At 36.1% G+C, this 133866-nt stretch overlaps 3 protein-coding genes across 4 annotated transcripts; 1 reads left to right on the forward strand and 2 right to left on the reverse strand.

Annotated features, from left to right (window-relative positions):
- Positions 1-7826: 7826 nt before the first annotated feature.
- Positions 7827-57889, reverse strand: LOC140141068 (uncharacterized). The gene is made up of 9 exons (XM_072162841.1): positions 57668-57889; positions 18576-18746; positions 14051-14193; positions 13108-13207; positions 11056-11197; positions 10456-10602; positions 9625-9678; positions 8716-8973; positions 7827-8530 (listed from the first exon to the last, which is right to left on the reverse strand). The coding sequence occupies exons 1-9, from the start codon at positions 57734-57736 to the stop codon at positions 8511-8513; spliced, it is 1104 nt and encodes a 367-aa protein (XP_072018942.1). The 5' UTR covers positions 57737-57889; the 3' UTR covers positions 7827-8510.
- Positions 57890-57976: 87 nt separating this feature from the next.
- On the forward strand, positions 57977-92533 carry LOC140141067 (uncharacterized). Of its 2 annotated transcripts, none has more exons than XM_072162839.1 (8): positions 57977-58333; positions 70697-70930; positions 76063-76211; positions 84732-84828; positions 88400-88532; positions 89086-89235; positions 90171-90428; positions 90841-92533. In XM_072162839.1, the coding sequence occupies exons 1-8, from the start codon at positions 58235-58237 to the stop codon at positions 90921-90923; spliced, it is 1203 nt and encodes a 400-aa protein (XP_072018940.1). In that variant the 5' UTR covers positions 57977-58234; the 3' UTR covers positions 90924-92533. The 2 variants fall into 2 exon arrangements, with proteins under 2 accessions (XP_072018940.1, XP_072018941.1); XM_072162840.1 differs by having other exon boundaries at positions 90177-90428.
- Positions 92534-97991: 5458 nt separating this feature from the next.
- On the reverse strand, positions 97992-115428 carry LOC140141069 (COP9 signalosome complex subunit 5). Its single transcript, XM_072162842.1, has 8 exons — positions 115210-115428; positions 111554-111662; positions 110867-110992; positions 100682-100810; positions 100336-100401; positions 99513-99710; positions 99023-99168; positions 97992-98242 (listed from the first exon to the last, which is right to left on the reverse strand). Exons 1-8 carry the CDS (start codon positions 115341-115343, stop codon positions 98143-98145), a joined length of 1008 nt encoding a protein of 335 aa, XP_072018943.1. The 5' UTR covers positions 115344-115428; the 3' UTR covers positions 97992-98142.
- Between the last annotated feature and the right edge of the window lie 18438 nt (positions 115429-133866).

The following is a 133866-nucleotide window of genomic DNA, read 5'->3' on the forward strand; positions in this document are numbered from 1 at the left end:
TAGTTTGGCTATCTACTGCTGATGGTAAAATTTTGAAGGTAACATAATTTGGCTATCTACTGCTGATAGTAAGATTTTGAAGATGATTGCTGTCTACTGCTAATAGCAATATTTTGAAGATGATTACTATCTACTGCTGATAGTAAGATTTTGAAGATAACATAATTGGGCTATCTACTGCGGATGCGGTGATGAAATATTAAAAGTAAATTGTTATTTTGTTGAGAGAACTGTTTAAAACAGTCATTGTGCATTTTACCATGGTTGAAATGTTAAATTTTGCCATGCATAAAATAAGGTCCTTGCAGTCAATCCTAGTCAAAGACTTGGTCAAACCAATCGGGCAAGTCATTTGGACAAATCTGTCTGAGCCTGTTTATTGCTAATATTATTTAAGAAATAAAGTTGAAACTTGTTATGCAAGTTTACCTTTTGTTTTCATGTAAAATTTGCCACATCTTTATGTAGTGAAAATATTAATCCTATATGTGGAAGATTATGGTCACGTCTTCCATAGGGGTGTGTGGAATTTAACTGGAATAGCCCATATTTGGATTCGAACCTAACATTTGCCTTTCCTTATTCTGTTGGGCTATACCAGTTGAAATCCACACTCCCTTGATTTAAGAAAAGTCTTCCACAGAGGGAGTATGTTTTCAAATGGAATTGAAACCCTCCCACTGTATATGACTTTACCTATAGTTTGATCAGCTTGTAATAGACGGGAAATGTTAGGCTTTTACCACTACGCCGAAAAGTACACTGTAAAAAAAATCTTGTAAATTTTACAGTAAAAGTGTGTGCAGCCAATCTGCCAACAAAACCCTGTAAAATTTACAGTATCCTGTAAAAATGAACACACTCAAAATGCTGTAAAATAGGTATATTTGGCGAGTTATTTTAGAGCTTGAGAATGTGTTTAGGATAAAAAATGCTGACTGACTTCAAAAGTCCACCCTTCCCATAGAACAGTTTTTTTACATCACCTAACTATAAAATTTACAGTTTCCTGTCAAGAAAATACAGTTGAAACCTGTAAAATTCATCTTTTTTACAGGATACTGTAAATTTTACAGGTTTTGGTTGGCAGATTGGCTGCACACACTTTTACTGTAAAATTTAGTCATGTGATATTTAGTACTTAATCGTATAAGTGACCATTCTTACAGTGTAGTGATGATATTGATATTGCTTAAACGTTGAATTATAACTCCAATTTTAATTTCAGCTTTGATAGGCCTAGATAATTTAAACTACAAAATACAGTATTTGCCTGTTTTTATCAATTACAGCCAAATACTGTAAATAATTAGCCTTTTTTACAGTATTTTACTGTAAATTTCACTGTTATTTTTTACAGTGTAGCCCCACATTAAAAGTGCTATTAGTTGACCTGTCTGGTCTATATTTTGTGTGTTAAAGAAAGTAGACAAAGTATAGGACTTGAATTAATAATTTGTGATGCTTCTGGCGAGATGTCACAAGAAAATTCCCAAAATAAAATGTTTTGATATTAATCTGCGATGTTATAAGGCCCGCCGATTATGAGTTGATCAAAGTATATACCTTCCACAACTGGATCTGGGAATGGGAGCGAGTATTTCAAATGGAAGTTATCAAATTGTCTATTGTTTAAAACCCATCCTCACTCTGTGGAAGACTTTAGCACAATCTTCTGCATGGGGAGTGTGGATTTCAAATGGAATGATCCATTATTAGCTCAGACTGGAGTAGTGAATGTGAATCTTGTATCTCATTTTGTTATCGGCAATTGTGATTCTCAGATTGGCAGGCAACATAAGTTTTGCCATTGGTCCCTTGGTTCAAGAAAGAAATATGGTTTAATATTCCAGAAAATAGATGCACACACCCTATAGAGGAGTTCGGATTTCCTGACTTTTTGACCAGTCAAGATTGTTAGAAATGCAGAAGTGTCCAAAGGCAAACAAATGCAGCAGAAAAGTAGTTCAAAATCGGAAATCCTCAATTTGAGAGTTCATTTTGGACAATTATATGATTTTTTATTAATTTAATTGCATTTCTAAGTTTTTTCAGTTACGTTAGCAACTGGAATCCCAGAAATCAAATTAGGAAATCCAGACATTTCCATTACTTTTAGTATTGAAGTCACTCATCTGTAGGGGGTGTGCACTTATTTTCTGGAATAGCCCATTTTGTAACATTTACAGCAAAAAGCATATAATAATAATGTGAATATGCCTTGGCTACACAATGTTGTGGTCTATTATTGTGTACCTTTTTGGTGTCATTTATTCTTGTTAAATGGTTCAAATCCAGGGCTGTAATGTCACATGGTAGAGAAGTTGGAATCTATATATATTTCTGTTAAATTGACAACCATGCCATATCATTCATGCAAAATAAAAACATTTAATTTCAAAAATGAGGTTTTTTTTTATTTGATGCCTGTCTTGAGTATAATTTACATTGGATTTTTGTTACAGAACATAAATTACGGCTACCCCTGTGAGAAGTCTTGCTCTCCCCAAATAGATGTGAATTGGGCTTTGTCTCTACTGCGTCTACATGAACAGGTTTTTTTAGGAGGCGAGCAAGGGTCTCATATTAAAGTCCTCGAAGTAAAATTTATAAATTCTACTGATATGTACTTAAAGTGTATGTAGCTGGAAGGAAAAGCCGACGATCATTTGAAAATGTTGACCTTTTTTGTATTGAATATATAATTTTTAGGTCTTTTGGGGAAAATATGTATAATTTTGAATACGAAAAGTCAAAATTGTCCAATAATCTTTGGCTTTTCCTCCCAGCTACATAGCCTACACTTGAAGTAAATACCATTAGATTTATAAATTTTACTTTAAGGACTGTTTAAATATCAAAAATATAAATTTTTAATAATTTTCCATTAACATTGTATAATATCGCGAATTTCAAAATTATTTGATATCAGAAGGACATTCTTCATATTCAGAATGCAATTCGATATGTCTGATGTGCACTCATGCAGGTCCCACAAAAAATACAGTGCAAACATTGGTGACAATTGGACAAATGTCACCCGATAACATCTTCACTCCCTAAATGAAACTACTTTCATTCATAGGACTTCATTGATATTTTGGTTTGTTCCCTCATTAATCAACAGCTTAGACAAGATTTTTCTAGGGGTAAAGACGACTTTCAAGATGGTCAAAATTTGATGAAAATGGGCAAAACAGGCCTAAAAAATCTATCATGGTGTCCAGCATCCCACAGGGAGAAGTCCCCCTAATGTCTATACCACTGTTGGTTGCTAAAGGTAAAAATGCCAAAACCAATAAAGCGGAACAAAAACTAAACATTGTTTTTACTTTATCATTTATTGATCCCAGTGAGTGTTGATCAACATTTATTATTCTTATAATTTTATTCCATTGACATTTTAATATCAATTATTTTGAAAAGAATTTGGCTGTTTCAAATTATGAGTACAAGTAACAAGTTTAATTATAAATCTTAGCAAGTTGTGTGTTTTTTATCTGCTTTGATTGATAAAAACTTCTAAATACTTGAATAAACTTGTCATGACATGTATATGGTCGAATCCAACCAAAAGTGTACACGGCATGTTCAGGGCCATAACTTAAAAATGTTAATCAATTGGCATTCGCTTTTTGTATTGTGTTTATTCGCCTGGATCTTTCGCTTCGCGCCACATATAAGAAGTCCCCCTTCTGTTAAAAACTGAGACACAGAGACCCCAAAACATGCTATTTTTTACCCATTTTTTCAAAATATTTCTTAAAGTATTTTTAAAAACATCTAAATCAGTTATGAAAAGAAGTCATTGGATTGAATCTAAATTGATTTCCTGAAAGGTGTGTATTCAAAGATTGCCTGTTCAATTTTTCACATATTTGTACATAATTATGAATTTTTTGTGATAATTTTTTGAGTGGTATTTTTTTACATTACCTACGAATACAATTTTTCATAGCAGTAGATATATCTTTAAAAAATGGAAATCATTAATAAATGCGCAATTGATACAAGCTTTGATATGTCCAATACTGAAATGCATTGCATTCGGACATCTTTATTATTTTGTTTAGCTGCCAGAAATTCTAAATGGCACAAAGGTAGGTTTGGTAAAAAATATGCATTACCTCCGAATACATGTTAAAAGCTGTGTCATTTCCACAAACTGAGAGAATAGTAAACAATAGTTAAGCAATAGGTGCAGGGTAATACACTCTTTATTTCTACCAAGTTTCAATAACCTGCTTTTAAATATTTCTGAGATGTCAACAATAAAAGCAAGTATTCAGAGGTAAATTTCGGTAACCGAATGTTACCTACTGAATACAATTTGACATCATGACAGTATTGTGAAACACCGCCATTCATGCCAATGCCCATATTGGTACATAACGAAGGCCTTTATGTTTGCTATCAAATCATATGTCAATGAAAGTTGCGAATTCACATACATGCCCACCATACAAAACTGAATACGACTTAATTGTTGAAAAATATGAACTGAAATAGACGACGGCCTGCTCATTTAAAAGAAAAATCAGATTCAAGAAGATTAGAAGGGATAAATACTTGGATTTGTCAACTGTCATGTGTGCTTCATTTTAAATGTTTACCGACCTTCTGGTTTCTGAGTAATTTGTGTCCAAATTGATTTATTCGAAGGTAACTTTTGACGTTTTTCGCTAAGGTTACCTACGAATACCATGGAAAAAACGACTGTTCTCATTGTCTCATGATCTAGACAACACAGTGATGGACCCTGGTATAAAGCTAATTGTAGTTGCCCTCAAACGAAAGGCCACAAGACGTAACTGACTCCAAGATGGACTTCACAAGTCTGCAATAACGGTTTTAAGCAATTTGTGTGCAATTAAGCAAATTAAAGTCACTTTAGTGCCTTTGTTTCTTACTTCAATCCTCTTTCAACCGCTGTGAACCGACATTATTAATACATGATAGGGTCTAAAGTATCAATAAACGCATATAAAGAAAATAATACATTCAAAGTGCTTTATAAAATGAAGTTTTGATTGCGATATCAACCAAAAGTCTAATTCTTACCTACAAATACCGAAATGTTACTTACTTAATACAACATAATACATGACATGTGTAATGAAGTGTCCCTACCAATGGAAATTAATTGTCAAAAACTTTAAGCGGTACCCCAGGGCACTATTATTACCCATATAAGGATTCATTCAACAATTATTTGTTATGTAAAATGGCTGATTAACTACTTGTATATCAAAATGAAGTGGTCAAAATCTTGCTAAAAGCATCAAAATTTTTTGATCTAAGGTAATAGCATTTATTCATTTGGACGTACCATCTGAAAGACATCTAAAAACTACCATTTTATTAATTCATTACCATAATAGCAAAATTTAAATCTCTAAACTCAATATAGATATTGTTAAATCGCTCATGTTACCTACTTAATACCGGGTTTCTTCACCTTTTCATTGTATAAAGCGTTAGGTGTATGCGTATAATTCCTAATATTCTTGAAAACATATATCCTACTCGTTCTTATACAATGTGTAAATTGATTCATACTCATTTGATAAATAAAATATAGAAACTTACCTAAACTTCATTTTCAAAAATAAACTAGCATAAATTGACTAAGATCATAATGATCGCGTTATAAAAATAAAAACAAATATTTTCTGGTTGAGCTAGCATTTTCCTGACACCCTGTGGTCTACATTACACGAAAAAAGCGTTAATGGGAATATTCCATTTGTTTCAGGTTGATTAGTATTGCGATAGTGAAAGCATCCAAGTGGTATTCGTAGGTAACATTGGGTTTTGACATCACATTTACTATCACACGTCCTGGATTTATTTTTCAAGATTAGTAATGGCACTTTTGGTTCCTATAAGGCCATATGTCATCAATCAATGGGCAAAAGGAAAACATTGTGGAGACATTTTTATTTCGGACTTTTATTTTTGGCCCGTGGACACTTTTGGTTGGATTCGACCATATGCATATTTTTGTTTCTTCTCAAGATTTGATTGGTTACTACTAATACTGGTTTATACTTGTAATTTGTTCATGAATATGGTTCATATTCCACTGCAATACTAGTAATATCAGCGGAAGTTATGTCAAAAAGGTCTTTTTTGTATGCAGGGAAATAATTATTTCCTATTGATAAAGACGATAATATAGTTAATCAATCACATTAATCCAAACATTGGAAGAACTTTCTACCACTAATCAGTCATATTATACTGCTTACTCAAGTGCAAAGTACAGGCAACAGGGTTTCAAGATAGGAATATTAAATATACAATGTATATGAACTTTGAACATTCTGAATGAAATAGAACAGCGGAAGTCAAATACAGTGGGTATCGGAAACCAGTAACTATAATTGTTAATAAAATGTCCCAAAGATATTTTAATTTTTGCATGATGTGAGCATTATTTTGGACTGGTAATATCTATAAATATTATATTGGGCAAACAATAGAAGCCAGTAAAATATACCTGATGACCTGATGACAATGTATGTATGACAACTGTTTCGCACAATTTTACATACAATTCACTTTGCCTAAGGCAATCTTGATAAATAGTTAATAATTTATCTAATTACATACTGAATACAAATGATTACTTATCTTATTTACATACTGAATCATAATTTAATTGCATTGTTAGGCATCAAAAATCATATTTTATGTACATAATAGTGTAAAACATGTAAAAATCACAGGTTTAAATGAATAGCAGTTCACTTACATTAAAGTTATCCATGTTATTTTTATATGTTGCAAATTTTGACAAACAAATTAGGGTAACTTTTTGAGCAAATAAAATTCTTACTTACAACTTGCTTCTTGCCCAATACCGTAAAGATTTGCCTAATGGCACACATGGACTCCTTTGCCTTGGGGTAAATTACATGTGCAAATAGAGAGCTCACTCCTCTGAAAATCCCAACAAGAATTACGGGTGCGTGTCCTTATTTGCTAGTGGGATTTTTACGGGTAGGCGCAGCTCTTTTAGTTTGTGTCTAAAATTCCAATTATGTCAAGGGAGCCCATAGCGCCATTAGGCGAATCTTAAACAGTATATAATGTAGTAAATGTACACAACATAATTGTGTTTCATATCATGTTGGAGTAACACGATGTTGGATTTCTCAGTGGCAAATTTGAATGAGTGTGGGTACGTAATTGCGAGCCAGCGTACGGACAGATCGTTGTGTGTGAATACACAGATTAGGTTATTGCTCGTGATTTAAACCTGCCACTGCGAAATCCAACATGGCATTACTCTCATCTCGAGACAAGACACACTATAGGATACAAGTTTCATGACATTTTTTACTGTGGTATTTGTATGTATGAACTTTTCAGTTTAGTTTTTCCACTTTCAAGCTTCATGAAGATTTTTGAAAAAATAAAAAATTATACCGATTAATTCTCATATTGTTTAACCCCAGAATGCAACATTTATGTGAACTTGTGTGCATTTTATGCACTTTATGTAGAACTCTCCATAATTTATTAATTGGCAACATGAAGTATTAAAACACTATGTCAATATTATTTATACATAAATAGTATAAACATGATAAATAAACAGTTTATTTACAAATAAATATGTGACATGATCTGGTCCATAGGGGCCAAAGGAGGCATTTTTATACTATATACTATAATTATAACATTACAAACATTAGGCTATCATATGCTGAAAACACCAACGGTTTTGTGATGTCTATTTCCTTATGTATTTTATTGCTTTTTTTACTCCATATTTTTGCCTTTATCGGAATTTCAAATTTGCCGCCTAATTTGGCCCCCATGGACCAGATTGTGTCTCATACATGTATCTACAATTTGTGACATGAAATAAGTTTGCATCATTTTTATAAAGTCTGTCACAGTCATTTTTTCCTCAAATTTTGTTTACTGTCTAATATGATTCATATTTCATACTGGTGTACAAGAAATGTATGTAAGCCTGGTTGATTTACTCGTTAACAGTACACATGTTTGCAAAGTATTATGATTCAACTCAGTAGTTCCATTATGCTAAAGCAATAATTACACAAAAGTGTTCAATTGTGGTTCAAAATTTTAGTCACTTGTGACTGGAAAGAACCACTAGTTCCATAAATAAGTGCCAAAGCAATAATTACTACTTAGTTATATTTCAATGTTTCAATAGTGTACAGTGGTTTAGTCGCTTGTGACTTTTGAAAGAAAGAAGCTTTAGATTAATGCACTGCATGCTAGCCATAGGCTTCAACATAAAAAGTTTGAGCTTTGAAATATTTTCTCAAAATATCAAGAGCCATCTTAAGAACCACTGAACCAAGACTAGGCTTGTTTGTACTCATTTTAATGCATTTTTCATGCTGATTCCAAATATGGTCATGAAAATTTACAATTCTGAAATTTTTAATTAACAAAAAAAAGAAACTTGTTGTCTGTAGTTGACGGGTCGCGCAGAGGGAGTTAATATTGACACATCATTCATCTTCTTACACGTGTACAACACCACCTGAAAGAGAAAGATAGATTTTGATCAGTGTTTTCAAATACTTATCATCCTTAGGCGACAAAACACAATTCGGGTATATATTTTATTTTTTTATTTTTTTGCTATATGCATGTAAAATCAGTTATTTTTTCAGATCCATCATAAAAAAACCTACCGTGTAAATTAACATTTGGTGTCATACCTACCATTACTATCCTGCTGAAACTGAACGGCAGAGCTCATGGGTTGTTTTTGTTGCTGTCGCCTCTGCTTACAAGTTTGAATACATCCGATGCATTTATTTTTAAGGACCACAAAGTAAAGCCCAAAAACAAATGTCACAAGAAGGGCTAGCAAAAAGATTGCGATCAATATACTGCGGGGAAGAAGGCGATCCTTTTGAGGGGAACTTTTGGGCAGCTTGGTAGGCTCTTCCTTGTCACACAGATCGTCATCTGTTTTATCTGAAGTGAAATGAAATTGAAATAACATGCATGCATAATAAATATTCGTTATATTCACAGTGTTCTAAATTTAAGCGAAAATTTTCAAGGGCTATACAGGCACTAGGATCCACAACATACTCATCTATCAGGGCACAGTTCTTTAACCCCTTATACATTTGTACATTCATTGAATGATCTTTGAAAATTTGAGTACAAAAATGTATACTCTGCAAATTGAGGTCAAATTTTGCACTATGATTGTTTAATTGAGGTTATTGAGCTATGCCATTGGGATGAGGCCATTGTGGTCCATAGTGAGGCCATTGGGTTTGAAATCTTACGGACCCTCCCAAATTTTAATGTCACAATGGGTCACATTTTGTGACACTTTGTAAGACTCGCAAATCAACAACTGGTAAATGCCTTGGATTGATGCTGAACTCAGCATTACTATAAATCAATCTCGGTGACTTTGGTAGCAAATTTTTGCGGGTTTGCAGGGTAGCGTATCGGTGTGCCTACAGATTTTTGGCTTGAGGGCCCACCATATTTTGCCACCACTGCATATATTTTAATTTAGAACCATCTCATCTGTAATAGTTATTCATATTTTCAAAGCATGATTTTGATGAGTTTTGAAATAAAATATATATTTTGAAAAATGCTTACTATTCTGGTTGATGGTCCCAGAGGCATCACTGGTATTGCTGTCTTTTATAGTTTCTAACAATGAAAACAAACATAATTTGAAGAAGTTAGAAATAAGCAATGAAAGAATATTATGTCGTAACTTTTTATAGAAATCAGTACATTAGCAATTATCTAACATGTGCCGTTACTTTCAACATTTGTTCTAATCATGACTAGTCTGTGTCAGACTGGGAAACTGATAAATACCAGCGAGCAACTGTGTATGTGTGTAGGGGGCCAACCGGCCAAAATTTGTGGTGGCTGAAAAGATCAAAAAATGGGTCATTTTGTCGAAAAGTAGGGGGGACACATCCCCCAGGATTGACGCCCATGGTTGATATAATGTTATACTCGGGGTTATACTACACCCTCAAATATTTTGACTTCTCAATTATTGATAATTGACCAAAAGAGCTGTATTACATGTTTAACTGCAAGGCCAAAAAAAACATGTTTGTTTCCTGTAGCAGGTCCAAAAAGTCAAATGCAAAATGCATTTTTTTAATCCATGTCTTGAAATGGAAAAAAACAACCTTTTCACTGCAAATTGGAATGGGAATTTACAGTGGGTTTCTCTGACAAAAAAAAATCATTTCTTCATATTCAAGAATATTTATGACCCCCTTTCAACCTGCAGTAGTTTTTCACTATGCTCGTTTGTTGTGTAATGTGTAAATTTTTCGTTTTTTCTTTGTAAGTGAAAAAAAATTCAAATGTGCACAATAAGCTGTCAAAAACGAAATGCGCGTGCGCTATAGGAAACACTACTTGGTTTTTTTGGCCTAATCACATGGTCACCCCAAATCTTACCTTTGGTAGTAATATTCGCTGCAGGTGTTGGTTCCTCTGGAGTGGACACGGCCAGTGGTTCTTGATAGCACTTGTCAGAGCTATTATCATTCGGCTGTATGTACCCATCAGGGCATGGTACACAAGTGTATGATGTGTACTGTTCATCTAAAAAAAATTGAATATAAAGATAATATAATTTGCATGTAGAAAGATTTAAAAACGTTCAACTGCACTCACCAGGTTATTTTCCCAAATATTTTGGAACCAACTGATTCCTTCCTCAGTGGGTAATGGTGTGTGAGATGTTGCCGAGATCAGTGTTTTTGCCTCTTTCATAGTTGCCCTCCAGGAAAGTTGTCCTCCAAAAAGGCAGAGATGGGCTAACTGTTGGCCCTTGGGGCTCTTGTCCACAGCTTCCGAAGGCCTGGGGATATTGACCCCTTACCCTAGAATATCATTATGTTTTATTTGAGGTCCTATAAAATTATCCTTTTTTAAAAATGTTTGATACTCTATTATACTTGCCCATGATGAAAAAGTACCATTTTTATTATTTTTTTTACTTGAAAATGATATTTATCTCGGAATACAAGTGCCCCTTCCCAGAAGTGTACCTACCAAGTTTGTGGGTATATTCTACTTGATGGTTTTTGGGACATCTGTGTATTGGTTCACAAGTGGTGTCGCTGATCTGGTAGTAGCCTTCAGCGCAGCCACACTTGCTGTCCTGGTTTACATCATTGATGATGCACTCTTTTGACTACAAACAAGAAATAAAAACAAAGTAAAATGCATTTTTAGTTCAATGTAGTGATGAGTAGGGGAAGGTGGGGCATAACGGAACACTTAACTTTGAGGATGCTCTGTGACGTCACCATAAGTAATATGACTGTAAAAATTATATGTTCAGTTGAAGTTTGTATTTACCTTTAATATACCATTAACCAATATAACTTGAATCTTACAATTTTTTATAAAAATGAAGAAATATTTTCAACAAAAAAACCCGTTTTGCCCCACTATCGGGCAAACGGAACCCCTATGGGGCAAAACGGCACCCTGGGTGTAAACTTATATCAGTTGTTCCATCGGTGGGCCCTAGGCCTAGTTATATGTAGGCCTATATTCAGTTACAATATTAAGTAGGCCTACCATCTCTGTGGAACTTTTTATAGGCCTAGTAGGCCTATAATATGTATGACCAATATTTGATCAGAAAGAAATATTCAGTAGGCCTACCATCTCTGTGGAGTAAGTGGTTAACTTTTAATCATTAATTCTATCTGTAGGTCTAGTTATGTCTATGTTTCAGCGAAGTGTTTACCATGTTCGAGTAGGCCCCTAGATAATGCCTACATTTCCTTGAGTGAAGACAAGTTATGTCCAATTGGGGCAAAAGCGGAACCCATCTGTGGGACAAAGCGCCGGGGCAAAACGGAACCCTGTTCCGTTATGCCCCACACCTAGGGTTCCGTTTTGCCCCATACCCGATTTTTTAGAAATAGGTTGCATGCATAATACATCGTAGCATATAGGCCATGCACTTAATACAGCTCATGGCTAGTACCTTCGTGTTTACAATATACACAATTATTTGGGAATCCGATATTAATGAAGTAAAATTTCAGCGCATTAAACATCTACATATCTTACACCAGACGGTATTAATTTTTGACTCGATCTTGCTCGTATGTCAGTGGATTGTTTCAGATAAAATTTTTTTTTTTTTTTCCTCGTAGCCATACTTGTGTTCCTCAATATAATTTGCATAGACGGCAGTATTGCGAAGGCCTATTTTTCCAGGTGGTTCCGTTTTGCCCCGGGGGTCCGTTATGCCCCACCTTCCCCTATATGGACATATCATCTCATAATTCTTTTTATTGTTTATTACATGCATCATGTACATAGCCCAGACCCATTTGAAGTTGTAATTTTCAATATTAATCTCACAGATATGATTAAAAAGTTTTTCTTTTCCTCCAGTTTTTCCCTAAACAAGTTCAAAGTAGGCCTACATACATTTACGCCCCCCCCAAAAAAAGAAAGGCCTCACTCCTTTGACCTGTCTGTCACAAATCTGAACCCAAACATGTAATGACAATTTTATTGATACTGATATCACCTTGGTCTAGGGCGGACATTTTAAAAATGAATTTAGAAGAGCAGCAACGACATCACTTGCATTACATTCCAGATGTTAAATCATATGCAAAATTTGAGGAAATTCGCACGAGTCCGTTTATATTTTAGGGCCATTTGTCTATAACTGGTCTTTACATGTCGCCCTATGGAGAGAGTGCCCGTTGAGGGTGCTATAACCCCCATTTTAGGAACAAAAATGTGATTTTTTTTTAAATGAACTCGTGCAAATTTTCTAAAATTTTCAGAGTATGTAGTATGAACATGTAGAAATATAATCAAGTAGTTGCCCTACCTGCTCTTCTCCGAAAAAATTAAAAGTCCTATACCTCAATGATAATGAAACCTAGGTGATATCTGCAGAATTTTATTAGCTCAAATTTAATACCACATTTGCTTATATACTTACTTTATACCCGTGAAATTAACTTTAACCAACACAGACAAAAGTTTAAAAAAATGTAATGACAATAATCATGCAAATAAAAATGATAAAAATAACTTCATGATGATGAACCAAAAACAACTTACCACCACCATATTCCCTGGACACTGGGTGCAATTGAATGGCACCCTACATTTATTATGATAAGGCATATAGGTGACACCTGCAACTGGGAATTTACATTGGCTGCCATCACAAACATGAAACAAAATGAGACAAGAAAGAAAGAAACATGCAAAATGTTAGCTAAAATTGGAGCCCCATGCGAAAGGATATAAATATGGGCTATTCTTATTTCTTACTGATACCATTCATGATAAAGTAAACAAACAATCAGTACACTACACAAACATAAACAATCATACCAAACAAACAAAAAACCAAACAAATGGACGCTGCCTCTAAACCCCAGATGGTTACTTAATTTTGAATTGGGTGGGATGTGTGGCATTGATCCTGAAAAACAGAACATCAAATCAACAAATTTTGCGCAAAATTGGCGCAAAAAGTGGACATTTTCGTAATTTTTACAGGGAGAAACTGGGTTGCAAGAGTTCTGACTGGGGGCAAGAGTTCTGAATGCTCCCCTCCCCCGGCACTACCACTGAAGGACTTAAATTCTGGAGTATTTTCACCAACTTGGCAATATTAGCACTTTTTAATATTTTTTGTGATTTTTGAAAAAGTGCCCCAGTGAGCCACTCACGTATAAATGTTGTAAGAATCCATCTGAATTGACTTTAAAAATTAACCCTAAAATCCCAGCCCCCAATACATGTAAATGCCGGCAACCAGGGATGTACACACATGCGTCCGAGTTTTTACTATCCAACCGTGCCACATAAGAGAAATCCCCATCTAACCAGACTAATGTTTATGCTTTAACATGTTTAACATGTAAATTGGGCCAACCTGGAACGTTCTGGCAACCGGGGACATCCGCAGTTCCTATGTGTCTGCATTTGAAGGGTAGTTTCTCATGTGTGTGTCCCTGGTTGGTGGATAGTTACAGGTGTCTTGAACACTTACATGATTTCTTCTCCTGTTGGTGTGCATGCACAGTGCCCGTACTGAGGTGCTGGACATAGCCCACATGTGCAAGTGACACCATTCTCATCTGTATACTCATACTTCAAGTTCATTGCTTCATCTGGGCTTGGTATACAGGATTCCTGGGTAAGAAAAATACTAAAAATGTTGATATGAAATTATTCAATTAACTTGTTGCCTGAGCATGTTTTGAGCCAATGAGCCTTACTCAAGGGGCTGTGGCGTGGATTTTAGATGCCTGGGGTAGATGTAGGCATGCACTGGGATGGGGTAGAGGCTGTGGATCACAAAATGCCCTTTTATTTAATTGCCTCATACTATAAACTATACACAAATAATTGGGAAAGCATGAATAAATGATATTCCATATCTTTCAAAAAATACTTTTAAGGTGAAACATACTGAACAACTTCCTTTTAGCCTACATAGTACATGTACAAGAAAATTGTATTTGAGAAAAAGTGGAAAACACACATAAGAAACAAAAAATCAGCAAACACAACATTTTGTGACAATTTCCAAAGGGTGCACAATAGTCAGAGCCGGATTTACCATTGGGCCAGATGCCCAAAAATTGCCCTGTGCATCTTCTATTTTAGCCAAAAAACACCATGTTTTGGGCCAAAATAGGGTATAGAATTGCACATTTTACGCGCTTCACGTGGACTGGCCTGTTATATAGCAAAATTCAGCTTCAATTTGGGCTATAACTGACATTTTTCCATGCGCTCACGTGCAAATGTCCTAGTAATATTTATGCTTGTCTCCATCTAAATTGTAGCCTAATGCTCCCACCGACACCGTCAATCTAATATCTGAACCAAAACTTGACCACTTGAGTGCACATGCCTTAATTTCTCACAGTGCGTTTTGGGGCCTCAAAATTTTGGCCTGGCCCAGTGGCCAGGGCCCCAAAAAAGTTAAATCCAGCCCTGACAATAGTTTTTGGATTACATACGTTTATCAAATGTTTTCGTAACATTCTCAACACATTATATTTCTTAAAAGTTACCTACAAATAATGACAATTTAAATGTTTAAAAATGTTTGCAAAACAAATTAATGGCCCTGGGCGGCCATTTTCAATGGTACTTTGTCCAATTTAGAATGTGTGCCGCGTAATTTCTTTCTGCAACCATAATGGGCCGCAATGCGATAACACATAGTACATACATGTAATTATAGGCCTATGAGGCTAGATATAACACAAGTTTATTACCATTATTATTTCCTCTTACTTAATAAAATAAAAAGAAATCGATAGAATTAAAATTCTACAACGGTTTACCTGGAGTTCGAACCCACAATCTATGTACCCATAGTCTAATACCTACACGACTGTGCTATGATTTCTTGTGCCAGAAAGGTGTTTGTTTATGATACTTATTGATTACGGAATAAAGTGCATTATACACACAGTATACTAGTACTAAATACAAATATAATCCTAACCCTAAACCCTGACCCTTACCCTAAACCCTAACCCGAACCCTAACCCAACCCCTAACCCTAACCATAAGCAACTTTCAAAACAATATACAACTCTCAATTTTATGATTCTTAAATTGTAGTCTTTAAATTTGTTTCATATTTTGGCTTCATTCGTTTATTTTGCAAGATTTGTTTGAGTTGTATTTATACTATCATGCTAGGCCTTACTACATTTTTGTGCAATCAGTTTCCATATTGAATTATTTGTATTTGACATTAAATTTATGAATTATTTAGTTTGTATTTGGTGCAATCGATTGTTTTGAATAATATTATAATTATTATTGTTTTATAGCTATGCTGGTTCATCCCAGCAAACACAAAACGTTTTCGACATCATTCGCAAAAGGTTATAAAAGGTTGCCAGAAAACGTTTAAATGTCGGGTTATATAAAGGGTATATTAAGAGTATAAAACGTTTTCATAACCTTACAAAACATTTTTTGATAATCTACTGCTCAGCAAACAAAAATATTTTACAGAAAACGTTTAAATGTCGGGTTATATAAAGGGTATAAAAACGTTTTAATAACATTCCAAAAACATTCTTGAAAACTTGATACAAAACATTCTAAACAGAATGTTATTTTGGGTTGAAAAAATATTTTTGCGAAAATGTTTGCCCAAAATATTTTCAATAACGCTTTAAAAACGTTTTCATGACCTTTATATAACCCGACATTTAAATGTTATTAGAATGTTTTGAAAAAAACATTTTAAGAACATTTCTGTGTTTACTGGGTTCAAATATTTTAACATAATGTTATTTAAGTATTGATACAATATTTGGCAAAAATGTTTGCAAAAATAGTTTACAATAACATTTTTTGAAAACATTAAAAAAATATTGTTGTAGTGTGTTTTCATACAAAACGTTTTAAAACGCTATCATGACCTTTTATAACCCGACATTTTAATGTTATTAAAACGTTTTTACCTAAACCAAAAGCCAAAATATAACTTATTTAAAACGTTTTTAAAACGTTTTTGTGTTTGCTGGGATAGGTTGATTTTTGTAGTGTTTTATCTTTTAAGTAGTTTTAATGTTTATATTTGATCCTTTATTCTATATGCTTTGCCTATGTATGTAATATTAATAGTATTTTAAATATGTTGTAAAGTTACATTGTAATTTGATTTATTTTGTAAGCATTGTATTTATCAAAATTTGCAATATTATCGTGTATTTGAATGTATGTAGTATTTTTAAAACCTTAATAATTATGTTATGTAAATGTTGTATTGATCCCTGGGCCTCAAGGAAGAACAGATGATTAATTGTGTTTTCAACTGATTGAGTGTCCCAGGTTAAAGAAGAAATAAAACAAAACAAACAAAAAACCCTAACCCTGATAATAATGAACCTTGCCTCGGACTATGCGGTTAATTAGTGATATATTGTGGCCCATTATGGTTGCAGAAAGAAATTAAGCGTCCTGGAATGTGTATGGAATTTATGAAAGATACATACTCCCAGAGCATACTCTGTCGCAAAGAAAGGAATTATTCTATATTCAATAAAGAAATTTCCCACGACCACAATAGCAATTCATTAACATTATGGTTGTCATGGTTGTTAAACTTGTAGAATTTAAAGAATGATTTGTTCATACAAATATTGATCTGTGCCCTAATTTAATCGGGAATTTAATATCAATAGGACCTGCCATGTTTGTCTCCTATTCATCCGCAGGATTCATCCTAATCATAAATCATTTATTTCGGCTGGCTACTGTCCAAAGTACACTGCAAAGACACCATGATACAGTGTATGTGGAATGCCCATGTGAATGACAAGGCATTTTTGAGGTATTGTCATTGTGCAAGGGTAATTCCAGAGTTAAATGCAATTTTAAAATTTTAACTAGCTTCTGACAATTAAAATTAACTTCATTTGGAAGACAATGCCAAGAAACAAGATTCTTATAGGAACCTCTCCCCCTGAATTGACATAAAGGGGAAAAAAAGGGGGGGAAAAATCAAATGTTATTCCCCAGTTAATGTATTTCATTCGATATTAAATTATGGAAATGATGTTTCTGTAACCTTTGTCAACACAAGACCCTTTAAAAAAAATCAATTAAAAGAACCCAGCACATTTTCACTATCTCTTTGAAGACAAGATATTAAGATAATTAAGATTGCAATTTTGCTGCTCCCTGGACAGTGGTGTATGCAAGGGGGGGTGTGGAGTTTCCAAAATGTGGAGTGGACCTCCCCCGCAAAAGTGGACTTACCCCCCCCCTCAAGTGAACTTACCCAACCCTCAAAAAGGCTCAGTATTTTGATCAGTTCTCCTTGTCCCCATAATGGTATGGTGTTTCTTACTAACTCAGAACTTTGTGTGGTACATTTTAACAACTCTGTCCTGAAAAGTGGACCGTTTTGCCGATTTGGGGTCACTGTGTGTCACACGCCCTCTGGCTACAGACCTGGCAACTAGTATAAACTCCAATGAATAAACACTGACTTTTCATCAGACAAATCTGTCATTCTTTATGCCCGGGCCACAAAAAGCATCTATTTGTACCAGTAAGAGATCCCCCCTAAGCTCCCCTCATAAAAAACAAAAAATTCAAACATTTACAATTTTGACCTCCCTGGGAGATTTTTTTTGTGGCCCACAGGCCCACTATAGTGAGACGAAAAGAAACAAATTTCACCTCACTGATGAGTAAAAAAAATGTCCCCACCCAAGTCTGTATAAAGGTAAAAAGGTATAAAGGCGACAAAAAAAATTCACCAGACCTAAACTGCCACCCCCCCCTGAGAATCAAATGGTGCATCCCTAATTAAGACAGTACATATGAATAATACAATTCGCTGACATAGTGCACATTAGAATATGACCGTTGCTAGGTCAACTGACTCTTTCTTTGTTATGAACCACTAACCGATACAACACAAAGCCTATGACATATCATAATTCGGAACAGGTGTATTAGCCAAGGCTTGAACCAGTGGTTACTAACGAGCACTATGACAGCAAAATAAAGATGATAAATACCCTTACCTCACCAACTGGACTGGCTGGGCATTCTGCCCGCTTGTCTCTGTCCAAAACTTCATCACCACTAAGACCCAGGCCTGTCTTTGTCGTATTTCTGAGGGGTAATTCCTGCTGATCCTTATGCATCAACTCATCTTCAGATCCACCAGTGGGAGAACTGAAGATTTGGGTTATCTAAAAGACATAAAAAGGTCAATTTCATTATATCTTTGCTATTTTGAAGATCATTTGTGACCTGCTCCCACAAAACCAGACATTTAAGAGGGTTTACCCGATAGACTCAGATGGTAGGTGGAAGATGGGGGTCAGCAAATTTTGTTCATATTTTGTCAATCAAACATGTGTCCATGAGTATTTACAGTGGAGGTATTTAAAAAATTTGGGGACCGCCCCCCCGGGAGATACTGGACCCCCCCTCAAATTGACCCCCATGATTGTCTTCTCAGACACAAAAACTTTGAAATGTGCACTAACTTTTGATTAGAGCCACGTAATAACGCGCATCTGCAGACATTTTATTTATACTTCACAGTAATAATACACATTTTGTATCGACATAACAATTAAAAGTTCTTTGTACAACATTTGGGTTGTTCCATTTTCAGAGAGGGGTGTAATGGCCTTTTCAGCAATTGTGTAAATGTGAAAAATCCTAATTTTGAAGCAAAGTTTGCAAGATGATTGTGAGAGTTCCTCAATATTTTTGTCAAAGTTATTTACTTGTTGGATAAAGTAGATATAGGTTGATCAATTGAGCAAATAAAAATCGTGGAGACTTTTTCCGTTTTAAAATGAGCACATCTTACTTTATGCTCTTTTTCAGAAAAGTGCAAAATGCTAATTTTGAAGCAAAGTTTGCAAGATGATTGTGAGAGTTCCTCAATATTTTTGTCAAAGTTATTTACTTGTTGGATAAAGTAGATATAGGTTGAACAATTGAGCAATAAAAATCGTGGAGACTTTTTCCGTTTTAAAATGAGCACATCTTACTTTATGCTCTTTTTCAGAAAAGTGCAAAATTGCGATATTTTCATGCTAAACTAGGTACGGTGATTTTTCTAAGTTTAAAAATGAAATTTGACGAAAAGGGAGCCTATCAGAAGTAAACAACATCAACAAAACTATTACATAATAAATTGGGGCCTAAATTGTGTTGGATAAATGCTTATAGAACAGGACTATTCTATAAAGGGGTTCAGTACCCGGGTCAGTACTAAAATTCTGTCTGTGCTGATTTAAAATAACCTTTTGCATCATGCTTTATGCACCCTCAAATGAATATTACCTTTTTCTTCCAAGGAACGCAGGTAGGGCCTACAATAATTATTTTCTATCACTATGTAGTTTTAAACAACGAAGACAATAATATATTGGAACACTACATTGATCAAGTAGGGGTGTTATTGTGTTAAACATAAAAACGCTTATGTATCTATGATTCGATTTTGAAATACCAAAAATGCTGACACATTATATGGATTTTGGGGTTTGTATTGAGGATCCTTTGATGGTCAATATACCAGTAAACTGCTCTCTTTCATCTGAGTGACCTCTGTCTATTAAGGGGGCGCAGAGACCACCAAATAACCTCTCCATCATAGTGAAAAGCATGTAAAAATCAACATTTTTAAGCGGCAATTCTACCACGCATGACAATAGTTTTCTTTATTTTTAGCTGTATTAAATAAAGCCTAAATTTTCACTAAGCTCCAATTTTGTCTATCTTTACAGGTAAGGTTCAGTTTTTATTAACAAATGTTAGAAAGTGATGCTGCTATTTCAACATCGAAATTAGTACTAAAACGGGCTCTGTTAGCAGTTATTCGGAGAGGGCCTATACTTTTCTTGTGAAATCGAATTTGCTTAATGTTACTGGGTAAATTCGCTTAAATATTAGTATAAATGGCCATTGCCATAACAACTGCCTTCTCTTTGAAATCTCAATACATGTAGCTTAAAATTAAAGAATCCATGTATATCAATAGTATACTTATAAAGTGTAATACAAACTTTTTAATGCAACAAATTGCTCAAAATGAAGAAAATGGGTCAATTTGGGGTCAAACTGCCCAAAATTCAAAGATCATAGATTACTGGGGAAATTCGCTTAAATATTAGTATAAATGGCCATTGCCATGGCAATTGCCTTCCTTTGAAAATCTCCTAATACATGTAACTTAAAATTAAAGAATCCATATCTCAATAATATACTCATTAAGTGTAATACAAACTTTTTAATGCAACAAATTGCTCAAAATTTGGGGTCAAACTGCCGGATGCCCAAAATTCAAAGGTCATAGGTCACAGAAAAAGGTTGTTGCTGTCATCTGGGATGAGGGAGGCAACAAAAGTTGGTATATTGGGTTTTACCTTGATGATAATGGGGATGAAACGCGGGGGACAAAACCTTCGAGTGGATCACCTGATACGCTTGGTACTGATACCGGAGATGAAAGTTAGCAGCGCCACATGGCACTGATGATGATATCTAGGACACTATTATGCAGCAGTTTGAGATTGTGCCTGTGACACTTATCAGTTTCCGTAGCAACATAACAAGTAGCCATTTATATTATGTTTTTTTGTTGTAAATTTTACCTCATATTGTGGAGATGTCCTTAAAATTTTACTCCCAAATAGCCAGTATTGGGGATAACAAATTTTCTTTCCTCATCTTATTTTAACATACCAATGTCACCGGGGTAGGTCAAGGGTCAATACACATGGCTTAGTTGGAGCTCTCCCATACTGACAGTGTAAAAAAAAGAGAGAATTTATTATCCCTGATACTGGCTATTCCGGGTAAAATGTTTAGGTCATGTTCACATGTTGAGGGAATTTGTCAAATGTTACTGGGGAAATTTGCTTTAAAATTAGTATATATGGCGTTGCCATGTAAACTGCCTTCTCTTTGAATTATCCTAGCTCACAATTAAAGAAGCCTCATATAATCAGTAATATAAAGTGTAATACAAACTTTTGTAATGCAAGAAATTGCTACAAATGTAAATACAATAAAAACCATTAAACTATCAAAATTGTATAAAAGTCTGCAGTGCAAAAATCTACATTTTTTACTTGATGTAACGTATGTTGTGTGTCTATTTCGTTTTTCCAATGTATAGTGTTATGTAAGTTTTTACCTGTTGTCTAGCTTTTTCTGTAATTTAAATATGAGGTCTATGGGCCTGGTTCAAAATTTGGGTAAAAAGGTGCATTGGGTCAGAAATGGTCGTAACTCAACACATGAAGATTTGAGACTACTTCTAACTGATAAATAGATTGATTGACCAAAAAAAACATAGACTAGACACCAGAACCTGGTAAAAAGACCCAAAAATGACTAAGTTATGGCTAAATATGTGATTTTCAGGGAAAATGTGGCCATTTTGGATTTTTTGCTGTGCACATTCTTTTTGAAACCCAGGCTTAACATTTTGTAATTTCATGTTGAGATAGGCCTAGGTTAAATAGAACATACAAAAAACTTTATCCCGAAGCAAAACAAAACAAGTCCCATTTATAGCCCACTCCTAGCATTAAGTTCCACCCCCAGGTTATTAGGATTTAGTACTTTGGGGTATGGGGCCCTACTAGGCCTAGTTCCTATAGCTTAAGTACTGACGCATGTGAAATGATTAAGAATCAGAATAGGAGCTTGTGATTTTCATAATAATCATAATACCACTAACATGTATGAATACGAGCTTGTGACATGAGAGGGCTCATATTCAAGGAGCATTATCTACTGGCGATTTTACCAATATGCTGTAAAAGAGAACACCTACCCTGTACTTGATTTGCATTCTTAAATGTGGTTCTTAACTCCTCAATGGAATAACTGACTATTGGCTCAAGAAAAGGGACTGCTACAGTGAAAAGATCTTATATTTGATGTTGGCGTTATATACAGCATCATTATACCAATGTCACATATTGGGAAAATCCATGTTTGTGTTCTATGAAAAGTAAAAAAAGTCTCCATGATTTTTATTGCATTATATAAATGACCTATGTACAGAGGTTCTCTCCTGTAATGAACAATTTGAGAAAGATTGAGGAACTCCTACAATGACGTCACAAAGTAGAGGGATATTTCACTTTTTTTCAAAAGTTGTAAAATGTGAAATATGGGCCCCCACCCCTGTTCATAAATGGAACATCCCAATATAAACATTTGTTGTTTTATATTTTTTGATGAAGACAAAGGATGAAAGAAGATGTGTAGAAAAATTTACTTTCATAGATGCTTGTCTTAGGTGCCAAAAAATTGTTCAAAAATGGCATAAAACGGCATTTTACAAGTCAGGGAAATATGTGTTAGGGGCATATTTTAGGGGGCCCATATTTCCCAGGAGGGGGCATAGCAGATTTTTTTATACTGATTATTATGAACACTTATCCAAACTTATTAAATTGCCAAAATATGGTTGAAATTTGCTGACCCCCATCTTCCACCTTTTTCCCATAGCATCAGTATTTCTCAGAAAATCTCTCTTAAGTCACTAATTTTGAAAATTGAGTTTTTGATGTCATCATTTAGTATAGGTCTTCAGCTTTCATTTTAATACCAAAATTATGTTTCTGGGACATGTGGTCCTCATTCTACGGTCTTTCAACGGAATGGAAGGGGGGAAGCGACACATAAAGAAAAGGCAAATACAAGAAAAATTGCTTTGAAGTTGTAAAATGAAATGTTAAGGACTTGGTTTTTGCTCAGAAAATACTAGATTTGGGTGCTTAATAGACGTAAAAGAATATTTTCTTTTCAATGGCAGGTTAAAGTAAACATACCAAAGAATCAAAAACTAATAAAAACTGAAAAACAAAATCTGCAAGGTGTTTTACCCTTTCCCCAACTTTGACTTGCCGTATCTCGAAATGGCTGAGTGCGACTAATGGCGGGTTTCGTCAGAGTGGGTCACATTTTAGGACATATCCATACAGCCTACATGGCTGCAGGGGTGCTATTTTTTACATCATCATTTCAACATTATTATTTTGTGAGTCTGCATGTTTACAAAAATCCAGATTGCAAAATTTACAATATCATGAATACTCTTTTTCAAACAGTTTCAAAACAAAACATTTATAATAAAATTCAATAAAATTGTGCTCAAATTACTTTCTACTTGTATGATTTTGCTTTTTTTTAAATCCATATGCTTAGACTTCAGGTACATGCCTTGCCTTCTCCCAAAATGTGTTTTTGCAGACAGTTTTTCAAGAGGAACCATATGGGTACTAGTTAAGTACTGGTACAGCATTTTAAATGAGGTGGAAAAGGTAAACAAACACAAGAACTTCAGAAGCATATATTGAAAATTTAGCTGTATTTTGGTATAGAAAACAAATCAAGCATAAACTTTATTGTGGAAAGTATTATTTTTAATATTGCAGCAGGGTGGTACGATGTGTCATAATTGGGGCGCAGGTCAACTTCAGAGACACATTTAAAACATGAGGGATATACATAAAGAGGCATATACACATATTTTCATGTTTTACGATTCATTTACCGTTTCCGTGTATCAAATCTTATGTTAGTTCTGAAGTCACCTAAAAAAATCTGGAAAAAGTATCAATATATACATTGATAGGTGACATTCACCATTTTGTAGGTAATATTCCGATGTAAAACCATGCCATATTTTGAAGAAGCTCAATGTTGAGAATCTGTGCATTTACAAAACCAAAGCAGAGGAGGCAGAACTTAGGCCAAAAAAATTTTAGTTTCTCATCCCTGCCCGCATTGTTTTTTTGCTGCCGCATAAAAAAAAAGGGTATTTTTTTTACAAAAAACAATAAAAAGACAAAATTTCGATTGATTTTCAGTCAGTATTTCTAGTCCTTTTTTTTAGACAAAAACAATAAAATAATACAATTTTAATATGAAATAACATGTAAAAACATTATGGTGGCAGTGTTGCAGGTGAAAAAAAAAACACCGACGGTTTTAACTGTGGTTTATACTGCTTGGCAAAAACAGCAAAATGGCAAAAACTAATAAAAGTGATAGACAGTTCACTTTTTGTACCGGGGCCAGCAAAGCTGGCCGCGGTACTTATTAGTTGGATATAAAAAATTGTTGTTGCTAGGCTATGTATGAAACAGAAATTCATAAAGAAAGCACGTACCTGAATCAAGTTGTTTTGATGATGATTTATGCTTGTAATGTGTCAACATATAACTTGTGGTTGAACGGATATCAGAAATATTGTGTTGATTTTGCATGGTAAGGTAAAATAGGTATATGTTTTAGGAAAATAATTTTTCTGAATCTAGACTAGGAAGTTTTGCTGGTTCTCTTCACTAGAACACTTATCTTGGCAGGCTATGAGATCATGTGGGCAGACACACCGGGTACCATACATGCTTTGTGTGAGTTCAGTATCTCAGTGTGTTGTATGGTATGTGATCCAATATCTCTGGTGAGAGAGCTTGAGAGCTACCTGCTGAGTTATGATGACATATTTAATTTACACATCTTACTCTATTCATGTTCCTAGTGCTCTGTCTGTGGTGGTCTGTTATCTTAATATGACTGTGTTGGATAATTTTCAACTACATGTAACATGTTTGACCATGCAACATGCAGTAAACATGGTAAAAGTTGAATCCCTCACATCGAAGACCTGTAGGCCTATTAATAAATAAGCAAGATCACTGAATATTGGAAATATGTACATTTCCTGGTAACACGATGATGACCAAAAGCTATTGATGCACACATCACCTTCAAATATTTGGGTCTATTTTTATGATGACAAATATGTCACAACTAGAATGAAGCTTTAGGGCATAGGTCCTAAGTAATGATTGAATTTTGTTACTAAGAATATTATCAGTAAACATTCAATTCTTGGCTTTAAAGGTGCTATTTTTGGGTTCAGTTTTCGAAAAATAATATTTCTCGAAATTTTGCTTGTTACTTTGTATGCTTAAATTCTCAAAAAACAAAACGAGCTATGAATGAATTAATCTATACTATAAGGTGCGAACGTCACTTGTTTTTATAGGCCACAAGACCATTTAGCAATCCATGTATGTGGGGTATTATGTGTAGGGGTGTTTGTACCCTAACAGTGTCTGCTTCCTACTCATGCCATCCAAACCTGGTGATAATAATATTTGAGTAGGAGGACATGTGAATTAGCGTCAACTAGGAATAATCCTTTTCACCATGATTACCACCAATCAATCAGTACTTCCCACCATCCAAAATCTCCCTATTTTGCCAGCCAACAATATCAAATAATTATCAGAGATTACCCCATATGTTTAATTGCAAGCATCCAACCAAGGCCACTCAATTAGATGTAGGCCTACATCCTTGAATCACAATTGTCATTTTAAAACCATGTCTCGCCTGTCAAATATTACACATTACAAGCATCTTTCAGAAGGATTATTTAATCTTCACATGAAATCATTCCTGTCCCGGTACATCCCTTTTTAAAGGGTTTTTTTATTTCATCTCAAAACAATTATTAAGTTGCAAAAATAACAAGGCCAGATTTTGTAAATATAAGTAACATATTTATAAGAATAAAAGGCATGAGTTTTCATTGCTCACTTGCATGTAACTGAAATGTGTTACATCAAATTTAAAAAATCTTAATAGAGTTACTATTTATGAGCTTTTCTGTATTACTTTTTAATATTTGACTGACTTTATATGAGTTTTTGCCATTTTAAGCCAGTTTTTGCCACTTTTCCGGCAAAAAGCTGTTTTTGCCGGTGAAAACCGAACCCTGTATTTGCCATGGGGTAAGGGAGATAGTTGGCATTGGCTGCGGTGAAGAATAACTATAGTAAATACCGCCCCGAGTACGGCAGGTATAAAAGACTGGTCACTGATTACTGATTGCTGATCACTGACTGCTGATTGCTGATTGACCAGTTACTGATTACTGAATGGTTACCTGATTACTGATTGATCAGGAGCTGATTACTGATTGTTCAGTCACTGATTACTGATCGTTCAGTAGCTGATTACTGATTGTTCAGCAGGTATAAGACTGATCACTGAAAACGCTGATTGTTCAGTAGCTGATTACTGATTGGATTGGAAACTTGCTGAATGACTTGTTTAAAAGGGGCATTCGCAAATTTGAAGTTATAAAATCTAAATTAAAGGAATATTAATCAAGTTGTTTAAAGGGGCATACTTTACAGTTATTACCTGTGAATTAAAGGATCATTTAATGAGCTGTGGTTGACAGATTAAAGGGGCATTCGAAATTGCAGAGCTATAAATTGAAATTTAAGGAATATTAATTGTGTTGTTGGATAACTTGTTTCAGGGGGCATATGTAGTTCAACATCGTTTGGTATTTTGCACGAGTCAATGATTTTTAGGGCATAAATTAAAAGTAATCGTAATTTAATAGTTGTTTCTTTGGTTAGCCCAATGCAACTAAGGGAAAACGTTCAAATTCTTATCTTTTGGAAAATATCAACATCACGTTCTTCTTCAAATGAGCCCAACAGTTGAGGCTAAGTTAATGCAAGAGACGTACACGAACAAAATGTGCTACAAACAACAATATTCAAATAACAATCATTTTATTACCTGTTTCGCATGAAACGGCAAATAATTTATACAATAATTAATAGCTAATAAATAAATCTTTATCCCATAAAACATTTATGTATCAATTTATTTACTTTTTATTTCATTAGGGACCGTTCACAAAGACATGTTAGAGGGGGCCTGATGTAAACAGAAAAATTCACATTTTTTCAGGTACCCATTTGCGGACCTAAAATTATTTTCAGCTCCCCCCTTGACAAATGTATACGCATGTCAAACTCATAGAAAGTAGTGTAAAATCATGTTCTATAAGAAGCATCAAGGTTTTTTTAAAGGCACCCCCTTCCCAGGGCCTCCATTTTGCATCAACCCCCATAAGTGTTTGTGAACGGTCCATTAGCACTTTACGTACTTAACTTAGCAGGAAACTTGGTTGCAAACTAATAAAAAAATAAAATACTGAAGCTGCGCGAGTGGTCTCCTGAGGTAAAGGTCTAATTATTACACAACTTGGAAATCAACTTGCAATTATTATTTGATACTTTCATCTGCTCTTTCCTTTAAAAAATTAGCAACACCGAAATTTAATCCCGATGGGCATTTTTGAATTGAACATTTAAGCTTTCAAATAATAATAATTATAATCATTTTTTAGCAAAGTTGATCTACCGTAATTTTAAACACAAAGGATCGAAAATTCCCATATTTTAGTCTATTTATTTGGTACATTTTTGGAAAATCTAGTCACACACCCCAACATTTTTTTTTTTTTTTTGTGACTAGTTGAATTGTTTTGGAAGAAATCGGAGCATTTGAAAATCTTGACCCTGTTTTATGAACTTTGTCTTATCACTGTATCGGCAAGTCGTAGATGTTCAAAACTATAGGCCTATATTTTTCATTTTTGACCCGTGTATATTAGACATTTACCCCCTCCTGGAGTTAGCGCACACTGAGGAGCATAGGAGCTCATGCGTTTAAAGTTACATCCCTGATTAAAGGGGTGTAATTCTTGATTTCAACCTGCTCTTTTTATAGTACATGCACAAAAAAAGCTTGAGCCACCGAATGAAACACCAGATGTGAAAAGTTGTGTAAAACATGCCATTAAAGGCCCATTCAGTGATTTGCTCATCCGGACGATCGTAAAAATCATCAAAATTCAGATTTTGGTACCTTTGTCATTACATTGTCATAGATGTGCTAACATAGCATGCGAGTGGTTCAGCCGAAAGCCTTGTATTTAAGACAAAATAAGACTTTTTACGCGAATCTGTAATTTAGATACTGACAGTATCTAAATTAGCTACATGTATTTAAATGGGGCTTCAACTTCATCAGTACTGCTGTTTTATTCGTTTTTTGCCAAATTTGTCATTTCAAAAATACCAATAAAGCAATTTATAAACAATTTTAATTTTTTACACTTGCGTTGGTATCACTGAATGGGTCTTTAAGTAGCATAATATTTGTAGGGCGAATTAGACCCTAATAGTAAGATCGTTGATATGAAAGAAAATAATGTTATGCGTGCTTTCCAGCAAATTTTCTAGTCCAAAAATATTAAGAGTATTAAAAAAAAAACACATTTCCCTGTAATTATGCCATCAAAGGTAGGTGCTTATTTGACGGATGACACACCATTTTAGACTGGAAGCTACATGTAGCACTGACCACCTTTGCATCCCCCATGTTTTTATAGTCCCAAAACACATTCAAGATGTTTCCTAACCTGGGGCACTCAACACAAATGACCATACGGGTATGCTCCCCTGGAAAGACCCCCCTTTTTGGATTTCGCAGCTCCGAAAGACCCCCTATATTTGACCAAAATAGAGCTCCGAAAGACCCTTGATTTTGATAATTTCAGCTCTGAAAGGTTTTTTCAGGCAATTTTCAACCAGAAAAAAAAAAAAGACCCTTGATTTGGACTGTTCGCAGCTCCAAAAGTCCACATTTTACTTGTTTGCAGCTCCAAAAGACGCCCCCCTTATCGGTACGCCGTCAGCTCCCAAAGACCCACCACCTCAAAATTCGGGGTGCATACCAACCAACATTTTTGTTGTGCCCCCCCCCCCAGGTTTCATAACTTAAGCAGGCATGAGAATGATCATGCATGAAAAAAACTTGAAAAAGTATGTGAAATTAAGCTAAACGGGCTGAAATTAAAAGAAATGGCCAAAAAAAAAGCCTTAAAATTCTCATGGAGGCTTAAGTTAGGAAAATCGGTTCCCACATGTCGGCAAGGAAAAATTATAAAAAACTATTCCCCTTCCAAGTGCACACCTCTCGATTTGTATGAGTACACATCCCAATGCTTGAAACCATAAAATATTTGAGTCACTAATTTGCATTAATTAATATCAATGAATTAGTTTAACCTTAATTTTAGGACTAAAAACTTTCAACTGATTCCAACTTTTACCACTGGTAAAATTGTAAATGAATATTATCCAAAATCTCTCGCTAGCTTTTTCGCCTAATAGACTGGTTCTTTTGGCAAAATCGCGTTCCTAGCGGCAAGTCGCAGATCCTCGAGATGAGAGGAATACTTAAGGGGGTACTACACCCCTCGATAAATTTGTGTCTATGTTTGCATTTTTCTCAACTAATAACACACTGGTAACAAAAGTTATGTATATTGCAGGGGCAAGGAATCCAATTACTACACTGGAATTTCAGTGACCCAAGACAAGCGGTTCATTATTTTATGATAAGAAATAAGGTACCGCTAGGATGTACCTCATTTCCTATCATATATACTGAACCGCTTGTCGTAAGTCACTAAAATTTCAGTGTAGTAGTTGGAATTCTTGCCCCAATAATATACATAACTTTTTTTTACCAGTGTGTTATTAGTTTTTGAGAAAATGCAAAAATAGTCACAAATTTACCACAGGGTGTAGTGCCCCTTAAATATGGTTAATGTGAACAACTTTTGGAACATCTTAAGGATATCACGAGGTATTGTTGGTCGAAGCAGCCAAAAATCGATTTGCATTATCTGAATCAATATATTATTGAAAAATAACACTTTGGTGTTTTGCAAAAGTTCATTCTACAAATCATATACTTTGAAAACTTGCTTAATTTATTGTTGTTATTTAGTTATACGTTTTACAAAAGTGTTGTTTCAGCCCTTTTTACAACATAACTCAAGAACCACAGGACCTACAAAAGTATATATGTGATATTTTAATTATTCTACACGCTCGCTATAAATTGAGCAATGTAATGTTTGCTAAAGCTTACTACCATTCGCAAGATGATGTGAACTACTTTTTCTGCTGCTTTGACCAACATCGTATATACCCTTAAATGTGCTTTAAATAGGGGTAGGTTAAACAGCCTTTTAAAAGGGATGCAGTATGATCTTCTGAGCATTTTGACACCAGGTTTTGGTGCCGGCTAAAACAAGTGGACAGGGGGGGTCTGAAAATCAATATTTTCAACAATCATTATTATATGCCTAATTCTGTTAAAGTTGGTGCCAATTTGTATGTATGTCTAGAATTTCATTTATGAAAGTTTCATAAAATTGGAGTTCTTAAAATGGCTGTTTTACGTCCAAATATGGAAATATTTGTTTTGGCCGGCACCAACTCTTTTTTTGGCCGATTTGGATGAAAATGGTTTCAAAATGCTCAGGAGATCATACTGCATAGCCTGTTCCCTAAGAAATTTGAAACATCAGGATTCCTTAACCCACCACTACTTTAAATGTATTTTGAATCCCAAGCCTTGGGATTCAAAATACATTTAAAGCACATGGCAAGCATTAATGATTTGAGCAAGGTGTGAAAGATATGTGGGTGAGGGCTGAACAACCTTCCTTCAACCGGAGTGACTGGGAAAGAATCATTTTTATCAGGAGTGACTGTTATCTTCTCTTTCTTCACGTGTGCAGAAAGTGATCGTGTGTACCGTAGTGAAAGGTCACGTGCATCACAACCTAGCTGAAGACTGGTGGTTTTAGTTGCAACATCAATGCCTGGTTGACCAGATTTACATGAAATTGTGGCTTAATACACATGTAGTTCTTAAAGGAAGGTGGCAGACAGGGCTGTCAACTCTCACGCATTGGGTCACTTTCTCACGGTCTCACGCCAAGGTAGTATAATCTCACGCCAAGGTAGTAATGCTCACGCAAAAAGCTGGAAAATGAGTAAAATCCTGCTCCTCCATCACCCCCCGCTTTTCACATTCTCGAGCGCGGGGCTCAAAAAATTCATGGTACAAAATGAACATTGGCGTTGGCAAATCCCGGTACGTCTCTGTCTCACGCCAAGCAATTCCAAAAAGTTGACAGCCCTGGTGGCAGACCTGATACTTTTGGAACATCAAATTCTTGAAAACTTATGTATTACATAAAATGTTGTCCCTTTCAAGCATTCATGCAAAAAGATCATGTAAATGTGACTAATTCTTTATGGAATTACTGACATTTAATACAGCGTAAAACTGGGAGTCTTCAGTTATAAATGATAATCATCATGATCATGTAATAAATTGATATCAAATGAAATATCCTATTTTTCTCATTAACATACTGAAATTAGGAGCTCCAAATGGGTGTATTTCTGAAGATATCAAAAAACTGCTGAATTAGTCGAAAACGTGGTATACCACAGTTGCAATTAAATCAACAGTTTTTGATATACACCAATTTGGAACGCCTAATTTCAATGTTATAAATGAGAAAAATATGAGCTTTCACCTGATACCAAAATCTGCATTTTGATAGGGTAGTCAGGTTACCTACCTTTAAGTTACAAACGGTTCACAAAGGTTTAAGCAGATGCAAGTACTATGAGGTTGCACCATGCTACCCTCAAACAAAATGTGCAACAGTAATTTGCCCTAAACAATAAATAGGGGAGAGCAGGGAGTGTTCGCCCACCCCTTGTTTCTCAGCACTACGGCTATCGGGGAATTTGGTGATGGCAAAATTAGGTGACATAGGTCATTATAAACTTCTCTTATTAGCTACGCGACATATAGGGACGTGTTCATCGAACTGCAGCCAAAACAACAAAAAATACACCAAAACGTAATTTTTTCTTGCATTAATAATAATGTATTATCATTGATACATAAATACAGATGGTTTTAATGGAAATCTGTATTCGGAACATACGGGATTTTTCAAAGATTTAATGCAGTTATAAACTCCTTATTCGATTTGTATTTTACATACCCTGAAGAAAATACAAAAATGTGCACAAGGGGCACGTTAAGCCCTTTTGAGGATGGGGCATGTTCAGCCCTATATCTTCCCAGGCGGACTTACCCCAAACCTGCCCCATCAGCGCATTATGCAAAATATTTATAATTATACCATTAAACAAGGTAAAACTACTGAAAAGCATGTTTAGTAAAGTTATGTGGTATCAGTATTACTCATACCACCGTTTATGTCCTAATCCATGCATAATCTCCTACGTTTAAGCTCACTTTGGACCCGTCCGTCACCAGTACATTTTACTCTGACCCGATCCCTGCAACAAATTTAGTGACTCCCCAGAAGAGAATGAATGGCATGTATACTGTTGCTAAATGTTTGATTTTAATATGTTATTGTTATGCAATGTTTAAACCTTTTTTTGTGATTAGGGTGAACTTACCCCACCATATGGGCGAACCTGCCCCAATATGGGGCAAGTTCGCCACTTTGCAAAACTTTTTTGTTTGCTCTATCCTGTTGCTACTGTAAGGCCTATAGTTCTGGGATTGTGGCCGTATATAGCTAAGAGTATATAGCTAAGACATAGGGCTTTCACATGAGCTAATCAGGTCATCCCTAACCTTAAAATTGACATCGCTAGGCTGGTCAGAAAAATATAGGGTGAACACTCCCGCTCTCCCCTACCACAATAGGGGTATACTCTAAATTGGTATGATTACAAGCTACAGCTACCTACTTATACCTTGTTTGATTGGCGTAACCCGACCGACCCTAACAATAGGCCTGACCCTTAGACTTTTTTATATTTTTTTTTGCAAAAAAATTACTTTTAAACCTAAAGTTTAAAAAAAGAAAGGAAAAAAGGCAAATTACAGCATAAAATGTGTGTAAAAAATGCCGAATCGACTGACTCTAATTTTTTTTTTTTTATGTTAAATCAATCAAACAATTTCTTTAGGCCTACGCCAATCAAACAATTTCTTTAGACCTTATAAAGACTGCACAAAAAGTAACACAGCTGTTATAAAAACGCCTATAGCTTAAGAACTACTCCCTATTCCAGAAAAATACAGAACTAATATTTTGGGATTAAAAAAATATTATCCTGTTTTGCCAAATGAAAGGGCCAAAAACATGTGTTTTTCGTATGCTGTTACTATCAAGCCCAAAGACCTGTACCAAGACTAATTTCAGTTTATGCAGTCTATTTTTTGGAAAAGACATTGTTCATTCTGATAACCGATAATTTAATTAAAGAAACACAAAAAAGTGACAATTATAGCAGAATTTCGGCATATACTCAAGATTTTGAATGCTTAGACTTGTTCCAAGTCTTTGATTTTTGTGACTAGATTGTCAGAAAATATGCCGAAAATGCAGCTTTTTGGCTCTTTTTTCAAGAAATTAGTAAAATGGTTATTTTTTTCTTTTATTGCCAGTTAGGACTAACTGAAGGATTAGGATAGAGCTATGTTTCATTTGGCAGAACTGATAATTAGAGGTTAATAACTGCGCCGGTTATTTGGAGGGCATTGTGAAAAATCTAAACATTTTGCCTTTGGAACCGAGGATATTCCGAGGTCCAAAGCAAAATGTTTAGATTTTTCACAATGCCCGACTATATTACCGACGCAAAAGTTATTAACCTCATTCATAACCGTCACTTTAATCTCTTCACCTTACAAAATAACACAAAATTTTGCTCAAAAGTTTATAAAAATAGATGATTTTTACATCTTCCCTTGCCAAAAATCGATCAGGCTAAAACAGAACGGTCGACGCACAATACCGCGCACGCAGAAGTCAATTGTGTGCGACATTGGAACAATTACGCATTTTGCGGTCAATTGTGAGATATTAATGACCTCGATTTGCGTTCGCGTTTTCGCAAATAATGAAATATGATTGGATCACACGCATCGCGTTTATTAATGAGGTTATGAATTAGAGGTTAATAACTGCGCATCGGTTATTTGGAGGGCATTGTGAAAAATCTAAACATTTTGCCTTTGGAACCGAGGAATATCCCGAGGGCAGCCCCGAGGGATATTCCGAGGTCCAAAGCAAAATGTTTAGATTTTTCACAATGCGCTATATATAACCGATGCAAAGTTATTAACCTCATTCATAACCGTCACTTTGATCTTTTAACTTTACAAAATAACACAAAATTTTCCTCAAAAGTTTGTAAAAATAAACAATTTTTACATCTTCCCTCTCCCAAAATCGATCAGGCTAAAACAAAACGACCAATAACAAAAGTGCGTATCAGAATCTGTGCAAATATGGTAGCGCCGCAATCCAAATCAGCAGCCAGCGCGCACAAGAGTTCGTTGGACGCTATGTCACGGCGCACGAGAAGTCAATTGTGTGCGACATTGGAACAATTACGCATTTTGCGGTCAATTGTGAGATATTAATGACCTCGATTTGCGTTCGCGTTTTCACAAATAATAAAATATGATTGGATCGCACGCATCGCGTTTATTCATGAGGTTATGAATATTTTTTAATCCCAAAAAATTAGTGCTGTATTTTTCTGGAATAGGGAGTAATCTGTTTTCACAAGGATATATAAAGGATGATTTATTTACGCACATTTTGATACCCCATTCGTCCAATACCAACATCAATCACATCAGTGTTTTTAAAGAAAAATATCTGAATTTAAAAGTTGCAGCTACAGGGTGTATCAAAATGATTGGTACCGAAGACTTCTCATTTTTTGCCGATTTTTTAAACTATTTTTTGTGCCAGTTTGGGGTTAATTGTTTAAATATTTGTAATTATAGTAGTTTTATCTTCTCTAAGTATTTTAGATCATAAAGATAGCACATTCTATTCAGAAGTTACATGATTCTAAAGGAAAGTAGGTGTTTTTACACTTTTCATCGTAACGCTGGATCAGTAGCGCACCATTTTCAAAGCTCTATTTTACTGCAAATACCTTGTGAGGATGATATGTTGAAAATCATGGAAATATTTAATATTTCCCTTGCCTATATTTCTTCATTCATAATATAAATAAATGTTATAATCAATATTTATTGCTTGAGAGTAATATTATTGACTTGAATAATTTAGGTGGGGTGAAAGAAGTTTGTGTATCAACACCATCCAGGGCGGTAATTTAAATTGTATTATTGAGATTACTAAGTAGATGGTGTGGCAGAATGGCTATAGACTGTAGACAGTATAGGTTAGTTTAGACCTGGTAAAAGTTTTTGGTATGGCTCCACAGTATTCCACACTTCAGTGTGCATTCATAGTTAAGAATCACTGGTCGACACGAAGCTATGGAGAAGTGCAGAGAAGATTTAGGAGACAGTTTCTAAGAGCAAGGCGTATCCCATGCAAACATGCTATAACTTGCAATGCTTAAAAATTTGATATGGGCAGTTACAGAATGGACCGATCCCAGGTGTTAAGTTCCTTCAAGATAGGGCTTCACCTCACACTGCCAGAGTCGTAGGTACATCAGGAACTATCTTTCTAAAAGCATGTGTAAAGCAATTTTATGTTATGTATAGGCCTACTGATGTGAGATGTTGAAGAGCATGTATGCAATAAATGATTCAAGCAGTGAACCTATATTCATCTTGTGTTGTGCAAGTCAAACCATGATTACGTCGATCTTCGTTTAAATGACAATAGCTCCCAGATGTATCAACCTATCAACTTCAGATTAATAGATCAATAAGTTAACATATGCCCCTTTCTATTTATAGTACAAAAACTATATTAATTAGCAATTTCATATTTTTGATATATTTTTGAAAATGTCACATAGCCCGGTACCAATCATTTTGATACACCCTGTATTTGTAATAATTTGAAGTCTGTGCGAAGATAATGGAGCGTTTTTTGTTTATGTGCCACAATGCTTGCGTAATAACCATTGATCGCTGTAAACTGCAACTTTTAAATTCGGGTATTTTTGCACTACTGTGTTGTATTGAACAACGTTTGACAAATGAGCCGGGCAAATGAGGTCTTTCTATGTCAAGATATTGTGAAAAGGTCTGAAGCTATAGGTGTATTTATAACAGCTGCATTACTTTTTGTGCAGTCTTTAGATAAAAGGCGGTGATTGCATGTCACCATACCATGCATGCTGGTCGTTACCTCGCCGTTCGATTTCAGATCAAATAATAATGGCAGAAGTTTTCTGTTAAACATTTTTGTCAAATGCCAAAAGTTTGTCTCTTAAAAACAATTTGTAAAATAGCTATATTTTATGGTTATTTTTCAAGTGAAATAAACTTTTAGTCCAGTATATAAAATTGTTCTCTCCTTTAGAGTTAAGTTGTATATGACTTAACATTTTCTTGCTTAAAATTGATGCCTAACATGTTGAGACATCAAAAATGAAAGGTGCCCAGCAGGCACCCTTGAGCAAGGTCAAAGGTTACACAGGGGTCAAAACTCAAAATTACTGTTTGGTTAAAAGCAATATTCCCCATGTCCAAGGATAAAAAAAAATATAGTTTGACCACCTAAGCAGGGGCTATTTTAACGTGCCTCACTGTCACGTACGTGACGAGATAAAATATTCGTACAGTGACAATTAACAATCCGTGTGGATATGCTTTAATAGTAGACAATGGTAGAGCCTTTCGTACGGTCACATTCAGGTAAAAATGTCATTTTTTTAATTTTTGAAACGCACTCTACTTTATCAACACTTTTATCTCATTGCACGAACATGACAGTGAGGCACGTTAAAATAGCCCCTGCACCTAAGACCAATCAGTCTGGAGTTATCAGGTGGTGGCCGCATTGCATTCTCTAAATTCAGTAAATTTTCATCGTCAACCGTGTAATTGAATGAAATTATTTTGAAATGTTAAAACGCTTGAAATATCACAAACAAATGGGCCTATGTTAATAAGTAATATAAATACAAGCTAAAACCGTTGGGGTTCGATAATGAACCCCACAAAACTAACCGAGTATATTGAAAATGCCATACGGCCGGGCGGTTTCTCAAGTTGCCGGCTCGATCATGTCATCCACCACCTGGGAGTTATTAGTGAAAAGGTCATATGTTGCAATTTGGGCTCAACATGTGTCCTAATCACTGAAAATTGATTCGATATTGCCATAATGGTCTAAAAAAATTTTTGTTATAATAATTCAGAAAAAGAAAAGTTTGCCATATAATGCGACATTTCGTTGCATAGGTGACACGGAAATATAAAGTCAACATCAATTGGACTCAACAGGCAGGAACTGTTTGCAGGGGTGTCAAAGCTTGTGAAATACTAGTATCCAGAAAATCAGTGGTTTGGCTATTTTGAGAAATTGGCAAAGTGCCAAAAACACTTCCCTGTAGTATATGTACATGTAATTCATTTGGATTTTGAGATGACAAACAAATTGTAGAAATCAAAACTGCTATTTATTTGGAGGGGGGGGGCCTTAAGCAAGCAAGGTTTACTCAACAATACACGGTGCATCATTTTCAAGTAATTCTGTGCATGACACCGGAGCCGATACAGCCACCTTAAAGCAAAACATTTTAGGCATACCCAAATTAACTAACCCACAAGCAAGTTCTACCCGACTACTCATTAAATATTATATCATGATTACAATGACTTTAGCCGTGTGATAGTTTTTATTATATCACTCATACATAAATTCTAGACAGTTCATTGGTTGATTACCATTTGCCATTTTTACTATCACCCTCTCCGTGTGATAGTCTTTACCATCATGTGCTCTGGCGTAGTGCGCCTCGCCAAGCCGTGCTCTTGGACTCGCTGATTTAGTTATGGGGTGGACCCCAAAATGTAAAATATATCACGGCAAAACATGGTGTTATGTTGATGAAAAAATGTATTTCCTACCTTAAATAGTATTTTAGTAATAGAATTTATGCATGAGTGATATAAAACAAATATTAACTGTCTTAAATTTGTGTAATGGTCGAAATATAATCACTCGGTGAAAGATGTATTGTTTCATCAAGTGATTTTATTTCGACCATCACACTCATATAGACAGTTTATATTTGTATACTATCACATGCCATGAAAAGAAACCATGTGATCCCGGGCATGTGATATCATGATATAAAACAAATATTACATGCCAATATTCGTGTAATAGTAAAATATATCATTTGGTCAAATTTTGACTTTTCTATTTCACTCGGCGTACGCCTCGTGAAATAGAAAAGTCAAAATTTGACCTCATGATATATTTTGTACTATCACACTCATAGGCATGTAATATTTGTATACTGACAGACCCTATATCTTATTATCTGCAGAATAAACAACACAAGCTTCTGACCAGACTGACCAGCATCACATGTTCAGTATTTTGTAAATACTACACAGGATTTTTTTTAATTGAATGTGTTTCCTTGTTTTGGGCTACAAAAAAGATAATGGTAAAAAGACATGAAGCACAGTTAATTTTTTTGAAATTACTTTTGGTTTTAAAGCAAATAATACCCAAATTGTTATCAAACTTGATTACAGGTCAATCTAATCCTGGAACTAAAACTTAGCAACTCACTACCGTTGCATTCGAAGCATGACATCAATTTAGTTCCAGTATTAGATTTAATTTACAAAATAATATTGATTACAGGTGCCACAAGCTACCTATAATATCACAACTTCAACAAAAGTTTATCAAGATGGGTATCGAAAAACTCCTGTAAACATGTCATGTCACAAGAAAAAAATCTTATTTTGGCCAAAAAAAACCATGTTTGTTTCCTGTAGCAGGTCATAAAAGTCAAATGCAAAATGCATTTTTTTTATTTTTATTTTTAAATCCATGCCTTCAAATGAAAAAAAACACACCTTTTTTTGCTACAAATTGGAATGGGAATTTACTGTGGGTCTCTCCGACACACAAAAATATCATATTTTTCATATTCAAGAATATTTATGATCCCTTTTTCAACCTGTAGATATTAAAAAAGGTTTAAAAAAATTTGTGATATTTTCTCCAGTATTTTTGTTCACTACGCTTGTTTGTTGTGTGACGTGTAAATGTTTACTCCAGTAGTGTTTTATATTATTTTTTGTGATTTTTTTCTTTGTAAGTGAAAAAAATTTCTAATGCGCAAAATAAAACCTAATGCGTGCGCTACAGGAAACAAACTTTTTTTTGGCTAGAAACATTTAAAACAAGACATAAATAAACATCAGAAGTACCAAAATTCCACTTAAACTGTCCATCTTTAATTCAATGGGGTTTTGAGATGACCTTTTTTTCTTCAAAAATGCTTTCATTGGAGGAACTAAAACTGTGCGAGTCTATTTGTTCTTATCAGGTAGTGGCTTACAGTTCCTTTCAAATTTTGTTCTCTGGTGGTTGCTTTAGTTACAATCCATGGGAATCACTCCAACCCTGCGAAGAACAAGATTTTTTTTTAGTTATATGGGAGCAATATGCTATTTTAACATGATTGCCGATCCACAGTCTATTATAATTCAAAATCATGCACTGTGATTTGAACAAACTCATCTCGGTAGGGATATTGCATCTAAAATGTAACACATTCCATGCATACAGGCAAATTAAAAAAAAAGTAAATTCAAGCTTGGACGTGGTGCCATAATAAGAAATCTAACAGGAATCTAATGCAATTGAATATATAATTGGATTTGGAGTGTTATTAAAATCACACAATTTTGTAGCTGCACACGGTTTCTCTTGTATACACATTGTGTATCGATTGGTATAGCACAAAATTCAAATTCAAAGTCGATGGCAGTGCTGCAGTTTCAAGCCAAGTAATGGTCAAAATTAATTTGGGGTGTTTGGTAAAAGTTGGAGGGGGTGGGTGGCAAAGCTGCACTTTGTGTTTAAAACCATTTCATTGTATTCCTCTAGTCAAACGGATTCAGAAAATGTATAGTTTGACCTATCTAGGACGTCCCGTTCTTGAGTTCTAACCAAAAAGGTCAAAGGTTACGTTTTTGGGGGTTACAAACATCCAAGTGCTCCGATTTTGACAAAAGAGGTGTCAAATTGTTCGATTTGATAAAACGGTTCAAATAAGGGTAGGATTGCACCATGTAGGACGTTAGGTAACGTAACAAAATAAGTCAAGTACCATTGAGGCCAACTGACCTTTACCTATTTTTGGTGTTTTTCGACAAAAAATGTGAGGAAAATCCGTATTAACAGAAAATTTGTAGGAAAAAACATTAATTAACGGAAATCCGGCATCCCTGATTGGAATGGTTTTTAACACAATTTGAGCAAGTTTGAAATTTGACCCTGTGTAAAAGTTTGATGACCTTTTCTCGCCAAAAGCAACTCCAGGTCAATTGCTATGATGCGTTTTTATGTAGTCCATGATGTCAACTATCTATGGTAAAAGTGCAGCTTTGCCCTCCCCCAGCTCACACACTAATCAGCAAAAAAAGCGAAAAACACCAAATTTAATTTCCCAGTTTAAAAGGGCATTTCATGAATGATCCACAGCATCATCCCCCACTACTCAAAAAAAGTTGAGATTTTTATATCACTGGAAACATATGTTTATGAAAAAACAATTTCTTGTATAATATAGATCTATTAATTCGTTAGCAAAGATATTGTGGAATTTAAATTTTTTTTTCTGGTATACCAGAACAAAATTACAACACATTGTCTATGGAGCAGTGTAATACACATAATCATACAGAACTCGCAAATGCAAAATCGGAATGAACTGAAAATTACTCCTTTAAGCCATTAAACCAAAAAACAAAATGTATTCGCCTATTGCACTGTTCCGCCATATGCGAGGAGAGCCTCAAACTGGCAATAGACATGAAAGGAAGTATTTCTTAACTTTACGCATAATGTTATATGACTGGTTCAATTCCATTCATGCATTCTGCCAGATCGAGGCTTTCCTCGCATATGGCGGCACCTTGCAATGGGTGAATATGTGTTCATCCTAGTGCTAATATTTTGATGGTACACATAGGAACCCAGTAAGGGTCCATTCACAAACACTTGTAAGGGGGGCCTGATGCAAAAAAAGGGGGGGGCTTTAAAGTTTTGACCCTCATTAAGGGGGGTGGGAGCTGAAAAAAATGAGTTTATATGCTTTTCTATGGAGTTGACCCATAATTTTCATGTCAAAAAGGGATTATCCTTTACACGCAAATAATGTGTCCGAGGCAGTAAAAACGTAAATAATGGGTGAGGCGCAACCAAACCCATTATTTCAACGTTTTACTGCCGAGGACACATTATTTCTATTCTATTACCACAAAATAGTGTGATTTAAAGAGTAAATATCACCTCAATGTGGAGCGCCTACGCGTAGCAAAAGCGTAAGTGATAAAGTTCGTTGCCCTGGCCTGACAAATCATAGTGCACGATTTTGAATAATGGGTCATGGGGGTAATAGAATTGCATTTATAATGTTATATCATGTTAACTAGTATTACTATTACTATACCAATGTACCTAAAACTAGCCATGTCCTTATTCATTTGCTTCTAATTCTTACCTTTGAGGCTGAATGCCTGTTGGCATCAGATTTGACAAATTCATCATGATATGCATAGTTCCAGCAGTCACTGATAGTATCAACTGCATTGCTGCAAGAATAGATCAAAGCAAAATCATATAAACATCAGCAGATTTACAGATCAAATTGAGATCATCAAAATTATACAACTTAAATGTTAGGTTGTCAGATTTTTGGGCTAAAATTTCACTGGGATTATGAAACAAATATGAACTCTCTTCTGATGCCAAAATCTCCACTTTGATAAAAAAAAAAGTAAGGGAGGGGGTGACGCTGTCGATCGTCGATCAGGACATCCATCTTTAAATTCCTATTCACAATCTGACATAAATTTGCCCTGTGGCACTTGGGACAAATATCGCTTCATCATGTACTATATACAATACATGCACTAAATTATATACTAATCATAGTACCGTAACTAATAATTTTCGCCATGGCACTGTTCCAAATTCCACTTAAGGATACGATACATAATTTACCGACAAGTGACTCATTTCGGAATGCGATCATGAATTTTGAAGAAAAAAAAGTTTCCACAGGCTTTGTTAGGACTCGAACCAGCGATTCTAAATTTCCTTCGATTACGCTGTCTAGCGCTTTACCGCCGCCACCGTGGCAGTTGAGCGGATGAGTGTAATGATAAAAGATAAATCTCATAATGCCATCTTTAGCCTTTTATTTACTAAAAAAGGATGCGTTTTGTAAAGATAGATTAGCCGTCTTATGCTTTTAAATAGCACGAACGTTTGGGAAAGGTTTCAAACAAATAATAAAGACACTGATGTGATGATGAAATTGCGTAAGTCGGGAATTATCTGCGTCGCAATGTTTTGTTTTGGTTTTAGGAATTTGACCTTAAAATTTACGACTTCATGACATTATCATTTGAAATCAACAAAAGATATTTCAACACTATATGTCCTCATTCTTTCTCTAGAATGTTTTGTACATGTATGTGAAATAGCTTCAACAATGGTTCGCTGCATAATGGTAAAAATAGCTTTGACCTATAAAAAAAAAGGGCAAGAGGTACCATTACGGATTCAGGCTAAATTTAAAATTGATATAAAATGTTTGTTTTTTGATCGATTACAAAAATTTTTTGTCGTATAAAGAAATTGTATCTGGCGTGAATTACATAACAGTTTTTATTCCTAGGGCTCTTTGACTTCTTCAAATAATTTTTTTAATGATAGAGTGAATCCCCTGGCCCTCTATAATTACGCACAAAAGATCGAGTCCCCTTAAGACAAACAACGACAACATTTACTACATAGTAATCCTAATCAATTACTTTATTTTAAATACATTTTGCCATGGCCCTGTCCACTTGGGACAAATTTCATGGTTCATGCAGAATGTACTATTCTTTTAATTATAGTATTCATGTCAATACATTCTGTCCTGTGGCACTGTTCTACTTGGGACAAACATTGGTTCATTGTACTATTTTTCCTAATCAATATATAATAGCTAATACAATAACCCTATGACACTGTTTCAGTTGGAACAAATATTTAAGCTCACTATGTATTTTGTCTTCATCAAAATATTCTAGTTAATAATACATTTTGTCCTCTGGCACTATTCCACTTGGGACAAACACTGCTTCAACATGTACTGTTATTACATTTTGTCCTGTGGCACTGTTCCACTTGGGACAACCATGGAGCCCAACATGCACTAATCAAAGTAATCTAGTTAATAATACATTTTGTCCTGTGGCACTATTCCACTTGGGACAAACACTGCATGGTTCAACATGTACTGTTATTACATTTTGTCCTGTGGCACTGTTCCACTTGGGACAACCATGGAGCCCAACATGCACTAATCAAAGTAATCTAGTTAATAATACATTTTGTCCTGTGGCACTATTCCACTTGGGACAAACACTGCATGGTTCAACATGTACTGTTATTACATTTTGTCCTGTGGCACTTCCACTTGGGACAACCATGGGGTTCAACATGCACTAATCAAAGTAATCTAGTTAATAATACATTTTGTCATGTGGCACTATTCCACTTGGAACAAACACTGCATGGTTCAACATGCATATACTGTTATCACATTTTGTCCTGTGGCACTGTTCCACTTAGGACAACCATGGGGTTCAACATGCACTAATCAAAGTAAACTAGTTAATGTAACATTTTGTCCTGTGGCACTTTTCCACTTGGGACAAACACTGGTGCAAAATATACTATTATTACATTTTGTCCTGTGGCACTGTTCCACTTGGGACAACCATAGGGCTCAACATGCACTAATCAAAGTAATCTAGTTAATAATACATTTTGTCCTGTGGCACTATTCCACTTGTGACAAACACTGGTTCAACATGTACTGTTATTACATTTTGTCCTGTGGCACTGTTCCACATGGGACAACCATGGAGCTCAACATGCACTAATCAAAGTAATCTAGTTAATACATTTTGTCCTGTGGCACTATTCCACTTGGGACAAACACTGGTTCAACATGTACTGTTATTACATTTTATCCTATGGCACTGTTCCACATGGGACAAACACTGCACGGTTCAACATGTACTGTTATTACATTTTGTCCTGTGGCACTATTCCACTTGGGACAAACACTTGTTCAACATGTACTGTTATTACATTTTGTCCTGTGGCACTATTCCACTTGGGACAAACACTGGTTCAACATGTACTGTTATTACATTTTGTCCTGTGGCACTGTTCCACATGGCACAACCATGGAGCTCAACATGCACTAATCAAAGTAATCTAGTTAATAATACATTTTGTCCTGTGACACTATTCCACTCGGGACAAACACTGGTTCAACATGTTATTACATTTTGTCAGTAATCTAGTTAATAATACATTTTGTCCTGTGGCACTATTCCACTTGGGACAAACACTGGTTCAACGTGTACTGTTATTACATTTTGTCCTGTGGCACTGTTCCACTTGGGACAAACACTGGTGCAACATGTAATATTATTACATTTTGTCCTGCGGCACTGTCCACTTGGGACAACCATGGGGCTCAACATGCACTAATCAAAGTAATCTAGTTAATAATACATTTTGTCCTGTGGCACTTTTCCACTTGGGACAAACACTGCATGGTTCAACATGTACTGTTATTACATTTTGTCCTGTGGCACTATTCCACTTGGGACAAACACTTGTTCAACATGTACTGTTATTACATTTTGTCCTATGGCACTGGTCTACTTGGGATAACCATGGGGTTCAACATGCACTAAAGTAATCTAGTTAATAATACATTTTGTCCTGTGGCACTGTTCCACTTGGGACAAACACTGCATGGTTCAACATGTACTGTTATTACATTTTGTCCTGTGGCACTATTCCACTTGGGACAAACACTTGTTCAACATGTACTGTTATTACATTTTGTCCTGTGGCACTATTCCACTTGGGACAAACACTGGTTCAACATATATACTGAACAGTTATTACATTTTGTCCTGTGGCACTGTTCCACATGGGACAGCCATGGAGCTCAACATGCACTAATCAAAGTAATCTAGTTGATAATACATTTTGTCCTGTGACACTATTCCACTTGGGACAAACACTGGTTCAACATGTTATTACATTTTGTCAGTAATCTAGTTAATAATACATTTTGTCCTGTGGCACTGTTCCACTTGGGACAACCATGGTTCAACATGCACTAATCTAGTTAATAATACATTTTTGTCCTGTGGCACTATTCCACTTGGGACAAACACTGGTTCAATGTGTACTGTTATTACATTTTGCCCTGTGGCACCGTTCCACTTGGAACAACCATAGGGCTCAACATGCACTAATCAAAGTAATCTAGTTAATAATACATTTTGTCCTGTGGCACTTTTCCACTTGGGACAAACACTGGTTCAACATGTACTGTTATTACATTTTGTGCTGTGGCACTATTCCACTTGGGACAAACACTGGTTCAACATGTACTGTTATTACATTTTGTCCTGTGGCACTATTCCACTTGGGACAAACACTGGTTCAACATGTACTGTTATTACATTTTGTCCTGTGGCACTGTTCCACTTGGGACAACTATGGGGTTCAACATGCACTAATCAAAGTAATCTTGTTAATAATACATTTTGTCCTGTGGCACTATTCCACTTGGGACAAACACTGGTTCAACATGTACTGTTATTACAATTTGTCCTGTGGCACTGTTCCACTTGGGACAACCGTGGGGCTCAACATGCACTAATCAAAGCAATCTAGATAATTAATAATACATTTTGTTCTGTGGCACTATTCCACTTGGGACAAACACTGGTTCAACATGGACTGTTATTACATTTTGTCATGTGGCACTGTTCCACTTGGGACAAACACTGCATGCAAAATATTTGTAACATCATGCAAGAGAACTGTAACTCAACACATCATACAAAACATTTGTAGCATCATGCAAGAGTACTGTAACTCAACACTGCATGCAAAACATTTGTAACATCATGCAAGAGAACTGTACTGTAACTCAACACTACATGCAATACATTCTTAACATCATGCAAGAGAACTGCAACTCAACACTGCATGCAAAACATTTGTAACATCATGCAAGATAACTAACACAACACTACATGCAAAACATTCTTAACATCATGCAAGAGAACTGTAACTCAACACTACATGCAAAACATTTGTAACATCATGCAAGAGAACTGTAACTCAACACTACATGCAATACATTTTTAACATTATGCAAGAGAACTGCAACTCAACACTGCATGCAAAACATTTGTAACATCATGCTAGATAACTAACTCAACACTACATGCAAAACATTCTTTTAACATCATGCAAGAGAACTGTAACTCAACACTACATGCAAAACATTTGTAACATCATGCAAGAGAATGGTAACTTAACACTACATGCAAAACATTTGTAACATCATGCAAGAGAACTGTAACTCAAGAGTCAACACTGCATGCAAAACATTTGTAACATCATGCAAGAGAACTGTAACTCAACACATACAAAACGATTGTAACACCATGCAAGAGAACTGTAACTCAACACATACAAAACAATTGTAACACCATGCAAGAGAACTGTAACTCAACACTACATGCAAAACATTTGTAACATCATACAAGAGAACTGTAACTCAACACTACATGCAAAACATTTGTAACATCATACAAGAGAACTGTAACTCAACACTACTTGCAAAACATTCTTAACATCATGCAAGAGAACTGCAACTCAACACTGCATGCAAAACATTTGTAACATCATGCAAGATAACTAACTCAACACTGCATGCAAAACATTTGTAACATCATGCAAGAGAACTGTAACTCAACACTACATGCAAAACATTTGTAACATCATGCAAGAGAACTGTAACCCAACACTACATGCAAAACATTTGTAACATCATGCAAGAGAACTGTAACTCAACACTTCATGCAAAACATTTGTATCATGCAAAAGAACTATAATTCAACACTACATGCAAAACATTTGTAACATCATGCAAAAGAACTATAATTCAACACTGCATGCAAAACATTTGTAACATCATGCAAGAGAACTGTAACTCAACAAATCATACAAAACAATTGTAACACAATGCAAGACAACTGTAACTCAACACATACAAAACAATTGTAACACCATGCAAGAGAACTGTAACTCAACACTACATGCAAAACATTTGTAACATCATGCAAGAGAACTGTAACTCAACACTTCATGCAAAACATTTGTAACATCATGCAAGAGAACTGTAACTCAACACTTCATGCAAAACATTTGTATCATCATGCAAAAGAACTATAATTCAACACTACATGCAAAACAATTTGTAACATCATGCAAAAGAACTAATTCAACATTTCATGCAAAACATTTGTAAGATCATGCAAAAGAACTATAATTCAACACTACATGCAAAACATTTGTAACATCATGCAAAAGAATTATAATTCAACACTACATGCAAAACATTTGTAACATCATGCAAAATAACTATAATTCAACACTACATGCAAAACATTAATTGTAACATCATGCAACAGAACTATAATTCAACACTACATGCAAAACATGTGTAACATCATGCAAAACTATAATTCAATACTACATGCAAAACATTTGTAACATCATGCAAAAGAACTATAATTCAACACTACATGCAAAACATTTGTAACATCATGATGCAAAAGAACTATGATTCAACACTACATGCAAAACATGCCTAACATCATGCAAAAGAACTATAATTCAACACTACATGCAAAAGAACTATAATTCAACACTACATGCTAAACATTTGTAACATCATGCAAAAGAACTTTAATTCAACACTACATTACTCCAGACAGCATGCAAAACTCTTGCAATGCCAATTAAGTTGCAACATAACACAAACATTTGTAACACCAATTACCCTATGCAACTCAACAGTCAAATACATTTTAATCATTTTCAAATTTCAAACAGAATACTTATCTGAAATCATCTGAAGTGTAGTGCATTATCACATTGTTGAAGCTCTGCAGTTATATTTCAATGCGGATTCGACATATAAAAATGGCTGGATTCAAACCATTTATTTAATGGGAAAACATGATGTCATCTTTTATCCTAGCTTAGTTCTGTGAACTTCTGTCAGGCTGGGCTCCTCTCTTCATTATTCTATCTTTAGAAGGGTAGAACCGCAGGTATCAGCATCTGAGACGCAAATTAAAAAACAGTTTTGTTTAATGTTAGCACATTCAAAAGACAAGGCGGTTTTGAACCACAAGCCTCGCCTGCAAGTGTTTATTTGTAACATGGAAAATGGGCATAACTTTCAGTTAACTTTTGTGTGGGTGTGGGGGGGGGGTTTACACCCCATAACCCAAATACTTGCACAATGTTCTTCAGTATGATGGCATATTGAATTCGAGCTCGGATTTATTTTTCAACCATAATTAACCAATCTTACCGTTAATTAACCAGTTAAATAACCGCCGTTTATTTTAACCAGTTAATCAAGAAAGCTGGTGTCACTAACATTGAAAATAGATTTATTCACAAGACTGTAGTACCTTCAAAAATGTGTGAAGTTCATAACCTACTCAAAAACAATATTCCCTCTTAATCTGCTGTTATACTGAAATCATATTGGTTTAGGTTCATTAGGACAACTTGTAAGAGCCTGCATAAGAGCCTGCATTTAAAATTTGTGGGCCCTCATTAATTCTATAGCAAGGATGTGCCTTCAGCGTACTTTTCATGGAACAACACGCCGATTGCACAACCAAAGACCGTAATTGGTCAATTCTCAAAAGATGCACTTGTTCCGTAAGCATGTGGTCTTGCTCGATGCAAATATCAGTGCGTACCCAAGTTGGTTGTGATGATCGAGAATTATGAGTCGGATGTCGGAAATATTGATTTTGAGACAGAGTCAATATTATTATTCAACTTCCTTTTTATTTTATTATTATGAGCAACACTAAAATGGCCATATCCCTGGAACCGTAAATCAAGTTGTAATGGCATATTTAGCAAAATAAGCTCTCAGAATGGCCAATGTAATGAAATTGAAAAATGAATTTTGTGCTTGATCGACATCACACTCATTTCAGTCATTGTGAAATTTAAATGTTATACAGGTCCACATTTAGGTGACACTTTGTAAGACTCCAAACAAGCCAATCCTCAACAATGATTTTTCATCGGGGCTCACATAGGTATACAGGGATGTGCCACTCTAATTGAGTTCCATTTTACAAGAAAACCCTGAATGGGTCCTGATTTGCAACAAACAAAAAATCATTATATATAAGCCGTGTTCTAACAAAAATCTAAACATGTGTCCTGATTTGAAAAAAAAAAATTGGGTTCCCTGTACCGTGCTAGTAAAAACCCCTTCACATGGACATGGTAGGGGTTTCTGAGTTCAAGCCCTGTGAAATTTAATTCAGTACCCCCCCTTTTTTTTTTTCGACGGGGGGGTGTTTACGCAATGACAGCATTTATTTGTTGTTACAGTAGGACTACATCCACTATTCAATCAATGAATGTGATAGCTTTAAAAAATGTAGGCCTGCCACGTTACCCGCCCATACATTTTTAACGGCCAACTGCGGTAGCAAGCCATTCATCATGCAGGTTGCTGTACAAACAGCAATACCAATTTAATACCAACCATGTCATGATTAGCGTGGCAGCTCTGTGCGCGGCAGTTGGACTGTTTTGAATGCTTGCGAATTGCGGCGTTGACAGATGTTCATGTCTAACAGAGTACAAACTACTAAATTGACTTTAATAACTCACCGAACTATGCGACAATCACCCTGGAAGCTCCTGCAAACTTGTCAATATCAACTGTTATCATAAGGTAGTCAAAAATGGTTAATTTACTTTCACTTCACCTCAATAACTTTCCCGGCAACGATCGATGCACTGCGATTATTAAAAATGGCGTTGTGTGGCCCGGTCATGTGTCTTTAACCAATCGACCAATCAGGTGGCGGCATTTTGCCACGCATGCGCTACTAACGGAAATTCAAAATAAAAAAAACCTAAAACAAATAAATAAAATATTATGGCCTATAATTATTATAAAAGTTTTGTCAGCAATAAACAAACAAATAAATAGATAAATAAATTGATAAATAAATAAATAAATAAATAAATAAATAAATAAATAAATAAATAAATAAATAAATAAATAAAAAAAATAAAAATAAATGAACTGAAAGAAAGAAAGAAAGAAAGAAAGAAAGACCACATAAATGAATAAATAAATAATGAAATAAATGAATGAATAAATAAATAATGAAATAAAGGAATGAATAAATAAATAATGAAATAAAGGAATGAATAAATAAATAATAAAATGAAGGAATGAATAAATAATGAAATATATGAATGAATAAATAAATAATGAAATAAATGAATAAATAAATAAATAATGAAATAAATAAATAAATAAAAAATAAATAAATGAATGAATAAATAAATAATGAAATAAATGAATGAATAAATAAATAATGAAATAAATGAATGAATAAATAAATATTGAAATAAATAAATGAATAAATAAATAGTGAAATAAATGAATGAATAAATAAATAATGAAATAAATGAAGGAATGAATAAATAATGAAATAAATGAATGAATAAATAAATAATGAAATAAATGAATGAATAAATGAATAATGAAATGAATGAATGAATAAATAAATAATGAAATAAATGAATGAATAAATAAATAATGAAATAAATGAATAAATGAATGAATAAATAAATAATGAATAAATGAATGAATGAATAAATAATAAATAAATGAATGAATAAATAAATAAATAATAAATGAATGAATAAATAAATAATAAATAAATGAATGAATGAATAAATAAATAATAAATAAATGAATGAATAAATAAATAAATAATAAATAAAATGAATGAATAAATAAATAATAAATGAATGAATGAATAATAAATAAATAATAAATGAATGAACGAATGAATAAATAAATAATAAATAAATAAAGTAATGAATAAGTAAATGAATGAATGAATAAATAATAAAATGAATAAATAAATAAATAATAAATAAATAAATGAAGGAATAAATAAATAATGAATGAATGAATGAATGAATAAATAATAAATAAATAAAGGAATAAATAAATAAATAAATAAATAAACAAATAAATAATAAATAAATGAATGAATGAATGAATAAATAAATAATAAATAAATGAATGAATAAATAAATGAAAATAAATGAATGAATGAATAAATAATAAATAAATGAATGAATGAATGAATAAATAAATAAATAATAAATAAATGAATAAATAAATAATAAATAAATGAATGAATAAATAAATAATAAATAAATGAATGAATAAATAATGAATGAATAAATAATAAATAAATGAATAAATAAATAATAAATAAATGAATGAATGAATAAATAAATAATAAATAAATATTAATAAAATAAAAGTAAAAAATAATGGTATAGCAAACAAACAGCCAATTGTAAAATATAATGGTTTTTAATTTTATTAAATACAAAATAAAAAAATAAGTAAATAAATTATAAAATAGAAAGAAAGAAAAAATTGAGGTGTGTGATAAATAGCACACCTCAAACTTGTGAGGAAAGATTGAGTGCGGAGGAGTGTGATCGCACCAGTGGCGTGGCTAGCCGGGGATGATTATGATGATGTTAGGATGATAGGCCCTAATCGTTCCCCCTCCAATTGTGGCATTCATTGCTTGGAGGGGACAGGGGCCCAGAATGGATGCTGAATTGGCCAAAACGGTGCCCCCTATCAGGCCTTGCCGTCTAGATTTTAAAGATTTTAAAATGGTAGGCCTATTCACGTTCAAATGCGCGCGAAGCGCACTAACAATTTGTACATTTCTTCGCTTTGAGTGGTACAAAATCGAATTTGCTGATTCGCTGGCTGATTTTATGAGATTCGCAGCGAGTGATATTTAATGTCCATGGCGAGTGGAAAATCGCTCACTATAGTCCATGTCCATGGCGAGTGGAAAATCGCTCACTCGAGTTTGGGCGAAGCGGCGAGCGGTGGCGAAGCGAGAGCGATCGCTCGCCTCAAACGGCAAGGCCTGTCCTATTAAAGGGTGACGCCCAGATGTTGCCCCCCCCTCAAGCGCTTCGCCACTGACTCGCATTCCTCAAAACTCAAAGGCTCCAAAGCCTGCCCACCGCCACTGGGACTGCCCCCCCCCGTGCCGTCCATTTCACTGCCAGTCCCTCCCTTCTTTTGGCTTTCCAAACAATTCCTAAATCCCATATTCAAGTTACCCTCACCCAGGGCTCATAATTATTGCACGGTCCCTAAAAGAAATATATGATGGCTATGGCTAGTGGACATCGATTAGGGACGCACCACTAGACTTAGACTGAGGATGAAGTGTTTGAAAAAAAAAACTTACCCCATTACATGAGGAAAAAGGAAACTTTCCCCACTATCACTAGAAAAAAATAATAATAACTCCTGGGCAACATATAGACTGCGCTGCATTCCTTTTTTTTGATAAACAATTCATACGTTTCCATGCATGAAACCATTTAAAATCTATGACGAAACACATCACATCTCCAGTGACTGCCCTGCCCAGAGAAAAAAGGACTGCGGTAGTTGGATATGACCTGTGTGACCCACCATATCTTAACACATAGACTCAACCTCTTTCATCTCGAATCTGAGATGAATGTTAATGAAGTAAAAATCAATGTGGGTGGTAAATCTTAACCAATAACAGATAGGCAAGCATACATGTTTATGCATTAGCCCAACCCACTGTGTTCACTGAACCCAAACCACGTGGGGTAGCTCTATTCAGATTTCATTTGACAGCTTAACCATCGCGTATACGTGCGCGACGTCAAGCGTAGGCCTACTCCCGGGGGGGCACATCAAACATTTTTGGTGGGTATGCTCCCCCGGAATTTTGAGGTGGTGGGTCTTTGGGAGCTGACGGCGTACCGGTAAAAGGGGGTCTTTCGGAGCTGCGAACCGGGCTGTGAACAAGTAAAATGGGGTCTTTTGGAGCTGCGAAAAGTCAAAATCAAGGGTCTTTCTTGGCTTTTTGGTTGAAAATCACCTGAAAAAACAAGAAATATGAGGAATGAGCAATTTTTGGGTCTTTTAAAGCTGAAATTATCAAAATCAAGGGTCTTTCGGAGCTTTATTTTGGTCAAATATAGGGGGTCTTTCGGAGCTGCGAAACCCAAAAAGGGGGTCTTTCCGGGGGGGCATATCCGTATGGTCATTTGTGTTGAGTGCCCCCCCCCCCCCGGGGGCCTACTATACATTGTATTGGACCTTGTGCAAATAATACGCGCTGGACGGCTATTCAAACGGCTTAATTGGTAAAAACCACAGGATATGTGCATAAACACAGACCCTGCATAAACAGCCAAGACTGCATTTTTAATGAGGTAACATCATACCCACTATAGAGTGCATAGTTCATTGTATATTCGAACTACAGTAGACCAGTTTTCTCATGGATATCTGAGCTGTTGAATCAGAACAGGAATGATGACTTTTCCATGGTCAGGTCAGAGAGATTAATCAGTTTAGGGAATGATAAATTAAACTGGTCTACTACAGTAGACTAGGCAACATATAGTGCAAAAAAAAATCTTGCCGCTTTCGGCGGCGAAAAATAAAATTGCACTGACCACACCCCCCCCGCGAAGTTTAATGGTGCGTCCCCGAGGGTGCATCGCGTAGTAAACAACATAACGGTCATCACCTGACCCAGCAAATTCCAGATAGTCATGTACTTGTACGGCGTACAGTGTACGCTCATGTGGTTATGGCAAGCCATTGGATCCATAACGCAATTCTTCAACGAGGGCGGCGTGAAAATGTTACAAACTCATTATGGAATTTCCACAATAGGCCTACTACATTTATTGCAAGCCATCAGATTGTCACTTGATTAGTCAATCAATACTGCAGCCAATCGTCTTGCGTTTAATAATACTAACGAATCGCGTTTGTTTGTTTGATTGTTTGTTTGCTTGTTTTGGACAGGCCATCATGCAGTTATTGTTAACTACATGTATATTTATGCACACAACACAGGGGTACTCACAATAGGCAATTGAACCCTACTGGTAGCGCTGTGTTGTAGATATATGAGATAAACTAGTTAGCGTCATATATGAAAAAGTATAAAAGCTATGATTTTAATTACTTAGTCTTTTCAAAATATCTGAATTTTCAACCCGATACATGCTTTAATAACGGGGGAACATACATTTGTATGAGAAAGAAATATACCATCCAAACTCCCGTGTTATTCCAATGCACATTTTGCTTCACCGGGCCGTCCTGGCTTGGTCGCAGTTGCAAGAGGGTGTCACTAAACCATATTATACAAATTTAGTACTGTATTTCAATCAAGTATATGGTTTATTCTATACATGTCAAACATCATATCATTATCATAACGGTGGACCGCCTTGATGAGTAAATGATAGCAAAGCAGTACCTCCAATCGACTGCAAAATTTACAAAATCCCATGGGAAAATTGCCAAAAAACGTCTTGTGCCCTCCCACCACCAGACCCGGTTCCCCCAAGCATGGTCGGTCCCCAAGGCCCGTAAGCAGGATTTCAATGAGAGGGGGTTCTGATTTTGAAAAGGTGGACTTTTTTCCAAGGAGGGGGGGGCGATTTTATTGTCCAAAAACGTAAAAATCTGAAATTCTGACATTTTGCGTGCGGGCCTGGGCGACCGCACCGCATCGCCCAATACCCCCGCCCATACCCCACGTCGGATGACCCGCGCTACGCCACTGCCGGACTCCTGCGGCAGCGGTAGGCCTATATATAGAGTGGAAACCAAATGCAAAATGCTCGAACCCGGTACCTCATGCAATTATGCAATCGAGGACATTACGGCTAACCCGCCGCGCCCTGAATGCTCGTATATCACAATGCGTGTGGAAACAACAACGCCTCTGTGCAAAATCTAATAGGCCTATCTGAACTCGTAAAAGAGTTTTTCTAAAGGAAAGTTACGAAAGGCTGCAAAATTGGTGGGATGGTGTAACTTAATGGAACTGAGAGTTTTGAGGGAAATCAAATATGACGCGACTACCGTTTTTAGATCACTAAAAACCTGCTTGCAAGGTTTAAAATGACGCTAAACAACAATTTGCTAAAATTGAAGTTTAGAAATACTGAATATGCAAATTAGTCGTTAGAAATCCAAATTGAATTTGCAACAATACAAAAGATAAATAAAAACATATTTTTCTTAAATAAAATAGCTTTATTAACCAGTTTATACTATACAAATTTGTCACAATTGCCTCCTAAAAACAATAAATTACAAAGAAATTGCATGCATTAGGAAAATATAGAAAATATTACAAGTAATTTCAATTTATATTGTCCACGTCTGTATCTATGAATATGAATCATAAAATGAGTACCGAATGTCCAATTTCTTTCAAATAAAAGCAAATTGAAGCTGAAATTTCAAAGAAATTAAATATGAGAAAATTCTTAAATGAGTTAAATTCTAAATTGTCCCCTTAAAAAGACATGTTATCATTGGAGTCCTTGAAAAAGACATTGAACTAAAAAAAAGCACAACCAGGATAGAGTGACCATTTAATAAAGGGTCTATGGTTTAAATCAACAAACAGCACACAAACAAACACTTTGACCACAATGGCTTGCCATATTCGGTCGGTTTGCAGCTGGGCGTATGGAGGAGTCGAGGCATAGATGTTTTCCCATGCACGAATACCATCACTTGCAGCGACCGCAGGCTGGCGACCTGGCAGGGGCAGCAGGCGACTCGCCATTGTGAGATGATTCCGAATTCTTGTTGGTTCTATTGTTCATGTTGATTGCCCTGTTTAATTGTCAAAAATTAATTAGATCCGAACTGTACATCCAGGATAAATATTTTACACTGCTGAATTAGACCTAAATTATGTTTTAATTTGATTTCAGAAATGGTAAATGTACGAATAGAAGTTGCAAATTAAATTACTTCATAGACCTGTACAGTCTTCGCTTTTGTGAATGCTACCGGTATTTAGCCTACTTTTTATAATTATCTTTTACGATATTATAATAATCTTATAGGCCTATGTGGGATTCCCCTTTTGCACCACCACATCACGTTTTGGTGTTTCATGTGCAATAAATGTAATATACTAAACCAATTGACAGATAAAATGGAATGCATAGGCAAAAAAAAATCAATATTCAAATGTCTTTTTTTATATTAAATTAAAATATGCGTCAGTGTTGTTCAGTCTGCCGTCCCGTGCCCCGGTCATTAATGTCCCATGCTTTAAACCGTCCCGTCTTATATAAGTTATTTTCAAAGTCATCCCGTGTTTACCCCCCCCCCTCCGTTGTCCCGTGCCCAGCCATCACGTGACCCGTCGTTTTTTCCTGCTACGGGACGAGATGTCATGTGTCCCGCTGTCTCATACCCGCATGCCGTTGCCCCCTCATGTCTGCTCAAGTTTCCATTCAAAACGTAGCATCCCCTATCCCCTATAACCAAAAAAATCGGATTCCCCGCCCACCGAGACTTCCCCCTCATAAATATTGACCGGTCCTTTTGTGCGGTATTTCATATGTATACGCGTACAGCGTTCAGTGAGAGACTAGTCAGTCTTTTACAGTAATCAGGTAACCATTCAGTAATCAGCTACTGAACGATCAGCAATCAGTGGTCAGTGACTGAACAATCAGTAATCAGCTCCTGATCAATCAGTAATCAGGTAACCATTCAGTAATCAGCAACTGGTCAATCAGCAATCAGTAGTCAGTGATCAGCAATCAGTAATCAGTGATCAGCAATCAGTGACCAGTCTTTTATACCTGCCGCCCCGCGTACCCCACTTACCCCAATTTACCAAATTTTCTCTTTGGTAGATGTTTATATAATTTAACTAAATTTAGCCTTTTTTATTTGCCATATAAACATGATAAACTTCTACAATCTTGGAAATAAGTCTTGGAACGTTTACGTGTAAATAACGGAAAATTGTCACCCCTTTTCCCCATGCAATGCAATGTTGAGAAATGCCAATTTCATGTGAGGGCCCGGGGGAAGGGGAAGGGTAAATCATTGTTGTAGAAGTCATGTTTGTTCCCAAGCACAATATAGGCCCTACGCCATTTCCATGATCATAAGAAATTCTGGACGGAATTTCGGCAGAGTGTGCCACAAGCGTTCCAAGTACTTTTTTCCAAGATTGTAGCTTCGTGACTGCGGCTATTCGGTTCCTCCGCAGTCCGCTCCGCACCGTAGACATGGTAGACAGCCGCTTGTCCCATTTATCATGTGATTAATTTTGTGCATCTTACCTGTAGCTGTAGAGCGATCACGCCGAAAACAATCATTCCATTCGTCAACTTGCTTTGATATTGATACATTTTATATTTATGGCGATATTAATCATGACAAAATTTTAAAACTTTTTCTCCGCACAACTTTAAAGCTCCTCACTCACTGCTCACACCGTAGACAATGACGATGCTGACGATACTGCGCAGAAACCCTGCAGCGATACATTCCGGTTGTGTGATCCGCGGACACCATGCACACAGCCAATCGGTAATCAGTCCTGATCAGGTGAGAAACTTCAGGAAATACCACCTGTTGCGTGAGTTGGGGAAATCCCCGGCCGGCCGGCCAGCAAAATCGGCGCCGTAGTGAAACGTGTTGTACGTGCACTGCAACCACAGGCTCAGAAGTTTGGAAGCAACGATGACGCATGGATACATGGATACGTGAAATTTAAATTTTTGACGTTCTTTATAAACGATTGAGAATTTGAGATTAAACGTGTGAAATTACTCGAATGTGATAGCACATGATGAACATGATATAGTGCATTGATAATAAGCTGCTGTCATCGTGGGCCATAGAAAATGCCTACATCAGTTGAATGGGAAAAGGAGTTGACGTTATATGCGTTACTAGATGTACGACAACGTCAACGTGTTGTAGTGTTAGGACTTTTGTTATTGGTAAGTTTGACTATACATACTGTTTTTTACTCTAGTATAAAGTTACTGTATGTCTACTGTAACTTCTCTGTAAATATAAATAGGCCTATATCGTATCAGCTTTGGAATCCTTTTTTTTCATTCACTTATCTTTTAATGTGGTTTATAGTCCGAGCATGAAGCTAGTTTGCTCAGACTGATTCTCCCGAAAAGGCTTCCAAATTTGGACGTTCGATAGCTCAGTTCCTGTAGCCTTCTCCACTCCATACGAAGTTGGGAAATAAACCATTACAAATATGCCAACAAATTAGGTGTGAAAAAAACTCATTTTGAAAGATCATACATTTTTAATATGGCTAAAATTTTACATTTTTTTTGCAAACATATTTTGAAAATGTTCTGAATTTCTTACAAATATTTTGGCAAAATCAATCAATTTTGGCCCCCAAAAGGGCTGATTTTATCAGATTTTATGATTTTAGCTGTAAGTTCCCTCGTCTTGCACCGCTGAGGTCCTGGGTTCAAGCCCCGACCGTGCCCAAGGACTGTTCACTTGGTTTTAATATCCCGATTCCATGCTCGCTCTCGCAGGTTTTCTTCGGGATCTCAGGTTTCCTTCTGCTTTCAAAAATCAGTGATAGTTGTTTGGTATACCAAAACTTCCTTCACCCAATGGAATTTGTTGAGCTGCACAGATAATTGGTGGATGTTACAATCTAAGGCCATCTCAATTAAATCCTGTGTCTCAAAGCTTGTGATAAATTCAAAACCTAATGCAGAATGCTGTGTTTTTTTACTGTATTTTTTAAAATTTTAATTTTTTATATGTGTCAGTACAGGATTTCGGACAAGCATTTTGTGCAAAAAATATCCAATGTTGTTAAATGTTGGAATAGCAGACAAAAAAGTCACTGCTACAAACTATTATTTTGTTAGTATTATTTTTGTGTCCAAAGTTTGCGAAAAAATCGAAAACTTGAAATCAAATACGAATTTTGAGTTTTATTTTCCCCTTTTTGTTAAAAAAAAAGAATAAAAAGAGATAAAAAAAAATGAAATTGATTTTAAAGAGGACTATGCTCACAATTTTACTAATGCGCGCGACAGCTTTGAGGCACAGGATTTAATTAAGATGGCCTAAGTGCGGGTAGATGCTATATAAATTTAATATATTTATTTTATATTACAAAAAGTTAAAAAAACCGTCAAATCTGGGCCGGTCGGGCCCGTAAAGAGTTTTTTGCGTGGCTGTAAGTAAATTGTAATGATTGTTCAGATGAAATCTGTTCATCTTGGTGAGAAGCATTTTTGTTCAATTTGAACATGTTGAATTGAAATTGCCTGAGTGAAACTGATTCATGTTTAGAATCATGTAGTTGTAGTGTAAATTTCATTAGCTGGTACAGGGATAAATCAAAGATCTTCAAGGTCTTTGAACAAATGCATGCGATCGCGAAAGCGCAATAAAATTTGTGATTTCAGGTTAGCACTCTTTTGATCTTCCCTACCTGGAGAACAAAAACTTTTTTGACCCCCTCTCCCTTCATAGGATTTGGAAAACTTTTTCCCCCTTTTCAGAGGTCTTTTATGATCCTTAGTGTTGTTTCCAACCCCACCACACCAGGTATTTCTTATTCCTTTAATATTTAATAGTTACCGCATACCAACATTTGCAAGTAGTTACACTTGCACAAAGTAGTGGGGGGGGGAACAACTTCCTCCTGTGGTACATCTCAAGTTACCAGGAAAAGAATTTTAATTTATAAAATGGCACCAGTTTAAAGTCAAAAGGTTGGCTCTCTCACTTATCATTGCTGCAAACCCCTATAATAATTAAATATAGAAATTTTACAAACAAAAATCTGTATCAAATGATAGACCTTTGAAAATCCTGAGAAAATGCATTCATTTCATTAGTTTAATTATTATCCCAGACTTTTATCTTGCAGGTGTGCACTTAATACCAACATGTAACAATTTGTTGCTATCAAAACCTTCAAAAACATGTAATGCAAAGCACTATTTATCGATTACTAGTATGAGTCACATAAATTACATCAGTGGGCGTAGTATATTTAAGCTTCCTGTCGGCTATACCATTATTGTTTACCCAGTTCGAGTTCTGTGACAGACTATTGACAGTTAACAGTTATGATATAAATTCATGGCATTGAACTTTACTTTACTGCAATTATTTATCTTTACCATTCAGCATTAATTTTGTTTAGTTGCTATCATTCCCTCAGCAAATTTTTCTTCTCAGAGGAACCCAGCCGATAAAGGATGGCACAATTTCTATTATACACCCCTCCCCAAAAAGTCCCTGCTTTGGGTAAAAATGGCCAAGAAAGTCCACTTTTTCATGTTAAACTGTTCAAAATTCTGCACCTAACCAACATCTGTAAAATGACTTTGGCCGAAGCAACCAAAATATAAATTTTCATTGTCTAAATCAATATATTATTGAAAAAAAAACCACTTTTGATGTTTTGCAAAAGTTCATTCAACAAATCATATACTTTGAAAACTTGCTTGATATATTGTTGTTAATGAGTTGTTGTTTCAGCCCTCTTTACAACATAACTCAAGAACCACAGGACCTACAAAAGTATATCTGTGATATTTGAATTCTTCTACACACTCGCTATATGAAATGATCAATGCAAAATTTTGCCAAAGCTGACTACCATTCGCAAGATGCTGTGAACTACCAAATCGCAACACTAGTTGCTGACCTCAACAACATTGTGTTAGAATATTTAACATCAATTATTTTTCAAAAATGTTTTCTGGATCTGGATGTTATTTAAACGTTTTACCCTTTATGTCTATCGTGTGCTGTGTTTTTTAATGTATACAAATTCTCACTCTCTTTCTAAACAATACTCTTGTGACCCAAGTCAATAGTTTAAAAAAAAGAAAACTATTCCCCTTGTCTGGCTTGGGTGCTGAAAAAACATTACCCTGGCTTGTCTGGCTCAGGTGATATCTATTTTTGAAGATCACTTACATTTAATTTTGACCTTAAAGAAATATGAGCTAATATGAGCAGAATGCATATTTGGTGCATATGGTGTGATATCCCAGTCTTGTGATTACCAATGGAATGTTTTGGAAATTTGCCAGGATTGGCATGGTGAAGTTGGTTGGCTCGAGATAGGCCTAAGACATTTTGTTATTTATACGTTAAATATTACATTTTTAAACATAATTCTGCATTGATCATGAGTAGGCTGGAATAACTTACTGTTTTGGGACATTCAAAAATTTTGGCCCCAATTTTTATTTAATCTTCGTTATTTGGTTGAATTTCAACCTAAAAACCACTCTTATGTATCGATCAAGTGCTCTAGAGTCTAGAGTATTTATTTTGACATCATCTTTGGCCAAAAATGTCAAAATATTGAATCTTCGTTATTTGGCAGAATTTTGAAAAATATAGCTTTTTCGGTCAAAAATGTTTTGAATGACTAAAAATGCTATCAAAAGACTCCAGGACATGTGATCAGTGTAGAAAAGTGGTTTTTAGATTGAAATTCAGCCACATAACAAATGTTTAAAAAAATTGAAATTTTTGGTCCACTTTGTCTATTATATTAGAGGCCTAAAAAATTGTTTGATTGGTGTAACCCGACCTACCCTAAAATTAGTCCCTAAACTAGACTTTTTCTCTTCTTTTTTTGCAAAAAATAAATAAATAAATTTAAAAAAGGAAATGGAAAATTTAATTTCAAAAAAAGAAGAAAAAAGATCCAAGGCCTTTATCAAACGCAATTTACTGCTTTAAAACTTGCATTGGTAACTTTTTATCACAGAGAATGTCTTTGAATATATACTAAAAAAAAATCCCTACTCTCCTACCCTAACTTTATGTTATGCCAATCAAACAATTTTTTTTAGGCCTAAGTGAGCCTTGCTATATTCAGTAGACAGCAATGATGAAAAATTAAAGTGTATATGCTCCTTGCCTTGTTGTTTCAAATCATCATCATCATCATCATCATCATCATCATCATCATCATCATCATCATCACCATCACCATCATCACCATCATCATCACCATCATCATCATCATCACCGTCACCATCATCATCATTATTATCATCATCACCGTCATCATCATCGCCATCATTATCATCATCACCATCATTATCATTATCATCATCGTTATCATCACCTGATATTACGATCACCACCATCATAGTCATATTATATGTGATGCGATCAAGCAAGTCGGAACTCGGAAATATTAAATTTTCAGTTTCTTATAGGAGAATAAAAAGCATTTACAAAGCTGTATTTTGCAGAAAACCCCATTAAAATTGAACAACCAGTTCTAATGATATTCATGAGCAATTAAAGAGTTTCTAAAACAACAGGAAACGAGATCTGATTGCGTTCGCCTGCGACCGCGAGGATGCACAGCCAGCAGTGACAAATGAGTTATGACCCCGAATCTGTGAAAACCGGAAGTGATCCCTTAATTACCTTTGACCCCCCAAAAAATATTACATAGTGCTTAGGATGTCATAAGGAATATTCCTGGTGAATTTCAGCTTAATCGGAACTTATACATGGATTTTGATTTTTTTTAAATTTATGATTGACCTTTTGACCCCCTTAGTGACCTTTGACCTCAATGAAAATAAAACCTTATGTACACCGACAAAATGCATTGTTCTAATTTTATTAAAAAATTCTACTATATTTAGTTGTTGAGATAAAAATTCTTGAAGTTATTTAGCTAAAAACAGAGAGTGACCCCTTAATGACCTTTGACCCCCAAAATAAAAATACCATGCATACATCAGGTAACACTGATTCATGTATGATGGTTATATTACTCTGGTCTGTTTACATTTTGAGATAAAAAATTTTAATTTTTTTTTTGATAATTTTGGTTTTTGACCGGAAGTAACCCCTTAATGACCTTTGACCCCAAAACTGTAGGCATCCTAAAGACATTGGCTAGTAGCAATGCATGTGTGCTAATGGCGACGCTCTGCTATGTAATTTGTAAAGACAGTGATTTTTTGAATATTTGTTACAAATTTTTCAGACTTTTACCGGAAGTTACCCCTTAATGACCTTTGATCCCAATTCTGTGAGGAACTGTTAGACACTGGCTATAGATGATGCATGTGTGTAAGTGACGTCACGGTGCTATGTAATATGTGTGAGGAGTAGCATTTTTAGTGAAAATCCAAGTTTTGGCCATTGACCGGAAGTGGATGACATTTGACCGGAAGTTGATCATGTGACATTTGTAGCCAGTGCCAGTGATGATTGTGTTTAAGTTTGGTTGAAATCCATGAAAGTATGTGGCTACGATGGCTGATATCATAATGTTGACAGAAGAAGAAAGAAGAAAGAAGAAGAAGAAGAAGAAGAACGCGGTAAAAAGAATGCACAGCGCCGATGGCGGCTGTGCAACAAAAGGAACTAGACTTAGCTGTGGTCTAAGACCACGAACACAGCCGTGTTGTGGTGACCCCTTAATGACCTTTGACCCCAGAATATATGAAAACGCCCATAGACATTAGCTAATGTCAATGCATGGGTGCACGTGGCACCACTTTGCTATGTTATTTGTGGCAGAAGGGGCATTTTGAAGGTTTTTCGTCTCAGACCGGAAGTGACCCCTTAATGACCTTTGACCCAAATAAAAAAATACCACATATGAATTGGGTAACCACAATTCATGTGTGATCATACCGTTACTGTCCTATGTTTTTCTTAGCAAATACAAATTTTTGAAGGTTTTTCGTTTTATACCGGAAGTGACCCCTTAATGACCTTTGACCCCAAATCTGTGAGGACCCCATAGACACTGGGTAATAACAATGCATGTGTGCAAGTGGTGTCACTGTCCTACGTAATTTGTGGGAGAAGAAGCATTTTAAAGATATTTCGTTTTATACCGGAAGTGGCCCTTAATGACCTTTGACCCTAATTAAAAAATACCACATATACACAGGGTAACTACAATTTATGTGTGAACATACCGTTACTGTCCTATGTTTTTCTTAGCAAATACAAATTTTGAAGGTTTTTCGTTTTATACCGAAGTGACCCCTTAATGACCTTTGACCCCAAATCTGTGAGGACCCCATAGACACTGGGTAATAACAATTCATGTGTGCAAGTGGTGTCACTGTCCTCGTAATTTGTGGGAGAAGAAGCATTTTAAAGGTATTTCGTTTTATACGGAAGTGGCCCCTAAATGACCTTTGACCCTAAATTAAAAAATACCACATATACACAGGGTAACTACAATTTATGTGTGAACATACCGTTACTGTCCTATGTTTTTCTTAGCAAATAAAAAAATTTGAAGTTTTTTTGTTTTATACCGGAAGTGACCCCTTAATGACGTTTGACCCCAAATCTGTGAGGACCCCATAGACACTGGATAATAACAAAGCATGTGTGCAAGTGGTGTCACTGTCCTCACGTAATCTGTGAGAGAAGAAGCATTTTGAGTTGAAATCACGTTTTTGACCCCTATGACCCCTCGTGACCTTTGACCCCACGAGTTTCATATGACATGTAGGGCGTGGTCAATAATGGTTGTGACCAAGTTAGGTTAAAATCGGTGTAAGCATGTAAGTGCTAGAGCAAATGAAGTGGTCGGCAGAAGAAAGAAGAAAGAACCTGTAAGAAAAAAGACACAGCCGTGACTAACGTCACGGCTGTGTAAATATTTCCTTTGTTTGGCTATATCTCAAAATCAATATTTCCGATTTCCAACTGATTTTGCTTGATCGCATCACATATTGTTTTGTCCTCATTTGAAACAGACATGCATTAACAAATATGTTTTGTTTTTGTACAGTCAATTTTGCTGAGTAACAAAAATATTTTCATATTGCTTAGGTTGCTTAGGTAATGTGAAAATATTGATAACATAATCCAAACATACAAACATGTGTTGCCATTTTACTGAATGGAAAATACTAGTAGCATTACATGTAATAGGGTTGATCAAAGTACAAAGGCACTTGAAATAAGAAGGATATTTTACACTATCTTTACTTTTTCACTATCTTTACTAATTAAAAGTTTAGTGACCCCTAATTTTTATTCTGTCTGAGGAATTTTGTGAAAGGCAAAACTGCTAAAAAGGAAACAAAAGGGAAACTACCTACCAGCAATATGATGCAAACATGCGGGCAAGCAATGTTGGTGCCAGTTATATTGCATTGTCTCAGTTTGTAAATCCATTGTGATTTTTGCGGGGTGTGGGTGTTAGCGCACTTTTAGCAATGTGATTTAAGTTAAATTTCTGTTAATGTTATGCGGGTAGGTCTATATATAATTAAAACAAAGATAATAAACAAAAAAATTCCTTGTTTCCAACATGCCCATGTGATGCTGTGAGAACAGGTGCTTAAAAATTATATATTTGTGATAATTTCCTTGCAAACACTTTTTTGAAATATCTGCAAATGCCTTGCCGGTGCAGGGCTTGCCTCTAAAAACCACATTTTGAGGTCCATAATCAGAGTAGGGTGGGGTGCACAGGTTTTTGAAAGTGTGGGCCATAAGTCTTGATTCCCACTACTGCTCAAACAATTTCTGAAATTTTTGACTAGATATGTCTGGCATCATTGGTAGCCCCATAATTTTCATCCAATTGGGTACATTTCTGCCGACTAACTGGCAAAAGTAGGGACTGGCCCGACCCCGCCAGTTTGCCTTTTATCACATTTCTTTTCTTTTTTAAAAATGTTTTCAAAGCTTTTCAAGTTTTCAATTAATTGAAAAAAGTAAGGAACTTGGGCAGGAATTAGTGGCAAAAAATTAAAAGGGCAAAAAATATAATGCAATAAACAATTCACAGATTAGCCCTTTGACTTAGATTGGAAAGGCAAATCGATTGATTATGAGGACTTTACACTGGCAAATTGCCATCAGGGAGTAGGTTCATTCACAGTTCATAATAATAGTGGGGATTTCCACAATGACATACCATTCTTTCAGTCAACAAACTTTTCACTACTAAATACTGAAAGGTTTAGCGTCCTTTATTTTGTCTGTTGAACCAGTTTTTTTTCACTTATTTAATATTTTTGTAATCTGGTTTAAGCAGTACATATTAATACATTTTATTTATTGAATAAAAACAAAACTGTTTGCCCTCTATCAGAATAATCATGTGTACAATTATTAGAAAATATATCAGGTATGTGTGTTTGATGAGAGTACTGTAGGCCTAATGTTCATTGTTGTACCATTATATTGAGAACTCAGTATAAAGCTGTATGACATTGCAATGTTGTTTTTCCTCTTTCTGCAATGCCATTTATTAAAGGTGTATATATTGGGAGGGGGATCATAGTGGAAATGTGGTACAGAAACAAAATTGAAATTGAACATTGGAGCGATGAGTCACCAGCGACAACTGTAAAGTCCATAGAGGGAAATATCAGATTTGGGTTCCAAGCCTTCTCTCCTACCTGTGCGAGGTTGATGGTGCAATGTGAGGCAATGTGTTGTTCAGATCGGCCAGGGGGTGGCTGTCACAATCCCTACCAGTCAACAAAGATTCTGTGACAGCAAGTAAGTCTACATTATGGTCTATGATAAAATCTGAAATTGGGGTGGTCTTGATGTTTAATGAGCCAGCGCAAGGCATATGATTTCAGCATGTTCGGGAAAGACTTTCTCATTGGCATGATACAATCTTTCTAAGTTGGCATACTGATACGATGTTTGTCACATAACATACGATGACATGTGATGGATTTTCTCTGTAAAGTAGCTATCTACTGCTGATATGGGTGTTGATGAAGTAGCTATCTACTGCTGATATGGGTGTTGATGAAGTAGCTATCTACTGCTGATATGGGTGTTGATGAAGTAGCTATCTACTGCTGATATGGGTGTTGATGAAGTAGCTATCTACTGCTGATATGGGTGTTGATGAAGTAGCTATCTACTGCTGATATGGGTGTTGATGAAGTAGCTATCTACTGTTGATATGGGTGTTGATGAAGTAGCTATCTACTGCTGATATGGGTGTTGATGAAGTAGCTATCTACTGCTGATATGGGTGTTGATGAAGTAGCTATCTACTGCTGATATGGGCATTGATGAACTAGCCATCTACTGCTGATATGGGTGTTGATGAAGTAGCCATCTACTGCTGATATGGGTGTTGATGAAGTAGCCATCTACTGCTGATATGGGTGTTGATGAAATAGCTATCTACTGCTGATATGGGTGTTGATGAAGTAGCTATCTACTGCTGATATGGGCATTGATGAAGTAGCTATCTACTGCTGATATGGGTGTTGATGAAGTAGCTATCTACTGCTGATATGGGTGTTGATGAAGTAGCTATCTACTGCTGATATGGGTATTGATGAAGTAGCCATCTACTGCTGACATGGGTGTTGATGAAGAAGCTGTCTACTGCTGATAATGGGTATTGAGGAATGATCTACCGCTAATATGGCGGTTGACTTGATGAAATAGCTATCCTCTGCTGATATGGGTATTGATGAAGTAGCTATCTACTGCTGACATGGGTGTTGATGAAGTAGCTATCTACTGCTGACATGGGTGTTGATGAAGAACCTATCTACTGCTGATATGGGTATTGATGAAGTACCTATATACTGCTGTACAGCTGATTTTCAGCCAAATTTTGTTAAAATGCAAAACAAAATATATACAAAATAAAATTCAACTTCTCCCATAAATCAAATGCGTGTGGGGAACGACCATGAGACAAAACTATTATTTTTCTTGGCCTAATTAATAAGTCCAGGTTGTGATTTTCCTTAAACTGAACATTTCCAAGTTGTATATGTACATTGTGATTGCAATCACCTTATATTTTTATTTGATTTGTACATGTTATTTAAATTTTCTAATATTTTACAATTAGCCTATGTTTTACAGTTTTAGTTTTTATAGACTTCCACCGATTTATCTGAAAAAAAATGTGCAAAATGTAAACTACTTTATACGGTACATCGCACAATATTTAGCATATTAGGGGCTAATACCTTTAGCATTTTGTTAGCCTCAATTTATACATGTAGGCCCCTATAATATTGCATTTATTTTTTTACAGCCATTGTTCCAAGTTTAACCACAATCTGACGTTTCTTCATCCTTTGTAATCAAAAAGGCAATAACAATCATTGTTGCAGTAGGCCCCTATAGTATTAATTATTATAGTTCAAACATCTGGCAAATCTGCAGGAATTAGGCATATTAAAAACATTGTATTGGTCTCAAAGAATTATTTGATAATGGAAAAATTACTTCTGTATTTGCAAGCACCATCATGTGATTGGCGAAAGCCCAACAAACGCCCACATAATAATATAGTAGTGTGAAACATGTGCTAAGGATCAGTCTAGGCCTTTAATAACAAATGTGTTTACATTCCATTCATAGGAAGATGCCGACAGTGTTTACTAGGTGGCATATAGCCAATAGCCACCTTACGTTCCAATGTCCTTTTTTTGCATTTTTAGCAGTGCCACAAGAAAAATGGGGGGGTCAAAATCAACAAAATTTGCACAAAATTACTGCAAAAAGTTGAAATTTTCATATGTTTTGGTATTTTCTGGGGGCATCTAGTGGCAAGAGTTCTGACTGGGGGAATTCACCCCATGGGGGACACTCAACATAAAAGACCACATGGGTATGCTCCCCCAGGAAAAAACCCTGTTTTTGGACTGCACAGCTCCCAAAGACTCCTGAATTTTAACCAAAACAGAGCACTAAAAGACTCTTGATTTTGATCATATCAGCTCTGAAAGACCCCCAAATTGTTCATTCCCCACATTTCTGAGTTTTTTTCAGGTGATTGTCAACCAGAAAGCCAAGCAATTGGAGGGTGTTTTGTTTATATTGACAGGAAGTAAATCTATTTGTCTACATATTGTAAAAAAAAAAAAAAAAAAAAAAAAAACTTAACCAAAACCCACAGTCCCACACACTTACACAAAAGGAACAAAAAGTCACATGCAGAAAATAAGATTAGACAGAATACCCACATCAATTTTGCTGAGCGTTGCCAATATCTTTGTTTATGTTTTGTCTGGTTTAGGAAAGTGGTACGATTCATTGGCCCATTGCCCATTTAGGTGTGACTATAATCGGTAATTTCTCAAGATGGTTGTAGTATCCCGTGTAGTATATAAAAGTTTGTTCAACGTTGAAAGGTACACAAACTTTCATAATTCATTGCACTTGAACATCATCTTTTGAAAAGGTCCCATTTATTTCCTTACTCTCAAAACAATTAAAACTGGGCAATCTTACTATAATTCAGCTTATGTTGTATGTGTAGGGGTGTGTGGGGTATGTTTGTGGAAACTATGTGGATGTTTTATCATACATAGGGGTGTGTGTGCAGTCGCCTTCAATCGAGGACACACACACTCTACATTCCAACTGCGGACCACTCGGCAATGGGGACCATCCTCGGTTAGTGGAGGTCTGCAAACGACCACAATTACATGTATAACATATTTGCGAAATGCGTCCTCTATCCTTATGTAAGACTAAGAGATAACGTCCGCAGTTACAAGGTTAAATTCCATAACCGCAAAAAAATGGTGAAAAACATCCTTGGTATGTCGATTGAGGACGGAATCGGACGTCCACATTTGCATAGTCCTATACAGTGTCCACGTTTGATGGCGACTGCACGTAGGTGTGGGGGTGTATGTGTGCATGTGTTACAATGTTGTTTTACTAATTTTAGCCATTCCAAGCATCAGTGGCGTAGCATGGGTCATCCGATTGGGGGGCACCGACCATGATTGGGGGCACCGGGTCTGATTGGGGGGAGCCGTTTTTTGGCAATTTTGCTATGGAATTTTCTAAATTTTGCAATCGATTAAGGGGGGCATCTGCCCCCATGCCCCTATGACGCTATGCCACTGCCAAGCATTAGAAGATTTGTTTTGTTACATGCACAAATTCTAGCTCATATGGTTTTAAACATTCTTTTTTTATTAAAGGCCCATTCATTGATTTGCTCATTCGTAAAAAAATCCATTTTACACCTTTGTTAATAGTATCATAGATGTGCTAACACAATCTGCTAGTGGTTAAGCCAAAAACAGACAAAATATGACATTTTACATGACAGAAAATGTAATTTCTCTACATAAGTAGAGAAATCACGTACCTACATGTATTTGAATTGGGGTTTCAAGTCAACTTTGCCAATACTGCTATTTTCTTTATTTTTTGCCCAATTTGTCATTTCAAAAATCTCTAATGACAATTTTGATGATTTTTTTACAATCACTGAATGGGCCGTTAAGAATTTCCTTCTTGATCTGCAGTGAAATTACAATCCAGTTTTGTTGTGCACTAAACTTTCAATTATCCTGTTTTGCATTTTGAAGGTAATTTGTACACATACTACACATGGTATTAAGCCTTCCGCACCTGACCCAACAGTCACATCCTCGCCAAGAAATACCCGATCTCAAGGTACCTCACCAGCCAGTGACAAGCAACAGGACAGCGACATATCTGGTATTTCTGCAGCTGATGAAGTGAATGGAAACTTGGGACTTGGTGAACCTCAAAGAGCTGAAAGAGATATTGAATGTGAGGAGAGCCCACCGGGTGTGGTGGTAAGTATGATGGGTTCAGAGGGAGGTAACAGGTGGGGTCTATACCCCCTCCCCTAATGCAAATTGACAGGGCAGCAGAGAGCCATTACAAGACCGGTAGGCCAGTAAAATCAGCTGAAAAGGTCAAACAAATTGCAACATGGAATTTTTTTGCGGAAAACATTTCTATTAGGTGCCCTTATCAATATACTAAAAGTCTACCAAAATCAACCTCTGCGAAATATGGATAAATCGATTTTTTCAAAATGGCCTCCAAAATGATTAAAATGGTGGACAAAATATAGAAAACAGACTCACTATGTCACTTATTAGTAATAGTAACACGATTCGTATGTCTCAAGCCATGCTTCGAGGGTCTGAAATAAGATTAATCACTTTTTCTCACTTGTAAGTTTTCAAAATGGCCGCCAAAATAGCTGGAACGGTCATTATTCCATCACTAATTATATGGAATTAAATAATTAGCACTTGTAAACAAAAACTGATAGTTTGGGACCACAAGAAACCCTCTGTACCACAGAAAAAGGTTTTGACACCCCCAGAGGAACGGGGATGACCGGTATCACCAAACCCTAACGACATATCGCCCCACCAACGCCGTTTCTTGTGATCCTCTACGTATGAGCGTATGACAATCTTGAGGGTGGAGCGCCTAAAACGCGGTTCAGTCTCAGTTCGTGAGAGGTGAGTATTGTGCGCTTGTGTATCTCCCTCTCACTTCTGAGTGGGGTAAACACTGAGCAACTCTACTTACCTCCTCGATCTCTTTGATACGCCGCAATGTACCCTCTCAGAGCCCTGACTGGGCGTGGCGGTTTCATCGCATATATCCCGCAATGAGAACCAGATCAGGGAGGCACATCGGATAACGAGTAAAGGACAGGGCATGGTCTGGTTCTTGTCCAGGAACCTAGCCGGGGAAGGATAGAGACTACCCCAGTGGTGAACCGTAGGTGGTGCTCGTCTATAGACAGAACATGTACATAACTGAACAATGTCGACCGCAGGCCACTGCCATCAAGAACACAGTCTTGAGTGTCAAGTCTTGCAACGAGAGAGGTCCTCCGTGGGTTCGAAGGCCTTGGGTAGATACTGCAACACCAACATGAAGTCCCATTCCGGAACCAAGGAGCGAACTGGAGGTCTTTCTGTCACCATGCTCTTAATGAGGTCCGCAAGTGCTGTATTCGATAAGACCGTCATATGCCCCCCCCCCCCCCCCCCCCCAAGTCATGATGAATCGCTAAAATGGCAGTATTGTATGCTTACGCGGTACGAGGCATACGGTCCCGTGGTAAGGAAATCTGTGACTTGTAGAATCGGCGAAGTCTTTCAGCAAGCGCAGCAACCGAATATTAATGGCCAGCTGTCTGGACGGACTGGCGGAAGTCCGCCAAACAGTCAGGTGGAGGTTGTTAATCACCTCCATCTGTACCTGGTGCCGGTGGCGTGGCGGAACTGTGAGAAGATCTACGCAGCATAGATGACTGACTGGTTCTCCCACGAGAAGATCCAGGAGGCGGGAGAACAATCCACTGCTTGGGCCAGAGAAAGCGGCTAAAAGGAGTAATCAGTTCCAAGAATTGGCTACCTTCAGCAGAACCAGAAGGATCATGGCAATGGGAGGGAAGGCATTATACCGAATATGCCCTCCCAACTCTCCTGCATGGTGTCCCGGCCTACCGCCCTTAATCCCGGGTGAAGTAAGGCGGAAGCTAATGGTTCTGATGGGACGATCTAACCTCTGAAAGATGGACCGATACATGCATACTACTGAGTGAGGTGCCACTCAATTAGACAAGAGAGATGAGGACTGACCCACCCCGACAAGCAATCCCGAGTCAACCCCGTCCAAGCTCCGTACCACCTCCACTGACACTACAGAAGAAGGGACACTGTCTCCATGCAAATGGTGATAGCTGGGACTTTTGGTGCCCCCTCCCTGTTGATGTAAAACACAACGGTCATGCTGTCATACTGAGTTGATTTATCCACCAGGAGAGGCAGGAGTGGAGCTGCCGAGGGACCGGAATTATGAGGCTCTGAGGATGCCGCCACGCTTGCAACTGCCCGAGGAAGTATAGCTGTATCTCCCTCGTGCGCAAGTGGCAGCTCCGAGCGCTGGCCACCAGCCCTAATAGGCGAAGCCACACCCGAGCCTGAACCGATGCCGCCTGCCTGATAATCAGAGCGCATAATCAAACATCAGCGATCCTCAATCCCATGGGAGAGAACCGGACCCTGGCGAAGTATATCGTCGCCCCCAGAATTATTCAAGTGGAACAGTAAAAATAAGTTACAGTCATATTGCAGTCATGCTGACAATTAAATCACCTTTTCGAATCACCCCTGATGATTTATAGGTCTTTAGAATCGACCCTGTAGCTCTTTGTGGGAGAAATATTTGACAACGCTGTATTGAATGTTATATTAGGACCGTCCATCCAATTACCATTCAAATATTTACTCTAAAGTATCCGATACACATAATATGTGGATCATAACTTACATGTACTATTTTAATACTGATTCAGCTTCTATGGTGAAAAGTTGAGTGCCATGTCTGTATTCACAACTCACAATGAACGTATTTGGCGGCCATTTTGAAATTTTGAACAAAAACTACGCAGACAAATAAATATTTATGAAACAGTAAGGGCATAAGAGCATTTGTAGGTCAAAATGTCACCCAATTCCCACATGGACACTCATAAAATATTGATATCACAACTGTCTATTTTTACGACATTTTGGCTGCCATTTTGAAAAAGTCAATTTTACACATCTTTCGCAGAGGTTGATTTTGGTAGACTTTGAGTATGTTAAAATAGAGACTTAAGAGCAACATTTTCATAACTAACATGTACTATTTTAATACTAATTCAGCTTCTATGGTGAAAAGTTGATTGCCTTGTCTGTATTCACAACCCATAATGAACGTATTTGGCGGCCATTTTGAAATTTTGAACAAAAACTACGCAGACAAATAAATATTTATGAAACGGTTAGGGCATAAGAGCATTTATAGGTCAAAATGTCACCCAATTCCCACATGGACACTCATATAATATTGATATCACAACTGTCTATTTTTTACGACATTTTGGCTGCCATTTTGAAAAAGTCAATTTTACACATCTGTCGCAGAGGTTGATTTTGGTAGACTTTGAGTATGTTAAAATAGAGACTTAAGAGCAACATTTTCATAACTAACATGTACTATTTTAATACTGATTCAGCTTCTATGGTGAAAAGTTGATTGCCCTGTCTGTATTCACAACCCATAATGAACGTATTTGGCGGCCATTTTGAAATTTTGAACCATTACACTTGAAATTTTGAGGTCAAAATGTCACCCAATTCCCACATGGACACTCATATAATATTGAAATCACAACTGTCTATTATTTACGACATTTTGGCTGCCATTTTGAAAAAGTCAACTTTACACATCTTTCGCAGAGGTTGATTTTGGTAGACTTTGAGTATGTTAAAATAGAGACTTAAGAGCAACATTTTCCGAAAATAGAATTCATGTTGCAATTATTTTGACCTTTGGAGATTTTGGGGCTGATTTTTACTGGCCTACGGGGTAAAGGTGAGTACACCCAGCCCCTTTTTTGCTAATACTAATTTGTTTAAAAACTTTACTTTTAACTAGTGCCAGGATCCCGCTCTACGGCGGGAGGGAGGAGGAAACATGAATTTTTTTTTTTTTATTTGGGAGGGGTTAATACATTGCTAGTGCAATTAGTTGGTGTAGTGCATGTTAGAATATCATCTGGCTCACGCTTTCTTTATTACAAACCACTGATCAAAATGATCATAACACAAAGCCTATGGCATAGGTGTATGAGCCTAGGCTTGAACCAGTAACCAACAGATACTAACATGCACTACATCAGCGAATATTGAGCAAAAAGAGAAGTCCACATTTTTGTTGGATTTTCTAGTTCCCTTTTCTGTCAATTTTTTCAGTCCCCCTACGAAACTTCAGCTCCAGGTAACGTATCCCTGACCCCCTGTCAGGAAGCTTGCAAAATGGACCGGTAATAGTTGGACTTAGTGGTGCACCATAAGATTTCCAAGGGGGAAGTTGGTTGCTAGGGAACAGCTGTACTCGATCAAACCGCGAATGTATATCGCGTATTTCAAACTACAACGCAAATGCGGGACCTTGGATGCAATGTTAACCAATCACAAGTGCGTTGGAATGGTTGGATTTACTTCCGCGTTACTCACGCACAGTCGCACACGCTGGCGTTCATCGCGCAGTATACGCAAAAAAGTCGTCACGCTATTGAAAGCTGCGTTCATCCAATTGGAATTCCCACTATAGTGAGACAAAAATATCTGGCCCCACTGATGAGTAAAAAAATAATTTCATCCAGCATCTAAATCTGTACAAAGTTATACTTAAGGGCTCAGATAGCGACATTTTCACATATTTTTGTGGGGCCTGAGAGCACATCATATCTTGAATTGCATTTTGAAAATGAGTAATGTCCTTCTGATGTAAAATAATTTTGATTTTTTTTAAATTCGCGATATAATACACATTTTATGGCAAATGATTACAAATTAATATTTTTGAGATTTAACAGTTCTTGAAATAAATTTTATAAATCTAATGAAAATCATATGAAAATTTCGACTTTTCGTATATATAGATTTTTTCCTAAAAACACCAAAACAATTTGGGTCTTTTGGGGAAAAATGTATATCTTCAATATGCAAAATTTTCAATTGATGGTCAGGTTTTCATCCCAGATACATACACTTTTAAGTGCATATCATTAGATTTATAAAGTTTACTTTAAGGACTGTTAAATATAAAAAAATATCAAATTTTAATAATTTGCCATAAAATTTGCATTATATCACAAATTTCAAAAACTCAGAATTATTTTACATATCCCTCGTATTCAGAATGCAATACGATTATGTCTGATGTGCTCTCGGGGCCCACAAAAAATACTGTGCAAACGTTGCTATCCAATTCCTTAAAATTAGATATAAGAAATATTCCACCCCACCCATGTCCATGCCCAATGTTGCGCACCATACCAACATTTTTCTCTGAATTGATTTGAGCAACAAATAACTCCCTATTTTGTACTTTTATCTCTCAGACACCATGTATTTTGTGCAATGGAGAGTTCTCAGTGAAAATTACAGATGACAGAGGGTACACATGTGAATGTTTAGTGTGCCATCCGGCAACTTATAGGAAGAAACAATGTAATTGTACAGCTGATGGACAAGTGCTCAATGACACTTTGTAAGTACAAAACCTGCTGGGTGCACCAAATCTACTGAACTCCGGTGTAGGTTACTAGTCTTGTAAGTTATGAGGGCTCAACTCCCTCCGAAAATGGCGACAATGTTGAACCATCACTTTACTCGCAAGACTAGTAACTTACTACCCGGGGGGGCACTCAACTGAAATTTTGGTAGGGGTGTGCGGCGCGGAGCACCGAACTTTGGGAACTAAGAACTGATTTTGGGAAAAATAGGGACTTGATGAAGCTTGATGAATTGAAATTTCAACATTTTTGGTGGGTCTAGTGAACTAAAATTGGACCAAATTATAGGCTTTGGAGCTAAAAATAATTCCAAAATTTTCCAAATTTTGGCTAAAGAGCTACATTTGTCAGAGTTTGAGGCTCAAAGAACTGGAGCATGATCCAAATGTGGGTCTTAAGGAACTGCCGGGGAGCCTGAAAAAGGGACCCTTGACCGCCGCATATACCCATACCCCATTTACATGCGAGTACCCCCTCTGGGCTTACTACGGAGTTATGCTGATTTGTTGCACCTAGCAGAACATGTAGTATTTATGCTTCCTTAGCCCAGAGCTTGCCAAACTGGGTGGAGCTGGGTCACGACACAGAATTAGGTCACGACCAGCTGACCAATTCTTCAGGGGGTTGCAGACATTTACGGAAAAGAATAAAAGATTAATAAAAATAAATAAAAAGAAGTATAAAAATGGGTAATATTTTTAAAATTTTTGAAAGCTGTAACTGGAGCCAAAATTTCAAAATTCTTTTGAAATTTTGTAAAACTTTTGCGAAATTGTGTTAAATTTGGCCAAAAATATGGGCCTTCAGTATAAAAATAGGTTAAATTTTCAGTGAATAGATTCATCAGGTTTGTAAAACATCAATTAGAAATTTTCGCTTGACAAAACCAGTAAGTTTTTACTTACTCTCTAATATTTCGTCCTACAAGACCAATCACAACCGGAAGTCAGTTTCCCGGGAAAGTGGATCAGATGTTTCACATCTGAAGAAGTCCTCCGACGTGTAGGACGAAATATTAGAGAGTAAGTAAAAACTTACTGGTTTTGTCAAGCGAAAATTTCTAATTGAGGTTAAATTTTCTTGGAAAATAGGTATAAATATGGACCTACTTTAATTCTCTGAGGCACACAAATAAATGGACACATACAGGTATAGTTTCAGTAAATAACAATATTTGTATCATGTTGTGGGTTGCGCCATATTTTTCTCAAAAAATTTGCTTCATGGCAAAAAAAAAAGTTAGCATGGGAAGCCCTGCTTTAGCCCATCAAAAAAAAATCACATAATTATGGTTTCATAACTAGGTTTCATCACTTTATCCGGTCCTTGCTTTATCACAATGGAACTATTGTTTATTATTTACAGACATTTAGGTGGGGAACGTGCAGGTGAATTCCCTTTTGATCCATGAAAGTTACATTGTTTTTTCCATTTTGCCAAAAAAATGAAAGTGTATGTTTAACTACGGGGTTTAATTCACATAATTATGGTTTCATAAGTAGGTTTGATCACTTTATCTGGTCCCTGCTTTATCACAATGGAACTATTGTGTATTATTTGAAGGAATTTAGGAGGGAAACATGCAGGTAAATCCCCTTGTGATCCATGGAGATTACATTGTTTCTCCATTTCACCAAAAAATGAAAGTGTATGTTTGGTCTCTTTTGGTTTGAAAAAAGAAGGTTGGTCGGTCAATTGCCATTTTTTTAATTTATTTATTTATTTATTTATTTATTTATTTATTTATTTATTTATTTATTTATTTATTTATTTATTTATTTATTTATTTATTTATTTATTTATTTATTTATTTATTTATTTATTTATTTATTTATTTATTTATTTATTTATTTATTTATTTATTTATTTATTTATTTATTTATTTATTTATTTATTTATTTAACATTTTACTCAAGTTAGACTATCTTTTGAATAAAGTGCTCAATCCCAAAAGGGAGAGCGTATAAAAATTCAAAATTCAAATACGCTCCTGCTTTGCGGTTGAGCACTTTCTGACTATCTCCGATAGACAGACTGACTCTGAATAGACTTTGGCTGTGTTGACACCATGGAATGTATATTCTTTCACATTCCTAAGAGATGGTAGTCCACCCAAAGCATTTCATCGTGTCGTCTGACGATTGCCTTTTTAGGCATGAAACTCAGAGTAACGACTACCTATTCTGGAAGGTCTGTTCTTTGAATTTTTATTTATTTATTTATTTATTTATTTATTTATATATATTTATTGATTGATTGATTGATTGATTGATTGATTGATTGATTATTCATTGATTATTCATTAAATGTGACAATTAAAGGGAAGCCCTATATAAAAATCAAACAAAAAATAAACTGAAGAAGGAAAACAAGAAAAAACAGGCTGGGTGCCATTTGAAAATTTAAACCCCCTGGGGAGCTCACAATTATTGCACAGACCCTTAGAAGTTATTCAAATAGGATGACCACTTTGCACAAAAATTTTTCCTGACATTTTATTGTACATTATCTTACTATAAATAGGGGAATGTTGTATCTATGTATGTATGTATCTATGTATGCCTATAAAGGCTCCGTCAGTTTCGATCCAAATGTCGCCAAATTCATACGGGAGATCGATGAATATACGGGAACGTGTTTAAACTTTATTTGGTTGAAAACGGTCAAGAATTGGCTTCAAAAACAGTGAAAATATGGGTAAAAACGGGTTTTTGTAATGAAAATCGGTTGTCAGCCTACGCGTCACTGCAACTGGCCGGCAGCGTGTCGGCGCCTCGTGCGTAATGCGCACTACGCCAATGGGCGCGTAAACGGCGCAGAGCCACGCGACTGCGAGCCAGAGACCAGTGGACATGATAATACGGAAATAAGGAAAAAATAAAGGACAAAAAGGTACATGGACGGGTCACAGGATTATGATAACGGGTGAACACGTCCACAGACACGCTATGAGAGGACGTAATAAATACGGGAAAAAGCTGTTTGTTGTATAAACAACATGAAGCGGTACTATAAAGAAAAATTAAATTAAAATGAGGACAAAAAAGTACGAGTAATAGGCCAACGGGTTAAAGTAACTAAATGAAACGGGAACGAAACAAAGAAGGAAAGAAACTAATCAGGAAATGTAAGAAAAAAGAAGCTAAAATAATGAGAACAGAATTAAATAAAAAACATGGAAACGGGAAATCACAAGCAGCAAATAAACAAAGAAGCTAAAAGGAAAGAACAGATTTAGAACATAATGGGAACGAGGTTAAATAAATAAATAACATGGAAACGGAAAATCACAAGCTAAGCAATTAAGACACTAAAAGAGAAAGTGTAAGAAGAGACAGGTTTAGAAAAATAAAATGTACCTTTTCAATGATTCTACCTGTTCAGTAATTATTCCTGTTATGGTGAACGCTCCCATCTAGCGCGTTCCCATCTAGCGAAGCGCGGGTATCCCGCTAGTATTTATAATATTCAGTCCGATGAAAATTTCCCTTTCCATTCTTTGACATACATAACACACCATACATCATCAGATCATATACCCACCCACACCATCAGGTGATGATTTTTGAAGTGCAGAACAGGTCACGTACGTCCCACACGCCCAACAGGTACACCACCAGGGTTGCCAAACCCGCGATTTGGTAGCCCAATTGGGCAACTTTTTAAGATTTTTCCCGCGACTTTTGACAATTTCCTGTCCCATAGAAACCAATGGTTAAGAAAAAAATTGGGCGACTTTTCAACATTAGCTCCCGCGACTTCCGATAGTTTCCTGCCCCATAGAAACCAATGGTAAAGAGAAAAATTGGGCGACTTTTCGATTATTTGACCCGCGATTCGGGCCAAAATCTTTTGGCAACCCTGCACACCACTTTAATTATTCTTAGACATATTGTATTATGTTGTGTTTATGCTATGGATCATTAGTTTTCAATTGGATGAATATAAAAAGTCGCTTTTCATTATTTGTGATGCGATCAAGCAAAATCAGTCCGAAATATTGATTTTGAGATATAGCCAAACAAAGGATGCATTTCCTTTTGTTTCCTATTGTTTTTGAAACTCGATCTTTAACCGCTCACATCTTTTAAACTGGTTTTCCATATTCAATTGAATATGTCCGATTTCAGACTGATTTTGCTTGATCACACCACATTTATTTTTAGGAAAAACTTCACCGGTCCAACGTGTTGTATTTGCTTAAAACAAGCTTCAATCTGAAAGTATTTAGAATTGTTTTAACAAGTCTTTACAATAATTATCATAGTTTTATGAAAACACTAGTTTAATTCTCTCCAAAGCACATCATCAGAAGGAGAGGGGATTTACTGTTTTGTACATGTATACCATACCCTTACAAATTTTACCCCAGAATAGCCAGTAGACCAGGTTAAAACTGAGCTAAGTACCACTTGGAGAACAAGAAATTCTCATATGGTTTAACTGGACCAGTTTTGTATGGGGAATAAGAATTTGTTGGGTAAAAAGCCCGTAACCTGAGAACTTTTCCGTGAGGGCGCTTTTTTCAAAATGGCCGCCAAAATCCAATATATATGGTTAAATTGGTCACTTTAAGGCATATTTAACCAGATTTTGGATTTTTATTGATTGCAATAGTGTACTACTAAGTCAGGTTATTAATATGAAGGTAAGCGGAGGTCACAGCTGAGGGCGCTTTTTTCAAAATGGCCGCCAAAATCAATGAAAACATATGTATGGTTAAATTAGTCACTTTAGGGGCACATTTAACCAGATTTTTGGATTTTTATTGATAGCAATAATGTACTACCAAGTCAGGTTATTAATATGAAGGTAACAGGAGGTTACAGCTGAGGGCGCTTTTTTCAAAATGGCCGCCAAAATCAATGAAAAGCATATATATTGTTAAATTAGTCACTTAAGTTGTATACTTCATCAGGTTTTGGATGTTGTTATTGATAGCGGTAAAACATTACTAGGTCAGATTATTAACACAAGGTATAGGATGTCACAGGCGAGGGTGCTTTTTCCAAAATGGCCGACAAAATTGAAGGAAAGTATGATATCAACAAAATAGTGGCAGGAAATGTTACTTAATTAAGTTTAAAAAAGTAATAGATGTCTTTGACGTTTTGAACTTATAATGAGGTACTTGAGGGTGGTAAAGGTAGATTCTGATTTAAAATGGCAACAATGATGACTACCAGAATTGCCTTTATAAATTAAAGAAGACCCCAAACGCAACTTGTAAACTAGAATACCGCAAAAGTGTTGCTTTCAGTGTTATAAATTGTCCGTTTGTGCATGATTTCACTGATGCATTTCTCTTTGTTTTAATTCCTCAGGATTACTCAAATTGCTATTTTCTGAAAAATCGTCATAGTCATTCTATACCTATAGTTCTTGGACATCCTCAGGCATTACCGTTTCAACCCATTTAGGTTCCATGTTTTCGTTTCACCCATTGTCAACAATGTTTCCACCATCTGCTCTCCACCCTCTTGCAATGAAATTTGTGTGAAGGATATGAAGCGCCAGCGCCTGCTTACATGGAGGTAGTAACGGTATATCTGCAATCTTTTTATCTGTTGCTAACTTTTGATCAAAGATATCGTATCTTGCTTCGTTGACATCTTTGCCCTTCACTCCGTGAAATGTACTCCTCTAGCTCTTTGCATAAACTTTCTGATGGAAAATCTAATACGCCAATGTTGCAGAATGTGTCCACAAACTTCGGCTTTGACTCCAGAAGCTTCCAGCACTGATCTTTCCCCTTGCGAAAAAAAGGCTGAGTTGCAATCATTGCCAGTGAATGCGTGAAATCCAATCAGGGATGACTTCTGAGCTGCTGTTAAGTCAATATCGCTCAATTTGGCCTTCGTGTCATAAAACCAGATAGGCCTACTATTTTGATTCGATCTTAGCAGTAATCAGGAAGAAGATGAGACAACGGTCAGCTTGCATGCAATGCATGCAGTAAGGAATAGCAACGAGGGTATAGCAATCATCCGACCTAGACATTGCAGTCATTGCTAAATATCCCATTTCATTCATGATGGAGACAGAGTAATTCTGGACACAAACACTGGCGCATGGCAAATACAGGAAGACAGAAAGTTTATGCAAAGAGCTAGAGGAGTACGTTTCACTTCTATACGGAGTGAAGGGCAAAGATGTCAACGAAGCAAGATACGATATCTTTGATCGAAAATTTTCAAAAGATAAAAAGATTGCAGATATATCTATACCACTATGTATGCAGGTGCTGGCGCTTCATATCCTTCGCGCAAATTTCATTGCAAGAGAGTGGAGAGCAGTAGATGTCACTATATACGATGGTGAAAACATTGTTGACAATGGGTGGAACGAAAACATGGAACCTAAATGGGTTGAAACGGTAATGCCTGAGGATGTCCAAGAACTATTGGTAGAGAATGACTATGAAGATTTTTCAGAAAATAGCGATTTGAGTGATCCTGAGAATTAAAACATAGAGAAATGCATCAGTGAAACCAAGCAAAAACGGACAATTTATAACAACACAAGTTGCTTTTGGGGTCTTTTAAAAAAAAATACATACAGGCAATTCTGGTAGTCATCATTGCCGCCATTTTAAATCAGAATCTACCTTTACCACCCTGAAGTACACTATCAAACTTTCCTTCAATTTTGTCGGCCATTTTGAAAAAAATACCATTGCCTGTGACATCTTATTACCTTCGTATTAATAATCTGACCTAGTAATGCTTTACCGCTATCAATAACAACATCCAAAATCTGATGAAGTATATACAACTTAAGTGACTAATTTAACAATATATGCTTTTCATTGATTTTGGCGGCCATTTTGAAAAAAACGTCCTCAGCTGTGACCTCCTGTTACCTTCATATTAATAACCTGGTTTAGTAGTACATTGTTGATATCAATAAAAATCCAAAATCTGGTTAAATATGCCCCTAAAGTGACTAATTTAACCATATATATGTTTTTCATTGATTTTGGCGCCATTTTGAAAAAAGCGCCTCAGCTGTCACCTCCTGTTACCTTCATATTAATAACCTGACTTAGCAGTACATTATTGCTGTCAATAAAAATCCAAAATCTGGTTAAATATGCCCTAAAGTGACTAATTTAACCATATATATTGGATTTTATGGCCATTTTGAAAAAAAAGCGCCTCACGGAAAAGTTCTCAGGTTACGGGCTTTTTACCCAACAAATTCTTCTTCCTCATGCAAAACTGGTCCAGATAAACCATATGAGAATTTCTTGTTCTCCAAGTGGTACTTAGCTCAGTTTTAACCTGGTCTACAGTATCTGGGGTAATAAATTTTCTTTCCCTGATCTTATTGGCTTGGTTGGAGCTCTCCCAAGCTGACAGTAGAAAATTTATTACCCTGATACTGGCTATTTGGGGGTAACATTTTTAAGGACATGTCCACATGATGCTCCAAAAGGCTTAAAGTATATGTTACTAGTATTCAGAATAATTAAAATGTTTGCAAACCTGAAGATTTTGGAGAGAGATGAGGAGATATCGAGCAATACTGGAAATTTATGATTCATTTTAATTAGCCTTAGAATTCTAAGAAATTTATGGAAGTATGCATGACTGCATATTAAAGCTTAGTAATGTCTAGGATTTCATAACCATTTTGCATTCACCAGGGTTCATCACTAGCTATTGAGTAAACATTTTGTTTTACTCTGCCATAGCAACAGCACTATTGTAGACATCGGTCGCTAGTCGGGCATTGAATGTGCATGACATTTAAAAAAATGTACAATTGATCTTTGTCAGCCTTTTTGTCCTTTTTGACATTCATTCGGGAACACATATAATGGTGTGTGTGGGGGTTGCAGGATGTGTGGGTGGGGTGTGCTTGCGTGTTTTGGTTCAAAATATTCAATTTGAGCTTAATCTTAAAGCCATTTTGTAACATATGCTGACAGAGCCTCCCTCAACAATTTGAAAAATATGTTTTTTACTTGATTGTGATATACTTTAGTTAGTAATACATACCCTATGCAAAAATCAAGACTTTAGGTGCTGTAGTTTGGTCAAAATCTGAGACAGTTTAATATTACGATGGAAATATTAGTCAAACATGTATGCGATGTTCATTACACAGAATAGGTGCATATCAAAAGAACCCACCCGACCCGAGTGGCTCACATTGGCGACATATGCGCTGGTATTAAATCACAATTTTGTTTGTATTGCCTCATCTGTTTGGGCCAAAATTAAAAGAGCTAGGACATATCTGATAGTGAAAACTAACATTTTGTGGGAAAAATACAATTTTATTTCTTACGCAAATGTTACAATATGGCTTTAATCACCATTTTATATTTCATTTTGTTTAATTTGCATGGAATCTGGGAGCATGTACCCAGCATCCATGATCATACATTTCACATGCATGTAGTTGCAGCTAGCATTTTTATTTCTTTGGATCCTTATTTTGCACATTTTTGTTTTGTTTGCTTATATACTTTCATTTTGCATGATCAGTTGTGAGGTACTTCTTCCAGGTGGGGGATTCATGCCTGAAACCAATGTGTGTCCTGTACCGTATCCATGCAGTGAATGTCCGGGCGATCTTGTTAGTGTAAGTGTATTTCTATACCCTCATGTAAAGTTCATCTATTTTTAGGTAACAATTGTAGGCTTTAAAGGGGCATCTTTTGATCCAGTCTCATCCCCCACTTGCTCCAAAAAAGTTGAGAATTTTATACCATCAGAAACCCATAATGTTAGTGCGTGCATAAAATTTGGTGCAGATTTGATAATTTGACAAAAGATATCGCCCAATTTCTATTTTCCGGCTGTCAACAGCTCAAATTTATAACATGGGTGATGGCGTGTTATATATATTATGCCCGACTCGCAATTTCATTGCCCAAATCAATTAAAATTTTGTTTTTTATGGCCAACTATTGAACCATACCCACAAGGAGGATGCTAAAATCCCCAAATACCAAAGGCCCATCCAGTGATTTGCTCATTCGGAAAATTGTTAAAGCAAACATAGCTTGCTGGTGCCAAAAGATGTGTCTACTATTTAAGACAAAGTAAGACATTTTACATGAAGCTGTATATCTCTTAAGGTGGCTGTGTACTCTCAGACATGCATGTAGTAAAAGTGCAATAACTTTGTAATTATTCACATAAAACATATAAAAGTATACATTTTTATGAAGGCAAGACATCAATAAATCTTAATATAAATACAGATTTGGGGTAAAAACAACAATTTTGAAGAAAATCACAAAAAGTGAGTTTTTGGCAATATTTGTTAGGTACATCATAACAAAAAACACTCTTTCCAAAATATTTTATTTTGTTTTTAGCTCAATCTTGAGGCTCCATTCCAAAAAAAAGTTTTTTATTTTTTTGATATTGGCCTTATTTTTTGAGATATTGACCATATAAGGCATCAAAATGAACTTTTTAAAATTCAAAAACGCCTATTTGCACAAAATGATGCCCCAAATCGGAAATAGACCAAAATATAAAAAATGAGAAAACCGTTTTCTTGAGTCGATCATGCTTTTTACGATGATCATATTTGCTTGCCTATAGATGCTGTATTTATTGAGTTATCGTAGTACCTAAATCGCTCATTTTACCGAGAAAATGAACATTGAAATAATGGCCGTTGAAGTTTAAAGTGGTCACATTGTGCACGTTGCTCGAATCTCACTGGAGAATGCGGCTGTGTTCGGTTTTGTAACTTTACATTACGTGAACATCGGGTAAATCCACAGCCCCTGGAGAAGTTTGAGCGAAAGGCATTCATAACGGGATAGGTAAATCGGGGGGAAGAGCGTGAAAAAAACCCACATTTTATCAGCTAAAACGGAGCCATTTGACCACTAGGTTTTTGTGAAATCAGTGCTTCCGTGGTGTTTCCATAAGATGCGCCACAGATACAGATAAGCGTCGCGATTTGTGCGTTAACAAATTGCGCGATACGCAACGCGATGAGTTGTTATTGCAGCGTGTACCTTGCTGGTACAACAAAGATTTTCTTTCCTTTTCAATTTCAAACACGAGTGGAATAGTGAAATAAAATCCTTAAAATATTGCAGTTGGAGTTTACAAATCTGGATTTTCATTCCTTGTATTTATAAAAAACATAACAATGTACAAACATATCATAAAAACTCAATTTTGAGAAAGAAACAATGGCTAGAGTACACAGCCGCGTTAAGTATAGATTATTAATCAAGATCAAACAAAGTTTTCAATTTACTTCCAAAATTTTGAAGAGCACAATTGCACATGAATTTTTTGTTGCTATTTTTTTTTATTTTGTTGATTTATCCTGCAAAAAAGTACTTTAAGGTTGGTCTTAACCCTGGAATAATGGAAATTTTTGGGACTCATAACTGCCAAATTGTTGGTCTAAAGTATATAAAAGTATAAATATTTAGAATGGCAAAGACTTGACAAATCCATCTGTGAGGTCAAATTTGGGCAAACATGCTCAGTTTAAAAAACAATCCCCCCAAATTTTTTTTTTTTTTGGGAAACGTAACAAAAAAAAAATTCTTGAGTAAAGTTTATCAATTTTTAAAAACTAGCTATAAATATCTAGGACCTGTTTTTTTTATTTATTTATTTTTTTTTATTTTGATCAACTTCACATACTTTTTTTTTGAAATTTGGGTGAAAATTATGGGTTTTTAAAAAAATTTGGCAAAATTGAGCATTTTTGACCATTTTTGGTGAAAATATTTTATACCAACAATTTAAAAGTTTCCATAATTCCAGGGTTAAGACCAACTTTTAGACCTCCTTTATTTATATGCTATATATATATAATATATTTATAAATTCTTTCATTTTCTTGCAGAATCACTAAAAATTCCTTTTAACGTCCAGAGCTTAATTGGATAAATATTGCAATGTCATTTTTGGTGCAATGTATGGTCTCTAAAGCTCCACTGATACCAAATAATCACTATGATCATGATGATGTCATAATGTTAGTGCACACTCATGAAATTAGCAAGAAGATATGCATTCAAAATATTTGATATCTATAGACAAAATTTCATTTACGGTTGAATTATAATGTGAGGTGTTCACTGGTATTTGTGGGTTTAAAAGAAAGAAAAGGATAGTTATGAACTTAAATGACAAGTCTGGACAAGTTTGCCTATTACTAGTATCTTAAAATATCTATAACAGCAAAGTTAATATTGATTATTATTATGATCAGATTTGCTTTAATTAACTTTCAGTAATGCATAAAAGTGCAATACTCAAGTTTACACTTTAACTTTTTCCCACGAATATTATTAGGCACCAGTTTGCAAAATAAAAGAAAACCTTGGAATACCAATCAACATGATGCCGACCGGCATTCATTGCATAATTCTCATAACCATGATAACGCCCTATTATGTTGCAACATGTGGGCCCAAATTTAAAGTGATACATGTATAGGATTCAAATATTGCCATACCAGAGGATTCAAATATTGCCATACCAGAGGATTCAAATATTGCCATACCAGACAATCAGTATTTTCTCATGTGAAAAAATAAGTTCTTTAACTATGTGACTTTTTCTCATCACAAAACCCATTGATATGGGAGTTGTCTTGTAGAGCCAAGTTCATTCCACCCAATTGTATAGAAACATTGACAACCTATTGAAAATCAATAGTCAGTTGTATTAGAAACTGTAAAGCAATCGCTTTCTTTTGTTAATTACACCAAAATAACTTACAGCCCATACCTTACATTGTCCCTGGACGTTGTCATACCTTTGTTGTGATAAACTTTCATAAAAGTTAAAGTGCAGCCATGCAATATACTGCCTTGTGTTATCAATATAGTCAAGTCTGTAGCTAGGGGTGACGCACCACCATAAATCTACAAAAGATCTGCTTGGTCTGTTTAAAAAAAATTGGGCAAAAAAATTCGATAAAATATACCCCAAATCATGAACATTCTGTGAAATTTGATTTCTTAGGGAATAAAGGTCTACTTTTGGTCAGAATGAAGATTCCTCTAGAAAAGGTCTGCATTTGGAAAATCTGCACCCCCCCCCACAAAAAGTCTGGCTACGGGCCCTTGCTTTTTTTTATAAATACCTTGGCTTGCTATTCCTGATTTTTTTTATTATTGCTCCATTTCGGGAAACCTTATTTTAATTCTCCTTTTCAGGTCAAAGAATGTGGAGGAGTAGAAGACACCATCTGTGATTGTCCAAGAGATTGGTATCAGACAGGCCTAGCAACATGTCAGCCGATACCATTGTGTGATGTTAACCATCAAAGAAAACTTGATCTATTACCAGGTAAAATATAAAAACAACAACTAGTTGTCAGTTGTCTTGAAGAAAATAACACATGTGAGGAAAAAGAAAAGGGATATTATTATTAAATATTGGTATGGTACATAATCTTGTTAGACATAAAAATGCCAAGTTGTGTTTTTCTCCTTGGATGAAAATTCTGCTACCCATGTCCATGTTTGAGTGATTGAGACCCTTTCTTTCCCCTACTCCCTTTTTATGGTTTTTGTACATGAATTTTTCCTTTCTAAATTTCTCAAATAAAATACAAGTGAACAGTGGTGGTGCCACGGGGGCAGGAGTGGGGGGGGCATGGGGAATCCAAGTCAGAACTCTTGGCCCCCTTTTCCCCCTCCCCCAGTAAAAACCCAAAATATTACAAAAATTTCCACTTTTTGAGGCAGTTGTGCACAAAATTCACTTCCCCCAATGCCCCCCGAAAAAATTCCTGGCACCGCCACTGGCTGTGTAAATGATTCAAAAAATCAAATGTGTTCCTTAATTTTTTTTGCTTATATTCATTAACCTTAATTAATCTTTCAATATTTTGTTTCAGGAGCTGATTATACTTCTTATAAATGTGTAAAATGTGATGCTGGCATGTACCAGCCATACAATGACAGTGCAGAACTATGCCGACCAAGACCAAAGTCTACTACCACAAGAAGTCCTCCCACGAAAGATCCCAATAGTACTGCATCCCCAGGTATATATTACAAAACAAATTAGTTCAAATTGCTGCTAGTACATTTTCACTTTAAATGTTTCCATTCAGACTCGCATTGGAAGATCATGATTTGATCAATGTATACAAAAAAGTTATCAACAGGATTTGTCTCGGTTACACTGACAAAGGTCATGCAATGAATGGGATGAGGGGCCCCATCAATTTTAACAGCAGTTTAATTCTATTTAATATACATTCCAGCTGACACCAAGTGATGTCACGCAGGACAAATATTCCATTCACTGTGAGAGGAGGTTTGTGTGCGTGAATGCAATGGAGCAAATAAATCTGAAAATTAATTTGCTAAGAATTGAACAGGGCACCTGTCTCATCAAATCCCTCTAATACCTCTTTGAAAGTGACAGAGGTGTCATCAAAGTTGAAGTAGATATATCATAATACTAATCACGGCGTGTCCGTCTGCTATCGCGTTCGCGCGCTCGCGTACGTAGCACTATCGCGGGGTATCAATGGGATTGTGCGCGAAGTAAGCATCACAGCTACAAAACAAAAGTTGATTAAGTTGTGTCAAGTTGGGTCTTGATCATTGAGAGACGCATTTTATAGTAGTTTAAAAGGTCAGGGCAGGTATATGGGTAACGGGTGCTGGGTAATTAGAAATAGGCCTATCACGAGAACCGCTCGACCTGAGAACCGCGAAATCTAGTTCTATATATCTACCTCCGGCACTAGCTTTGACATTCAGTGTTTTCTGCATTAGCTTAGCGTTACTTGGTGCGTTACTTGGTGGGTGTACAATGTACACTGTACATGCTTTTACGCACTCAATCAACGTGCCGCATATGTACATGCAAGAAAGCATGCTAAGCCAACGCAGCAAACGCTGAAATTAAAAGCTAGTGCCGGTGACTCGAGGTAGATCAATAGACTATAATCGTTTACGTTTCTTTCAGTTACAGATGGAGCTTGCCTTCCATGTATTCCATGTAATTGCACAGACTCAATAGTCACCACAGAAATGAGCCTCAGTGATTTGTGCAATACAGCTGTTGAGCATGCTCGGGAGTATGCTCTTGTGGCAGCAGTTTGTATACTTGCAATCTTAATTCCAGTGGCCTATCTGCTTGGTCGCCAATTTCCCAACGTAATATGTAAATCTATCAAGAGTTTCTGGCGCTGTTTTGGATTTGGAAGCTCTGGAAGTTATGAACGTAAGTTTGCACATGAATTGATTGATGTACAGATTTTCACAAAAACAACCATGCTCTTGCTAAGTTGCACCTGGCCATGCATATCATCAGTACCGGTAAAACTGAATTTACACTTGATTTCTGGGCGATTATGATACATCGCTTTGAAAAGTGATAGCCTGATAGGCAATCACAGAATTTTCCAATACATAGGTCTTTGCTTTTGGAAGGGGCAAGACTTCTTACAGGGGGGATGGTAGTACACCACTGGTCAGTGCACCACTGGTCAGTGCATTCATGTGACAAGCTACATCTTTCAGTAAATTAGCTTTTAACACTTTGAAAACAGAAGTATATACACAGGGCATGATTAAAGACTTAGTTTGGCTTCAGTTTTTATTAACTTTCTACTTCTTCTGTTCATTTGTTTCAGTTACTTCCCCAAGTGAGGAAAACCATGCACTAGATGATGTGTCTCAATCTGCAGACACTTCGGCTTCTTCAACTAATCAATGAGCATATATTGCAACATGGCTATGTTTCAAAACAGTATGATTGTTTGTTTTTTACTTCGTAGCTCGTCTCTTAAATATTGAAAATGTAAAATGCTTTGGAACAAATGGAAACGTGTGCTTTCATTCCTGGGAAAAGCAACATTCATCAGCATGAGGTGTGCTTTGGTCATTATTTCTACATTGTTGAATATGTACATAGAAACTATACATTTTGGTCTACTGATTAGTGGACGCAAGCAAAACAAGGACTTGCTATTTAACACTGAACATTATTTATGTTAACATTGGTGTGTAAAATGTTTTATGCCTTGAAAACACAAGGAAAGTGACGGCGAAAGTGACAGCGACAGGAGAAATGACTTAAGATTAATAAACATGAGCAAGAGATATACATGTATTCTTTAAGCTTAAAAACATGAGCAAAGTGTACAGCAACAGAAGAGACATTATTTATCAGCTTAAAAATAAGGAAAGTGTACAGCAAAAGGAGAAATAACTCGTATAGCCTCAAAATATGAGCAAAGTGTACAGCAGGAGGAGAAATAACTCTGAAAGCAAGATGTGTATATGATAATTTGACCAAACCGACCCAACTCGCCATATAACAAATTTGGAAGACTTGAATGTGTGTGGAAAATGTAGATATTTATTAAAAGATAGTGAAGGTAGTGTCTTACATTGTTGGTATATCTTCATGCAAGCTGAACCAGCACCAGGAATTTTGTCCATGTTGGATTTCGCAGTGGTAGATTTAAATTGCACACTAACCTTACCTTATCCCGCAGTGCGTATACATGCATACAAGGGCGATTTGTCCCAATGCTGGTGACAAAACTGCGTAAAGACACTGATTAGAATCTGCCACTGCGAAATCAAACATAACGTTACGCTCAAATTGGGTTGAGACACTAGTATAGAGCTGTGTGTAAGTAAAAAGATAGGCGAGATTCGTGTATTCAGTGCATGATATATGTACAGTGTATAAAGATAAGTTTATTAAGAAAAAATGAAACTATTTTGATGCCAATTTGTTGATAGCAGTTATTAAAACAAACAAAAAAATTTGATAATAGTTGTAATTTGTTGATAGCAGTTAGTAAATAAGCACAATTTTATTTGCTCCTTTATTTAATATTGTTACCTGGTCAGTTTCTATGTGTACATCGTTTACTAACAGTATTTAATGTTTTCTGTAAAACAGAAAAACTGAGTGAGGGGAAAGAGAGAGAGAGAGAGAGAATGAAAATGAGGTGAGAAAGGATGAGAGAAATTAATTAGATATTGTTGAGTGATGCATACACCTAAATGTAGTTTACATAAATGCTTTTATAATATATTTTGTAAGTTGTAAGTTATTGTTTTGTGTTTGTGTTAGCTTATAGCATATTATCAGCTTATGAAACAATCATATACATCTATGTACAGGTCCGTAGCCAGAATTTTTTTGTGTGTGAGGGTGCGGATTCTCCAAATGCAGACCTTTTCAAGAGAAATCTTCATTCTGGCAAAAAGTAGACCTTGATCCCCTCTGCAATTGATTTTTAAATTCTATTTTTTAACAAATTGCATAGAAAGTTCATGATTTGGGGTATGGTATATTTGTAAAAAATTTGATATGGCCATGCATTTTGAGTTGGGCCGGTAATGCGTTACATGTTTTCGCGAGATGAAAATTGCATGTTTTTCGTTTAGATATGAATATCTTTCACATATTATACCCAACATAATATAAAAGTATACATTTTCTGGCTGCAAATGATCCAAGGAATCCAAAAATGCACTTTAAAATGACACAGGGTGTTACACTAAGGAGTTATGAAACTGAAAATACCAAATATTTTAGGGAAAAAATGTAAAATTTGACAAATTAAAAAAAAAAGTTAGCTTCACCCCACATATTTAAAAGTTCCATATTTGGATTCCTCTCAGTCAGAGCTTTAAATACATATATAACATCATAGGGTTCAATAAAAGTAAAATGATTTTGCGCCAGCCTCTTTCAAGGCATATTTTCCCATTGACTTCAATGTGTAACCCGAACGGAAAATAAAATATGCAAAATTGCTTCTCAAAGCAAATTAAATTACCTGGAATATGATTGTATGGTGTTATAGTATGCAGTGAAGTGAATTGTAAAAATGTGAAAAAAGAAATGGACCTCTTGCATCATATGACCCCTTGGGGTCACTTTTATTAAATTTGCTCCTCCTGATCCTCCTCCTGATCCTCCTCCACCCCGCACATTATGCTAATTAGATGCAAATAATTCAAATGTTAATAACTTTTTACAACTTTTTAAAGGTTTACTGTATTGGTCTCATCACAAGCTTTAATTTGACACCAAATTTAACTACATAGGCTGCATATTAACTGAGAAAATTACAAAGGGGGGAGCGTGGCGCAATGGTTAGAGTACTTGCCTTTAGTGCATGAGGTCCCGGGTTCGATTCCCGGCGGTGGCAATTGGCTGGGATATTGACTTGGAAAAAAAAAAAAAGTCTGAAATTAATTAGCAACATCTGTAGATTAAATTCAGACTTCCGCTCTCCCCATGGTTCATTTAGAATTGGGTAAATGAATCATGAAAGTACTCCGCCCTTCGGAGGGGACGTTAAGCCGTCGGTCCCGTGTGCAGAGAGCCATACCTGTACATGTATCTCGCAGCCAGTTTCGAAAAGAGTAGGGTGTTAACCCCTGACTGTTCCCAACCCGTCCCGGCGTTCAAATGGACCCCAATGGAAATAAGCTTCAATAGAGGCTTTCTTGGGTTATCCAGGGTTCTCACAACCCGAACAAATCAAATCAAATCAAAAAAAAAAAGATGAACCCTAAAATGCAGCGCATGTAACATCTCCACCTATTTACTGGCCCAACTCAAAACGCATGGCCATATTTTGGGCCCAATTTTTCTATTTTTTTAGTGTGTCGCCACCCCACATACCCCCTGGCTATGGACCATTCTATGTAATCATATAATACTCAGGAAAACTGGTCAAACATGTATGATAAATAAGGACCAGAGGTGTACAGTAACTTTTGGTCTGCCCAACATACTGGTACTCATTAATGTACACTACTTAAACATTTAAAGGATCAGAATCTCTCAATCTTGAATTTCATTCTTTCTTATCTGTTCTTATGGTGCTGACCAAAATGTTTTTTCAGTGTCGCAGGACATCAGTACTTGGTACTGCACATGTTCTGTTACCTTAACATTGCTGAATGAAATGACACTCTCCTGATTTATTGATTAATAATAAACAAGTCTGATCCTTTAATGTTCTTTTTGAGTAGTGTATATTAAGCAGGTGAAATTGACACCACTCAATTGGACATGTAATTTTGCAATGTGAACAACCCATACAGCCTTTGTATCGGGGCGTGGAAGTAAGAATTCCAAATTTTCTTATTTCTTGACCCAAGGCTAATTCGCCAGCGAAGTGGTTACATAACTCCCTGGTAACAGGATCAAGAACCTTTTGGTATTGGTAGCGATCATTTCGATCGTGGTGCATAACTTATAAGCGTGATCCAGTTGACATACAGATAATAGGATTACATGTAACACATCGCTGGCGAATAGCAAAATTGTATGCTTAATTTGTTGGGATTGGCCTTTCATTTCCTTGCTTTTTTCTCTTCAGTTGTTTCTTTCTTGTTTATCCATACAGGCCAGCATGCTTATTTGCGACCATCCACCAAAAAGGGGTCAAAATGTCGAAAAAAGTATTTATATGATATGGATAATTGAGCCAAAAGGATTTTTCAAACTAACCTTCCTAACAAGCAATATGGACATGCAATTTGTCATTGTAAAGCTTATTTCGTAGACAATTTACCTGTTCAATATCTCACAAATTGAAAATGCAGACTTTACAGTTCATTTGTGGTGGAGGGTCACATAGTAGCTTTTCAGCAAGTTTCAACATTTTTAGTGAATATTTTGTTTTAATAAAAGACATAATTTTTGTGTGTGTAAAGTATAATTAGCTAGCATGCTTGATGAGCAAATTATTGGGCTCCATGTTGTATGAGAACCAACAAATTGAGAGAGGGGGATGATGATTTGGACTCATTGGCTCAAAATATCATAGTAAAATATCAAAATGCAATTAAATTTTCAGCCTATTTTAGACCTAAAATCATAATCAGATGGGGTGCATTACTCCAAAATGAATTTTACAACATATCGGAAGTGCTAAACCCATCGTAAGACCCAACCCCATTTTCAACTTTTCCATGGGGTATATAGGCCTACTGTAAAGATTCACCCAATGCCACACATGTGCTCCTTTGTCTAAGGGTAAAAGTTGCATACAAATAGAGAGCTTTCTCCTAAAATCCCAACAAGAATAAGGGGTTTGTGTCCTTGTTTGCAAGTGAGATATTTACAGGAGGGTACTTTTAGTTCATGCCTAAAATTCCAATTATTTCAAGGGAGCCCATGGGCGCCATCAGGCGAATCTTTACAGTATGTTGGCAGTACGATGAGTTTAGACTTATGATGGATGAAAGGACTTATGTGCCATAAATGTTGCAAAAATGGGCTATTCCATTAAAAATCCACACTACCCCTGTGGAAGATTTAGCATAAGTCTTCAATCGAGGGAGTATAAGTTTCGAATTGAATACACAATTGGATAACTTCCATTTAAAACACTCACTCCAGTTGTGGAAGATATAGGTAAAGCCATAATACAGGGGGAGTATGGGTTTCAAAATGATTAACCCTGACCAATTACATACATACTCCCTCTATGGAAGAAATTTCCAAAATCTTCCATAATGGTAGTGTGGATTTTAAATGGACCCCTAAAACCAAATTACTTGGCACAAAATAAGGTAAAATTTATGAAGTGTGCCAGACATTTTCTGGTGCTATTTTATCTTTTTGGTGGTGCTAAGTGGGACAACTTTCAAATGTTGCCGTCCTTTTGAATTTCATCCTATGTAGCCCCCATTTTAGGTTCAAATCTGGGTTGGTCAGGAGATTTTTCTCACAGGTGGTCATGCATGGTAGCGAAGGTAGGACTAATATATTTTGGAACTAATTATTTATTATTTTTAAATAAACTGATTTATTTATTATTTCAAACATGACATCGTAAAAATATGCAAAATAAAAATGCTTCCGTTTTTCAAGAAATTTATTTGAAGTTTGTCTGTTATTACACTGGCTATTTGTTACATAATAAAAAAAACAACTGATGTGATCAAGCAAAGTTTAGCCTCCTGTCGATCCTATATTAATGTTTATTTTTCATTATATCACCGACTAGTTTCAACCAGGAGTTTCAACGCTGGCCTCTTGATCAAGATCAATTTATGGTTCTGCAGAAAGATTTTTCTTTTATGGTGCTGGAACCAATGAAAATAGAGAAGAAAAACAACAATTTCGACCTTTGATCCCAAAATCAAATTGACCAACATCTAACTGATTTTCACTTGATCACGCCACATGGTTGTACTGCAGAGTTGTACTGCAAGGTTTGTCAAATGTGATACTTTTTGTTTGAATTTCTTACAAAATTCAAATTTTGAGTACAGTTTGCTGCTAAAGCGGACAATTTCACATAATGCTAAAACCAACATGTCCCTTCTTATAAGTACAGTGATTTGCGTTCCTTCACATACTTGTTCTGCCACTTTCCAATTTACACATTTTGATTGAAATATTAAATATTGAATCCACTTTGGGATTTGTTGAATTTGGTTGAGAATTTATCATAGTACCACTAGATAAAGCGCGTCTCGTCTCAAGTTGAGAGTAATGCCATGTTGGATTTTGCAATTGCAGATTAAAATAGGTGCATTGACATGGTTGCATTGCCAGCCTACGCAGGGTTAGGTATAGCTTGTGCTATATCGAATATGCCACTGCATGCAAAATTCAACATGGCTTTACTCTCAACTTGAGACAAGACAGACTAGTATAATACTAGGGCATCGATTGGGCAATATTCACAAGTTCCAGTGATAGCTGCTTATGGGTGAGTTCAGTCAATCAAAACAGCTAAAATATCTCAAAATTCAAATGTTAGCATTTTCTATCCATGTGCTGGAACTGTGCAAATGGCTAACACAAAAAGCATGTGATATCAAATGGACAAGTTTACTCTTACATTTGACATGAACTTTTTCTCATCCGCAATAGCTGCCAGGTGACGTATTGAATGTACAAATTGTCTAATAGCAGGGTCAGAAATTCGCAACCTAGTGCGAGAATCCTTTTGGATTCTCCCAGTGGAATTTTGCAAGAATCCATGGATTCTCGCCATATAACTTTGTTTGATATAAACTGAAATATTTACGAGAATCCATTTATATTCTTGCAATTTTGTTGACGAGAATCTTTGGGAGAATGGATTCTCGGATTCTTGCCGAATTTCTGACCCTGAATAGCTACATGGCAGCTATTGCAGATGGGGCTTTCTGGCACTAATCACTCAAAGCGATGCTGTTGAATTTGGAAACCACAGTTAAATGCAAGATGTCAACACTGTGGACAGCCACTGACACAAATTGTTTACAATGTTTTGTGAAGCATGTACAATTATGGCCTACTTAATGCTTTATGGTCACTTGGAGAAGCAGTTACACAGAAAATATTTTGCACATACTATCTCAAATTGTCCCTTTAAGGAATTGGGCTCTCATTCAAAAAGGTCAAGTCACTTTTGCAAAGCAGTTGGTTACTGATCTATCTGCACAAAACATGGTTTGAATTGACTAATTGGAGCTTCTTGAACCAGCTGAAGGTGAACAAGAGGATACTTCAAACAATTATTGTCGTATTGTAGTTGCCACCAGCATACTCTGTACAAATTACGTGCACCCAGACATACATGCTGTATCAAAATGATTGTTCTCCAGCAGTTCCCAGTGATTTATGTAAACAACTGCCTCATCAAACTCCAACATGCCCCTAATTTGTAGATAATGTTTTCAAAACATAAAACTACAATTCTGTTTAATTTCAAGGGGATTCAATGTTGCATTTGAAAGAAACAGACTATTTAATAAAAAAAATACAACAAAATGGGTCACAATCATTTTGAAACAGGCTGCAGAAGTGCCTCAAAGTGTTTTCTATTCCCTATTTTTCATTCATATCACAGTATATATGTCAATGTGATATGCATGTAGAAACACATTTGATCTGCATACATGTTTTTAGCCAAGTGTGAGTATAAAGTCAGTTAGTCCATGAGTAGAATACATTACGGCTTGGGTGGGTCTGGACTGTGAACTTGATTGAAGAGACGATTCTTGACGACTTGAGACATCAAACCATGAATGACTTCTATAGTAGACTTGCAACTACGGAGAAAAAACAATAAAAATAGTATAGAGTAAGAACTTAATTCCCAATCTGAATGTAGAAGCAAAAGTAAGTACATCCATTCAGTGATTTGTTAGATTTATACAACACCTAAAAATTCATCAAATGCAGACTTGTATTTTGGGACAAGCATAGGTGTGGTAATAACCCATGCAAATGGCGAACATTGAAAGCTATATGATGGAAACACAAGTCTATGGTTCAACATGACCAACGAAGGCATATTAAAATGCATGTATTTTTATTATCACAAGAGCATGTCACCTTTGGAAATATGTATTAACTTAAATGCAAGCAATCAACTGTGTACAGTGGCGTAGCCAGGGGGAGCCGAGGGCAACCCCCACATAAAATTTTCAGGGATAAAATAGGAAAGCAAAGAGTGAAGTGTCATAATAATGAGACACAAAGTTGACAAATGGGGACAAAAATTTGGATATGACCCCACACTAAAATCTTGTCACTCACTGTGTGCACCATTCGGATCATATATATTTTATGCTACATTGTAATATTGATAAACTTCATCACGGGTCAGTTGCAGTTCGGTTAACTATGTTGTAAAGAAAGACAGGAGTACACCTTACTTAGCCACTTCATTTCTTTTGGCAACATGATTTGTTCAGGTCAAAAGTCTGTAATTTAGCCTTCATAGTGTTACCCATGGCTGAGCTAGCATAATAAAGCTGAATCTTTCCTGCCGGCCTTTACTTTAAATGTCATCTTATATATGACTAAAACTTATTACAAATATTTACCTATCCCTTGTAGACTTGGCCAATTTGTCTTCAGCTTTCCTTTCATGATCCATGGCTAGCATAAAGCTGCTTCTTCCCAGCTGACCCTCGGCCTGCTCTAACTTCTCCGACAAGTCACCTATTTGACCAGTTGTGTACTCCGCATTCTGTAATGTGAAATAACATTAAGTAAAAGATAAGAGTAAAAGTTGAGGGAATGGCAAAGTTGAGTGTCACATCATGGTCAAAGACTGCACCTAAGTTTCTGACTGGAAGATCAAATGTTGAAGGCGCTTGATTGCAGGAGTTCTATTTGCCATCATTTAAAGTTTTACTTTTTATTGATGAATTAAAATTCTTTCCCATATTTTACAGGCAGTACAATGCTCTCTAACTTCTTCCCAAAACTCAAAAGATAGTGTGGAATGTAGTAGAGTCCAAGCACTTTTATGCGGCCATGATGAGACCAAAGCATTGGCTAACCGCATGATAAGAGATATATGTAACTTACCGCCAGTAAACTTGATGAACTAAGTGTATTGACCCAATATTTATTCCACAGAGATTCTAAGAGTTTACGATCCAGCGCCGACTTGAAATAATTGACTTCCAGTGAGTAGTACTGTTTGCAATGAACACCAAAATCTTCTATCTTGTTGAGGGGGATGGTTTGGTACTCTGATGGTCCTTCATCTGGTGGCTTGTAACCCTGCAAATATGAAAGTTACAGATCAATTTTTTCTATTACAAATCTTTCAATCATTTGACTAACTCAGTGTTTACTCAGAGGCCGTATGTCTCAATTTTGGCCCAGTGAAAATTATTTTTGGCGCACACAAATTTGCAATGATGTATTACAATTAGTCAATTTGGGGAATTACGGAGCCAAAATTGGGCCAATTTGGGAAGAAAATGTTTCATTTGGCGCACCCAATTTCCAGAGAGAGTAAACACTGGACTAACTGATGAGGAGCAAGTGTTCAGCTTTGTAACAAAATTGGTTACATTTGCATTAAATTGTAAAGGTTTGTCTCGGAAATATTTGGTCAAAAAGCTAAAGGCTATGCAGTTTTGTTGGGTTTTTTATTTGGGAAAAAAGCTATGCGCTACAAGGGATTTCTTTTTTTTTAATTTCATTTTCAGCCCATTTTTTTTTTTTGCCGCTTTGCGGTCAAATTGTTGATTTTTTTTCCATTTTTTGACAACTAAGAAAAAAGGCATTCACACAGGGCTATGCAGCAATCCGATTTCACATACCCAAGACAAATCTTGTTTTTGGCCTATTTAGTGCTTCAGCAATCTTGCACACATACAAATATGAAAATAGTACTTACTTTAGGATAAGTTCTAAATGCACCCAAGTTGACTTTACCGGCTGAAATTGTCCTGATTGGATCAATCTGAAATAATTGAGGAAACAGTGAAAAGAAAAACAGTTCATATAATATTGTAAGTACAGATTAGTCATTTTAACAGCTTCCTAGGATCTTTTTATGAAATATATGTGCAAAAGAATATATTTAGAAACTGAATCATTGTAGTATATTAAGAAATGTTACGTTAAGGAAAGTAAGTCACAGTAAAGTCATATAACGTTGCAAACAATAAAGTCATAAACCTTGAAACAGAAGCCAGCTTCACATCGATATGAGGTTGGCACTAAACACTCAAAATACTTACCACTATAGCTACAAAAGGTTCCTGGAACTGTTGATGTAACATCTGTGTGCTAACATCTATCCCTGATAGCCAACATCCATAGCCAGGATGACTGTGGTACCAACCAATGGCATTCTCTAGTCGGCCAACCTAAGAGGAAAAACAGGAGATTGTACCAATAATATGCAGCTAGCCATATGTTTGTGATACCCACAGGCCAAAAGATTCAAAAGATTCTTACTTAGGCACACATAAAAAAAGATTTGTCACATGTCCCATGGGAGTTTGAAATCTAATGCAGTGTGCGTTTTTTTATTTACTTTCTATAATTTATAAATTGAACACCAATTTTAAACTCTGGCCTTGGAAGTATTCAGGCTATGTTTAGCTGGAATACAGGCTACATCTAGCATTACAAATACCTGGCATAGAGTGGTATTGGTGGAGTAGATATGCTTACTGAAATAATGAAATCAAAGTCAGAATAGAGAATTTTAAACATAAAATGTATCTAAAGTCATACTCATCATCATCTATGGTTTTGATGGTAATATTATTACAACATTAACCCCATTGCAGATGCATTGAAAAGCATTGTTGCTTTTGAATTAAACAATGGTTATCCATCAATACACACATTTAGGGTTTCTCTACCGGATGTCGATTTGGACCGAAATTCCTTCCCACAATACCAAATGCGTATTGCATAACAAAGGAGATGGAGTATCCTCTGAATTGTATCTATTGTTATGCAATATGCCTACAATGTATTACCTTGTGGGAAGGAATTTAGGTACAAATCGACATCCGGTAAAGAAACCCTTAAGGTTATACAGGATTTTGAACTTTTGTGTAGGCATATTGGCTGCACGTAGCCACCTAAAATATTTTGTTTTTCAAAAAATAAACATGGCAGGCCTAAAAATCATACTTCATCTTAAAGTTGACACTCTAATGATTATTATTGTAATACTTTTAACGTCATATCTCATACACAAATGTACTTTGTAAGTGTTTCAATTTGTGTTCAATTTCATGAGCATGAGGTTTTTTGGGAAAGAGGCCAGGAAAATATGGGGAGAGGGTCCGATTTCATTGCGATTTCGCATATGTGTTACAAACAAACCAATGAAATAATGTACCTATTTATTCTTTCGATAGGTCCTCCTGATTTAAAACAGTAAGCTTACATGTTCACAGAATGTCAATGAAAATGATGGGGTAAATGTCGTCTTTTTTGCAACAACAATATTAATTTAGTGTGCCAATATATTGACACAATTATTCCCTACATTATTTCTTTGAAGTATCAGCTAACACATGCATATCAAAATTTTATGAATCAGCCACGGAAACATTAAAAATAATTTATTTCATCTCAGCATATCAGGCCAAATGGTCCAAAATGGAGTTCTGAGATATCCACACATTTAGTTTCAACCCGGGGGTCACTCCAATTGTGGCCTGTACACCATCCGCGATAATCAACTTTTGAAAAGCACCCTAAACAAGGATTTAACCCTTGGCTAAAACGATACCCTAAACAAGGATTTTATTCCTTGCAACACATTTCATACCCTAAATTTCATTTTCAAGTGTTTGCAATTGCAATTTTGCTACCCTTTTTCCAATTTTTCATGTTTTTGACACCCTAAACACGATCGCCAGATCGTGCCTACCCACCTAAAAACTACCCTTTTACGCGTTTTCATTATCGCGGATGGTGTACAGGCCACAATGGGAGTGAACCCCGGGAGTTTCAAGTACTCACATTTTCTGCTATTTCACAGTATCAATTCACAATCCCATAATATTCCAGGTGCAGTGCTCCTGTATTACTACTGATAATCCTTACTGCATGGGAAGTATCAATTGATTTTCACAAAACTTGCAGAAATTGACAAATTTCTGCCAAAACTTCCACACTATCTATTATCATGTTCAAACCATGTGCTAACTTGTTTACAATGCTAGTTAGTGTTGCCAGGGCCAAGGTGATAGTACTTATTTTATTGATTTTGTCTAGTATAGTGCTGGTTGAATACTCATGCTCCACTGTGCATATGCTTCAGTGATTTTAGCAATCAAATGAAAATGATAGGGTTGCCAGTTCATGCACTGGAATAATAATCACTATAAGGGGCACATCACTAAATAAATGTCCCATTGAAATACATGTGAAAATACAATAAAGTAACTAGGTGCATAATAATTATGAGTCCTGGGGAGGGTAGAATGGGGAGGGGGAGCAGTTTTTGGCAAACATTTACAGTGCATCTTTATAAGGCTTAGGAAACACTACAGAAACATTCAAATCTGCATCATAATATCTAGGCCATTTAAAGTTTCCACATTGGCAAAGTTAGGCTGGCCGAGAGCAGGGCCAGGGGATGATGACAGGAAATGTTGGCATACCTTTTAAAATCTAATCCACGGGCCCCCTATGTATATTTGGGATTCCCCCTTCCAAAGAAAATGATAGCCCCTCACACCTTCTCTTTCTTCCATGAGTTACACCAAATGCGGAAGGATTTAGTGTAGTGTCCCCTTAAAACAAGAACTGTCTTTAAAAAAGAATTAGTGCTGTGGGATATCTAGAGCAAATATTGATACACAAAAATAATTTAAAAAATACTTTGTTGATACAATTTTTCAATCTACATCTCTGAGATGTTTAATATATACATATACTTCATAAATAAAAATTAAAAAACAAAAGACAAGTTGAGTGGAATTTTCATCCTCCGTAACCTTAAAGGGACCATTGAAAGAAAATATGATTTGGTATCAAAATAAAGCCCATAAAATATAGAATCAATATCTAAAACAATTGAAGAACTAACTATTTTAGAAATAAAAATACAATGAAAACAACGTACTCGATTTACCCCCTTCCGGCGCTACATCGCGCGTCATTTATCAAAAGTAGAAAATTGGGCGCTTTCCTGATGACGTCATTGTGGTTACGCGTTTGGGTTGCGTTGACATTTTTGCCGGGATAATTTGACAACAACGATCGCGATCTAAATATCAGATGCAATAATCATGGTAATACAACCACTTATAATTATTTAAAGGTCAAGTAAAAACAAAATTCCAGTTAATTGTCCACATGTTATCAAAAAGAGGAAGTGGAGGGCCTTTTTATTTATCATTTATTAGTTATTTTTTACAGTGCGCATGCGTCGGACCAATCTAGCATGAAATTTGATTTCTCGTACAAAATTTGAGACTTGTTTTCATCTTTGTCGATTATGCGACTCATCATCCCTCATCAATTTCATCATATCTGGAGTGATTTGAGTCTACAGATTTAGTGGTGTAATCGATGACAAAGATCCAACTCTCGATTGTGTGTATTCACTGATTGAAATTCACTTCGGTTTGACATCTTCCTTGTTTTTCGTCAACCCCACGAATTTGGAAGCCCTGCGATTAAGAAATTACGGCGATCGATCGGGACTACATAAACTGAAGATCTGTATGTATGCATTGTTGTTGTATTATGATTGTCACCTGTATGATCAATCATCCCCTTGCATGCTCCATCCCTACACTAACTCAACTCAAGCTCATCCTGCTTGCTGAAGACTAACTCTTGAGCTCTTGTTTAGGACTGGACGAAGTGGAACTGCACTGTTAGCTGTTGTGAAGATCGTATGTATGCATTGTTGCTGTGCAACTACACATTGTCATCTACATGCTCAATCATCCCTTGCATTGCATGCTCCCTCCCTACCTACACTAACTCAACTCCAGTTCATCCTGCTTGCTGAAAAAACTAACTCTTGTGCTGTTCATGCATGCTTGATTATAGTTGTGTAAAGCCAGTTCTCCTGCCAAATGCCTGCCTCCATCATTATCATTGCCATGTTGTTTACCAATTACCATGCCAACTACATCATGATGAACTACCATGTTTGGAGTGTTTTGATGTATTAAATGTCAATGTACTGATTATCCTGAGACATCACATTTGTAATTGTAAATACTGCCATTAATTTTCTGATGTCGTATTTTGCTGATGTCCTGTGTCGCCAAACTATTGATCATGGCCAGTGTAACTCAATGTATGACTGTATTGAAGTCAAATCCAATATTACGTATGTCAAGATGAATAACTTAGTTCCTTATGTACCATGTATCATTATATGCTGCTTGTACCTAGCAATATTGTTCTCCATCTACCTTAAACAACAACCGTGTGCCCAAACTTCGCACTCATCCATCTTGCGAGCAGGTGATGTGGAATCAAATCCAGGTCCCCGGCCACCCAAATATCCCTGCGGGGAATGTAACAAGGCCTGCACTTCCTACAGAGGAGCAAAAGCCAGCATCCTTTGTGAATCTTGTGATGCCTGGTTCCACTCAGAGTGTGTGGGATTATCTGATGTAGTCCTCAATGCCCTTGGTCGATGTGACCTACCTTGGGAGTGCTACAAATGCGGGTTACCAAACCTGTCTTCTGGGCTCTTTGATTCTACCATCCTCGACGGGTCTATGAGCAGTCAAAGCAGCCATTCAACGTCCAGCTCTACCAGCTCCTGCCACCCGGGCTCACCATTGGCCAAGTCATCGCCTAGTAAACAAGGTAAACAGCAATCCTTTCAAAACCTCCGCTTATTGGAGATTAACTTCCAGAGTATCTACTCAAAAGCGAAGAATTCTGGAGTATGGTTGAAGCAGTTAAGCCAGATGTGATCTATGGTTGCGAGACATGGCTCAAACCAACCATCGCCCAAGGAGAAGTATTCCCACCTGGTTACGACATGTACCGCTCACGACAGAAATGGCGGCCATGGTGGTGTTATACTGGGCATCCATAACAGCCTTAACAACCACCAGATTGACATTCAGACTGGAGCGGAATTTGTTGCGGCAAAAATACTTAATGGCAAGCAGTCTATTGTGGTTGCATCACTGTATCGTCCAACAAACAATGATCAAGACTACATGGACGAATTGAACCGTACCATCATTCAATTGTGCCAGAACAACCCAGGAGCTGCGATTTGGATATCTGGCGATATTAATCTTCCAGACATTGACTGGAGCACTGGCAGCATCATCTCGCATCAGTACAGAATCTCAATAAATGAGTCCTTCCTCCAAGTCATGGATCGTGCAGGACTCGACCAGTTGATCGATTTCCCAACACGCAGGCGATAATATCCTGGGCGTTATAGTGACTAATAGACCCTCCCTGGTTAACAGATGCTCGGGTTTACCAGGCCTAGCTTACCATGATGTCATCTATATGGATGTTAATGTAAGGGCTCACAGAAGAAAGCCAGTTCGCGCAAGATCCTGTTGTGGAAAAGAGCTGACCTTGACGCCATACGTGACAGAATCAAGAAATGGGCCAGTCATTTCACGTCTGAGTTTACTACTTCCACCCCAGTAGAGGAATTAGCCAATGCCATTCAACACGAGTTGGAGCGAGTCATAGAGGACTGTGTGCCTTGAAATTGAGCTCAACCAGACACAACCAACCTTGGTTTAACTCCAGCACTAAGCGGGCCACCAGACGCAAGGCACGAGCCTATCGTAAAGCTCGTAAAACCAACAAGGAGAGGGATTGGCTTCGATTCAAACATCTAAAGAAAGAATCCCAGAAGACATGCCGAAGGTCATACAACAAGTACATCTATGACATAGTGCACAGTGATCCTAGCAGTAGGCGTAATAAGAGGCTTGGCGCCCTTATTAAGTCGAAGAGATGTGACCAGATGGGCGTTGCTCCACTGAAGGAAGGTGGGTTCTTACACTCTGACCCCAAGACCAAAGCTGCTATACTCAACCGGCAGTTTACATCTGTGTTTTCTGTTGACGACGGCTCTACTGTACCTGACCTTGATCACAAACAACATCCCTCCATGGATAGCATCACCGTAGACAGGAATGGTGTTACCAAGCTGCTCAGAAACCTGAAGCCCTTCTCAGCATCTGGACCCGATGGCATACCAACAAAGCTACTGAAAGAAACAGCTGAAGAAATCTCTCCTGTAGTGACTCTTCTATTTCAAGCTTCCATCGATCAAGGCAAGGTTCCATCCCAGTGGAAGAAAGCTCAGATTGTTCCGATTTTCAAGAAGGGCAGCCGTTCTGATGCAGCCAACTACCGGCCAATCTCCCTCACTTCAGTCTTATGCAAGCTATGTGAGCATATCGTGCACTGTGCCGTTATTCGTCATCTCAATACATGTAAGATTCTATCTGACGCACAACACGGATTTCGCCAACGAAGATCTTGCGAGACCCAGCTCATTGTCACCTTGGATGACCTGGCCAAAGGATTGGACAACAAATCCCAGACTGATGTGATTCTCCTAGACTACGAGAAGGCATTCGACAAGGTTTCGCATCGTCACCTACTGAAGAAAGTGGAACACTACGGCGTCCATGGTAGTTCTCTCAACTGGATCAGAGACTTTCTTTCCAGCAGATCCCAATCAGTCGCAGTTGATGGCAGTAAGAGCCCTGAAGCACCTGTGACATCTGGTGTCCCACAGGGCAGCGTGCTAGGACCCCTGTTGTTTGTTATCTACATCAACGATCTTCCTGATTGTGTCTCTGACTCCACAACAAGACTGTTCGCCGATGATAGCCTCGTCTGCCAAACATCACATCTCCAGGGGACTCAGCTGCTCTTCAACATGACCTTGACGCTCTCCAGAAGTGGGAATCTGACTGGCTAATGAGCTTCAACGAAACAAAGTGCCAAGTATTGCAGGTGACCAACAAACGCAAGTCCACTCCAGCGTCCTATTCCATCCATGGCCACACACTGGAGACTGTCAACTCAGCTAAGTATCTGGGCGTCCATCTTGATTCCAGACTGAGTTTCAACACTCATGTGGACACCATCACCAAGAAGGCAAATTCAACCAAGGCTTTCCTGTCACGCAACATCAGCCACTGCAGTCAGAAAGTTAAGGAAGCAGCCTACACAACCTTCATCAGACCCACTGTGGAGTATGCAGCATCAGCTTGGGATACCCACACACAGCGTAATACAAAGAAGCTCGAACAGGTGCAACGGAATTCTGCCCGCTTTGTCACAGGAATCTCGACAGAAGAAGTAAGCGTCACCTCAATGCTCCGCAACTTGAACTGGACATCGCTCCAGGACCGACGCCTTTGCAGTCGCCTACTGATGATGTACAAGATCAGATTTGACCTGGTTGATATTACATGGAACCAATACCTCATCCATCATTGTTCATCTACCAGAGGTCATTCATCCAGGTTCTTGCAACCCCACACCAACTCTTCAGTGTTTGCTAATTCATTCTTCCCACGCACCATCCGGGATTGGAACAAGCTCCCAGTGGATCCAGCAAACTACCAATCTCTCGACAGCTTTAAGACCATGTTGAGGGATTCTCTACTGAAGTAGTCTCATCACCAGCCTAGTTTTTACTCGCACATCTGTATATATTTTGCACCTGTCTTCAGCGAGCACCTCCCATGGGTATTATTATTATAGGCCTATGTATTTTTTCCGTAGGACCTACCTTAAAAAATATTCAAGAGATGATTATTTTTTCCAAAACCTGACAATTGGTATAAAAAAGCTTTTTCTTCCATACGTTAACTTTCAAAAGTGCTTATTTTCATACCCCAAACAATGCAAAGTAGGCCTAGGCCCTTTTATTTTGCAAATTTATTCCCCTATAGGCCTACCATGTGTTATACGGAGACTTGCCAATATTATTTGAGCCGTTGGCACTGGGCAGTAGCTGAACGGCAGATGAAGAAGTTGGTTCAGAAGAAGAACATGACATGCAAGCTGTTCTTGAAATAAATTACGAGGAGCGCCTATAAACATACATACGCCTTCAAAAAGCCTCTATGCTACAAACATCAAATGGGAAATATTATAGGCCTACACTTATTTTAATCCATGGATGGTTAGGACCGGGGTAGGCCTAGGCTATGTGAAATTGATGTCAGTCATTTCTAAAAACGAAATATCCAGCCAGGCGCGCTGTATTTTACAAGATTTACCCAATCAACATAAACTTTGTGTAACTGTAGGCCTACCTTTGATAAAACGCTTTCGGACACTTTGCACTTTCAAGTATCAGTGGGAGTTGAGATTGGATTAGGCCTATAAGCATTTCCATAACGTAAACTAAAGGCTGACAGTAAATATTGTTCATGTGATTGTTTGGAGTGGCCTTTATATGTTCCTCTCGTGGTTCTTTATCTTCAAATTTGTTTCTCATTTTTCATAGGCTAAAATAAATAAAAATAGGCCTAAATTTCGGCTTTTATATAATAACGCCTTTTCCCAGATCTCGGAGGGTTCAAAGCGCTGTAATTTCGCTGCCATGGTACTTATCACAATCAGATCGCATCATCTAGGCTGGATGCTGCCGAACCTGTCGCAAATCTAGCCGCACTTGGATTGTAAAATCCACCAATTATCTTTTCAGCTCCCCAAATTTCATTGGGTGAAGGAAGTTTTTGATAACCAAACAACTAATCACCGATTTTTAAGAAGCAGGAGGAAACTGGAGATCCCGAAGAAAACCTGCAGGATCGAGATAAACCAAGTTCACATGAGTCTTTGGGCGCATGCGCCAGGGGCTTGAAGTTGAACCCGGGACCTCAGTAGTGGTGCAAGGCGAGGAAACAACCAGCGCCAACTCGCTCTCCCGAGCCTGACTTTTGTTTTGAACCTGGACCCATAAGTGTGTCTCTACACGCCGTGGACGGAGCGACCGTTTAGAAACAAGCACGCAACAGCTTCCAAACTTCGGAGTCAGGATCGGCTTGCGTTTTAGGCCTGGCGGTTAAGGCCGTATAAAATTAATGTGTTGGTTCTCGTCCCCTCTCTCCTCAATTTCTGGGATTTGTCAGATTTTTTTATAGATTTTTCAATTATTTTAGACTTTGGAATGATTTATGAATTTTTCATACATAGGCCTATAAATAAGTTTATTAGAGAACAAGGACCACTTCCAAGTCTTTTTGTGGTAGGGCCTACTCTAGGGGTTTATCCTCAGAATCTCACATTTGAAAAAAAAAAAGTGCGGCATCGTTTCCTCGAGCACTGTTGGAAAAGACCGAAAACTGCAGACAATGCTGATTTTACACTGAAAAAAAAAACCTCCCTCCCTCATCAATTCATGAAAATCCTCTGGCGAGAACCAAAATATTAATTTTATACGGCCTAACCTAGGCCGCATACGCCCGCAATGCCCGGGAGGTAGGCTAATTAGGCCTAAAGAAATTAAGTCGCATGTCATGGGCTAAGCTTCTCTTCTCTTTTCTATTCTCACCAGATATTTCAGAGGAAATATAAGTAAAGAGTTGCTATATCAGAATGTCTCAGTCAAAATAAATGATACTCTCTTGCAAACGCCGAGCAGCTAGCACTGACAGCTTTGACTTTGTCAATATGAAGGCCTAGGCCTAACTTACTTATGTTTCCCCGTTGTTGGCCAATTTTGTAGGCCTAGCTAGAATTTATATATAGGCCTATCATAGAAGTCATTATAGCTTTGTAATTTATATAATATCCTTTTTAATATACTTGTTAGGCCTAAAAGGCACATAAAAGTTCATTGCTGTAAACACGTTCATGCGTTGGTTTAGGACCAAGTCTGGACTATGCAGTGTTGCCATGCAGCGGAAAGGATAACCACTTTGACGTCACAGGGGTTGCCACGTGTCTCTGCACGTATGAATTAGGCGAACGACGCGACATTGGCGCTTTGTCTTTATTTGCTGATTTGGGGGTAAAATAAAGGAAAATTATGTTTATCATTTTAGAAATGGATTCTATATGTTATTAGCTTTATTTTGATACCAAATGTGTTTTTCTTTCAATGGTCCCTTTAAGACGTAATGGTTTGATGCCCTGAAAATCAGAGACAGTCTTTTGGAATTTGCAGGAGAGCATTAAATAGCTCTTCTGGAGCCTTCAAGGAGAGCTGTTTAGAGCATGTACAATAGAATGTAAGGACAGAATGGTGAACTAAGGAGAGCTAAAAATCACCAGATTTAAGGAGAGCAGTAGAGAGCAATTGCTCTCACTCTTCTCAAAATGCAGTCCATGTGAAAATGGTTCCAGGTGCAAAAAAGCATCAGGTGAGAATAGGTGAGAATCTTTTTTTTGTTCTGCAAAAGCAATCAAGCTTAAATCTGCTTTTAAAAATGAGCTCTAAATGTTTTCAATAAAAACCACACTCTTACCTGTTTAGAATTTTCAATATATGCTGCCATGTATTCATAGGCTTCTGCTTGTGCATTAACCCTGGTTTCTGTGCCTTCTACTGGTAAAGCAAATGAATCCATAACTATCATTGTCTCGCCATCAACCTGCCAATGAACAGAGGAAAGAAATCCTGGTAAGCTTAAAACTAGGGCTCAAACGATTATCGGATCGGATATCGTATCGGCTCGATATTTTCGATATATCGGTATCGGATCGGATATCGGTACAAATTTTTTTTATTTAATTTTTTTTAAAATTTGAACAAACAAATGGGAAAAAATTACAAAAAAATTACAATTTGTTATCCTTAAAATGAGCCCTACTTAAAATATTGGTAATACATGCTGAAGGAATAAAAACACATACAATGTAATGTACAAAACTGGGTCAAATTGGGTTAATTTTGTTCTAAAACAGATCAAAAGGCAGATGTACATCGCAAATTTTTGTTCAATTTTAATTTGTCCCGGTATTTCGTGCCACATGGCAAACTTGCTTCCCTGTCCCCTGGTCGCAACACACATGGAAAATTGCGAGAACCAACTCATCTTCACCTGCAATGACCAAGTCGTTATGTACATGTACTTCTGCAATGTAATTCCAAAATTTCTAGTGTGACAATTTATTTCTGATTAAATTAGATATAGTTTAGAAAACATAAATACCTTTCCGAGCAACATTCCCATGACTTCTAAATTTCCTCCTGATCTTGCGTGCATCACCATCTTCAACAAAGCCAAAGCAGAGATCTTGATGTACTTGAAGTAATGGTTGCTGGTAACCGAAAAGGAGAGAGAAAAGATAAGTGGGGTGTGAGTATAACATATACATGTACAACATGATTTGTCGGCTGTACTCGATAGCGGCGTATACATGTAATGGGGCACCACGAATAAACAACTTATTGAGAAAATCAAGGAAAAGTCATCACAAGGAACTTTTTCAAATCGCTCTTGCAAATGTAACTAAGTAAGAGGAGCTGTAGTTGAGAGATTGCTCTCGCTCCTCTCAAAAGGCAGACTCTAGTTAATAGTAAGTTCTTTTAAGAACTTACTTATTAAAAAGCTTTCTTAAAAGCTTTCTTCTTGAGGTCTAACTGCTGACCAAACGTTCATCGGCAGAAAGATGGAAACACCTTTTTTTTTTTTTGTAACCCTGCTGTAACCTTGTATAGAATTACCAAGGCTACATAAACTGAGCTTCATTGTATTGTGTAGGCTCTACATGTAAAGCAGACTGTTATCTTTTTGGAATTGCTCGGTGTTAACTTAGACACTGTTGGTGTACTGGGAAATTATTGTTTGCTGACTACAAGTTAATTTTGACACATTGATTATAATTTGAGACATGGCGTTTGAGAATCTAAAACGTTTAAGGGGGTACTACACCCGTGCCCATTTTTGGGCCTATTTTTGCATTTTTCTCACAAAGTTAAGCGCGTTGGTGACAAGTAAGATATGTATATTATAGGGGCAAGGACTACAACTACTGCACTGGAAATTTTATTTCAGCACAGACAACAGTTGTGGCATTACAGCCAAAAATGAGGGAAAACCAATATTTGATCAATAAATCAATAACTGTTTGCATTGAGTTGCTGAATTGTCAGTGCAGTAGTTGTAGTCCTTGCCCCTATAATATACATATCTTAATTTTCACCAATGCGCTATAACTTTTGAGAAAAAAGCAAAAAATAGGCACAAAATTGGCCAGGGGTGTAGTACCCCCTTAAGGGTGTAGGGTCAACTATTTATTTTGTCGATTTTACAACCTTGGTGTCACAATTTCTACCTTCACATGAGATGTTACTACCTTGGCGTGAGAAAATTTCCAAATTCACATGACTGTCATGCTCAATGTGTGACAGTTGACAGTGCACTGAATTTCCATTGCTTTACATGGTGTCATGCTTCACTCAATCACTGATTATGATGTGATTTGACAGCTCCCCGATCAAAGCTCTATCCTTATCCATTGGCAATGCTAGGATTGCATCATCGAGGAATATACCTCTCAATAAAATATTAGCAATAGAGGTACCGTAGTCATTGTGACGTCAACACCACCATCTCGTGGGTACAGAGAGCCTTGTTGCTAAGATTACTGTGTTGACGCTTGACTGAAGAGGTGCGTCACATGCTGCGACTTCCGCGTAATTGGGGGCATAATGTCTAATGCATGACATGCAGAACAGTACCCACAAGTTGCTCGAGAACTCTAGCCAAGAATTTGCTCACCGATAGCTTCACATTCTAGGCTAGAGACAGTTGCATTCAATATCTAGTCGGATTCGCTGAAGCATGACACAGTGTAAAGTTCAGAAGTAAACACAACCGATTGCATCAAAAATGTTGCAAAATTACACTTCAGCTAAATTTTAGACTGGATGTCCAAAATACGCAAATCTTGCTCAAAAGATATAGCTGACTCATCGAAATAACTTTCATCCAAATTTCAAACTTAAGGGGTACTACACCCTCGATAAATTTGTGTCTATTTTTGCATTTTTCTCAAAACTAATAACACAGTGGTAACAAAAGTTATGTATATTATTGGGGCAAGGAATCAATTATTACACTGGAATTTCAGTGATCCAAGACAAGCGGTTTGTTATTTATGATCAGAAATAAGGTACCGCTAGGATGTACCTCGTTTCCTATCATATATACTGAACCGCTTGTCTTGAGTCACTGAAATTTCAGTGTAGTAATTGGATTCCTTGCCCCAATACTATACATAACTTTTGTTACCGGTGTGTAATTATTTTTTGAGTAAAAAGGAAAAAAAAGTCACAAATTTACCACATGGGTGTAGTACCCCCTTAACAGAATAAATAACCTCCGGTGTAAAAAATTGCACCGCTGTCCGACCGAAAAACCAATTTAAGTACATGTACTCTAGCATCAAATGCGTAACTATCGTGTGCAAATCGTGTGTCGGATCCTGCGGAAAAGGCTGACGGACTCTATAAAACTACAGAATAAAACAGCAATGTTTTCAGCCACTTAAACACCAAAATAATTTCATTCAACTTGTAAGCATGTAATTCTGGCTGTGTAACCAGCCCTCGAATTAAGGATCTGAAGGGGCACAGCAACTTTTTTAGGGCAAATTGATCATTGCCTTGGATTTCCATTGAAAAGGCGAGGCAGCACAGCAATTTGTAATATTTCAAAAGGGCATCACGGCAACTGTTTAAAATTTGAGAAGGGCACCAAGGCAATTTCTCAAAAGTGATCATGATAGATGATTTTAGTGCTAATCGAACATTGGTCTTCAAAGGTAAGCTTTGAGCTTAGCATAGGTGTCCCTTCAAAGGGTCATAGAAGGGGAAATCAATGTAAATAAAAGTCGGCAAAGACCTTAGAACTCATCACAAAGGAGTTCACAAGGTGTGGTCGGCAAAGTGTCCTTTGAGGTGCAGGGCACCAACGGCAACTTCTTTAGAGGGCACGGCAAGTGACTGCCGTCGGTGAAGGACATATTTTGAGGGCATTACGGCAGTGGGGGTGGGCACCCCCGGCAATATGCCGTCGGTGCCGTGGGTTAATTCGAGGGCTGGCTGTAACGATCAATACATCATTTCCACCCTGATATTGCAGTGATGTCAGTGGAATCAGTTGTAGTAACTACAAATTTCGAACGTTTGAGGTCTTGTTCTCAAGTTGTAGAAGGTGCCATAGGGTGTTTTGGGTGTTAATTATTTTCATTGTAAATGTCGCAAAATATTAATATTGATAATAATTGACAACCTGTTTCACCTCTCCATATATTCATACATTGCTCACCTGTGTTTTCATATCATATTTTGTTGTGAAAAATGATTACAAATGTGCAATTTGTAATCATTTTTGGAGCAACGATTTCTTCGTACCGACAAACATACAAACACATACACAGCACTTCAATTATTGGAACTGCAGTGGAGTGCACATTTCATTGGGTGCAGCTACAAATCATTAATCGCTAGGGTTCGCTAAACGTGATGGCGTACAGACGCCGCATAGATGCGCATGCATACGAAAGGGCTGCCTAAACACTGAGACATCACTACCACATCAGGATGAGGATGGAAAATGGTACTGACAGTCAAGACAATGGACTTTGCTGGTGGTAGTGGAATTCGACAACCGTGACTAGCTTCACTTTACAAACTATTTTTACATTACAATTCCCTCTCTCCCATGCTTTATTATTCCAATTCATTAACTTATCGCCATTAAACACTTTTCTTCTTAATTTTAATGGTTAAATTGCTAATAAAAATGTATAAATTACAACACAAGTGGACTTGTTTTTTAATTTTTTTTAGTAAGCTTACTCTTTCGTCCATGGTTTCGCTGCCAGTATTTCTTGCTGCTGTTTCTTGTCATATTTATAAATTTCATCGATACTTCCGATGAGTTCAACACTATTTGCCAGATCCCACGACTTTTGTGCCATTTCCCCATCCATCTTTGAAGCGTTTGAAGTTATTTTATGAGACCACTTTCCACAAACACTGTCGTTTCCTATTGACTTGACCTACGACTTTATAGAGTCTATTGAGGACGATTGAAACTCGTACGCATGCTTTATCTCTGTGAGGGCACTGTATTGGGATAGTGTTACTTAGGCTACAGTCAATCATCTCGTTATTTTGGCATGATTGATGATTAATTTGGCCAGGCTGATTTTGGCTTTCTGTTTCAATGAATCCACTTCAGGCCATAAATCATAAACAGATAATAAATAAAATGAATAAATAAAAATTAAACAAATAAATAAATAAACACAAGTCATGCACAATAAGAAATTAAACAAAGGAACAAAATGCTAAAGCCTAATACAAATAAATTAACTGAATAGAATTAGAAATGGTTTGAGAAAGAACTTGAGTTGAACTTAAAAAATAAACAAGGAAATTTGAAAAAGAGGAAAAAAAAGAAAGAAAGCCCCAGGGAAGAAAACAAACAAACAAACAAACAAACAAACAAACAAACAAACAAACAAACAAACAAACAAACAAACAAACAAACAAACAATAAATAAATAAATAAATAAATGAATAAATAATGAATGAATGGAAGAAAGAAAGAAAGAAAGAAAGAAAGAAAGAAAGAAAGAAAGAAAGAAAGAAAGAAAGAAAGAAAGAAAGAAAGAAAGAAAGAAAGAAAGAAAGAAAGAAAGAAAGAAAGAAAGGAAAGAAAGAAAGAAAGAAAGAAAGAAAGAAAGAAAGAAAGAAAGAAAGAAAGAAAGAAAGAAAGAAAGAAAGAAAGAAAGAAAGAAAAAGAAAGAAAGAAAGAAAGAAAGAAAGAAAGAAAGAAAGAAAGAAAGAAAGAAAGAAAAAAAAAGAAAGAACTGAAAAGAAAAAATACCACCCGGATATCCTAAGCTAACGCTAAATACGGCGCCGCCACCTAACGGAAAGAAAGAAGTTAGTAATCAGTTGCTATCTACTGAAAATAGTAATCATTTGCTATCTACTGATGATAGTAATCAGTTTGCTATCTACTGAAGATATTAATCATTTGCTATATCGATCTACTGAAGATAGTAATCAGTTGCTATCTTCTGAAGATAGTAATCATTTGCTATCTACTGAAGATATAATAATCATTTGCTATCTAGGGTACCTGCAGGTAATATGGGACCATTAAGGACGTTTAGCTTATTTGCATAAAAACTAAAGAAGATATGCCCACAAGAGATTGTTATGATGAACAACCTGTCCTTTAAGATTAATAAAACAGGCAATGTTACCTTGTTTTTATGTTTGTTTGGGCGCTATGACGTCAAAATGACGTCATCGTCAAGTGTCCCATATTACCTGCATGTGCAGGTAATATGGGACACTGTGTTATCTCTATGGTGAAAATCAAAAAGTTCAGAAAATCACTCTTTTGTTCTAAAAACATTTTTGTTACATGATTTTGAATGTTAAATGCAAATTTCTACAAGAAAATTCAATTTTCTAAATAGTTTTGCTTTTCGCATTGACAATGCACACAATTTCCTATGTGTCCCATATTACCTGCACCCATTCAGTTGAAAATCAGAGAAAATAATCATTTATAAAGGAAAGTGCCACTTGTCAGTGGAATTTTACCTGCTGATAAGCTTAACCCATCACCTAAAGATCATAAAAATGACAAATGCCCCTCAGTACCAGAGTTTTTGGATACACAATCATAAAATGTGACGTCATTGATTTTATATCAGGCCAAAAAAAAAGCGACATAATTTTTTGGGCAATTTCACTCTTTTTGGCATTGATTTCCAAGAGTTTGATACACAGACTCCAAAACTGCATTTCTAGAAGCACAATTGATGTCTCTAAACACTTAACAAATCAACTTAAAGTGTTTACCTTCTCTAAAGCTACTTTTTGTTAAAATGAAAACAGGTGTCCCATATTACCTGCTGTCCCATATTACCTGCACCTACCCTACTGAAGATAGTAATCATTTGCTATTTACTGAAGATAGTAATCGTTTGCTATCTACTGAAGATAGTAATCAGATGCTATCTACTGAAGATAGTAATCAATAGCAATTAGATGCTATCTACTGAAGAAAGTGTTCATTGATATCTAATGAAGATAGTATTCATTATATCACTCATACATAAATTCTAGACAGTTCATTGGTTGATTACCGTTTGCCATTTTTACTATCACCTCCTCCGTGTGATAGTCTTTACCATCATAGCGCTCTGCCGTAGCCTGCGCCAAGCCGAGCGCTGACTCTTGGACTCGCCGATTTAGTTATGGGGTGGACCCCAAAATGTGAAGTATATCACGGCAAAACATGGTGTTATGTTGACGAAAAATAGTATTTAGTAATAGAATTTATGTACGAGTGATATAAAACAAATATTAACTGTCTTAAATTTGTGTAATAGTCGAAATATAATCACGAGGTGAAAGATGGATTGTTCCATTCCACTCGCCGCCCGGCTCGTGGAATGGAACAATCCATCTTTCACCGAGTGATTATATTTCACCATCACACTCATAGACAGTTAATATTTGTATATTATATCACTCATACATAAATTCTAGACAGTTCATTGGTTGATTACCGTTTGCCATTTTTACTATCACCTCCTCCGTGTGATAGTCTTTACCATCATAGCGCTCTGCCGTAGTGCGCCAAGCCGAGCGCTGACTCTTGGACTCGCCGATTTAGTTATGGGGTGGACCCCAAAATGTGAAGTATATCACGGCAAAACATGGTGTTATGTTGACGAAAAATAGTATTTAGTAATAGAATTTATGTACGAGTGATATAAAACAAATATTAACTGTCTTAAATTTGTGTAATGGTCGAAATATAATCACTCGGTGAAAGATGGATTGTTCCATTCCACTCGCCGTTCCGGCTCGTGGAATGGAACAATCCATCTTTCACCTCGTGATTATATTTTGACCATCACACTCATAGACAGTTAATATTTGTATACTGATATCTACTGAAGATAGTAATCATTTGCTATCTACTGAAGATAGTAATCAGTTGCTATCTACTGAAGATAGTAATCATTTGCTATCTACTGAAGATAGTAATCAGTTGCTATCTACTGAAGATAGTATTCACTGATATCTACTGAAGATAGTAATTATTTGCTATCTACTGAAGATAGTAATCAGTTGCTATTTACTGAAGATAGTAATCATTTGCTATCTACTGAAGATAGTAATCAGATGCTATCTACTGAAGATAGTAATCAGTTGCTATCTACTGACGAGTAATCAGATAGAAGATAGTAATCAGATGCTATCTACAGAAGATAGTAATCAATAGCAATTAGATGCTATCTACTGAAGAAAGTGTTCATTGATATCTAATGAAGATAGTATTCACTGATATCTACTGAAGATAGTAATCATTTGCTATCTACTGAAGATAGTAATCAGTTGCTATCTACTGAAGATAGTAATCATTTGCTATCTATTGAAGATAGTAATCAGTTGCTATCTTCTGAAGATAGTAATCGTTTGCTATTTACTGAAGATAGTAATCAGATACTATCTACTGAAGATAGTAATCAGTTGCTATCTTCTGAAGATAGTATTCATTTGCTATCTACTGAAGATAGTAATCAGTTGCTATCTTCTGAAGATAGTAATCATTTGCTATCTACTGAAGATAGTAATCAGTTGCTATCTTCTGAAGATAGTAATCATTTGCTATCTACTGAAGATTACAAGATACCCAGCAAACACAAAACGTTTTCAACATCATTCACAAAATGTTATAAAAGGTTGTAAGAAAATGTTTAAATGTCAGGTTATATAAAGGGTATATTAAGGGTATAAAACCTTTTCATAACATTTGAAAACATTTTTTGATAATCTACTGCCCCAAAACACAAAATGTTTTACAGAAAACGTTTAAATGTCGGGTTATATAAAGGGTATAAAAACGTTTTAATAACATTCCAAAAACATTCTTGAAAACTTGATACAAAACATTCTAAACAAAATGTTTTTTGGGGGTTGAAAAAATATTTTGCGAAAAATGTTTGCAATAACGTTTTAAAAACGTTTTCATGACCTTTATATAACCCGACATTTAAATGTTTTTAAAACGTTTTGAATAAAACATTTTACGAACGTTTCTGTGCTTGCTGAGTGCAAATATTTTAACATAATGTTATGTTGACAAAATATTTGGCAAAAATCGTTTCCGAAAATAGTTTACAATAACATTTTTAAAAACATTTTAAAAACATTGTTGTAGTGTGTTTTCATATAAAACGTTTTAAAACGTTTTCATGACCTTTATATAACCCGACATTTTAACGTTTTTACCTAAACCAAAATATAACTTATTTATAACGTTTTTAAAACGTTTTTGTGTTTGCTGGGTAGTAACCATATTTTGCTATCTACTGAAGATAGTAATCATTTGCTATCTACTGAAGATAGTAATCATTTGCTATCTACTGAAGATAGTAATCAGTTGCTATCTTCTGAAGATAGTAAGCAGTTGCTATCTACTGAAGATAGTAAGCAGTTGCTATCTACTGAAGATAGTAAGCAGTTGCTATCTACTGAAAATAGTAATCATTTGATATCTATCTATCTGAAAAATGTCATAAAAAGAGGATGCTAGGATCATGAAATACCCCTTTTAAGCCATAATGTATGATTTCCTTCAAATTTTAAATTTGCTCTATATTCAAAATGCTGAAATAATACTAGTAATAACTGTCGAGAAGGGTTTCTGTCCATTTTAAGTTGAAATAACATAATCAAGTGAAAGAAACCCCACTGGTTAGTTTGGCTGTTTAACCTGCAGTTCTATGGGAGGACATAAACCCATAATATGACTATGTCGTACTTTGCTGTGTTGACCTACAAACACAACAAATTTGGCCGATTCCACTTAGGTGCAAGTTGGGACATGTGTAAACATTACAAATATGCCAAGAAATCAGGTTCGAACAAAATTAATTAATTCCATATTATAAGATCGTACATTATGGCTTTAAAACTGGATTCTGGGTTACCATGGTTATATACCTTGAATAGAATTTAACCTTTGACAAACAAAAGGCCAGAGGCAGAGGATTTAGGTCATAATGATGAAAATTAAATTCTTTATATTTTTTCCAATTCGTCAATACGTGCTGAAGTGTCTTCTTATTATCCAATATTATAGTCATGCTAATTAGACACCTCTTTTTGGACAGTTATTTGACTTCTCTGATAAGAACAAAGCAGAGTAAAACTCATGACTATCGTCTGATAAAACATGACAACACAATGCACAGATTGCAGGAATTTTAATGTACCTTTTATTTCATGTCTTTTCCAACTTACCATATTAAAATAAACACACTATGTGAGACATACACATTCATCAAAACTTAGTATCTTACCATTATTTTGAAAGTCAAAAATCACTGAGCTGCGAAGAATTATCAAAATATATTATAAAGATAATTAAAAAATGAACTGCCTTGAAAAAAGACCTTTTCCCCAATGGTCATCCATCCAAACCTGTATCACATTATGTCGCAGACTGACAATGTGACTGCTCAGTGCCAGAAGTGGGTAAGCGCCATGTGCAACTGCCATGTGTAGATGAGTACAATATACTGTGTGTGCCAAATGTTCACAGGGCAGCTATTGCACTTACCCACTTCTGGCACTAAGGAGTCGAAAGTAAAGCCTACACTTTATTAAAATATGCCATAGATTTACAACTTTGAGAATGTCAGCCCTTTGACCAACAAAACATGATACTGCCGAACTGTGTGATACCTTTCTCAAATGTAACTCTTTCATACAAAACCCAGAACATGTCATTATTATGTTTTGATGAATCCCAAGTGTGTGAAAATGTTGGATCCCAAAACATAATAATGATAAAGGCTTTACACCAAATATTTATTGGTCTCGCTGTGAGTTTATTGGACTTGTATACATCTCATTCAATATCTTGGAAGTCAAAGCTTGACCAATAAATATGGGCTCCATCGATCCAATTTTATATCAAAGTTGTATTTTTTCAGAACGAACAATATTAATTTTTGCTTTAACCTATCCTCTCCCCTCCGGTAGACGACAGACAGGTTTACCATACACCCTGTTATTTTCGTGAAAGTTTTATTTTCACAAATTTCGACTTACTTTACACTTACATAAATTTCATGAGCAACTTGCATAATTATTGCCTGTCATCTATCACACCATAGGGGATAGTAAAAACAAAAATTCATATCGTTTATTCTGCATTCTTAGTCTGCTAAAAGATTATTTTAATAAAACTAGTTTTATTTAGGAAAAAAATAAGTTACCTTCATGTAAACTCCATTTATTCTAAAATGAACGAAACTTGTCTGCAGATTCAGTTTCGCATACTGTGTGGCGTAAAATGCACTACGCTTACAACACGCTATGTGCGCCCAATGTGCACACCTCATCAAGCGTTTTTCATGATGATGCAGACACTGCAGTCTACCGTGTGATAGAGAATACCGTAAAACCCCGTCTACAAGGATATACCCAAGAAACGCCCTCAATAAAATTGGTTGCTTGTTGTATTTGGAGTTTGAGCAAATATATACTGGCACTGGGTGGCTATGCATTCCATCTAAGTATGTTGTAACACCAATCAATTGTATTGACATAATAACGACTGTTTCAGTATATCAGGATCGTATAGCTCAATTGATAGAGCGTCAGACTTTGGAACTGAAGACATGCTGAAGAGAGCATGGTCCGGGCACCGGTTCCGTTTTTCATTCTCGTTTAATTTTAACTTTTTGACATGTTCTTTTTTATCTTTCTTCAAATCTACCTTTCTACTTTTAATTTTAGGTGCGTTTTTTTTTTTTTTTTTAGTTTTTTTATAGTTTTTTTAGTAATTTTGTGGTTTTATAGAAACTAGTAAAAGCATTTATTCTAAATAATAGCGAAACCCACGGTTAGACAGATGTGTTGTAACTACTTGTCTGTCCTCGTCTTTGCAATAAAACCTATGTTGCACCTTTGTGCCATCCCAATTGGAGACATCAAGCTGCTGTTCAACTAGTGTGCATCACTCCACATGAGCTCTGACAAATCACCATAATTACGCTGTTTTTACTTTGGATTACCTATTGAATTTTATATCAACATCTTCATCTTGATGTCTGGAATTTACTGATCAACTTTATTTTATAAACTTGATCACTGTTTTGGAGAAAATATATGACATTTGATTTCATATTTTGTATTATAATTCAACTTGGACTACAACTCTACATCACTGGTATTGATTTTCTTCCAAGAACATCCTGCCTATATAACAATGAACTTAACGAGCATAACAAAGGGAGCTGTCAATCATCTATGGCAGTCTTTCCATGGTACTTTCAATGGATTTACAAATGTGGACATATTTGATCACTCTATGTGGAAAATTGAACCAAAAACTATGTCAACAACAATAGCTGTCAACCCAGATATATTTGATCAACTATCTTATGAACTATGTGCTAGATATGGTACAGCAGAAGACAAGGGCAGGTACGGCCGTATCTTCAGATGTGTTATGCCTGGAGATACACTACAACATGTAACCATCACTTGCTATGCATCTACCAACACTATCTCAGTACAAGGATCACTCCATCAAACTTGGATAGATACCATCTTAACAGAAATTGGTAACAAATTAGCAGAAGAGAATGTTGCAGCCTTCCCCTTCACACCTGGTCCTTCTACTTCTACGCCAACACATAACCACGCTTATCTCATCATCGGACAAAAGTGAAAATCTGCCAACATTTGAACTCAATCACGAACTGATGACAGACTCTTCTGTTCAAACTAGAGTTACATCTTGTGATGCACAAACTCAAACTGACTCCGCTCCAGATGAAACACCTCAACTCAGAAGGAAAATTCAAAGCCTGCAAGACAAGGTAAAGGATTTCACCTCACAGCTACAAGAATTTAGAGACTTGCGACAAAACTTTACCCAGATTTCATCAGCATTTCGCGAACTCAGTGAGCGTAACAGTGTACTAGAGGCTGAAATTTTCAGTCTAAAGGAGACCCATGTGCAGAACTTTGAACTTCCCAAAACAGCAAGTCGCCTATCCCAGCCAACAGAAAGTGCACCAGCAGTAACAACATCAAATTCCTACAGCGCTTTATTTGATCAGGTAGCAGAAACTGCTGTTCCTTCAGCCCCAGCATCGACTTGATGACCCCAGACAAACATGTCCCCGCTAACTCAGCAAAGTCAAGGCCTACTACTAAACCAACTCCAAGACCAACAAGACAACCTACAAAAAGTACTAGTGAGAAACCACCGCCGAAAGAATGCCCACAGATCCTAATTTTAGTAACTCTATATGCAAGCGGATTGATGAAGATAGATTCTACAAAGGAAGGTCCACAAAAGTATTTGCTAAGAGTGGAGCAACCATAGTTGAGATTCAGAGACTTGTAGAGGATTGTGAGTATGTAAACCCAAAACATGTCATCCTACAAGCATGGACTAATAATGTAAAGCGAGAATCAACCGAGGCTTGTGAAGCCAAAGCGAGACGTCTTGTCAATGCAGCTCTTCAGAAATTTCCTAACGCGCACATCATTGTATCAAGTATTCTTCCCCGACTGATCCCCCTTGCAAGAAGTAATGTCTTAAACGGAGTTATATATGAACTGAACACCATCTTTGAACGAAATTGTCGCGCTTAGTGCTCACGCGTATCATTTGCAGACCATGCCTCATCATTTGTTACAGAAGGAGGACATATTAGAGAAGACCTATATTGGGACAAGGTTCACCTGAACAACCATTGCATCAGCAGACTTGTAAGGAACTTTAGAAATGTAATAGACTCTCAGTCAACCCCTTTTATGTGGAGTCAACATCAGCAAGGAACATAGGTCTTTCTTCTCGTATATATAGTGAACATGGTGAAAAACAATGTGAAATTAAAAGGACTATTTCAAGCAATCAAACTGATCATTCATATTGTATAGGTTCTACATGTAATGATAACACATCTTCTTCATCTATGACTATTGTAAATAATTCTAATAATAACATCAATAGCCAAAATGTAAATTCTATTTATTCACCTCATCATCATGTCTCAAGTGATACCTATTGTGCTCATAAAGTCACTCCCTCTCATCACAATCATCCATTCATTCATTTTCATTCAAGTGTTTTTGATGTTATTGACCAAGGTAATAGTGATGATACAAGTAGATTATGTTTTGAAAAAGCAGATGTTTATCCTGAAAGTACTTCTGTAAATTACAATTGTTCCCACAATATTCCTAGTAGTAGTAATAACAATGTTCATGTAAATAATATAACAAATGATATAAATATTGTAAATAATATGAGTGATGACACTAAACATGTTAATGCTATTCTAAAGAAATCTGTACATATAACTAGTGCTATTACATGTAGTAGTAATAATGATGTTTCAATCAGTACTTCTGATATGGAAAATGAAAATTCTCATGATGTTTATGCCAATGGTGCAGACAATGGAAATCTTGATGATGAAGAAATTACTAGTGTCACAACATGTGACAACAATGAGTGTACAAACAAGTGTTGTAAGGTAAAAGATAAAAATAGTACCGGTAAAAAAAGAACTGAAACTTTAAAACTGTAAAGAATGTCAAAATTTGCAAGAAAACTGAAAATGATTTTTGTGGTGAGTGTGTAAGAAAAATCTTAAAAATGATCTTTATGTAACTTGTAATAATTGTACTCTTGATTTTCACCTTAGATGTGTTGATGATAATGATGTTAAGCTAAATAATAATTGGTATTGTAAGAATTGTTTTCACAAACTTGCTAATGATGAACTTCCTCTTAATGAGGGCTTTATTGATTTAAAGTGTAAGATTAGGAAGGGTCTTAAAATAGCTCATTTAAATATCCAGGGTTTAATCCACAAAGTTGATGAGGTTAATTTCCTTTTGAATGACAATGCTATTGATGCATTATGTATTAATGAGACTTGGTTAGATAAGGATGTTGATGACTCAGAAGTAGAAATAGATGGTTATAATACTTATAGACTTGATAGACAAAATGGTAAAATACGGGGTGGAGTTTTATGTTATGTTAAAAACAGTATTTTGTCAAAACAAAATGAGGATTTATATGATAATGATATTGAAGGTATTTTTATTGAACTTAATTTAACCAACACAAAGCCTATTTTAGTTGGCAGTATTTATCGCCCACCAGACTGTACTGTTGATTTTCTTGATAATCTTGATGATATATTTAGGAAATGTAACAATTTATATGATGATGTATATATTTTAGGAGACTTTAATTTAGATCAGGTTAAAATTGGTAATTTAAGAAAAGTGACAAGGTTGGCAAACAATTCTAATATGAAACAAATTATAACAGATTATACAAGAATAACTGAAACTAGTAAAACAAAAATTGATTTAATATTTGTATCAAAACCAGAACTTATTATCTCATCTGGTGTTCATAGTTTAGGTCTTAGTGATCATTCATTAATATATGCTGTAAGAAAATGTAATAAGTTGAAACTTCCACCAAAAATTGTAAGATCCAGATGTTTCAAAAACTTTAATGAAGCAGATTATATTGATACAATCAAAAATATTGAATGGGGTAGAATTCGTAATATAAATGATGTCAATGAAGCACTTAATGAATGGCAGTCTTCATTCAATGCTGCCTGTGACAAGCATGCACCATTTAAGGAAAAGAAAGTTAAAGGTTGTTTACCTGAATGGGTGAATAGTGAATTTTGAGACTAAGTAAAGATAGGGACTACTATTTTTCAAAAGCACATAAGACAAATAATGCTGAAGATTGGAGTAAAGCAAAGTCTCTTAGAAATAAAGTAAACAATATGAAATATTCACTGAAAAAGAGTTATTGTAACGAGGCTATAAGTAACAACATAAATAATAGTAAAAATCTGTGGAAAACAATTAAGAAAATTATACCAAACAAAACATCAAGTATACCTACAGCAGTTGTTAAAAAGAATGGTAATTACTCAGGTAACAAAAAGGATATGGCAAATGAGTTCAATGAGTTTTTCACTTCAATAGGTAATGAACTTGGGAGTAAATTTAATAATAACAATGATAATTATGTATGCACTTGTAATACTATATGTTCTCATCAAAATCATAGTGTAAACAAATTTAGTTTTAGAGCAATATCTAATGAATTTGTTCTCAAACAAATAAGTAAAATGCAAAATTGTAAATCGTCAGGATTAGATCCATTCAATGTAAGGTTATTAAAGTTGGCTGCGCCTTTCATCTCAAAATGCCTTGTTCATATTTGCAACCTGTCTTTGAATGGGTCTACTTTTCCTGATGCATGGAAGAAGGCTAAAGTAACTCCAATATTTAAATCGGGTGATAAAACTAATGTTAGTAACTATAGACCTATCTCTGTATTACTAATTGTATCAAAGATCATTGAAAGAGCTGTCCATGATCAATTATATGAATATATGAGTAATGTAGGACTGTTATCAAATGCTCAATCAGGATTTCGTCCGAATCATTCCACAACAACAACCCTTCTAGATGTGCAAGATTACATTTTAAAGAATATGGATACAGGTTATGCTACAGGCGTTTTATTTATAGACTTAAAGAAAGCATTTGATACTGTAAATCATGATATTCTGATTAGGAAACTTAAACAATATGGGGTATATGGGGATGAATTATTATGGTTTAAATCATACTTAAACAACAGAGAACAAACTGTTAATGTTAACTCAACTCTTTCTGACTTTAGGCCAATTGATATTGGTATTCCTCAGGGCTCAATTTTAGGTCCTTTACTGTTTATCATTTTTGTTAACTGTTTACCTAATGCTGTGTCTGAATGTAAAACTGTAATGTATGCTGATGATACCTCTTTAATGTGTAAAGCTAAAAATGAATCTGATCTTAAAATTCAAATGGAGTCATGTCTAAGTAGGGTAGCTGAATGGTTCAAAGTAAACAAACTCACTTTAAATGTTGAAAAGACTAAGTTTATGATCTTTGGTACAAACAAAATGCTTGAAAAGTTCAACAATGTACATTTATTATATAACAACAATGATATTGAAAGGGTAGATGAGTTTAAATATCTAGGTGTAAAATTTGATAGCAAGATGTCTTGGTCAGCTCACGTTGATAATGTTAGTAAAACTATTTCCAAAAGAACTGGTATAATAAAACGTATAAAATATTTCCTTCCATATAAAACCACTGTAATGTTATCAAATGCTCTTGTTATTCCCCACTTTGATTATGGCAGCATGGTCTGGTCAAATTTTAGTGTAGAGTACCATAATAGGCTTCAGGTACTTCATAATAATTTAGCTAGAATAATTCTCTCAGCAGATATAAGGACACCAACTAATGATTTAATGAATACATTGCAGTGGGTTAAACTTGATCAAAGATGGCATAATACTCTATTAATGACTGTTTTCAAATGTTTAAAGAACGAATATCCATCATACTTATCTTCTCAATTTGATTTTGTTCATGATAACCATAATCATATAACTAGAAATCATACTTCTAATACATTGATTGTTCCAAAATTTAAATCAAATTCAGGTCAACGTATTTCTTTTCACGTCAGGGCAGCCTATGCATGGAATTCTTTGCCACCGACAGTAAGAGCGCAGATGGAAAATATGACTTTAGGCCAATTTCAGTCAAAAATTAAAGAAATTTAGGCCTGTCTTTATCTACATTTTGTTCATTTGCTTGCTTATTTTTTGTATAAATATAATTATTGTATTTCTGTATTTTGAATCATGGTATTTATAATTTTCTTGTATTTTGATGATACCATTATACTTATTTGTAATACTAGTATATATATTATGTATGCTATTTTTGTAAATATTGTGTATCGTAATATATTTTGTTGCTATAACATGTATACAATGAGGGCCTGCTTGAAAAGCAGTGCTTGTCACTGAAGCAGTATTACCCTCAATAAAGAAAGAATAAATAAATAAAAATAAATAAAAATTCTTGAGGTAGGGTGCGTTTTTGGCTTAAGCACGATTTTGTTTCTACTTGAAATGAAATCAAAATAAATATTGTTCTGTTGCCACAATTGCAGTTTTTTCAATAAAAAAAATAGATGAGGAATAATAATTATTCCATATTTGAATCTATTGTCCCATCAAGAATAGAGTGTCTTCAAAAAACTTCAATCAATTCATCTGACAAAGGAAACTATTCTGGTCATTCAATTTTGTTTCGCTTGCACCTGTTATATCACAGGCGTTGGTAGAGAAGGCACACTTCTCTTGTCTTCACCGAAGTAGTGATGTAAACACTAACATGATTAATTACCATAGCTAACAATGGACATACACTATTTTTTGTTCCACTTGAACCCATACTATAGGCTATTCGCTGTCGATGTGACGTAATTAATCGGATTAACTACCATAGCAATTGATGAATACAATTTCGAATATAATAGCCCTGCACTTCACGTGGCACCTATGCATTAAACCATAGTTGTCAAAGAAATGCTAATCACTCGCCATGTAAGATTAGTATTTATGAAAAGAGTGGTATTCAATCTATGTTTGGTGACATACGCGGGTGATTAGTGCAATCTGCTTGATGGTAGTTATTGCGATTATTACGCCACTTCGACAGCGAATTGTAGTATAGACGAATCCAACAAGCCAAGTGATGGTCAGAATTTATTCAAGCCATTATACGCTGGTGAAGTTATAGAATTAATCGGATTAATTACCATAGCAATAGGTGAAAACAATTTTGAACATATTGCGCTGCGCTACAAGCAGGTTACACTCATCACCTGTACTGTGTATGTCTGCAATCATAGATTGAATACAATACTGGTCTTTTCAAAGATCTTACAGGTGCAGCATGATATGGTTCAATGAAGAGGTACCGCCTGAACGTATCAGTGTATAACGCGTATATTCAAAAATTGTTTTCACCTATTGCTATGGTAGTTAATCCGATTATTACGTAACTTCGCCAGCGTATTGAATAAAACAGGAGGATGTGAGTTCATAAGGGCAATGTCGGGATAGGTCACAATCGATGTGGAGAGATGAGAGGTCCGACCAACAGCCATAGCGATTCAACTAATTCCAGCGGACGGTCTGTGGCTAGCACACCACTCCACGCCATACATAAATTCTGCCAGTCACATTTCCCCAATATGAAATTTTTTAAAAGTAAAATTTTAATTTTAATTTTACATCATTAAAGTTTGGCGGAGGCGGGGTTCGAACTCACGCCGAGGCGGCGGACTGCTTTGGATACACTATGAACCCAGCGCCTTAGACCACTCGGCCACTTGTCTTCTTGGAATTCATTTGAAACTTATTTGAAGATATAATCGCAACTTCAACATAGGCCTACCACGTGACAAGCAAAGGCAGAAAACGCATTACATATTTTGGAATTTTATTTGCCTAAAAACATTTATGTGTATTATTAGCGCTCAATTAATGTTAACTACGTGTAATATAAAAAAAAAAATCCAATAATATACATGATAACTGGGGCGTCTGTATGGACAATACATTATATCGATTTTGACACGTGCTTGTGTCTCAGTACATTTCCATGGTCAGTAAAATACTATAGAGGAAAACCTACCATTTTCTTGTATACACGCTCGATGTTTTTAGCAATTACATAAAAATTCCATTTTAGACCCCAAATGTTTTTTCAGGAAATAAAAGATTAGATTACCATAAAAACGAAACAGTAATCTTTTGCCGGGTCTAATGTAATATTCACATAGGATTTTCAACGTTTTTTCTATCCTTATTCTTGCTCAATTAAAAAAATATTTTGGCGTATATAAAATTGAAATAAAAATCTCTGCTTCTTAAACGACATCAAATGTGCCACAATTGGGTATCACGAATCGTTATATATGATGTGCAGTTAATATTCATATTTTCTTTTATACAGAGGATGCTTCAGTTTTGACAGGAAAAATATTTTCTTGAAAACCCTCTCACTCGGTTATTTTAAAAAGGTAACCACGCTTCCCTAGAATGTGCAATAAATTAGCATTAAAATTTTTCTTATTCTAACAGCAAGCGTTTCTAGAATGTATTATGGCGAAATGTGGTGTATGTGGCTAGTAAGGAATCGTCTTTGACCACATGCGCAGATCTGTCTCTGGCCAGGAAGATATTTAATATCCCGAATTTATAATAGGCCTATGCCTACCAGTTCCATCGTATAACCGATCTGCTAGAGAATATTTGTTACCATGTTTAATAAATTCAGTATTTATCGTATAATAAAATGTAGCCAAATGTATATTATGTGTCACACGGTTTTCTGCTGAACCACTAGCAGGCTATGTTACCACATCTATGACAATGACAAAGGTGAATTTTGATGATTTTTACGATCGTCCGGATGAGCAAATCACTGAATGGGTCTTTAGTTCCCTCCTCTCCTTATCCTGCCAATATTATATGAATCAAAGAAAAATAAAGAAAAAATAAAATTAAACAAGAAAAAAAGACAAAGAAAAGAAACAATAAAAGAAAAACAATAGAATAAATTAAACTAAATATGAAAAAAAAATGATCACGAAGGAGTCTTTAGAAAATGCAAGAAAATATAAATGAAAAGTTTGAACAATATTTTGTTTATAAAAGTTTGATGAGGCTCGAACTCACCATCTTCCGATCTAAAGAACCAAAGTCTTATGCCTTGCCAAGTGAGCTATGCTCGTGAGATGCTTGAAATAAAGATAAAATAATACATTGTATACCTGCTTGTGTCGGTAAATGATTTGCTCAAATTCCATAATGATATAATATTGTGGAGGGCGCTAGCGTGAAATATGCTATCATCACAGTCGCTTCTATTCCTTATAGACGGGTTTCTACGGTATGCAGCAACCAATGAAATTCAGCACTTACAAGCTAAACCACAGCTACTGACTAAGAATAGTAAGGTTTAAAATGATACCAATTTTGTTTTTGCAATATAAATACTTGGAAAATGGTTAGTCACTGATTAATACTGTGTATAAATATTGAATATGATCAATTAAATAGATGCCTTGTTCAATTCTTGGTCAATTTATTACCTGTGATTGATTTACTCCACATCCTTTACACACCTCACATTTGGAAGATATCTTACATTTCCCACAATGCATTTCTTCCTTATACTGATATGCTATTCAGTGCAACATGGGTCGATAGTAATAAAAATATCTCAATTACCAGAGTCCATCACAACATCTTAGGACTTCTTCTGATGAAGATGTGTATCACACATCGAAAATTCAAGGTTAGTGAATTTTGTGCTGAAAGTCAGTTTAAACTTTTGGAAATTGTTTATTACCACACAGTGTCATCGCCTCGATATCTTCATGGCAGAAATCGCCATGGTAGGTTGAATCCACCGCCACTCATGGCCATTTTGTTCCGACCTGTTTAATAATTTTGAGACGCATAATGGACCGAAGAACATCCGACTAAGGCTACTGACAATAGCCCGGTGTCTGACCTCCCTGTGTGTGAGTGAGTATGGTATGTAATGCCATAGGTCATCTGCTTTTAGACTACCTCCACGAGTGGCCTACGCTGTGCTATAGTTCGGCACATACAAAATCAGAATTTTTGTCAGTTTTTGAGTTCAATATGCACGCTTCTTTCTCAATACGCAAGCTAACGACTATCATATCCTTTCAATACACATATTGAAGTGCAAGCAAAAAAATATGGCTTCTTTAGAACAAAAAAATTACGGGAGATATTCATCATTTTCTACCCCGGTATCCAAAGATTTTAGTCTGAATATCAAATCGTGCATAGCACATTCACGTGTATCGATCCCGGGTATTGATTTTAGTATCTCTGCTGTACCAAGTAATTATTAGCCAGGCGATGATGGTGTGTACCAGCACGTATGAATTTACATTCGAGCAGAGCTCATCTAAATCTTGCAATTGAGGTATTTCTTGTCACTATCGACCCATATTTCACTGAATAGCAAATCAGTACAGGGAAGAAATGCATTGTGTGAAGATATTTTCTCTGGTTCACAGCTCATATACTTGATGACAAAGCAATTGGTCCAAAACAACTTAAGAGAAGATGACAAATTGACCGAAATATAATAAGAACCTTAAAAGCCAAGAAACAGTTTGAACCTGTGCAAACTTATTTTACCATATATAAGTACAACTACGACCTTGGACTTTATTTTCTCGTACATGCTATTGCATTTGAAATCCTCCTGTGAAAGATTTAAGAAAAGTCTACCACAGAGGGAGTATGTTTTTCAAATGGAATTGGCTAGGGTTAATCATTTTGAAACCCATACTCCCCCTGTAAAAGGCTTTACCTATATCTTCCATAACTGGAGTGAGTATTTACTAAGAACCTTAAAAGCCAAGAGAAAGTTTGCCTCGAAAACCTGTGCAAACTTGTGTTTACCATCTACACCTACGCTCTTGGGCTTCATTTTCTCTTACATTCATCTATTGCATTTGAAATCTACCATCCTCCATTGAAAGATTTAACACAACTCTTGCACGGATTGAGTATGTTTTTCAAATGGAATTGGCTAGGGTTAATCATTTTGAAACCCTGTAAATGGCTTTACCTATATCTTCCACAACTGGAGTGAGTAATTCAAAATGCAAGTTACCCAATTGTCTATTTTAATTGAAACTCATACTCCCTCTGTCTGTGGAAGACATTTGTTCCATCATTCACCGGGAAGTGTGGATTTCAAATGGAATAATCCATTATTATCTTCAAATCAAGAAGGAAGACAAGTGCCATGTTTCCAAGTGATGGATCAAAAATATTAATTTATGTTTAAGTTAGTAGATAATACTAAATATAAGTACAAAACTAAACTTTGTATTTGTAACATAAAATAACAGAAGAATTCATAGAAAAATGGAGGAAGCGAGAAACAATATATCTAGAAACCAAATTTTACTTTGCTTCTGTGAATCAGTTTTCAACATTCTTTAAGTTTAACCCCATGGGCACTACCAGCCAAATTATTGTTTTATAAGAACTACTCTGATTGGTTACAAAGAGGGTTATATCATGTATTGAGCCAATCAGAGATATGGTAAGAATAGTCAGTAGGCCAAGTATTCTAATAGCTATATTTTGATTGGTTACTGATATGATTATATCTTGTGGTTAACCAATAAGGGGAACTGTAAGAAGGCCAGTAGTGCACATCGGGTTAAATCAATCTTCCTAAGTTACAGAACCAGTAAGAAATTAAAATCCATCATTTCATCTCATGAGAAACTAAATTTGTCGCTGGGCAGGAAAAACCTCCAGTGTCATTGGCCCCTGAACATGTGTAAAGCAAAACCTCCTATGTAACCTTTTGCCAGTTTTGTTTTAAACATGTTCAGGGGCCACAATCACGTAAGTTTTTCCTGCCCAACCTTTCATCTTAAGTACATGTTGGTAAAAATGTTTTGTTACC

The sequence above is a fragment of the Amphiura filiformis genome, chromosome 19 (assembly GCF_039555335.1).
Source record: "Amphiura filiformis chromosome 19, Afil_fr2py, whole genome shotgun sequence".
Lineage (NCBI taxonomy): Eukaryota > Metazoa > Echinodermata > Ophiuroidea > Amphilepidida > Amphiuridae > Amphiura > Amphiura filiformis.

Excerpts from the sequence above, each read along its gene's own strand:
- LOC140141069 (XM_072162842.1), bottom strand. The coding sequence starts at position 115,343 with ATGGATGGGGAAATGGCACAAAAGTCGTGGGATCTGGCAAATAGTGTT. Across the intron at positions 110,993-111,553 it reads TGGGAATGTTGCTCGGAAAG|GTTGATGGCGAGACAATGAT; the intron begins GTATTTATGTTT and ends GTTCATTGGCAG. Across the intron at positions 99,169-99,512 it reads GTTCATCAAGTTTACTGGCG|AATGCGGAGTACACAACTGG; the intron begins GTAAGTTACATA and ends TTCACATTACAG.
- LOC140141068 (XM_072162841.1), bottom strand. The coding sequence starts at position 57,736 with ATGTATCAATATCAAAGCAAGTTGACGAATGGAATGATTGTTTTCGGC. Across the intron at positions 14,194-18,575 it reads CAGCCAGTCCAGTTGGTGAG|GAATCCTGTATACCAAGCCC; the intron begins GTAAGGGTATTT and ends TTTCTTACCCAG. Across the intron at positions 10,603-11,055 it reads AGAATATACCCACAAACTTG|ATGAACAGTACACATCATAC; the intron begins GTAGGTACACTT and ends AATTTTTTTTAG.
- LOC140141067 (XM_072162839.1), top strand. The coding sequence starts at position 58,235 with ATGCCTACATCAGTTGAATGGGAAAAGGAGTTGACGTTATATGCGTTA. Across the intron at positions 70,931-76,062 it reads AGAGCCCACCGGGTGTGGTG|ACACCATGTATTTTGTGCAA; the intron begins GTAAGTATGATG and ends TTTATCTCTCAG. Across the intron at positions 84,829-88,399 it reads GTCCGGGCGATCTTGTTAGT|GTCAAAGAATGTGGAGGAGT; the intron begins GTAAGTGTATTT and ends TCTCCTTTTCAG.